Source organism: Melospiza georgiana, chromosome 19, assembly GCF_028018845.1.
Source record: "Melospiza georgiana isolate bMelGeo1 chromosome 19, bMelGeo1.pri, whole genome shotgun sequence".
In the NCBI taxonomy this organism is placed as follows: Eukaryota; Metazoa; Chordata; class Aves; order Passeriformes; family Passerellidae; genus Melospiza; species Melospiza georgiana.
Genome location: NC_080448.1, coordinates 8,657,577 through 8,759,866, shown reverse-complemented (window position 1 = coordinate 8,759,866; position 102,290 = coordinate 8,657,577). Strand labels below are relative to the sequence as shown.

The 102,290-nt window shown below is 50.3% G+C and overlaps 6 protein-coding genes across 6 annotated transcripts; all 6 read left to right on the top strand.

Annotated features, from left to right (window-relative positions):
* Window positions 1-3,158: 3,158 nt before the first annotated feature.
* TLCD2 (TLC domain containing 2) lies at window positions 3,159-6,678 on the top strand (the record flags this gene model as incomplete). The annotated part of the gene is made up of 4 exons (XM_058037715.1): window positions 3,159-3,361; window positions 3,708-3,790; window positions 4,270-4,352; window positions 6,286-6,678. Coding segments are annotated over exons 1-4 (747 nt in total), but the record flags the coding sequence as incomplete, so codon positions are not given.
* A 2,567-nt stretch (window positions 6,679-9,245) lies between these two features.
* On the top strand, window positions 9,246-28,629 carry PRPF8 (pre-mRNA processing factor 8). The gene is made up of 43 exons (XM_058037624.1): window positions 9,246-9,306; window positions 9,436-9,545; window positions 9,623-9,791; window positions 10,513-10,677; window positions 10,771-10,989; window positions 12,266-12,478; window positions 12,598-12,723; window positions 12,800-12,905; window positions 13,392-13,582; window positions 13,753-13,872; window positions 13,949-14,138; window positions 14,310-14,429; window positions 14,732-14,866; window positions 14,963-15,092; window positions 15,404-15,600; window positions 15,707-15,913; window positions 16,002-16,165; window positions 16,479-16,605; window positions 16,728-16,920; window positions 17,260-17,447; window positions 17,659-17,897; window positions 18,400-18,546; window positions 19,482-19,692; window positions 19,779-19,895; window positions 19,979-20,226; window positions 20,411-20,590; window positions 20,826-20,961; window positions 21,516-21,685; window positions 21,971-22,100; window positions 22,296-22,442; window positions 22,626-22,786; window positions 23,245-23,436; window positions 24,023-24,260; window positions 24,486-24,614; window positions 25,164-25,277; window positions 25,386-25,559; window positions 25,795-25,988; window positions 26,291-26,530; window positions 26,617-26,758; window positions 26,937-27,077; window positions 27,323-27,462; window positions 27,600-27,802; window positions 28,320-28,629. Exons 2-43 carry the CDS (start codon window positions 9,446-9,448, stop codon window positions 28,472-28,474), a joined length of 7,008 nt encoding a protein of 2,335 aa, XP_057893607.1. The 5' UTR covers window positions 9,246-9,306; window positions 9,436-9,445; the 3' UTR covers window positions 28,475-28,629.
* A 94-nt stretch (window positions 28,630-28,723) lies between these two features.
* Window positions 28,724-32,961, top strand: RILP (Rab interacting lysosomal protein). Its single transcript, XM_058037664.1, has 8 exons — window positions 28,724-28,963; window positions 29,415-29,538; window positions 29,960-30,081; window positions 30,249-30,440; window positions 30,973-31,136; window positions 31,247-31,369; window positions 31,734-31,817; window positions 32,085-32,961. The coding sequence occupies exons 1-8, from the start codon at window positions 28,724-28,726 to the stop codon at window positions 32,239-32,241; spliced, it is 1,206 nt and encodes a 401-aa protein (XP_057893647.1). The 3' UTR covers window positions 32,242-32,961.
* Window positions 32,962-33,815: 854 nt separating this feature from the next.
* SCARF1 (scavenger receptor class F member 1) lies at window positions 33,816-40,710 on the top strand. Its single transcript, XM_058037582.1, has 11 exons — window positions 33,816-33,910; window positions 35,324-35,385; window positions 35,650-35,751; window positions 35,870-36,395; window positions 36,836-37,054; window positions 37,138-37,266; window positions 37,364-37,467; window positions 37,652-37,763; window positions 37,841-37,965; window positions 38,096-38,233; window positions 38,534-40,710. The coding sequence occupies exons 1-11, from the start codon at window positions 33,816-33,818 to the stop codon at window positions 39,532-39,534; spliced, it is 2,613 nt and encodes an 870-aa protein (XP_057893565.1). The 3' UTR covers window positions 39,535-40,710.
* Window positions 40,711-44,447: 3,737 nt separating this feature from the next.
* SLC43A2 (solute carrier family 43 member 2) lies at window positions 44,448-75,841 on the top strand. The gene is made up of 14 exons (XM_058037507.1): window positions 44,448-44,509; window positions 45,895-46,096; window positions 52,926-53,115; window positions 54,070-54,125; window positions 54,795-54,871; window positions 60,881-60,973; window positions 61,605-61,738; window positions 62,151-62,353; window positions 62,993-63,136; window positions 66,491-66,629; window positions 67,064-67,196; window positions 68,120-68,193; window positions 69,868-69,991; window positions 70,807-75,841. Exons 2-14 carry the CDS (start codon window positions 45,937-45,939, stop codon window positions 70,966-70,968), a joined length of 1,689 nt encoding a protein of 562 aa, XP_057893490.1. The 5' UTR covers window positions 44,448-44,509; window positions 45,895-45,936; the 3' UTR covers window positions 70,969-75,841.
* Window positions 75,842-77,402: 1,561 nt separating this feature from the next.
* Window positions 77,403-102,058, top strand: PITPNA (phosphatidylinositol transfer protein alpha). Its single transcript, XM_058037663.1, has 12 exons — window positions 77,403-77,516; window positions 82,335-82,365; window positions 87,846-87,991; window positions 88,483-88,574; window positions 92,486-92,493; window positions 93,435-93,509; window positions 93,873-93,956; window positions 94,809-94,886; window positions 95,779-95,889; window positions 97,146-97,268; window positions 98,001-98,070; window positions 99,357-102,058. The coding sequence occupies exons 1-11, from the start codon at window positions 77,497-77,499 to the stop codon at window positions 98,046-98,048; spliced, it is 816 nt and encodes a 271-aa protein (XP_057893646.1). The 5' UTR covers window positions 77,403-77,496; the 3' UTR covers window positions 98,049-98,070; window positions 99,357-102,058.
* Window positions 102,059-102,290: the final 232 nt, after the last annotated feature.

Sequence of the window (102,290 nt, the reverse complement as noted above, 5' to 3'; positions counted from 1 at the left end):
GGCTCAAGTGCTGACTTTTGGCATTTCTTGCCGTAAACTCTGTGGCTGAGAGACTGAAATCCCTTTTTCCAGTGTCCACAGCAAGTTCTACCTGGAGAATATCCAGCTTCTCCACACCACTGAGGTGTACCTGGCTGGAAGGGGCGGATGCTGAAGTTTGAATTGATTTCATCTCTCTCCACAGCTGTCTCTGCAATGCATGGGCATGCTTTGCCAGGCAGAACCTGCATTTTGCACAGCAGATCCTTTCAGGAGTGTGGAGTTCCAGACTTCCTGGATACACAAAGCATTCCTACATCATCTGACCTCTTATGGCCTCAGCAGACAGAGTGGTGGCACAGTTTAGAGAGGCGTGGAGACAACAGCTAATTGAAGTTTGGAAGCCAAACTGGGTTTGTTTTGAGCTCTTGGACTCCTCAGATTACTTCAGGTGTGAGCCAGGTCTGGCATTAGGTGAGCAGATGGGTTTTGTGACTCCCTGGATGCAGAGAGGCAGATTAAGGGAGGGAAGCTTTGCAAAAACAGGAGAAAGACTTTGTGCCTGGCTCCAGTGAATCCTCTGTGGAATCTGGGAGCAGAGTGGGCTCCTCCTGAAGTAAGGGATGGTGGAAGTGCAAAAACACACCCAAAACCCTACTCAGGAGTAGTTGGAGAGTATCTGGGGGAGGACAGAGGTCAGCTGGCAGAATTCCTGTGGTGGATTATCACTAAGTTTTCAGTTCAGTGCCAGCTTTTAATTGTGGAAAACAGGTTGTATCTCTCCGATGCGCCGCAGAGAAACTCCAGCCTGGGAAAGGGAAACAAAAACGATTGTCTAGCTATTTAATTAAATTCTGTACCCTCGATTTACACCCCGATTGCTGCTGGGGAGCCCCCATTGTGGGATTATGCGATGGACCTGGGCACGTCCTTGCTGGGATCTGCAAGGATTCCCCCTGCCCTGCTGGCAGCAGGCACCGGCACCGGCCTGAGCCGCATCCCCGCAGCAAAACGAGGTCGTTTGGGGACAGCCGGAAAACTTCTGGAAATCTGGGTGAAAAAGGCAGCGTCTCCAAATAAGGTGGGGATGAGGAATCCCATCGGAGCGGGCTCCCGGCTCTGCAGCGGGCGTGCGGGGACCTCTGGTGGCAGCCGAGCCCGAGAGTTCCCGTCCCTGCTCTTCTTCCCTCCGGGTTCTTTTGGGACAAGCCTGGCCCCCGAGCCTGTGGCGTGTGGTTTGGAATTTTTTGGCCTGATCTGGTGTCAGGGGACTTGTTTGTAACTGGGTTTGGACGTCTGCAGCTCCAAAACCGCCCCCGGTTAATGCCATTGCTGCAGAGGAAGGAAAAAAGGCTGGAATCGGGGTTGTAAGAAACTGAATGGGAAATAAATTAAATAAAATCTGGGCTAAAACGACCCAAAAAGTAGTTTATATGTAACTGTTGGTAGTGCTCTAGCAATTGGGATCAAAGTCCTTGAACCAGAGGCTCAATTAATCTCAGCTTAAATTCCTGCCATGCAGAAGTGGAAGGTAAAAGCTCTCCAGCCTCCAGAAACATTTTAACTATTCCTGTGCACGAACCCTGAATGTTCATCTTCAGGACAAACACAAATGGAGGAGCTCCTGAGGAAACAGGGCTGGGGCTGCAGGCGTTGCACAGCCTGGGATTTTCCCTGCAGGAAGGTGAAGGCAGGAGTTGTCACCAGGGAAAAGGGCAGGCAAGATTTTTTTTTTTTTTTTTTTTTTTTTGAGGCTAAACCACCGCAGATGACTCCTCATTCGGAAACCGGCTCTGTGCAATTTTATCCTCGATTAATTGTTAAGTGATTTTTCTCCTCAGTGCCCCGAGCAGCCCAGCGTGTCTCCAAGGCATGTCTCTCTTTTCCTCAGCACATCTTCTGCTGAACAAAAATGTCTTTGCATTTGGTCTTCTCAGTAACAGATTAGCCTGTGTGATCCTTCCACTGCTAATACACGAGATTATTTAAAATCCCCTGAGCACTCAGGGCTGCCTATTACTTCAGGCACTGTCTCCCTGCCACGTAACTGTTATGAAAGTGCAGTGTCTTGCCTGGCTTTTAAGCAAATTTGTGCAGCATGAATAGATGCTTTTTTACCAGTTGGGACTATCATAGAAACACAGAATTATTTAGGTTGGAAAAGAACCTCACCCATCCCCTAATTTGATTTAATCACTCAGCCTCCCTTCCATCAGTGTGTATTTGATGTTTTTGTGTGTCCATCACCCCAAAGCCAGGACAGCAACTAAGAGCTGTCTCCACACTCTCGTGTTTCAGCGAAGAGGAAGTGGAAGATTTCATCCAAAATTAATACCTCAAAGCAGAGGTGGAGTTTGACATTAATCGGTGTGTACACGGTGACTCAGCCCGGCGGCAGGAGGGGAAGCGAGGGCTGCTTCTGCTGGAGACATCAAAAAGCAACAAGGGAGCGATCAAATTACGGGAAGCTGGAAAAGCAGCGTAGTTGTAGGGTAGAACTAAAATTGTGGCTACAGGATGTGAATTTCCACAACTTCCAGACAGCAGAGCTGGGGTATCCCCGACTTCGGGGAGCTTTCCTCGGGATCGGACATGGGGAGTAAGGGATAACAGTGCTGTGGGCAGAGCGTTTTTAGGCAAAGCAATCAGTTCTTTTTCCGCGCTTGATGTGCGATCAGCCCCGGTGGTCTGGTGTGATCTGGGGGATCCTGAGCCGCGGTGAGCGGCGCTCGGAGCGCTCCTGCCCAAGGAAACAGCGACGGGCATCACCTGCCGGGGACGCTTTGGGGTGAGGGACCCCCGGCCGCAGCACCCCGAGGGAGAAGCGTTCGGCCACCAGGCGGAGGAGGAACCTCCGGGGAACGAGGGAAGCGTCCCAGTTCCCGCACGGGGAGCGGACACGCGTTCCCCGCTCCGTGCCACGCTCAGCCGGCTCCGGGCTGGCGCCGCTTGTGCCGTGCGGTGCCGGGGCAGGCGGGAACACCCCCGGAGGCTCCGTTCCCGTTATCCCGCTCCCGTTATCCCGCTCCCCGACGGGGCGGCCCCCGGCGCTTTCCCTCCGCTCGGGGGTGATGCGGGCAGGGCAGGGCGGTGCCGGCGGGCGGTGCCGGTGCCCAGGGCGGGCCCCGGGGCTGGGCGAGGCGGAGCCCGGCGGGCAGCGGGGCCGGTCCCATGGGAGCCCGGCGGGCCGGTGGATGCCCATGGCTTTCAGCCCGGGGCTGCTGGTGGTGGCCGGTTCCTTCGCCGCTTTCCGCCTGCTGAACCGGGGGCTGGAGCGGCTGGTGCCACCGCCACCCTCGGCCCGGCGCAACCGCTGGAAGTGGCGCAACATCTGGACATCGCTGGCGCACAGCGTGCTCAGCGGCGGCGGGGCGCTGGCCGGGTGAGCGGCACCGCGGGGACACCGGGGGAACCGGGACACCGGGAGGGAACGGGGACGTCGAGGGATCCCCCGAGGGGAAGCTGCGGCCAAGGGGGTGCGAAAGGAAATGGGGATGATGGGGACCCTGGGGAGTGTCAGGACCTGCAGAATGGGGATGCTGAGAGAGGGAGGAAGGTGCGAGGCACCAGGGGATGGGGAGACTCCAGGGAAAACAGGAGGAGAGGGGAGCAGGGCAACAGGAGGGTCTCCAAGGAGGGTCGGCGGCACCAGGTGGGTAGTGAAGACCCCGGCAGGGGAACGGGGACCTGGAGGCACTGCCCGACACTCACAGCCTCTCTCCCCGCAGGTTTTACCTCCACCCCGAGATGTCCAACGACCTGGTGGGCACACACCCGCCCGGGGCGCACAGCCTGGTGGCCGTGTCTGTAGGTGAGGTGTGGCCATGGACTGTCCTCTGTTCCGTCCCCCCGGGGGTCTTCACGTGCTCGTCGGTGCCTGACACCAGCCCCCCGAGCCGTGTCGCGATGTCTCAGGCACCTCAAACAATCGCGCTATTCTTGGCAAAGGACAGTGGCTCCTTTCTGTCCCACGGCAGCCGCAGCCAGGAGCTAACGGGCACCGGGCTGCCCTGCACCGGCCCCGGGGGGAGCCGGGGCTCGGGGCACCCCAAAAGTGCCCGCATGGGGTTGGAGGAGTTGCTTGGTGCCTCCTCCTGGGAGCACATCCTACAGAGTGATTGCCAGAGGGACCCAAAGCACCAATTTCCTCCTTTTGCTGTGTGTGACTCCCCACCCACACAGATGTAACCAGCGGGTCCCGGGGGGGCTGCCCAGCCCACCGGGGCAGGGGGGATTCGCTGGCACAGCCCTTCCTGACCCCCTTGTTGTTCATGCACTCCCCAACTCCAGGCTATTTCATTGAAGACTTTGTGGACATGTTGTGCAATCAGAAACTTCATCAGTCCTGGGAGCTGCTCTTTCATCACTCTGTGGTGAGTGCACCTGCACGGGTACCACCAGGGAGGCTGGGCACGGGGGCTCCTGCTGTTGTTTTGTGTTGTTTGCTGCCTGCTCCAAAGTGTGATTTTATTTCCTGGGGAGAGGGGCCCAGACAGCAGGGCCTGGAGCTCCTCTTGGTCCTGCAGGACTCTTAGAGGGTCTCCCAAAAATCGGGTGGTATCAGTGATGATGAGAGAGATGGGGAGACTGAATGCTGGTCAGAATCCAAATTCATTGCAGACTACATATGCTTATATACCATTCTAGGATGGCTAGTAAGTTTTTATTACAATGATTGGGTTAATCATCACATAAACCAACTTATACATTTTACAAGATCTCTTGCTTGCAGAACTTGATGTAATTTTCTTTCCAGACTGATTTAATTTTCAGCTCTGTTTGTTCTTGCCAAGGCATCCTGATTATCAAACATCTTACGCTAATCACATCCAAAGTCCATCACCTGTCTTGTGTGTCCCAATAGAGTAGGAAACAACATGTGTACAGAGTATGGGCTGATCCACAACAGTGTCACTGACAGCAGTGACCCCGGTGTCCCCTCTGGCACAGTGGGCAGCTCATCTCCTGTGGCTCTTGCCCTCTTGAGCAAGGGCTGCACATCCCCTCCATCCACCTCCCTCCCCGGGGTGCTTTTCTGGTGTGGCTGGAGCAGCTGGGATGCAGGACCCCCACTCCAGTGCCCCCTGCCTGTTCTGCTGTGCCCTCTGTGAGTTTATCTCTGTCCAGGTGCTGGAGTGTTTTCCCCAACCCAAACAATTCTGTGCTGCTGAGGCTGTGGATGCTGCAGGGCAGGGGGGTGGCACAGCCTGGAGCTGGGCAGTGGAGATGCTGCAGGGTGCAGGGGAGGCTCAGGGCTGTGCAGGGCCTGGGGAGGGGGACAGGGACAGGGACAGTGCTGGCACTCACCTGGGATGAGAGGGGCAGTCAGACCTGCTCTGTCAGTGAGCCCTGGGGCTCTGCTGGCTGCTGCTGGTGAGCCAAAAGTTCATCGCCACAATGGAGCTAATTCAAGCCAAGACAGTGACTTAACGAGCGGGGAGCAGATAATCTCATTACAGAGCCCATACAGAGAACAGCATTAATGGCATGAACCAAAGAAAGGACTGAGTGTGCTGGAGCGTGGGCAGGCAGAGCCTGTCCCCCTGCCTGGCAGGGAGGGTGCGGGGCAGGAATCCTGTCCCAAACAGCCCCAGAGTGCTTCAGGGGGCTCTCTGACACACCAAAGCCACCTAATCCCTGTCCTGGGGACAATCCCTGAGCCAGCAGCAACCGTAGCCCTGAGCTACAGTCTCTCTTCCTGTCCATTCACTGGCTGTGGAAAAACCTGCTTGGCTGCGACTGGCTGCATTCTCCAGGCCACAACAGCAGGGTTAGGTCAGGCTGCTTTGTCTCCTCAGCCAGCCTGGGGCTCAGCTGTTTCCTTCTCTTCCCACTGGAACAAAAAAACCCACTCAGGTTTCCTGCAATGATGAGGAGGGAGACTCAGTGACAGCCCAAACCTGCTCTGGTTTGAGTGCAGGACAGCCAGAGCCTGGGCCCTCTGCTCAGCAGGTGAGATCCTGCAGTGCTGGTTTTGTGTTGAACACCCAAACCTGTCCTCTGGCACCTCACAGGAGAATTTTAACTTAAATACAATGTTTTAACTTAAATACATTTCCTGACCTCACAGCTTTGGTGCTTGTGCTCAGGGCAAGTCTCTGCTCTGAAAGAGCCACAGTTTACCCAGGAAAGAGCCACATTTTACCCAGGAAAGAGCCACAGTTTACCCAGGAAAAAGCTGCAGGGATAGCACTGCTGTGATGATCCTTCCCGCCTCTGCTCCACGCTGTGCCCAAGGGGTTCCAGCTTGCAGCAGCTGAGGGCAACCACGCCCTGGGCTCAGCCCCTCTTCTCCCTCCTTGCCAGGTGATCATCTGCTTTGGAATCGCCGTGCTGCTCCACCAGTACGTGGGCTTCGCCCTCGTGGCTTTGCTGGTGGAGATCAACTCCATCTTCCTGCACCTGCGGCAGATCCTGCTCATGGCCGACCTGGTGCGCACGCCCTGCTACCGCCTCAACAGCCTGGTCAACCTGGGCACCTACGTGGTGTTCCGCATGGCCACGCTGGCCTGGATGAGCCGCTGGCTCTTCCTCAACCGCCACAACGTGCCCACGGCCGCCTACGCCGTGGGCACGGCGGGCATGGCAATCATGACGCCCATGAACATCGTCCTCTTCTACCGCCTGCTGCGCAGCGACTTCCTCAAGGCCCGGCGGGACAAAGAGGAAGGGCAGGAGAAGGAGGAAGAGCAGGAGAAGGAGGAAGGGCAGGACAAGGAGGAATAGCCCCTCCCCTGTGAGCCCACGGAGCACTGAAGGTGAATGCGGCTGTTTCAGCACCTTGCAGGCAGGGGCTGCACTAACAGAGCATCCAGGCTTTGCTCGTGGCCCTGCGCAGCAAGGAGGTGCTCATGGACCAGGCTCTGCTCCCCACTTTTGGATGATGTGGTTGGACAGCTGGGAGCTGCTCAGAGAGGCTCCCTGAGGCGCCACTGAGGTGAGAAGGGGGCAGAGTAATGCTGTTTCCTCACTGCTCTTCCAGACATCCCAACACCACAGGGTGATTCCAGCCCCCAGCGTCAGCCACGGATCACTGAGCTCTCTGTGGCTTCTCTGTAGAACAGCACCAGCAAGACAGGCTCCAAGGTTTTGCCTTCAGGGTGATGGCCAGTGAAAACCAAGCCCTGCATTGACGAGCCCTCCCTGAGGAGATTGTCCCACCTGGCTGGGTGGTCACTGTGGGGTGCAGGTCAGGATCAGCCCCAACCTCTGCTGACAATGGAGCTTTTGCCATGTTTTGTCCCCGGATAATTTAAGTGCCCACAAATGAGGGTGGGAGAGCACGAGTGGCTGGCAGGAGGATGTGTGTAGTGGTCACTTCCCACAGATGTGGGGTTTTCAGGCACTTTTTAGGATTCAGGAGTGCCAGGTTGTGCTGCAGAGCCCGGGGTAACGCTCTCACCCGGCAGCAAAGGCTCCTACTAACACGAGCTTTTAATCAATGGCTGCAAAATGAAGTGGCTTGAGGGGAAAGGACTGAGAGGGGACAAAAGGACTCATCCCCCAGCCCACTCTGGGGCTGTCACTTAGCACAGTCCTTACCCCGTGTCTCCCTGCCACGGAGTGAAAATACACTGTACACTGGCACACTCTACCTCTCTTGTTGGGTTTTTTTTCCCCTACCTCTCTCCTTTCTGTGGAAGAAGATGAAGGTTTTTAAATGTTCTTCCACCCCACATTTCCTCACTGATTCACACTGGACTGCTCCCCAGCAGCCCAGCACTGTGTACATAACAGGATCATCCCATGTGGAGTTACGTGAGCCAGTCTGGAGAAATCCACCGGCTCAGTCACGTTTCCTTTGTGTTGCAAATGAGCTTTAACACAAAATCTCTGCCTTGGTTTGAGGAGCAGGCACTGCTCACAGAGGGTGGCACGTGTTCTGAGATGGAGACACATTCCTGCTGGGCAGGGAAAACATGAGTGATCCATGGGCAGTGTGAGGCTGGAGACAATGTGTGCCCAAAGCTGCTTATATTTCTATTTGTGGAGAGCAGGGAAGCTTCCAGGTGCTGGGCACAACTCCTCCAGGTTTGGATGTGTCACCTCAAGCAGTGCTGAGGTGCCTGTGTGCCCCTCACAGCTCCCAGCTGGAGCAGAACTCTCACCCAGGGCTTTCTCTTTGGTTTGACCCACATATTCCAAATTTTCCAGGAGCTGCTGCAGTGATCCTTGCCCTTAGCACAGCTGAAAACGCTGCCTCTGCCCACAGCCGGGGTGTTTCTCAAGGCCTGGATTGTGTTCCCACATTCCTGCTGTCACATGGATGCCCTGTACCCCTGGCACGTGGGGCTGGGCACCAGGGGAGCCTGGTTTGGGCTCCTCTTAATCCGCCGTGGTTTTCCCACAGGGCTAAGGTGGGATAAGCAGCGGCTTTGCAGGTCACCGAGGTCGGACGTGGGGATACCTGTGCTTGTCCATCCCCATGGGAAGCGCCACAGCCTTGGCTGGAAAGGCTTTGGGAAGGACTCACCTCTCTGTTCCCACCATATAGAGGACCATGGATCTGGAAGGGGCATCTCCATCAGGGAACCACCCCTGCTCCAACCCCATCCAATTTCCTTCCAGAACAAACCCCTGTTCCCATGGAAAGCCCTAAGGCAAGAGCCTGCCCTGAGACCTGACAACACATTAAACGCACCCACAGTGAGCTGCCCTGACATTTCACAGCTGCTGGGCAAACACTGGAGGGCCCTGTGCTCCTGGAGAGGGGCAGCAAGGGGGCAGTGAGGTGGGTGGCTTCTTGCTGGGGGATCAGGGGCCACAGTGTGGCCATGGGGGCAGGGCTGGGGGTGAGGCATCACTGGGGCACAGCATCCCCTGCCTGCCTGGGCCACGGGGGCTGGCTGAGCGCACTGAGGGAATGTCCAGGCCCCGTGTTCCACCGGGGACATCACGGGGATTGTCCAGGATACCCAAAATGGGCTCCCCCCGTCCCTACCACCCCTCGGGAAGGGGGGAAGGCACCGTGGCGCCCCCTACAGCAGCGAGCAGTGGGCTACGCCAGGCGCTGTCCAATCAGAAGCGGCGCCGCGCTGTCACCGCCGCCCCTCTCCACCAATGGGAAGCAGCGAAGGGCGGGACCGGGGAAAGCGGGACAGTACACCGGAAGTGTGCGCCAGACACAACTTCCTCCCCTCTTCCGCCTTCAGTTCCGCCCCCACCTCTCCTTGCTCTGATAGGGTAAGCCAACTGTCTGTCAGACTTCCTGAAAGCTGATTGGACATCCCGCGCTGCCAGTCACGCCTACATCCGGGTCTCGCAGGCGCGGTAGCGACGGCGCGGCGCCGCCATTGTGGTGGGGGAGCGCGGGGGTCGCGGCTGCCGGTGAGGGCCGAGGGGGAGCGGCGGGCTCGGGGTGGGCCCGGGGCGGGCGGGAGTGACGGGGGAGCGGCCGGCGGCGGCCGCGCTGTGATTCTGTACCTCACCCTGAGCCCCTCTCCACGCTCTCCGCAGCAGCGTCGCCATGGCCGCCGTGTTCCCGTACCGCGGCGGCTGCGCCCCGGTGCCCAACCCGCTGGCGCCGCTGCCCGACTACATGTCCGAGGAGAAGCTGCAGGAGAAAGGTGGGTACGGCCCCGGCCCCCCAGATCCTCCTCCGGGGGGGGACAAGGCGTGACCCGGCGGCTCTGTGTCCCCGCAGCCCGCAAGTGGCAGCAGCTGCAGGCCAAGCGCTATGCGGAGAAGAGGAAATTCGGCTTCGTGGACGCGCAGAAGGAGGACATGCCCCCCGAGCACGTCCGCAAAATCATCCGCGACCACGGCGACATGACCAATAGGAAGTTCCGGCACGACAAGCGCGTCTACCTGGGGTAAGGGGTCCCCGGTGTGTGACAGCGGGAGCTCGGGGGATCCGCCGCTGATGCTTTGGTGGTTGTTAGGGGGAGAGATTCTTCTCCAAAAGTCTCTTCGTGCCCGTTGTAGCTCGCTTAGGATGCCCTGAGGTGTCAGTGCAGAGGAGGATCAGTGAAAGGAGTTGTTGCTTTGAATTTATGAGAAGAAATATTCGCCTGGATAGTGTATCATTGAAGGAGAAGCCCTTTCTCCAAAGGGCTTGCAGTGTCAGTGTTGCTGTGAGGTGTCAGTGCAAAAGAGCATCAGCAAAGGGAAATGTTCGTTTGAATTTATGAGAAAAAACTTTACCCTGCATAAAACAGTGTCTTAGAAGAAGTTGGGGAGAGTATGAAATGTTTTTTGAAAGATGAAAAAGCATCCTGAGTGCTTCTTTGCTGTTTGGGTGTAGAGAGCTGTCTAGTACACATCATGGCCTGCTGCAATAACTCACCATTACCCATAAAAACTCCAGAAACTCACTTTAAGACTTCCATTTCTGTTAGCAACATTGCTGAAAGCCACATCACTGGAAAACCTTTTGCTAGCCCAAAGGCAGAGTGGGAAATTCACGGATTTGGTTTTTGAACGGGTTAGATGTGCAGCTCTCAGGGAAAACTGGGAGCTTGTGGGGCTCATGGCAGCTGCTTGGCTGTCCCTGAGAGCCACTCCAGCGTGGTTTCCCTTGCTTTGTGGCTGCAGTGCTCTGAAGTACATGCCCCACGCTGTGCTGAAGCTGCTGGAGAACATGCCCATGCCCTGGGAGCAGATCCGAGATGTTCCTGTCCTGTACCACATCACCGGCGCCATCTCCTTCGTCAACGAGATCCCCTGGGTCATTGAGCCTGTCTACATTGCCCAGTGGGGGTAGGTGCCTTCTCCTTTACCCAGCTGGGCCAAACCTTTCTGCACCCACCATGAACCCCCCACTGATTTGAACTTCCCCCTGGTTTCCTGCAGCTCCATGTGGATCATGATGAGGCGGGAGAAGAGGGACAGGCGTCACTTCAAGAGGATGAGATTCCCCCCGTTTGATGATGAAGAACCCCCTCTGGATTATGCTGATAACATCCTGGATGTGGAGCCCCTGGAGGCCATTCAGCTGGAGCTGGATCCAGAGGAGGATGCCCCTGTGCTGGACTGGTTCTATGACCACCAGCCTCTGAAGGACAACAGGAAGTACGTGGCACTGGGAGAGGGGGGAAACAAACAGTGCAGAGCGGTGTGTAACCTTTGTGTGCTGTTGGTGGGGAGAGAAAAACCTTCCCTCAGGGGTGGGAGGGAAAACCTGAGTGTTGGGAAGGTGCAGGTTGCTCAGAGAAGCTGTGGCTGCCCCATCCCTGGAAGTGATCAAAGCCAGGTTGGATGGGGCTCTGGGATAGTGGAAGGTGGAAGGCTTGGAACAAGATGAGCCTTAAGGTTCCTTCCAAGCCAAACCATTCTGGGATTCTATGGTTCAACATCCAGCAAGGCCCCTCTATCCAGGAGGCCTGTGACCCACTCACCTGCTAAAAATTATGTTTCTGGCTGTGGTGTTTGTGATGAGGATGAGGTGAGAGGTGGGCATTTGACTCCATGGTCTCAGAAGGCATAATATAATATAATATAATATAATATAATATAATATAATATAATATAATATAATATAATATAATATAATATAATATAATATAATATAACATAATATAACATAATATAACATAATATAACATAATATAACATAATATAACATAACATAATATAACATTTATATAAATATTTATTGTTTGTTTATAATGTTATAATTTTCTATTAATTTATAATTTCTATATTTATATTTATTATATTATATTATATTATATTATATTATATTATATTATGCTATATTGAAGCTATACTAACGAAAGAGGAAGGGTACATCAGAAGGCTAGACAAGAATGAATATTAAAAACTCATGACTGACTCAGAGAGTCCAACACAGCTGGATGGTGATTGATCATTAAGTTAAAACAATTATGGAACCAATCAAACATGCACCTGTTGGTAAGACAATGTCCAGACCATATTACAAAGCAGCAAACACAGGAGCAGCAGTCAGATAATTATTGTTTTCATTTCTCTCTGAGGTTTCTCAGCTTCCCAGGAGAAAATCCTGGGCAAAGAGGATTTTTCAGAAAATGCCATGGTGACACTGACCATGCTGTAAAGCTGACAGCCTGCATTGTCTAGCTGGAATTTGAAATTTGCTCAAGGTGCAGAGATGTTCTGTGTGAGTTGGGACACAGAGGAGGAGAGGAACTGGAGCAGCATTTTCTGGGCAGGAGGAGTCCAGAGTGATCTTTAACAGTGCTGCAGCCTTTTCTTAAGTCTGGAGACACCCATGTGTCACCTGTCCATGATGAGTGCTGGGTGGCAGGAGGTGTTTGGTGACTCTGGTGCTGTGGCTGTGCTCAGTGTCCCTGCTCTGCTCTCCCAGGTATGTGAACGGCTCCACGTACCAGCGCTGGCAGTTCACTCTGCCCATGATGTCCACCCTGTACCGCCTGGCCAACCAGCTGCTCACTGACCTGGTGGATGACAACTACTTCTACCTGTTTGACCTGAAAGCATTCTTCACCTCCAAGGCACTCAACATGGCCATTCCTGGAGGTCCCAAGTTTGAGCCCCTCGTCAGGGACATCAATCTTCAGTAAGTGTTGGGTTTAGGAGAGATGAGTGGTTATCTGGGAAATGGGGATGTTTTCAGTCACAAATGTTTGTCTCTTTCACCCTGAATGCCTGCATAACAGTTTCTTGTCTCATTTTAAGGGATGAAGACTGGAATGAATTTAATGACATCAATAAGATCATCATCAGGCAGCCCATCAGGACAGAGTACAAAATCGCTTTCCCGTACCTGTACAACAACCTGCCACACCATGTCCACCTCACCTGGTAAGAGCAGCAGCCTCCTGAGCCAGGAGAGGAGGGAAAGGCTGTCAAAGGCTCTAATGCTTATTTTTTGTTGCAGGTATCATACTCCAAACGTTGTTTTCATTAAAACAGAAGATCCTGACCTCCCAGCTTTTTACTTTGATCCTCTGATAAACCCCATTTCACACAGACATTCTGTCAAGGTGAGTCACTGGGTTAACTGTGATAAACCCTAGCTGTGGAAATAGAGGGCTTTAGCATCTTGCTTCTGATAACAGCACACAAACATAAATATTTCAGAAGAAAGCACCAGCCCTTTAACAAAAAAAAAAAAAGCCACAGTTGTCATTTTAGTTTTCTTCTGGAGTTGCACAGAGTTGTCTCCTTTGGTTTCTGCAGGATAAAGCCAAATGTGTAATTAATGATTTTAGAGTCTTCTGACAGATAATTTGTCGTTTTGGTTGCTCTTGGTGTATTCAGGAGCTGGTATCTCCCTGCAGTTACCCCATAACACCTAACTCAGGGTCTGGTAGCCACAGTTTGCCTTGTTGGGTGCTTTTTGCTTCTCTCATGCTCAGTGCAGCCACACTTCTTCCATGAGAGCAAAGAGATGGATTTTTAACTTGCTCAACTCAGAAACTGAGCTGAAACAACCAGCAATCACCTTGTGTGATGCTTCTGTGTTTCAGAGCCAGGAACCACTGCCTGATGACGATGAAGAGTTTGAGTTGCCAGAGTTTGTGGAGCCTTTCCTGAAGGATACCCCTCTCTACACTGATAACACAGCCAATGGCATTGCCTTGCTGTGGGCACCACGACCCTTCAACCTGAGGTCTGGCAGGACCCGCAGAGCTCTTGACATCCCACTGGTCAAGAACTGGTGAGTTCTGTCCTGGGGGAAGGGCTGATGCAGTGATCGTGACATTATTACCTGAAAATTAAATAAAGACATTATGCTGGCTGGTTTCTAGAGATTTTAGGAGAATTTCTGGAGACTTTTGTCTAAGGAATGTGAGTTAGCTGAAGCTTTGGGGTGTGATTTATCCGCAGGTACCGTGAGCACTGCCCAGCAGGACAGCCAGTCAAGGTGAGAGTGTCCTACCAGAAGCTCCTGAAGTACTATGTCCTGAATGCACTCAAACACAGACCTCCCAAGGCCCAGAAGAAGAGGTGAGTGGGCTCTGTTCAGTGGGGACCTGCTGATCTCTGTAGGGATTGAGCTGATGGTGGTCTCTGCTCTCTCCAGGTACCTGTTCCGCTCCTTCAAGGCCACCAAGTTTTTCCAGTCCACCAAGCTGGACTGGGTGGAGGTTGGCCTGCAGGTGTGTCGCCAGGGCTACAACATGCTGAACCTGCTGATCCACAGAAAGAACCTGAATTACCTTCACTTGGATTACAACTTCAACCTGAAGCCTGTGAAGACCCTCACCACAAAGGTACCAGTCCGTGTGCTGTTGTACACAAGAGCAGAGTTTATGTGAAGGTTGTTGTGTAGTGAGGAAAGAGAGGTCACAACTGCCTCAGCTGCTCAGTTGTTGACCAGATTTGAGTTGTTTCACTCTTCTGTGACATTTTTACATAAATTCTGAATATTTTGTCTTTTCCAGGAAAGAAAGAAATCCCGTTTTGGGAACGCTTTCCATCTGTGCCGGGAGGTGCTGCGGCTGACTAAGCTGGTGGTGGACAGCCACGTCCAGTACAGACTGGGGAATGTGGATGCATTTCAGGTAAGCTTTTTGGCTTTTTGGTTTTAAATGTGGTGAGAAGAAGGTGAGAGGAGAATTGGAATATTTTATATGGGATGCACAAAGTGGCTGAATATTGCAGTGTTATGGAGAAGAGAGGAAACATTGAAAATATGCAGTACTGTTTGAAATTCTGCTTTTATATTAGTTTATAAGAATTGATCATTGTCTGAGCCAGCATTAGGAACTTTGTATGGCCTGATACAATCTGTCCAATAAACCTGGCTGCTGGAGGTGGTGTCTGAGGTGTTGGTTGTTGTCCCTGACTGTGTTCCTTATCTCAGCTGGCAGATGGCCTGCAGTACATCTTTGCCCACGTGGGTCAGCTCACAGGGATGTACCGGTACAAATACAAACTGATGAGGCAGATTCGAATGTGCAAGGACCTGAAACATCTCATCTACTACAGGTTTAACACTGTGAGTTCCACCTTTCCACATGATACTGACCCCATTTAAACTGAGGAATTCTGGACTGTCAATAAATGACCTGCTCTTGTGTCTCTGTTCTTCCAGGGGCCTGTGGGCAAAGGTCCTGGCTGTGGTTTCTGGGCTCCAGGCTGGAGAGTGTGGCTTTTCTTCATGAGGGGCATCACCCCACTGCTGGAACGCTGGCTGGGGAATCTGCTGGCCAGGCAGTTTGAAGGTCAGCACCCTGTAAATGCTGCACGTGGGAGGAGTGTGTGGTAAAGATTAATACTGTTTGCTTGCCAGCCAGTTCCCTGTTCATACTGGTGGTTTTTATCCATGCTCCACTGACCAACTTAGAGCTCTTTCAAGATCTGTGCCCCCAGAACAGATTCTAAGTGGAAGTGGGATTTCCTGCTCCATAGCCCCTTAATCATTTACTTCAGACTCCTGGCAGTGTAATTTCTCCAGACATCCTGCACCTCCTCAGGAATGAGGAGAATCACTGCCTGGTGGTGTCAGAATTCTGAAGGATTTTGCTTTTTCCAGGCCGTCACTCCAAGGGTGTGGCAAAGACTGTCACGAAGCAGCGCGTGGAGTCTCACTTTGACCTGGAGCTCAGGGCAGCTGTGATGCACGACATCCTGGACATGATGCCAGAAGGGATCAAGCAGAACAAAGCCAGAACCATCCTGCAGCACCTGAGTGAGGCTTGGCGCTGCTGGAAGGCCAATATTCCCTGGAAGGTAAAGCTCTCACCTGGCCTTTGGGTTCAGTTCTAACATCACCCAAGCGGAACTGCTCTCGGAAGGCTCCCACTCCTGCTTCCCTCAAATTCCTGTCCCTCCCCAGGTGCCAGGGCTGCCAACTCCTATTGAGAACATGATCCTGAGGTATGTGAAGGCCAAAGCTGACTGGTGGACAAACACAGCTCACTACAACCGGGAGCGGATCCGCCGGGGCGCCACCGTTGACAAAACCGTCTGTAAGAAGAACCTGGGCAGGCTGACCAGACTCTACCTGAAAGCTGAGCAGGAACGGCAGCATAATTACCTGAAGGTACTTCTGTCCTCCCTGAAATTGCCCAAATTAATGCTGTTCTCATAGGGAAGCTTTCACTGATGAATTTGGTGGTGTGGTTCTGCAGGATGGGCCTTACATCACTGCAGAAGAGGCCGTTGCTGTGTACACAACCACAGTGCACTGGCTGGAGAGCAGGAGGTTCTCCCCCATTCCTTTCCCACCACTGTCCTACAAGCATGACACCAAGTTGCTGATCTTAGCCCTGGAGAGGCTGAAGGAAGCTTACAGGTAAGCAGTGGGAAATTTTCATGATCTTTAGGGGCACTGGGAAAAATTTCTGTTTTGTTATCCATTATTCCTGTGATGGAGTATGGTATAAAATTTACCCTGGTGGACTGGTAAAGCTGTTGGTTTTGGTACTGCCAATTTATCTGGGAGTTCCTATTGACTCTGTCACTTGGGCAAAACCACTGCTGTGTTTGCAAGTTTGGGGATGTGGATTGTGAGGATTTACAGTTTGAACATTATCATTCATCAGTTTAATGCTGTGGCCCTTAGGCTGTTTGTGTGCAGGTGCTGAGCTGTTCTCCCTTGTTTTCAGTGTGAAATCACGCCTGAATCAGTCACAGAGAGAGGAGCTGGGCTTGATTGAGCAGGCTTATGATAATCCCCACGAAGCTCTGTCCAGAATCAAGCGTCATCTGCTGACTCAGAGAGCCTTCAAGGAGGTGAGTGAAAGCCTGGTGAAAGCCCAGCCATGTTTGCTGCATTCAGAAGCTGAATTGCACAAAAACTTTGTGTTTTCTCTCAACTACCAGCCTCAGTTTTTCCCCCTCTTTTTTTTTTTCAGGTGGGAATTGAGTTCATGGATCTCTACAGCCACTTGGTCCCTGTTTATGATGTTGAGCCCCTGGAGAAGATCACAGATGCTTATCTGGATCAGTACTTGTGGTATGAGGCTGATAAGCGAAGGCTCTTCCCTCCTTGGATCAAACCTGCTGACACTGAACCACCCCCACTGCTGGTGTACAAGTGGTGCCAAGGTCAGTGGGCTCTTGGATTCCATGCAAAAATGATTTTTCCTGTGGTTCCTTTGTGTCCTATGAGTCTCCTTAGAAGCTGAATTTTGGTTTTGTAATTTGCAGTCAATAATTACAATCAGGGATGTATTTTGTAGGTTAATACATGTGTGTATACTGGAGGAGGACAACTTGCACAGCAGCATTTATGGTTGATTACATAGTTTTCCTCCCACTTCTGGATAGACTGGAAGATCCAGAGTCTAAAAAATCAGGCATTGCAGGATTTATGTTGAGTTCCTGTATCCAGTGGCTGCTTCTGTGCTCTGATGTGTCAGATAACCCAAGATTTTGTTCCCTCAGGCATCAATAACCTGCAGGATGTTTGGGAAACGAGTGAAGGGGAGTGCAATGTGATGCTGGAGTCTCGCTTTGAGAAGATGTATGAGAAGATTGACCTGACCTTGCTCAACAGGCTGCTGCGTCTCATCGTTGATCACAACATTGCTGACTACATGACAGCCAAGAACAACGTGGTGATCAACTACAAGGTGATGGTTCTTGTCAGGAAAGGGGGTTTTGTGCTAAAAGGAACCCATGAGGGAGGAGGGTTTGGAAAAGAAGGAGCACAAGACTTGCCAAAGAAAGGTGATGAGGGAGTAAAAAAAAACCTTCAGGGTCGTGCTGAGGAATGGCTGCTCAGGTGAAAGGGTTCTGATGTGTTGGGATGTGTTTTCTCACAACTCCCCTTCATCTCCTCAGGACATGAATCACACAAACTCGTATGGGATTATCCGTGGGCTGCAGTTTGCTTCCTTCATTGTCCAGTACTATGGGCTCGTGATGGACCTGCTGGTGCTGGGCCTGCACAGGGCCAGTGAGATGGCAGGGCCTCCCCAGATGCCAAATGACTTCCTCAGCTTCCAGGACATTGCCACAGAGGTGGCCCATCCCATTCGCCTCTTCTGCAGATACATTGACAGGATTCACATCTTCTTCAGGTGAGATCTCTGGGCCCTGCTTTCCTCAGGTCAGCACAAAGGCAAGGAGGGTTTAATATGTTCCTGCTGCTGGCTTTTGTTCCTTTTGCTTTGAAGATCAGGAATATTTTAATTTACAGATTTCTGTGGAAAACTGGATGTCCACATGCCTCCTCTTGCTTTCTCAGTTTGCTTTTCTGCAGTTTCACTGGACCGATAGAAATACAACAATGTCAAGAAACACAAATGAATAGAAATAGAAATATGCCAGTTGTTAGAGATTTGGTAAATTAGAGACTGGTAAAATAAACCTTTTCTGTCTCTTCATGGGAAGGTAACCCAAACCCTGAGTTGCTCTGTTGCTAATGAAATTTCCCCCTTCCTTGGGAGGACACAAAAATGGGATAGTTACCTTCACACAGTCTGACAAACAGCTTTTCCTCATTTAATCCTTATCTTTCTGACCAGGCTGGTGTTGCTAAGTCAACCATGTAATTCCAGATCCTTTTTTGTGCATTTCCAGGTTTACAGCTGATGAGGCAAGGGACCTGATCCAGAGGTACCTGACAGAGCACCCTGACCCCAACAATGAGAACATTGTGGGCTACAACAACAAGAAGTGCTGGCCCCGGGATGCTCGCATGCGCCTCATGAAGCACGACGTGAACCTGTGAGTGCTGCAGCTGGGGAAAAAGTGCTGGGGAAAAGGGGAAAATTAGTGATAAATAACTGCTGGAGACTGGGGAAGAAGTGCTGGGAAAATCAGTGATAAATAACTGTTGGAGACTGGGGAAGAAGTGCTAGGAAAAAGGGGAAAATCAGTGATAAATAACTGCTGGAGACTGGGGAAGAAGTGCTGGGAAAATCAGTGATAAATAATTGTTGGAGACTGGGGAAGAAGTGCTGGGAAAAAGGGTAAAATCAGTGATAAATAACTGTTGGAGACTGGAGGAAAAGTACTGGGAAAAAGGGGGAAGTCAGTGATAAATAACTGTTGGAGACTGGGGAAGAAGTGGTAGGAAAAAGGGGAAAATCAGAGATAAATAATGCTGGGAAAAAGGGGAAAAAACTGTTGGAGACTAGGGAAGACGTAGGAAAAAGGGGAAAATCGGTGGTAAATAACTGTTATACTGGGGAAGAAGTGCTGGGGAAAAAGGAGAAAATCAGTGATAAATGACTGTTGGAGATGGGGGAAGAAGTGCTGGGAAAAAGGGGAAAATCAGTGATAAATAACTGTTGGAGACTGGGGAAGAAGTGCTAGGAGAATCAGGGATAAATAACTGTTGGAGACTGGGAAAAAGTGCTAGGAAAATCAGTGATAGATGACTGTTGGAGACTGGTGAAGAAGTGCTGGAAAAATCAGTGATAAATAACTGTTGGAGACTGGGGAAGAAGTGCTAGGAAAAAGGGGAAAATCTATGATAAATAATGCTGGGAAAAGGGGGAAAATCAGTGATAAATAACTGTTGGAGACTGATAGATGCACAGGATGAGATGTGAGAAGTGAGGGGTCTGCGCTGAAAGATTCGGGAAGCTCTGAGCCTTTGCCCAGTTGTTATTTGGGTATAAATCATGATGTGTCCCTGTGCCCATGGTGTTGTGCAGTGGCCGTGCTGTGTTCTGGGACATCAAGAACCGTCTGCCCCGCTCGGTGACCACGGTGCAGTGGGAGAACAGCTTTGTGTCCGTGTACAGCAAGGACAACCCCAACCTGCTGTTCAACATGTGCGGCTTCGAGTGCCGCATCCTGCCCAAGTGCCGCACCAGCTACGAGGAGTTCACCCACAAGGACGGCGTCTGGAACCTGCAGAACGAGGTGGGCTGGGACAGCAATCCCTGGGTGGGGCTTCCTTGGGTTGGAGAGGGGTCCCAGGAGGGGATTGATGGCTCTGTGCTCTCCAGGTGACCAAGGAGCGCACGGCTCAGTGCTTCCTGCGTGTGGATGATGAGTCCATGCAGAGGTTTCACAACAGAGTGAGGCAGATCCTCATGGCCTCTGGCTCCACAACCTTCACTAAGGTAAGGGAGGAGGGACATCTATGACAGCTTTCTAGAGATGCTTGGGAATGAGCCAGGAGCTGATCCTTTCCTTTCCTTTCTAGATTGTCAATAAATGGAACACAGCTCTGATTGGCTTGATGACTTATTTCCGGGAAGCTGTTGTAAATACTCAGGAGCTGCTTGATCTGCTGGTGAAGTGTGAGAATAAAATCCAGACTCGGATCAAGATTGGCCTGAACTCCAAAATGCCCAGCCGTTTTCCTCCTGTGGTGTTCTACACCCCTAAGGAGCTGGGAGGGCTGGGCATGCTCTCCATGGGCCACGTTCTCATCCCTCAGTCTGACCTGAGGTGAGTTGTGCTGTTCTAACTCCTGCATGACTTGAGTGTTCTCTCAGATGCTCTTTCCACTAAAAATATTCCAAGAGTGCTGAACCATGCCATGGTGCAGAGCTGTGTTGCCTTTACAGTAGCTCATGGCAGTGATGAGGCAAGTCCCAGTTCCTCCTACCTCATTCTTGTCTCTTTGCTCCAGGTGGTCCAAGCAGACAGATGTTGGCATCACTCACTTCCGCTCGGGAATGAGTCATGAGGAGGATCAGCTCATCCCCAACCTGTACCGCTACATCCAGCCATGGGAGAGTGAATTCATTGACTCTCAGAGGGTGTGGGCAGAGTATGCCCTGAAACGGCAGGAGGCCATAGCCCAGAACAGGTGTGTGTCCACATGAGGGAGGCAGGCAGCAGTGGGAAGTTTTGTGCTGTCTGGGGGTTTTGGAGACCTTGCTGGCCCTGTGGTACCTGCAGTGCTGTTCCCTCACCTCTGGCATTTTAGTGTCCCCTGCCAGAGCCCTGAGCTCTGTGTCATTTCTTTGATCTCATCTGAACTACTCGTTTGTGCATTGCTGTAAATTGAGAGGTAACAAAGTGTGGGGATTTTGTTCCTTCAGGCGTCTGACCCTGGAGGATCTGGAGGACTCATGGGACAGGGGAATTCCTCGGATTAACACCCTTTTCCAGAAGGATAGGCACACTCTGGCTTATGATAAAGGATGGAGAGTCAGGACTGACTTCAAACAGTATCAGGTACTGACAGGCAATTTCTCTTCACCTGTCCAAACAAAGTCCTTGTACCTTGCATTATTGCAGGTGCACTTCTGTCTCTCTGCTGCAGAAAGAATTTACAGCCTTGTGTTGGGACTGGTAGAGGCTATTTGGAGCCAAGTGCTCCAGAATTTGTAGCTTATCCCCTTTGGAATCATTTAGATAGATTGCAGTGTATTGGAGGAAACCACAATAAACACAACAACATATTACAGAATCAGTTCTGGAGAGAGAAGACTAATTCTCCCAAAATAAACGTTCCAAAATATTAAGTTTTCGTAACAGTGGAATAATTTGTTATTTAAAGCCTTTAATGACAGCTCTGTAGAAGGCCAGTCCCTGAAAGATAAAAATATCACCTGGGGTTCCACCCAGAGTGAATTGCAGAGTAGCACTGACAGAACTCGTGTTGCAGATGAGCTGTGTCCTCCAGCACTGAGGGCATGAAGCTTTTTACCTGCTCCCTGACCATCACCATGGTGTTGGCTCCTGCAGGTAGTGCAGCCAGGTGAGTGATCTGCTCTCTGTTTCTGCAGGTGCTGAAGCAGAACCCGTTCTGGTGGACACACCAGCGCCACGATGGCAAACTCTGGAACCTGAACAATTACCGCACGGACATGATCCAGGCTCTGGGCGGGGTGGAAGGCATCCTGGAGCACACACTCTTCAAGGGCACCTACTTCCCCACGTGGGAGGGTCTCTTCTGGTAAGAGGAGCTTTGCTGTGGGCTCTTGGCTCAGGCTGTGCTGGTTCTCTTGAGTTTCTGCTGGTTTTCAGTGGTCACTTCAGAACCTTGTGTAGATCAGTTGTGAGGGACCTGGGAGGGGGCTACAGCTGAACTTCTTGCAAACCCATGGAAATTTCTTGGCATGAAACAAAACTCCCAGCTCATGGCTGATCCCTGTGTCTGTTACAAGTGACACATGGCAGCAGAGATGGGGGACATCTCATTCAGTTGAATCTAATGCAGTTGATGATCTGTCCTTTATAGGGAGAAGGCCAGTGGCTTTGAGGAGTCCATGAAGTGGAAGAAGCTAACAAATGCCCAGAGATCAGGTTTGAACCAAATTCCAAACAGAAGATTCACTCTCTGGTGGTCTCCTACCATCAACAGAGCCAACGTAAGTACCTGGTGTTTGTCCCTCTAGGAGCAGACAACGCTTTTCCACTGAAATTAGAGCAGTTAATTGATCCAATTAATTATCAGAATGTCTCTTAGAGAGGTACTAAACCTCCTTAACAGGTTTAAGTGCTCCATTTTTAAAATTCCCTCAGTTGTGCTGTTGTGTGTTCTCACAGCTGCTTTTCCCTTGCAGGTGTATGTTGGGTTCCAAGTGCAGCTGGATTTGACAGGGATCTTCATGCATGGCAAAATCCCCACGCTGAAGATTTCCCTCATCCAGATTTTCCGAGCTCACTTGTGGCAGAAGATCCATGAGAGCATTGTCATGGATTTGTGTCAGGTGAGCAGTGTTACCTTGGTTTGTTTCTGTGCCCTTTTGGAGCAGGACCAGTCTTCCCCCAGCAATTTGGCAGAGAAAGGGAAGAAATGGAAAATGGGATTTTCCTGACTGCCTTGGTGTTGAGGATAGATTCCTTATCTGGGTTGCTTGAACACATCTCATCTTTAATTGCCTTTTCCCCAGGTGTTTGATCAAGAGCTGGATGCTCTGGAGATTGAGACAGTGCAGAAGGAGACAATCCATCCCAGGAAGTCCTACAAGATGAACTCCTCATGTGCAGATATCCTTCTCTTTGCTTCCTACAAGTGGAACGTGTCACGTCCATCCTTGCTGGCAGATTCCAAGTGAGTTTTTTCCATCTCCTCAGTCTCCCTGCAGTGCAGAGCTGCTGTCATCCAGAGCCTCTGTGTCTCTTGGGCATTTGGGGACACTGGAGATTGTGCCCAGCAGTGCACAGGGCTTGTTTGGGTAGGTGGTTGCAGCACCTCCTGGCACTGCCTTTGCTCCTGTCCTCTCCTCGGGGTGAACTTTCCCCTGAGCTGTTGAAGGTTCCTCTGCAAACCCCACAAAGCTGAGCTGGCCCAGGGCCAGAATCTGGAGTGAATCCTCACCAGACAATCCCTGGACTCACTGCTGCTTTGTTTAAACCTTTCACCAGCCTCTGCATTCACTGCTGTGTGAGAGAACAGCAGGGTCCCTTTCCAGGGTGGATATGAGCTGGCTGCAGTGTCCATGCTAGATGACAATTACTGCAGGAGAATTCTGTGCCAGATGAGGTTGTTGTGGGCTGTTTTCTCCTCAGGGATGTGATGGACAGCACCACCACCCAGAAGTACTGGATTGACATCCAGCTGCGCTGGGGCGACTACGACTCGCACGACATCGAGCGCTACGCCAGGGCCAAGTTCCTGGACTACACCACAGACAACATGAGCATCTACCCCTCTCCCACTGGGGTGCTCATTGCCATTGATCTGGCCTACAACTTGCACAGGTCAGAGCTGCACCTTCTTCTGTGGTTTCATTTCTAGGGTTGGGATTGGTGGTTTGTGGGAATTGTCTCAGTGCATCTCCAGACTGGGTTGTATTCCAGGCAGGAGGAGAAGGCAGAAGCTGGAGATGGCAGTGAGTGGGATAAGGCATCTCAGGTTGCCCAGTTTTGCTCAGTAGTAGTGGTTCAGTTCCCTCAGTTCATTAATAATTTGTTTCTTAGGATATTTCTGTCAGACTGTTGTTGGAGCTGAAGGACAGGCCTTGTTTCAAAGCCCTTACAAGTGGGGACAGCTATTTCTCACTGGAAACAAGGGGCAGAGTCACAAATCTGTTCTCCAGTGTGTTTGTTGGAGATGGTGCAGCTTTTCTGGGACTGCAGCATGTGTTTGCTTTGGCTTCCCACTGAGGGGATGTAGGTAAAAGCCATAGGTGCCCACCTCCCAGGGCATTACAGAAGTCACACTGCAGCACAAAGTTGTATTTTCAGCAGGTAGAAAGGGGTCTAGCTGCTGCATGGAAAGACTTGAGTGGGGCTGTCACCTCTTCAAGTCTAATGGTAACAAACTTCTGTTTGTTTCCTCCTTCAGTGCTTATGGGAACTGGTTCCCTGGGAGCAAACCCCTGATCCAGCAGGCCATGGCCAAAATCATGAAAGCAAACCCTGCCCTGTATGTGCTGAGGGAGCGGATCCGCAAAGGGCTGCAGCTCTACTCCTCAGAGCCCACTGAGCCCTACCTGTCCTCCCAGAACTATGGGGAGCTCTTCTCCAACCAGATCATCTGGTTTGTGGATGACACCAATGTGTACAGAGTCACCATCCACAAGGTGAGGCCTGAGGGATGCTCAGGGAAAGAACTGAATGGGGTGGAGGTTTCCATGCTTGATGGAAATCTGGGAGTCAACACATGGACCCAGATTTTTGCAGAGTGCACAGGGCAGCTCTTACATTTCCCTCACAGCTCAAAGCACACAGAGAGTTGGCTCTTGTGTAAAGGTGTGGGTGGGCTCAATTTATCTCCCTGCACTTCTCACTCTCACTTTTTCCCTCAGACTTTTGAAGGGAATTTGACCACAAAACCCATCAACGGAGCCATTTTCATCTTCAATCCCAGAACTGGGCAGCTCTTCCTGAAGATCATCCACACCTCTGTGTGGGCAGGACAGAAACGTCTGGGACAGGTAGGGCTTGGATGTGAGCTGGGGGTGGGCTCAGACTGCTTGGGGAACTCCCTTGAGCAGAAAACATGACAAAGATCTTCATCTTCCTGCCTCTTAATGGGTTTGGAGCTCCAAAGTCCAAGTGGTCAGGCAGGCAGGAGCATGGGGTATAAAAGTGGAGGAACACAGGCATTGCTGCTGGAAGGATTTTGAGATTCTGAGGTGTAGAGACCCCATATCATCAAGCAGAGCTTGAGGAACAGTGCTCTGCTCCGTGTTACACTTGGCTGTACATCCAGTGCAGTGAGACAGCTCAGGTGGCAAATCCAGGGAGGTGGAGTAGCCAGCTGGTTTTTTCTGAGCCACTCAGGAGTAACTGAGCTCCAGGAATGGGAACTGCCCTCTGTGATCAGTAAGGAGGAAATGCTGGGCCTTGTCACCGATCTGGAACAAGCCATAAATTCCAGTTGTATTTTTAGAATTTGGTTTGCGTCCCTTTGGTTCCCAGAGACATGGAGAGGCTGCTGGAGAGCAGGGGGATATTTCTCTAACCCTGCTGTCTTTCTGCAGCTGGCCAAGTGGAAGACTGCTGAGGAAGTGGCTGCCTTGATCCGATCCCTGCCCGTGGAGGAGCAGCCAAAGCAGATCATAGTGACACGGAAGGGCATGCTGGACCCACTTGAGGTAAGGCTGCAGCTCCCTGAGGATGTGGAAAATCTGTGGGAGATAACAGGACACTTCTGTGTCATGTTCTGCAGTAGCTGTGAGCTAATTCCTCCTGATAAACTCCAGGTGCACTTGCTGGATTTCCCCAATATTGTGATCAAAGGCTCGGAGTTGCAGCTGCCCTTCCAGGCCTGTCTGAAAGTGGAGAAGTTTGGTGATCTCATCCTGAAGGCCACTGAACCCCAGATGGTTCTCTTCAATCTCTATGATGACTGGCTGAAAACCATCTCTTCCTACACAGTAAGCACACATGTGTCTCCTGCATTTTGCTTTGCTGCTGATAAATGAGGCAGGAGCCAAGGGCTCAGATATCCCTGATGATTTGTTTGGGAGCACTTGGCTCTGAATCTGCCTGGATTTTCCTTTACATGGATTTCCCTGGCTATTCCCATATGCTCAAACAGAGGAATGCTGTTCTAGGGCCTTGTACATTTAATTTTCTTCTTCCTAACTCCATCTTCTTTCCATCTCCCAGGCGTTCTCCCGTCTGATCCTGATTCTCCGGGCGCTGCACGTGAACAACGATCGAGCCAAAGTTATCCTGAAGCCAGACAAGACAACCATCACTGAGCCTCACCACATCTGGCCAACCCTGACAGATGAGGAGTGGATCAAGGTGGAGGTGCAGCTGAAGGATCTCATCCTTGCTGACTATGGCAAGAAGAACAAGTAAGCCATAATGCTGTCAGCCTTTCCTTCTGCCATAAAGGCTGTGGGCAGGGGTCTTTGTCAGTGCACTCTCAGCTTTGTTGGGGATCTGGTTAATTTTAAAAACTTTCTGGTAATGCAGATAAAAATGTCTGCACCAAATCACTGATCTAAACATGTGATCATGGCCCCTCTTTTGTTCAAAAAGTTTGGTTTAATTTTTTTATAGTGCCCAGAGTGGGTGTTCTGAGCTTGTGCCTGCAGGTGAGAAGGCTCCAGAATGTGTTTTGAAATGCCTGACTCGGGTGAATTTTCTCTCCCAGCGTGAACGTTGCATCCCTGACCCAGTCAGAGATCCGAGACATCATCCTGGGCATGGAGATCTCTGCCCCATCTCAGCAGAGGCAGCAGATTGCAGAAATCGAGAAGCAAACCAAGGAGCAGTCGCAGCTGACGGCCACGCAGACCCGCACGGTGAACAAACACGGGGATGAAATCATCACCTCCACCACCAGCAACTACGAAACCCAAACCTTCTCCTCCAAGACTGAGTGGAGGGTCAGGTAGGAAGGCAGGCAGGGGTGGTGGGAAGGGTTGGAATGCTCAGGGAGGATCTGTGCCCCCTCTGATCACTGTCTCCTCCTCACAGAGCAATCTCTGCTGCCAACCTCCACCTGCGGACAAACCACATCTATGTCTCATCAGATGACATCAAGGAGACAGGTTACACCTACATTCTTCCCAAAAATGTGTTGAAGAAGTTCATCTGCATCTCAGACCTGAGAGCCCAGGTGAGTGTGCAGGGAGTTTGTTACAGCTGTGCCCCACTCAAGCACACCAGGGGAGAAAGGGCTGGGAACCTGCTGTGCTTTGTCCACGTGGATCCCTCTGATGCTCTCCTCAGGAATTAAGGAGTTCCCACTCACAGATATCTCTTCTGGCTTTCTAAGGCAGGTGTGTGTGTTTCAGATTGCAGGTTACCTGTATGGAGTGAGCCCCCCAGACAACCCCCAGGTGAAGGAGATCCGGTGCATTGTGATGGTGCCCCAGTGGGGGACACACCAGACCGTGCACCTCCCAGGGCAGCTGCCACAGCACGAGTATCTCAAGGTGGGTAGAGAGAGGTTCAGCTTCCAGGGTGGGTGGAAGGTCATTAAAAAGGACCTGAAGTGGTGGAACAGCTTTCCTTGGTCTTTTGTAGTTGTAGGACTGAAGGGGCTCAGTCTGAAGCCAGACTGAAGTCAGATTGAGATCAAGTGAGAGGGAAGCCTGTGATCTCTGTGTCCTTTTTGCCAGGCTTGAAGTGGTCTCATTTTAAATGGTTTTGAATTTTCTCTAAACCACTCTTTTTACAGGAAATGGAACCTCTGGGGTGGATTCACACCCAACCAAACGAGTCCCCTCAGCTGTCACCACAGGATGTCACCACCCACGCCAAGGTCATGGCTGACAACCCCTCCTGGGATGGGGAGAAGACCATCATCATCACCTGCAGGTGAGGGGCAGGGAGGCTTCTGGTGCAGAGCTGGAGAACTCAAAATAAAATCGGCACTAAGGGATTGTTGGCTCATTCCTGCTACCCCTCCTCTGCCGCAGGTGAGTCTGACTTGCCTCCTTTCTTCTCCTTTTCAGTTTCACCCCTGGCTCCTGCACGCTCACAGCCTACAAGCTGACCCCGAGCGGGTACGAGTGGGGCCGGCAGAACACGGACAAGGGCAACAACCCCAAGGGGTACCTGCCCTCCCACTACGAGAGGGTGCAGATGCTGCTGTCTGACCGCTTCCTCGGCTTCTTCATGGTCCCAGCACAGGGCTCCTGGAACTACAACTTCATGGGTGAGCTGGCCTGGGGAGGGGAGGGAAAGGAGGCAGTGTGAGGAGCTTGGGGAGGGAGGAATAGCTCCTTATCCCCTCCAAGGCTTTTTCAGAGTGGCTGGCAAGGATACCAGCACTGTGCCCTGAACTTTACACAGTACCAGTTCAATTGGGTTTTTTTTGGTGGCTCGAGAGGAAAAATAGATCCCATGTCTGTCAGGATTGTAGTGCATGGTCTATCGCTACTGAATAATTAATCCCTGTCAGGCAGGAGAGATAATGGAAAATGCAAAAGAGAAGCTATTCCCAGTAGGGAGGTGCTGGTATCATGAACACCACGGGCAGCTGGAGAAAGGGTCAGGAAATGAGAGTGACAGAACACTCGACTAGCACAAAAGGATTATAAATCTCTTGAGGGGAGGAAGCCAAAGAGGGATAATTTTGTGGGTTTAGAACTTTCTCCTGGCAGGGAAATGGTCATAGAAGGGTGGAGGAGGCAGAAGGGGTGCTCATGTGGGTGACACTCCCTCTTCTCCAGGTGTCCGCCACGACCCCAACATGAAGTACGAGCTGCAGCTCGCCAACCCCAAGGAGTTTTACCACGAGGTCCATCGCCCCTCTCACTTCCTCAACTTCGCGCTGCTGCAGGAGGGGGAGGTTTACTCTGCCGACCGCGAGGATCTCTACGCCTGATCCTGCCCGCGCCCCTTTAGTACTGTTGATATTCAACAGCGTGTTCGTGTTCCCCCCCCCTTTCCCCTCCACTGCGCCCCGCTCGCCCCCCTCACCCCTCGCGTTGTTGTTTTTTTTCCCCACTTTTCCTCTCAATAAATTTTGTACGAACGGGAGCATTGCTGAGGGAGCGCGGAGATCCCGCCTCGGGGGCGGCCCCGGACGGGGCGGGCCGGGCCGGGCCGGGCGGAGCCGCGCGGGCGCGGGGCGATGGCGGAGCCGCTGTGGCGAACGCCGCCGGCCCGGCTGGCCCCGCCGCACGTCTACCGCATGGCGGGGGCGCTGGGCGCCGAGCTGCGCCGCCTCTCCGCCCGCTTCGGGCCCGACGCCGTGGCCGGGCTGGTGCCGCCCGTGGTGCGGCTGCTGGAGCTGCTCGAGGCGCTGGTGGCCCCGCCGGCCGCTGAGGGGGAGGCGCCGGCGGCAGCGCCGGCCGGGCCGCAGGAGGCGGAGGTGAGCTGGGAGCCGGTGGCGCCGAGCCACGCTTGTCCCCGCTGGAGTGGCCCTGGGGACGGCGCCGAGCCGGCTGGTGGCTTTTCCCGGGGAATGGGGCTGGCACGGGTGTCCCGCGTTTTATGGGACGGCTGTTCCCGTTCCCTGTGGGGACGACTCCGACCTCGTTGATCCCGTTCCCCGTGGTGATGGCTCCGACCCCGCTGTTCCCTTTTCCCAGGGGATGGTTGTCCGTGGTGTCCCCATCCCCTGGGACGGCTCTGATCTCGCTATCCCTGTCCTCTGGTATGGGTCTGACCCAGCTGTTCCCCTTTCCGGGATGGTGGCACTGTCCCCACTGTCCCTTATCTCCTGGGCAGCCTCTGACCTGGCTGTCACCGTCCGCTGCTCAGGGCTGTCCTGGCTGTCACTGCCCGCGGGGGTGGCTCTGACCCGGTGTCCCCGTCCCCAGGAGCCGGAGCAGAGGCTGTGGGAGGCCGAGCGCCGGGAGCGAGCCCTGCACGGCCGCCTGGCCTGCCTGGAGGAGCAGAACCGGCAGCTCCTGGGGCAGCTTGCCGAGAGCCAGTCCCAGGAAGGTGGGTGTCCCCGTGGGGTTGGGGTCCCCCATGCCACACGGTGTCCCTGTGGAGCGGCAGGCTGGGTGCAGGGCTGAACTTGTTCTTCTAGAGTCTGGAATGCTGCTCTCCTTTCCCTCACCTTGGATACCTGTCCTAGCAGGGAGCACAGGCATTACCTTGTTCTGCAAATCGGGGATCCCAAACCTCCAAAGCACCTCGAAAGCCCCCAGAAGGGTGATGGAGGCAGGCACAGGATTTGGGCTGCTGTGGCAACACAAGGATGTTCCAGGATCAGTCTAAAACTCTCAGTTCCCTTCTTTCCACTGTGAGATTACCAGGAACGAGTCAGACTTAGCAGAAGCATTGAGGAACTTGATAGCATTGTGGGCTTGAGGGAGTCCCTGGGGGACTCTGACTCCTGTCCTGTGTGTGCTCCCAGACAGCACGGCACGGAAGGAGCGGGAGGTGATGCTGCGGCTCAAGGAGGTGGTGGACAGGCAGAGGGATGAGCTCCGTGCCCAGGCCCACGAGATCGTCTGCAAGAGCCGGGACACGGAGGCGGTGAGGGCGGGGAGCTCAGGGGTGCGGTGTGCCAGGGCCCGGGCAGCTGCTTTCATGTCACATCCCCCTCCCCGGGGCTGTCACAGCTGCTGAGCCTGCTGGGCAGGTGGCACTGCTGTCCCTGGGTGGGGACACTGCCTCACCTCTGGCTGCCCTGGGCCCTCCAGCTGCAGGAACAGCTCCAGCGCTTCATGGCCATGAACGAGGAGCTGCGGCACAAGGTGGCCGTGGTGCAGGCCCAGCTCAAGAGTGCTCTGGAGCAGAAGTCAGACCTGGAGGCTGCCATGCTGCAGAGCCAGAGGGAAATGAGCAGGAGGAGCAGGACAGCCCTGGAGAGCCGGCAGCCAGAGCCTGGCATGGTGAGTCTGAGCTGTGACCCCACACCAGAGCCTGGTGTGGTGAATCCAAACTGTGACCCGAAACCAGAGCCTGGTGTGGTGAGTCTGAGCTGTGACCCCACACCAGAGCCTGGTGTGCTGAGTCTGAGCTGTGACCCCACACCAGAGCCTGGTGTGGTGAGTCTGAGCTGTGGCCTCGCTGCTGCTGGCCGTCACCAACACTGACCCCACGTTCCCAGCCTTGTGTGGAGCTTTTGGCACACCCAGACGTGGCTATTCAAGGAAACCCCACAGATTAAAAGTGAATAGTGTGGTGGTGTCTGCAATGCCACCAACACCTTCTCTGTAGAAGTGTTATGGGTGGAGCAAGATGAGGTGACAGGAGTTAACAGTAGATGGGACAGAGGATGAGGGAGGTTTGCCATGTGTGGTTGCTGGCTGAGATGAGAACATTTTTGAGGCTTTTCCATTTTTGCCTGCATGTGCACCCCGCCTTTGGGTGGGGGTTTTGAGGTCTCTGCTTGCCTGCTGACTCTCTTTCCATGCCCTCCAGGAGGGAGCCCTGTCACCCTCAGAGGAGCCACAGCACCAGGATGGGGACAGGAGTCCTGCTCACTGCTGCTTCTCCAAGGAAGAGCTGCAGCAGATCCTGCAAGAGAGGAATGAGCTCAAGACCAATCTGTTCTTGGTGCAGGAGGAGCTGGCCTATTACCAGAGGTGAGTCCTGTCCCTGCAGCCACCCCTGGCCCAGCAGAGGCTGCTCCCACCACAGCCAGAGCAGAATCTTCCCCAGGTTCTTGCTTAACCAGCTGGCTGCTTTTTACCAGGGAGCTGCTGAACGAGGAGAGAATTCCCAGCTTCTTCCTGGATGCAATGAAGTCAAATATCAAAAAACAGAGGAAAAAAATCAGAGCCAAAATGCTGGGAACGACGGAAGAGTCGGGGAGCAGGTGAGTCTGGCTGGGTGCTGGGATCCTCCCGTGCAGGGTGGGGGCTGGCTGCCCTGCTCCAGCATTTCCATGTGCTTGATGCCCTGGATTGGAGCCTCCCCAAGCCCAGATCTGCCTCCTCCCTCCAGAGATCAAAGGTTTGATGTCTGCAGTTGATGTGTTGCTCTGGCATAGCTGTGCCACTGGGGCTCGTGTGTCCCTGTCACCAGTCAGGCATGGCCTGGCCAAATGCCACTTGTCCCTTGCGTGCATGTGACAAAAGGGAGGTGAGGTGGTGGCACTGGGAGCACTGGACAAACACCAGAGTGGCTCCAGCACTCGCTGCTGTGGCTCAGTGCAGGTTTGCCCCCATTTCTTTGTGCAGTGATGAAGACGAGGGCTCCTGGCTCCCAGGTCATGGCACAGACTGTGTGGATGCTCAGCCTCCAGAATCCAAAATTAGGAGCTTGTAAGTTTGCTCCTGTGCTGGTAGGAATGGGAAGCTCTGCCAATGGAGAGAGGTTTGGGGTTTGGCTGGGACCTGGCAGCTGTGGAGCTTGGATGTGATGGGAACAGAGTCAGCAGGGCTGGCAGGGATGCTGTCAGAGCAGGGAGTGCTGTTTTAGGGGGATCTGCCTTGTCCTGGGTGCCACATCACCACAGAGGGAGGTTGGGATTCTGCATCCTCCCTGGGGAAGTTCTTCTCCCCCATAGCCCTTCTCTGCTCTCTCTGCAGTTTTGGGCTGTGGTACCAGGGCAGCAGCAAAGATCCCCCCTCATCCAGCTGCCCTGGAACCTGGGAAATCATTGACTCACTGGACACACAGCTGGAGCCAGAGGGAGAGAGCAAGGCAGGGTCCAGCTGCCCTGACAGAGCCACAGCAGCACTCTGACCCCACGGCAACGGGAGCAGGATCTGTCCTCGCAGCAGAACTTCCTGGATCCTCTTCTTCCAGTGGATTCCAGAGCAGCACAGCAGCCCTGGCACTTCCCTGTGCCACGGTGGTGGCAAAGCCACAGCGTGGGCAGGTTCCTGCAGACCCACTGGGACACTTGGATGTGGGCTGCCAGCCTGGCTGGGACAGCTCAGCACCTCTGGGCACCTCTGCCCACCAGCCACCCTTTCACTGTGCCCACAGCTTCGCTAAGAGGGGCCCTCACAGCTGGGCCCCCTCCCCACTGCTCCCTGCTTGCAGCTCAGCATGGTGGGGGGCTGCACCCTCTTCCTTCTCCACCCCCCAAAAGGGATCTTCCATCCCCTGGTGGCTCTCTGCAAACCCCTCTGCTCACAGCCCACAGCTGCCCCGTCCTGCTCTGTGGGTGTTTTACCTCACCCCTTTCTTTAGTAGCTCCCCAATCCCTGCAATGTGAAGGTGCAGTTGGGGTGCCCTGGGGTCCCCACAGGGCTGGGGGGGGGCTGAGCACACTGCACTGGGTGTCCAGGTGCTCCTGTGGCTGGAGCCAACAGGATCAGCACCTCCAGGGCCACTCCTGCACTTCTCAGGCTTGGGGTGAATCAGTTTTGTACTGACACCTCTTCCTGGCACCTCTGGGACCTGGCAGACTGGAACAATCCTTGTGTTCATGGGGGCATCAGTCCCCTCAGATCAGGTACTTTCTACCTTTAATTTGGAAATAAATCAGTCTTGTTTTTCCTCTGAGGTTCTGCCTGCAGCCTCTGCTCTCTGCTTGGGGAGGGCTGGGTGATGCTCCCAGATTTCCCTTACCCTTCTCCTGATGGCTGTGCCCCCTGAGCCCCTTCTGGTGGGGAGGGGGCTCCAGGGGTGTGATCCCACAGTGCTGGGCATGGAGGAGTTAATTCCTGCATGGCCAAGGGGTGCTTCCAGCCCGGAGCCCCCCCGGCTGAGCTGGCCTTGGGTAGGAAAATGGTGTTTCCTGTGCATCTGCTGACACTGACACAAAGCTCCTGGGGACGTGGCAAGGTGGGGCAGTGGCCAGCAGCCCTTCAAAGGCCAGCACAGGACAGGCTGTGTTGCTGTGGGGGACAAGGGGACCCCTCCTCTAAGCCCCTGCCAGGGTTTGGCAGTGCCATGGGGTGGCTCGTGGGGCGTGAGGCAGGGGGTGGCACTGGATGTTTGTTTGGGTTGGGGGGACATTGGCTAAAGCAGTTTTGGGGACGATAGAGGATGTCACAAGGGGAGTGGGGTGGCACAGGTGAGATGTTCAGGCAGGTGCCAGCCTTGTGTGGCTGTGTGGAGCCCCTGGATTCCCCTTCCCATGGCAGGGTGGCAGCCAGGGCCAGAAGTAGCCCGGGCAGCATTCCCTGCTCCCCCTCCCCGCCGCACCCCTGCGCCTGGATCGGGCGCCGCCTCCCGCGCTTCCTCAGGAAGAAACCCAAGGCTGGAGGGAGGAAGAGGCCGCCCCGCGGGTGGGACGGGACGGACGGGACAGAGGGACACCAGCGTGGGGCTGAGGAGCCACCAGGACGGGGCTGTGCCCTGCTGGGATGGAGAGCGCCCGGCCCATCCTGTGCCTGCAGCTGTGGCTGTGGGTGCAGAGCTCTGCCCAGGAGCTCGACCCTGAGGGCAGGAACGTCTGCAGGTGAGTGCCACGGGGGTCCCCACCTGTGCCACTGTGGGATCTCAGCACCTCAGGACTGATGTGCAGAGTGGCCGACACCACCCTTGGGGGGCTCGGGAGTCCTGGAATGTTCCAGAAGTGTCTGGTGGCAGGACTTTGATCCTGCACAGGAGACGACACCTGTATGAGGATGGGGGGATTTCACTGGGGTGAATGGTGAAGGGATAAGTTAATTAGAGTGAAACACAGGGTTTAGGATTTCTGTACAGGGGGGTCTAAAGAAGTAAGATGGAGGAATTGGGGCGTGTCCTGTCCTCCTTCTTCTTCTTGGCCTCCATCTTCTGTGGTGATGGTGGCACTTTGGAATTGGTTATTACTAAAGGTGCACTGGTCAATAAGGGTAAAAGGTATTGGGGAAAAATGATAAATATTGTATACAATAGGTAAATATTGTATACGTAACTTCGAGTATAAAGATAAGTGACCGCCCCGGGGGCTCTCAGTGTGCTCATGGCTGGCTGCTGTGCAGACCTCTGTCGGGCCGAGAGAAAATCTTTTAGATAAACAATTAATAAACACCGAGACCGAGAAAAGATCAGAAGTCTCTTCTCGTCCTTTGAAGCGCCGGCTGTCCAAGGTCACCCTGGGCCTTTCCAGGCCACCTAAACAGCCGAGAAACCGACAAGTGGCGTCCCTGAGCTATCTCCGGTCATAAATCAGCCGGGAGAAACAGGAAACTAACATGCCACGGGGGTCCCCACCTGTGCCACGGGGGTCCCCACCTGTGCCATCTCCTGGGGACTCTCAGCAGCCCCAGAGGGTCGCTGTTCATCCCTCCTCCCATGGGCAGGGATGTGCAGCCTGGCACGGGGTGGGTGCAGGCTGGGGAGGTGCTGGGGAGTGTGGCTGGGGCATGTCTGGGCATTTGGGGCATCAGATCCCTTCTCCAGGGTTTATTTCTTATTCACCCTCGGAGTGCAGGGCAACGGGGCAATATGGGACCCATGGCAAAACTCATCGTGGGGAAATGCCGCTGTAGCAAACCTCAAAGAGCTTTGGGACTGATGTCCCCCGAATTTACTGCCACTCCCATTGTCTCCCATCATTAGTGATGCATCTCATGACCTTCACTTCGGTGCCTCATTTGTGCACTACTGGTGAAGCTTTGAGCCTCTCCCAGGGCAAGGGACACCCGGCCCGGCTCCGTGGGGACATTCCCAGCGCTCCGGGCAGCCCAGCCCATCCCATCCCAGCCGCCCACTCGGGCTGCAGCCTCCTAAATTTCCTTCTATTTTTCTGGCTTCCTTCCGGAGCATTGCCCTGGGGGCCACGCCGCCTTCTCAGCACTGGGGCAAGGATCGCTGTGCCTCGGCCGGGGCCATGGAGCCGCCCTGGCCCCCGGGCCTGGCTGACACCCCCCGGTCTCTCCCGCAGGTTCGCGGCCGGCCCGCAGTGCTGTCCCGGCTGGAGGCAGGAGGGGAGGGCGTGCACGGTCGGTGAGTGATGGAGGGGGTGAATCCCAAAGCGTGGCCCCCACGCTCGTCCAGGCGGATCCTCTGAGTGTTGGGGAAACCCTCAGCTCTCCTTGAGAGAGGTCCTGCTCCGAGCGGAGCCCCAGGTGCTGATGGTGCTGCATCACCAGCAGGGTGATGGGATGGAGCGGGAAGCGGGATGGTGCTGTCCCTGCAGGAGCTGGGTGGGTGGCAGGTGGGGTGTGAGCCCCGGTCAGAGAGAGCTGAGTGCCTTTCCTGCCACAACAGCCGTGTGCGAGGGGGAGGACGCCTGCAGAGAGGGCGAGGTGTGCGTGAAACCCGGGCTGTGCCGCTGCCCACCCGGCTTCTTCGGAGCAGACTGCAGCTCCCGTGAGTGCCCTCCCCGCGCCCAGCCCCTGCCATCCATCCCCCTGTAAATCCAGCTGGATGCTCGGGGGGCTGCCGGGCTTCTTTCTCCCCATGCTGCCCGTGTCCTTTCCCCTGGCAGGCTGCCCCGAGCAGTACTGGGGCCACGACTGCAAGCGGAGCTGCCCGTGCCACCCCAACGGGCGCTGTGACCCCGCCAGCGGCCGCTGCACCTGCGACGCCAACCACTGGGGAAGGCTGTGCCAGTTCCCGTGCCAGTGCGGCCCCCACGGCCGCTGCGACCCCCTGAGCGGCGCCTGCCACTGCGAGCCGGGCTGGTGGGCACCCAACTGCAAGAAGCAATGCGCCTGCAACCCCTCCACGTCGCAGTGCGACCCCCTGAGCGGGCTGTGCCGCTGCCAGCCGGGCTGGTGGGGCCGGAGGTGCAGCTTCAAGTGCTCCTGCAACGTCTCGCCCTGCGCGCAGGAGACGGGCAAGTGCGAGTGCCTGCCTGGCTACTGGGGACCGGCGTGCCAGCGGCGCTGTGACTGCGGGCACGGCTCCTGCAGCTCCGCCAGCGGCCACTGCACCTGCGAGCCCGGCTACCAGGGCAGGAGCTGCCGGGAGCCCTGCCCGGCGGGGAAATACGGCCCTCAGTGCGTGCACAGGTGAGATGGGGGAGCTGCGGGATCCAGCGGGCGGCAGAAAGATCTTGGGAGAAGGCGTTGCTCCTGTGTCTGTTCCTTTGGGTGGGCAGGGAGACCTGTCCTGGGTTTGAGCATCCCAGGGTGGATGCAGCATCAGCGTTGCCCCGAAAGAAACACCTTGCTAATGTCAGCAGAAAGTGCCACCCTAAAATCTGGTTGTCCTTAGTCTCACTCCCCGTGGTGATAAAGCAGCACCTCCCAACTCAGAATATTCTGTGATTCTGCTGCCCTCCTCTCCTCTTGCTACCACAGAGCATTAGGCACTGCTGTGTATTTCCCCTTGGTCCAAAATAATTCTCAGTGATTTTGTGGGGTGAAAGCTGCTTTTTATGGGGTGAAAGCTGCTATTTAGGGGGTTCAAGGGCGGGGGTTGTGACCTCAGTGCCTCTCTGCCCACACAGCTGTGGGAGCTGCAAGCGCAGCCAGCCCTGCTCACCCGTGGATGGTTTCTGCCTGGCCTGCCAGCCCGGCTGGAACGGGACCCTCTGCAAGGATCCCTGTGCTCCTGGATTCTATGGGGATGGCTGCCTGCAGCCGTGTCCCCGCTGCCTGCACGGGGAGCCCTGTGACCCCCAGACCGGGTCCTGCCTGCGCTGTGACCCCGGCTGGACAGGACCCAGGTATGCCCAGGGTGAGGCCCCTGGTCCCTGGGGGTGTCCCTGCTCTGGGATGCAGTCACTGATGCTTTGCTCTGTTTTGGCAGCTGCAACAGCTCCTGCCCTGTGGGCACCTTTGGTGATGGCTGCCAGTTCCTCTGCCCTGAGTGTGTTTCAGGGAGCTGTGACCCTGTGACAGGAGTTTGCATCTGCCAGGCAGGCTACTGGGGAGACAGGTAACACCAGGAAAATGCTGAGATAACTCTGGGAGTGGGGCTGGGCTGGAGCCTTGCTCTCTCTGGGGGCATTTCCCTCCTTTCCTCTCTCTTCCAGCTGCAACAACACTTGTCCTGAGGGCTATTTTGGAGTGAATTGTTCCTCACCCTGCCAGTGCTCCCGGGGGACCTGTGACCCTGTGCAGGGTGACTGTGTGCTGAGTAAGATTAACCTCACATTTCTGGGCAAGGGATGGTCACATCCTCACTGGGGAAGGTGCTGGGATGCATGTTGGTGCCTCCTGGCCCCACTGGGAGTTGTCAGCTCCTGCTCTCTCCATGCAGGGCTGTTCTGTAGGTGTCACAGCCACAGGACATGCCATACTCAGCCCATCTCCTCACACAGGTTTGAAGGACCATGGAGCCCTTGCAGCTGCCATCCTTGTCCCTCTCCTGCTGCTGCTGCTCTGTGTTGCCTGCTGCTGCTGTGGTGCCGGCTCAGCAGATGCCAGAGACAGGTATTTTTTCACATTTTTCAGCCTTTGACACAAACCCCCATGTCCTGTGTCCCTTGATGTCCCTCTCTGCTCTGCAGGGCAGCTGTGCCAGATGATGGTGTGCTGGCCAGGATGAAGCACCACGTGCAGGGGGTGTTGGCCAACCTCAGTGCTCTCATGCCCTGCTTTAACCTGGGCACCTCAAAACTTCCCAAAGTCACAGGTGAGCAAGGCAGAGCTGCCCACAGCACTTCCAGAAGTGCTGCACTCTCTGTCTGGGGGGAAGCCTGAAACCCCTCTCCTCTGAGCACCCTGGGGTGCTCGAGTTCAGCTGGGTGTCTATTCTTCCCCAGTTTCCCACCACGACATGGAAATCCCCTACAACCCCAGCTTCATCGAGCCCCCATCATCTGCGTGGGTTTCAGACAGCTCCTTCTCCTCCTTCGACACCGACAACGAGGGACCCGAGTACTCCGTCCCTCCCAGAGAAGGTGACGCCCATGGCTGCTCCTCCTCCTCCTCTCTGCTCACCTCTGGGGTCAATCCTGGCCGTCCCAGGGAGCTGTGCTTGGCTCAGACATTGTTTATTTCCTTGTCCTTGTTTTCCTGTCTGCAGGGCTGTGTTTGGCTGCCTGCGATGGGACGTGCCCAGTGGGGCAACCCCATTTCACAACCTCCTCCTTGGGAAACGTTCCCAGGGACAATCGTATTGCATCAGCTCCTGTCCCAGTGTCCCCGATTATGTCCCCGGGCAGGGTGGCAGCTGTAACACGTGTCACTTTGTCCCACAGGCATCCCGCTGCTGGGCGGGGCTGAGCTGCAGGACGGAGCATCCCCCGCTGCCGAGGCGCTCCCGGACCCGTCCGCCTTCGACTCCGAGGATGTCTCGCAGCCCTTCGCCATCCCCCGCACGTCCAGCATCGCCAAGGCCAAGCGTCCCTCTGTGTCCTTCGCCGAGGGGACAAAATTCGGGGCTGCCGAGACGCCCAGCCCCAGCAGGAAGCCCAAGGCTCCGTGGGGCCCATCCAGGCTGACCCCACCGCCGGGGGATGCGGCGGCCGAGCCGCCCAGCGAGAGCCCGGCCAGCGATTGCTACGAGAACGCCGAGCCCCTCAGCAAGGGGGACGAAAGCCACCGGCCATCGCCCCGGGCCACGCCGGGGGGACGCCGCAGGGTGGTGTCCAGCACCAGGCATGTGGCGCAGAGAGTGGAGGCGCTGGAAGCGGCTGCGAGATGCGGCAGCTGGGAGGCCAAGGGGAAGGAACACAATGTCACCACCATCTACATGATGGTGGGAACGGCAGGGCACGACCCCAAAGCGGAGGGGACTGGCGAGGGACCGGTCCAGGCTGTGCTGAAGCGTCTGGGCAGCTTGCAGAAGGGCAAGTGGGCTGCGAAGGAGGAGCCCAAGCTGAGGAGGAGCATGGAGGCCATCCAGAAACCCCCTCGCCGGGCTCTGGCGCAGCGCAGGGACTCGGAGAACAGCTGCAAGCAGAGGGAGAGTGTGCCGGGGGCTCCCGCCGAGCCAGCCCCGGGCAAGCAGCAGCAGCATCCCGCTGCCAAGAGACTGTCCCTCCTCCTCGCATCCCTCTCGTCAAAAAGCACCGGTGCCCAGGACGGGGCCAGCGAAACGGCAGAGAAGGGGGAAAGCCCGGAGTTAGCTGGCAGCCTGGAAAGGAAGGGACAGGCTGCCGCGGAGGAAGAGCCGAAATACGAGAACGTGGCCAGCAGCGGTGCTGATTCGCCCTCCGGCCCCGGCAAGGAGCTGCCGGGCAGCGCTCCGGGCTCCTGAGCCGGCACCGCCCGGGCTGGGGCCGCGGGAGCACCGGGAGCTCCTCCAGCCCCGGCCTGGGCAGCCGAGCATGCTCCGAGCTGGGAACTGGAGAAGCATCGAGCCCTCCTGGTGACCCTCTCTGCTCTGGAGCAGTGAACTGGAGGAGCATCGAGCCTTCCCGGTGACTCCCTCAGCTCCAGAGCTTGGAACTGGAGGAGCATCGAGCCCTACTGGTGAACCCCTCAGCTCTGGAGCAGTGAACTGGAGGAGCATCGAGCCCTCCCGGTGACCCTCTCTGCTCTGAAGCAGTGAACTGGAGGAGCATCGAGCCCTCCTGGTGACCCCCTCTGCTCTGGAGCTGTGAACTGGAGGAGCATCGAGCCCTCCTGGTGACCCCCTCTGCTCTGGGGCCACAGTGGGGCAGCCGGTGGGGTTGTGGTGCTCAAGGACTGTTTTCTGCTCCTCGCTGCCCTACCAGCCCCGGGGGACAGCGATGTTCTGGGTGCTGTGCTGGCACCCTCAAGCCCGTGTCACCGCTGGGCTGCTGAGTGCTCAGCTGGGAAATGCGTGCACAAAATCCACTCTCACCCCATCGGTTTTCACCTTTCCCTGCCCCAAATCCCCTGAGCCTCTTGCTGGAAAGGTGCTTCTCACTGAAGGGGAGCGTTTTATGGAGCTGGGCTGAGGAGAGATGATGGGCTGTCACAAGCAGCTTCAGAGAAAATTAATTTTAGCTGCTTATCTCAAAGGGTATCTGGGTCTGCAGGGGTTTATCTGTGTGGCTCTGCCTTCTGTGGCAGGGCCTGGCTGCCTTTGCTTCCACGTGGAAAAGCTCGTGGCAGGACACAGGGGGTAGTGACAGCCTTTTAAACTCCACACAGTTCCAATCTGCAGTTGTGCAAACGTGGCAGCTGGGCAGTGACCATCAACCTGTGCACCTGGTGCCGTGCTGATAAGGATGGAAGTTGCCTGGAAAATGGGATTTCCACGGGTGCCCTAAGCTCCTGCCACCTCCCACACCTCATTCCTGCTGTGAAGGCAGCTGAGATGCTAAAGAGGATTTGCAGAGTGATCTGGTTTTAGATGTATCTAAGTAGTAGAAGGTTTTTGTGTATTTTTTTCTCTGTTATTTCACTTGGTGTGAAAGCCTTGGAATGAAAATTAAATGCCCTTCAGGAGATGGGTTTCCCAGCCGCCCTTTGAATCAAAGATATAACCAGGAATATTCCCCAGAGTGTGGAAACTGTCAGCAGCCTCAGGCTTTCCGTTTGGGAATTTTTTTTTAGATTTTCTATCTCTGTTGAAATCTGAATTCTCACTCACTGAGCTGAGCTCTGTGCAGAGCCCAAGACTGGAGTGCTGGAGGAATGTGAGTGGGCTGTGAGTGTCCAGAGCCTCTCTGCTGCAGCCTGCACCTCACACACCATGTGCAGAGCTCCACATGAATCCTTCTGATCTGGCACTGCTCAGCTGGGCTTCAGGGTTTGGGGTGTTTCAGAAAACACAGTGGGTTTTGCTTTTTCCCTTTTGCTTCCCATGGGTGCTTCTCCACAGCACAAGGCACCAAATCCCCACAATCTGACGTGGCTGAAGCTTCCAGTTTTGCAACCAGCACAAAGCACCCTTTCCCGCAGTGGAATCATCTGCTGCTGGGATTATAACACCAAATATTCTGGCATCCAAATAAAACTGCTCATCCTGGCAGGACTGGAGCAGCAGCCTGTTCTGCACGGGCTTGCTTTTGTTTTGACACCATTTTATGACAGCAGCAGGGACAGTCCCACATTTGATTTATAAGCAGCCATTTTTTTTTCCCTAATGGGATGGATATTTTGAGCCTGTGAGCTGAGCAGTGCTGTGCCAGAAGTGAACACCACGTGAGCCAGTTCACTCTGGGTGCAGCATGTAAATAGCTGACAACAACCTGACAGCCTCAAACCAGTGCCTGGCTTGAGAAAACGCTGCTGCTGGGAGAACCTTCCCTGTCCCTGGAGCCAGGATGTTTCCCCTGCTTGAAGATGAAGCATCTTGGCCGTGTCTGGGCAGTGAAAGGGAAATTAGCTGCAGATTTCCAGCGTGTGGCTGCCCATGCACGCTCCTGCAGCGTGGCTGCGCTGGTGCTGCTTGCTGGGGATGCTTCTGTTGGGTTAGCTCTGGGTGTGGGAGGTCTGCAAGGCAGAGCTGGCTGGGGAATCTCTTCCCGTGCTGGATTTCTGACTTTGCAGAGCTGCTGCAGCATTTGGAAGGCAGGCAGTGGGAAGGGATCCATGTGCAGGTGCTGTCTGTAAGCAGAGAGGTGTCTGTGTGCTCTGCTGGGGCAGGAGCAGAGGCTGGAGCTGTTCCTGGGGTCTGTCCCATGGTGCTCTGTCCTTGTCATCCTGTCAGCCTTGTAATCTCCTTTTCCAAACTGCCCAAGCCTTTGAGGAGCACCACATCATTTAGCCCAGTGGCTGTGCCAGAGCAGGAGCTGCCACCTCCCTCCCAGCTAAACTCATTCCTGGCCAGTTTCTAAAAACACATCTCTGTGTCAGTGCTGTTCTTCGGCTTCACTTTATTTTTTTTCTCCCCATGCTGTTTACTCAATCCCTGGGGTATTTATAGCTGGCCACGGATCACCTGATAGCTTTTCTCCTTCTAGGATAGGAAAACTGAGCCCTCCCTGCTCTTGCTGAGGCAGAGGGTTCCCGTGACCCCAAACAGCCTCGGAACCCTCCTCACGCTCCTCCCCGTCACAGTTTGCGTTTCTTGGACACAGCAGCCAGGTCTGGGTGCTGAGGTCTCCTGGGTCTCGTGCTGCCTCAGCCTTCTTCTACCTCTGTTAAACACCTGGCACCGATCCAGGCTGCCTTGTTTTCTTTGGGCTTTTTGTTTGTTTGTTTGCATTGGCTTAAATCCACTCTCCAGCTGTTGAAACGTTTGATCCCTCTCCCACAGCCAAGGCCGGGGAGTTTCCTCTTCCCACCCGCCACAGGGATGGAGTGGTGGGGACACGTCCGTCTGTCTGGGGCCCTCTGCTTCCTCTGGGGTATTTACCTTTCACAAACGCTGTTTTCATCTGCTTTGGATGAGAAAATATTCCCTGTAAAGATTCTAGGGATTTATGGCCACATCCTCTGAGCCAGGACCTCCCTATTGAGGGAAGGATTTATGGAAGGTCTAGAAATACCTCAGAGGAATGCTCTGCAAAATAATTTAACAGAAAAAAAAGAAGGCAGAATTGTGGTGAAGTCAGATGTGAAGCTGGCTTGTAATGATATTACTTTATTTCATGAAACTGGGCTGTATCCCCAGCAGTGTGATCAACAGGTTTAGTGAGGGGATTTCCCCCCTTTACTTTGCTCACCTTAAAGTATTGTGTCCGGTGTGAGGATTCCAACATAAAAAGGACAGGATGTGTTGGAGCAAGGCTAGAGGAAGCCACAGTGATGATCAGAGGCTGGAGCAGCTCTGCTATGGACAGACTGAGGGAGCTGGGGGTGTTCAGCCTGGAGAAGAGTACAGGGAAACCTTATAGCACTTCCAGTCCCTAAAGGGGATCCAAGAGAGCTGGAGAGGGACTTTGGACAAGGGATGGAGTGACAGGGCAAGGAGGAATGGCTGTCAGGGGGCAGGCTTAGATGGGATATTGAGAAGACATTCTTGGCTGTGAGGCTCTGGCACAGGTTGCCCACAGAAGCTGTGGCTGCCCCCACCCCTGGAACTGCCCAAGGCCAGGTTGGATGGGGCTTGGACCAGCCTGATTCGGTGGCAGGTGTCCCTGCCCATGCCAGGGAGTGGAATGAGACGATATTTTAGGTTCCTTCCAACCCAAACCTTTCTGTGACTCTTTGAATGAGCTGTGTCGTTGGCTGGGGTGTCTCAAGGGCTCATTGCCCCTGTCCCGCTGTGTCATGAGAGTTGTCAGCCCAGAGCTGCGTTGGCTGCTGTTCCCAAAATACCCTTTTAATGGGGTGGAGCAGCTTCTCAGGTCTCTCTCTTTGAGCAGCCCAGGCAGACTTCGCAGGACCGATCCGGTGCCCGTGCCCGCAGCAATGCCGCGGGTGCCGTTCCCCACACGGCTCCCCATGCCCGGCGGGGCTCTTCTCCCTCACAGCAGCCGCTCCGCGGTGCGGCTCCCGCGGCTGCCGCCCGGGGCCGGCGGACACCGGCGGAGAGCGGCAGCAAAGCCCGCGGGGCGGTCTCGCTGTCCCCGCGCCGGGCCGGGCGGGGGAGCCGCTTCACCTCCCGCCGCCGAGCCCGGGGTTGTCGCTTTTCGCTTTGCCCTGGAAGGCGGCGAGCCCGACCACAGTTCGGGTGTGTGTGTGTCTGTGTGTGCGTGTCTGTGTGTGCTGTGAGGGTCTGTGTGTGTGGGGGTCTGTGTGTGTGTGTGTGTGTGTGTGTGTGTGTGTGTTTTATGTGTGTGTGTTTGTCTCTGTGTGTGCGAGGGTCTGTGTGAGAGTGTGTGTGTGGGTCTGTCTGTGAAGGTACTGGGGGTACCTGCACACCGAGAGGGGTCCCGGGGGATATCGAGACGTACTACAGGAGCACCGGGGGAATCCCGGCGAGTACCGGAGAAGAAAAATATCGGGGAATACACCTGGGGGTGAGAGATAGTTGGGGGATACCGGGGGGAAGAAATGAGGAGGTTACAGAGAGAAGATATCGAGGGGTACCGTGGGATCCCGGGGTAAAATACCGGGGGGTCCCAGGAGGAGATATCGGGGATCCCATGGGGGGATCCCGTGGGGGGAATCTCGGGACTATCCCGGGGGTCCCGGGCTAAGATCCCGGGTGGATCCCGTGGGGATGTGGGGGGGGTCCCGTGAGGGGGTCTCGGAGGGGGCCCTGAGGAGGCGGGGGGGGTGCGCGAACCGGCACGTGCCCCAGCGGCAGCGGCGCGCGCGGCCATTGGCTGAGGCGGCGGCCAATCAGCGGGCGCGCCTGTTTTGCCTCGGAGGCCGGATAAAAAGCCCGGGTGGGACCGCGGCGGAGCGGAGCGGGCGCGGCACCGGCGGTGAGCGGGGCGCGGACCGGGGGCGGCGGGGGCACCGCACCGGGGGCTGCCGGGGGTTTGCATGGGAGAGAGGGGGCACTGCGGAGGGTGGGGGGCATCGGGGCATTCACGCGTGGGAGTGGCAGGCGGCGGAGGGAGAGCGGATGGAGAGGGGAGCGTGGGTGGGGGGCTGGATGGCGAGGAGGGAGGGGATGCTGCGGGGCTCTTGGCGGGGATGCTGCGGGGCAATTTGGGGGTGTGGGATGCTGAAGGGCTCTTTGGGGGTGCTGCGGGGCTCCCTGGGGGTGCGGGATGCTGCGGGGGTGATGTGGGGGTGGGCTGTGCTGGGGGGCGCTGGGGTACCGCTGGCAGCGGGGACAGCGGGCTGCGGCTCTTGTCGCAGAGAGGATGGCGGGGCTGGGGAGGGGGCTGTGCAGGGATGAGGAAGAGGAGGAGGTGATGGAGGAAATGCGTTGTGGGCTGTGCTGGGGCAGCGGGCCTGCGCCGTGGGTGAGGGGGGCTCTGAACCGGCTTCTATGGCTGGGAGGGAGCTCTGACCCCCAGGCATCGCTGCTGGGCCAGACCTGCCAAAGCCCCCGGTGCTGGGGTGTACCCAATAAGGGCAGCTGCCCTGGCTGGCTGTGTGGCCAGCTGCTTTCCCCACAGTGCAGCCTGGGGTGTGCCTGGGCTGGGAAAAGCCTCAGCTTGGCTCAGAAGGGCCACCTGCCTTGTGACACTCGGGGCTCCCCAGGGTCAGGTTGTCCCCTTGGCCAGGTGTGTTCCCCAATTTGATCGCTCCCGTGGGCTCCAGGGACTGGCACAAGTGGAGCTGGACACAGTTAATGCAGCTCCAGCATCTGGGGCAGCCTGGAGATGCCACTGAGCTGCGGTGTCTCACAGCTGGCTGGTCTGGCAGGCAGCAAAAAGTGCTCCTTGGTGATATATTGGGGGTATAAATTGCATTTATAGACCCCTCACACACCTTCCAGAGCTTTTGCACGGGGCAGAACAGACGTGGTGGGTCTCTGAAGTCACTTCTGGGATGTGGGGCTGTGTCCCCATCCCAGCCTGATGGCAGTGGGGACATCAGGCTCCTGTCCTGGCGTTTATTCCCCGTGGGCTGTTTGCTGCATTTTCATTCCTGGTGCTCGGGCAGTGGAACAGAGTCCTTGAGCAGAGCCCTGTGTCGCTGAGCGAGCACCCAGGGGCTCTCCAAGGGCACCTGTGCCTCCCCCAGCCCTGCAGGTCCCTTAGCAGGCTGGCGCCAGCACAAACCAGTTCTGCACCGGAGTCCCTGCCATCCAGCAGGCAGCTCTGCCTGGGTGCTCAGTGAGGACATCCCTTAAACCACGGGGTTTTTCACGTTCTCCGAGCAGCGTGGGCTCACTGGGCGTTGCTCCCTGCAGGTTCTGAGGCTCTGAAGGAGGAGGCCACCCCCCCAGGCAGCCATGGCCCCCACGCTGGCCACGGCGCACCGGCGGCGCTGGTGGATGGCGTTCACGGCCATCATCGAGAACCTGCTCTTCTCCGCCGTCCTGCTGGGCTGGGGGTCCCTGCTCATCATGCTGAAGGCTGAAGGGTTTTATTCCTACCTGTGCTACGGGCTAGGTAAGCGTTTTTTTGGGCTCGTGTTGGGGTAAGGTGCTGCTGGTGTGGTTCCCTGGTGCAGGGGGGGTGTGGAGGTGGTTGGAGAATGGCTGAGCTCCATGTTGATCCCAGGGGAGAAGGAAAGGGATTTGTGCTCCTTCCCAAAACCTTGTGATGGTGCAGTGTGCCTGGAGGTGCTGTTGTTTTGTATGGTGGTTGGGAAAAGGAGCTTTAAAGATGGGGTAGAGCTTTTCTGGGTGGCCTTTTCTACTTGGCCATGAGCTCTTCCTCTGCAAGGGCTCTGGAGGATGGTGATTTTTGGGGAGGCTGTCCTGGGTTTTTAAGAGGAACTTTGTCCTTAGTGGTGAGAAAACAAGGAGCATGGGTGGCAATAATATCAGGGCAGTCCAGTGCTGCTGTTGAGGAGAATTTGCAGAATTAAATACTGCTGATCATTCCTCTCCTCCTTCAAGCACCCAGGATGTGCTCAAACCAGGCTGAGTTTCTGTGAGGGCTTGAGATTTACCCTCTGCCCCAGCCAGAAGTGACTGTCCCTGCTGCAGACACAGCCTGGAAGGGGAGGGATAAGTCTGTGGTGTGGGAATGGTAAAAGGGAAAACAGCCTGGAGGTGGACATCTGTCCCCAGCCTGGGCACGGAGGGAATTGTGCACCCCACAGAGTGTTTGGGTGGTCAGTGGGGTTCAAAGGAACCCGAGGGAAAGGTGTGGTGTGGATTTGTGGTGGCTGAGGGTTTGCATGTGCTCAGAGGAGGGGAGGGCAGAGTGAAGAGAGGCAGTTTGGGCTCTCTGATGGGGACTGAGACTGGATCAGCCCACCTGGGGCTGGTGGAGGAAGCAGTTGGTGAAAAGAGTTGGAAATCAGTGCATGGATCCTCAGCTGAGTGATGGCTGAGAACAGTGGGGGAAAACCGAGGTGTGGGGAAGCAAAGTCCAGACAAAGGTACCTGCGAATGATGTGATGATTTTGCTCATTCATCAGCTGATGGTTTTGCTCATTCATCAGCTGCTTATCTCCCCTGCTTTGTGTACCAGGGCCTGGGTTGGTGCACCTGGCAAAAATGCACATGTTTGAGCCTTTTATCAGCTGCAGTTTGGCAGCTCCATCTCCATCCTGTGCTCTGCTCTCAGGGCGGTGCTCCCTGTCACTCGGTGTCCCCAGGAGCACTCCTGTGTGTGAGGGACACTCCCAGTGCCAGGACACCCTGCAGGACTTCTGTCCAAGGCTGCTGCGTTCCCTCCACACCAGGGAGACTTTGTCACAGCCGAGAGATCACGTTAAACCCATCAGGTGGGGACTCTCTGCCACGCAGATAAAGCACACAGGAGCTGATAAGCAAATGCTGACTGTCTCTGCGAGCAGGCATTTGCTTGTCTGCTTCCTGAGATGTGCTCTGCTGACAAGAACTTCACTGGGGGCCCACCTCCTGCTCTTTGCCTTGGCTGCTTTCAGTTTGTCCCGGATCACTGAGGTTCACCTCGGTTTGTCGCTCCTGTTCCCCAACCTGTGGCTTTTTTGGCTCTCCCCTTGGGAGTGCCCATGCCCACAGACCACAGGGAAGATGCAAATGTTTGGACTGCTGTGAAATTGCTGCCCTGGGGGCAACTGCTCCCTCCCCGTGGCCAACCTGTGCCCCGAGGCAAGAAAGCTTAATCCCTGAGAAGAAATTTGTGCAGTCAAATGTTCTCGTTGTCCTCAAATATCTGGCCATCACTTCTGAACTCGGGTGATGGCTTGTGATGAGCTGTGGGGGCATTAATCTGTGCTGACTCACTTTCATTTCTCTGGGTTTGTCCTCTCTGTAAGAGTTTTGTGGGGAAGACTCCTGGCTCCAAGTGTGTGGAGGCTCTCAGTGACCAGCCCCAAACTGAGTTTTGCCTTTGCTGGCATTAGGGTGACCCAGTGGTTGCCTTTTTCAGTGTAACCTATTGAATCCTGCAGCCAACTTGGCTGGAAGGCTGCTGCAAACAAATCATGACGAGTAGCCTTTGGGCACTTGTTGTTCCTAATGCTGCTGTGGGCATGTAAGTATTGCAAAGGAAAAAAAAAATTAGAATTTTCCTAATGAGCCAAAGGTTCTTGGCAGGGCTTTCAGTTTGTCAGCATAAGCTCTTGTACTTTGTGATGCTTTCCAATGAAAGGCAAAACTAGACCTTGTGCCTTCTGCAGGCTCTTCTCTGAAGGTATCAGCAGCTGCCCAGAAAGTGCTGCAGTTCATTAAGGACTCCTTGTCTCCCTGTTGAATCCCTTGCTTGCCCTTGGGTCCTCCTGTTGGATTTTACTCACCCATTGTACAAACGTGGGGTCCAATGGACTCTTAACTCAGTAACATGAGGGTGGAGATGGACACCTGGGGGGGAAAAATCCAAAAAAATATAAAATATTTTTAGAGCAGTTGTGCAACAGGGCTGGAGTGGGGGGTTGTACCCGCTGGGCCACCTCCTGAGGTATGCTTGAAATTCGCTGACAAGGAGCCTGGTAGTAGCACTTTGTTCCCATTTTAATTTTACTACACTACTACTTGGCCTTTAACCAACTGAAGCAGCATCTTTTTACTCCTGCAAGTGCTGACTCCACAGTCTTTATCACCGTTCTGGGCCTTATCAGCTCTGGGGGAATTTGATCAGTCCAGGGCCTTGCCTTGCTATGATGTTTCTGGGATTGGGAAGATGAACGCTTGGGTCTGAAACATGCTTGAAGAAAGAGAAATGTCCTGAACTTGATAATCTTGCTCACAAAGAGCAGAGATAAGGGGCACAGAGGGCTTTCCTCTATGACAGGGCTGCAGAGTACCAAAGGGATGATAAGCTAATTCACTTACAGCGAGTTAACGAGCCCTGACGTGGTCAGAGGGGGAAGGTGCTGCCTCACAGCTCTTTTCCCTTATTTATCTGAGCTCTGGGCGGGGAACTTGCAGTCTGAAGGTCCCTCACAATCTGGGCAGATATGACAGCTAGGATTTGTGGACGGGCTGCACGTGTGGGGCTGTAAACAGGAAAAGAGTAAAGGTGGTAAATATTCAGTTTGTACAGGAAACACAGTGTGCTGAGCAGCAGCTGTCATGGGAAGGTGCTGGCTGAGAGCAGCTGCAAAATGAAACCACAGCTGGGCAGAGAAGGGGAGTTTGACTGGGACTGTGCCTTGGTCATATGAAGCTTTCAGGCACCCAGAGAGGGGGTCCTGGAAGTGCAAGTGGAAGGGCAGGGAAACCCGAATAAATTGCTTTTGCAGTGGTACAAAGCAAGAACATCTCCTCCCAGTTCCCAGAAGTATGACACCATCCTAAAAAGAGAAAACATGTTCTTATGTGGGCAGACTGCAGAATCAGTTGTTTGCACATGTCTTTCAGTGTGCTATTTTTTTAAACCAATACTCCCTGTTCTTTGCCCTTGATTTCTGTCTTTTTTTTTTTCCCTCAATTTTTTTTTCTTCTTCTATAAAAAAAAGAGGAGAAAGATGAGGGTGTGCAGGCTGTGACAGAGCTATTGTCAGGGTGGCTGGGGGTGTCTTGCCTTTTTGACTCAGTCTGCATCTGAAATAAGATGAAAGGAAAGCTGCTCTCTGCTATCTGAGATGGCAGTCACTGCTGGAAAAGCCAGACTCGTTCCTCTGGTGCTGTGCCTGGGATTTGAAGAGGTCAGTGAAGAGCAGTTAATGATTGACCTGCTGCTTGGAGAAAGGATGGCTTTGAATGTTCCAGCCTGAACAAATCCCAGCAATGATCTTGACACAAATGATTACCCAGGCAGCCTTCTCCTTACCTAAGCTGTCGTTCTTTAAATAGTAACTTGAACTACTAATTGGGCAGCAGAAATCCTGCTGCTTGTGTGGGGAGTGCTGTAAAAATAGGCAGCAATGTTCTTGTAATTGCTGGTAAAGACTTGTAGCTTCTGCTGCCTTGTCAGTGAGGCAGCAGTGAGTGAGCACAGCCCTTGTGCTGCTGCCCTGCCCGGGTGTGACACCTCGAGTGCTGCATGCAGGAGGATTTGGGGAGGGCAGCACCTTGGGCACAGAGCCAGTCCTTGCCCAGAGCAGTTTTCCAGATGGAGCCAGGCACGTAGGAGATTTTCCCGGGAGTGTGGCACGCACCGGTCTGGAACGGGATCTGAGCTGGGACTGAGGGGAAGCTGCTGCTTGCTGCAGCCAGGTGCATGAGGCAGGTGAGTAGTTAGGCAGGTTCTCTGCCCATTGAGCCCCTCCTAGCTGCATGTCCTGTGCTGCCACTCTGTGTCCTGTGCCAAGGAGCTGCTGGCACCCAAATCCCTGCTCGTGGGTGAGCCGGCTCTTGGCTGGACCTTGTGCCTGCAGCACACACCTGCAGCCCTTCCAAAATGTTCTATTTATGGAGGTGGCTCAAAGGATCAGGGGATGTCAGGGTGCCAAGGGCTGCTGAAATCATTTCCATTACGCCTCAGTGGATCTTCTCTTGTTGCTCAGGGGCTGCTTCTATTTTCACAAACAATTTGTATTTCCACATAGCGCTGTTGCCTGGCCCCTCCTTGGAGCTGGCACCCAGCAGCTGTAAACAAGGTGGTTGGTACAGGCAGGGAGTGAAGTTTGGTGTTCCATTCCCAGCTTTCCAGTGTTTAGAAAGGGACAAATTTCTTTGCTGTTTCTGAGCTGTGTCCTCACCTCATGCACACTCGTCATGGTGTGTGCTGTGTGAGCTCCTTGGGGACATGCAGCTGTGAACACATCCAAACATGAACAGGAATTTGTATTCTCCAGCTTTAAAGGCTGAGATTCCTGCTTGGAGATCTGTGTGGGGAGGGTTACTGAGGCTTTAACACGTGCAGAAGTTATAAGGTCACTGCACTGTTCGTGTCCCTCCACCCTCCTTCCACTCCTCAGCTGAGCTATCTCTGGAGAGTGCTGACACAGGGAAACTGCTACTACTTTGTCAATTCCCCCCCTCCTCCTCCTTGTTTTCCCGAGTTTCACCTCTCACCCACATCTGTTTCCTATGAATTTATCTTTGTGGAGAGACCAGAAGCCTTGATGCTGTGGGTGAAAACTGCAGAGAGGCTCCCAAAGTCTGTCCAGGACTGATTCCTAAGGATGTGGCTTGGGTGCCTCAGTGCACTGCCCTTCGTGCAGAGGAGATGCTGCTGGTGGCACGTGTGACATTTTGGGGATATTTGTTGCTTACTCTGGCTATCCATGACCAACAGCACAAGAGAAGGGGCAGATTAGGTTATCAGTGAGGAGCACATGGCAGTGGAAAGGAACACAGGCAGCTTGAAGCAATCTTAACAAAGATGCTGATGGGAGCAATGTCAATGGGGAGAAATGCCCCAGCCTTCCCTGCAGTGCTGGCAGGGGACAGAGGCAGCTCCAAGGCCTCAGATATCAGTGCCTGAATTCCTGCTGATACCTGAAGGCAGGAAGGTGGGGTGGGGTTTGTTTGCAGTGGACACAAAGCTGGGAGGGCGGTTCAGGGCAGCTGGGAGAGCCAGGCTGGAACCAGTAACTGTAGAGGAGCTGGGGTTGAGTAGAAGGGAGGGAGGTGCAAGGTGGGGCTGTGCCACCTCCAGAGCTAACACAGAGCAGCCATGGGGATCTCCAGCCTCAGCAAGCAGTGGATGAGAAGCCACTGGCACATGAGGGATTCCTGCTAATTAACTAAACCAACCTGGCCTCGCTGGGAATCTCCAGCCTCACTTCATGCTGGTGGTTATGTCTGTGACTTCTCTCTGTTCCTCCTTTAGTACTGAACTTTGTCAGATCAATTATTAAATAAGAAGGAGAGTGTTTGCTATCACTGGCTTGCAGCAGCAGCAGCAAGAGAGCAAGTGCTTTGTCATAGCAGCACAGGTTCCAGATAAGTGTTGGGAGGAGGAGAGCTGGAGTGCACTGGAGCTGTGAGTTAATGGCAGTCTGAAGGCACACACAGCTCACTCGAGGAGTTGTAAGCAGCCTTGGGATAGGCATGTAACAGGAGAAGAGCTGACATGAGGCAGTAAAAGGGAACTTCTTTCCTCTCTTTTTTGTTTTTTTGGGTTTTTTTGAACTGTCTTGTTTCTGTCTTGGTTACACAACGTGGGCTCTGTTCAGCGTGGGAGTTTGCATGCAGAGTTCCTCATGTAAGGGCAAGAACAGAAGAACAGAAAGCTGGGGATATAATTGATCTGTGTGACCTAAACTCATTTTGAAAGAATAGAAAATGCTAATTACAGGGTAGGACTTAAAGATGCATCCATGCTCTAAAAAAACAGAGAAGGCAGGTGAGCTGCCAGCCCCCCTGGGAACAGGGTAGTTAAATCCAGGAAGGATTTTTCAGAGCCAGGGCAGTCAAAGCAGGGTGGCTGCTGCAAAGCCATTCTTCATCCTGATGCCTGCAGTGAGGGTAGGAAGCTTTTCATTTGAGCAGGCTGCTGCTCAGTGCCAGGCCTTGTCAGCCTGGTGTCTGGAACCAAAATAACTGATTTGGCTGTAGCTGTCGTTAGTTTTGTTAGGGAGAAGATCTCTGAGAACATGACAGCTGTAGATTAGCAGGACCTTATTTTTGTATCCCTTTGGGTTTAGCAGGGTTTAGTGTCGTGTAATTGCCAGGCCATTGCTGCGTAGTTGTTTTAATAAATTAATGAATCTCCATCCCTGGGTTTTTACCCTGCTGCTACGTGGGATACCTGTCTCATGGCTGCTTTTTCCTGCTCAAAACAGAGTTCATCAGGTTTCCCTCACCCTTCTGCTGCTCTGCTTCTCCATTTCTCACTGATTAGAATAAAAACTGCCCTGTGGAGGGCATATACCCAGCAGGGCTTTTCCCTTCCCTCCTTTGCAGCATTTTAAATCCCATCCTAACACCCTGTCCTCTCTCACCCCGTGCAGAGACCACCACCAACACCTCTGAGCTCGACAACAGCACAGCATCAGAGCACAAATGGCCTTCCTGCAACGCCCAGGATGAGATGCTGAACTTGGCCTTCACCATTGGCTCCTTCCTGCTCAGTGCCATCACTCTGCCCCTGGGAATTGTCATGGACAAGTACGGCCCCCGCAAGCTGCGGCTGCTGGGCAGGTGGGTGTGCAGGGCTCCAGGGGCTGGGGGCTCACTCCCACCCTGGCTGGGTGCTATGGGCTCCCTGCAGCCTTGGGAAGTGGCTGAGGGATGGGATGTGCAGGCAGCAGAGCAGCTCTGGGGCGATTTCAGCCAGCACAGTGCATTGCTCCATAAGGGAAGGGCCTGGGACTCGGTGTCCACAGTTGAGCTCGGCAGTGCTGCTCTGTGATCCCTGGCCAGATGGAGCCTGGAGGAAGAGCAGAGTCATTTGTGAGTCAGGGAGGGTAGCTTTCTCCTTGGGCTGGGAGCTGTGTCCTGAGAGGCACAAAACCAAGATGTTACATCATTGTTTGCAGGCTGGGGAGTTAACTCAGGGATAAACATGTCCTGTTGCCTTTCCCAGGGCCCTTCTCTTCCATGTGGTGTGTGTTGCTTTCTGCCTCAAACAGTGACATTGTCAACTGCTTCTGTCATGGCATGTAGGGATTAGTGACTTTTGGGATCACTGGACCCCAGCACTGTTTTATCTGTCACAATTTTAATGCAGTGAACTTGGTTAGAAACCAAACTGGCCTGTGGGCAGAGTGGGAAAAACAGGGCAGGTCTCTGAGTCAGACCCTACCAGAGGGGAGTTGAGTGCTGGGGCTCAGGACAAAAGCTGCTGCTGTTGCCTTTGGTCACCCTGAGGTGAGGGCTGGAAAAACTGTGCTGGAAAACCAGTGGGAATTTGGGTCCAGACAGAGCTGTGTCAGTGCTGGGTGGAAATGTTCCTGCCCCAGCCCTTGTGCAAGGCTTGCCTGTAATACTTGTTTGCCAGTAAGATTTGGGTATTTCCCTGGATTTTTTTTTTTTTGCCAGCTTCCTTCCCTCTTACAGAAAGTGCCCTGCGAGGTGCTGAGGAGGTGGAAGCAGCTGTAATTGACTGTGGGCAGGGCTGTTTGTGAGAAACTGATGGCTCTGGTTCCCTTGCAGTGCCTGCTTTGCCGTGTCCTGTGTGCTGATTGCGTACGGTGCCAGTAACCCAGACTGTAAGTTGGCATCTTTCTGCTGAGCTGGGAGCGTTGCAGGGCTCTGGTTTGGGGTTTTTGGGGAAGCAAAGTTCAACTGTCACCCCCCCAGTGCTGTACTGGGGTCACAAGCCAAGCAAGCAGCCAGGCTGAGGGTGCCTAGTGGCTCTGGGAAGGGCTGGTGTTTCACAACACCGAGTGGAGAGTGCAGCAAGGGCCAAACGTCTGAGATACCCAGGTCTCTTAGTTTTGTCTTTGGGCAGGGCCAGGTCCTGTAAAGGAGCAATTCCAAACGAGTTCCTGGCTTTTTCAGGGTTGGGAAATAGGTAATAGCACCTAAAGCTAATTGGCTTTTTTAGCAGAGGTAGATGGAGCTGGCTGCTCAAGAGCAGATAGCGAGTGACCCTTTGGATTGTTTGTTCAAGTACATCTTCCTTTTGAGACCCAGCAGACAAGCTGCATCAGCGAGTCTGTGCCTTAGAGAGAAGGAACCCCTCCATCCCCTCTGAGCTGCCTTGGAGGAGAGCCCTGTCCCTGCCCGTCTGTGTGGCTGGGGAGATGCCTGGTGACATGTCCTGAGGGTGTTGATCCACGGAGGTTCCCACATGTCAGGACCAAAGCCTTTAGGGCTCTGCCTCCTTTCCCTCTGCACCCCTGTGGGAGCTGAGGGCAGGTTTTTTATTGTTGCAGCTCTGTCTGTGCTGATATTCATTGCCCTGGCTCTGAATGGCTTTGGTGGGATGTGCATGACCTTCACATCGCTCACGGTAAGTGAAGAGTTACTACCTGACTGCTCTGTCCCTCACTGTGCCTGTGAGCTGGGCTGGCAGGCAGCAGCAGAGAGGATCTTCTGCCTGTGGCTTGAATAGCACGTGTTTGTGTTTGGTACAAAGGGTCACTCACCCTTGGGAGTGAGTCCTTGGTTGTTATTCTAAAGCTTGTTTTCCCCGTTCTTTTTTTTTTTTTTTTTCCACCTGCCCTTTGTATCTCAGGTGAAGGTGGGGAGAAAAAAGGAAGTGTTTTTGTCTAGGGCTCATAATGTGCCTGTACATGCAGTGCTCAGCTGCTTGGCACAGGCTGGAGGTGTGTTTGCACTGGATTTAGCACTGACATAGTGCAGCAAGAATCAGCAGGGCACAAACCCTTGCAGTTGGGTATGACCAGCTTTCTGCAAGCACAGTGTGCATCTCGCCCCCATGGCTCTTCTTGATCACAAAAGGTTTTGCTTTTCAGAAGGGTGAGAGTCCCTCACAGGCTTCTTTAGAAATGCTGTGCTGTTGGGTGTGCACAGCCCACTTGGATATGTTCAGGATTGTATGGAAAGCTTTGGTCAACAACTGTCAGCTGGATCTCTGTGTTTTGGGGTTCTTTCTGCCTGGAGGCAGAAGCAGTATCATTCTCCAAATAACTGCTTTATTTTCTGCCTCATTACCCTGATTGTTGTTAGTGTGGCTCAAGCAGGGCTGGGTGGAAAGTCGCCCAGAAAACAAGCCTGGGAAGCACTGCTTTTTTTTTTAAATTTTTTTTTTTCCCCTGAGCTGTAGTTAAAAACTTTCAGATTTGGGCTGCACTACCTTGAACTTGCTGTTAAAGTAAAACTTCCTGTTAAAGTTGCCTCTAATTTAACAGGGCTTAGACACTGGCTGAGGTCCTGAGACATAAGCTTGGCAGAGGCTGGCTTTAGAGAGCACTCTGTGTACCATGGTTTTGCTGCTGCTGTTGCTTTCATATACCCAAAGCTTTCAGAACTCTGTGCAGATGTTGCTCTCTCCTTCATATGTGGTGTTCTTCACTGGAAGCCTTGTCTGTGACCCCAAGGAACTGTGGGGCAAATGTCATCCTGCTTCAAATAAAAGCAAGGAATAGAGGAGCACCTCAGTAGTGCTGTGGGAGAGGAGAGGATTCCCATCCTGCTGCTGCCAGCATTGATTATTGTCTCCCTGGGTGATTATTAAGGGGTCACAGATTATTTTAGAACCACTGGTGATGATAGGAGCGAGGGCAGGATAGGGCAGGAATAGATTGGGTGTGCTGTGGCTTTTAGCAGCAGAAGCAAGCAAAGTCACTTATTAGTGCCCTCATTAGTGAGCCAGTTCTGCAGTGCCAAGGAAGAGCAGCAGCAGGAAAAAGGTCAGCTCTTCCAAGAGGAGATCCAAGCCTTGGGGAGCTCTGAAGGAGGCAGGGATGGTGTGAGGCCACTCAGATGCCTCAGGTGGAGCCCATCCCTCAGTGTGTTCTGCAAAGAGCTGGGCTGGCTTCAGGCCTGGCTTCTCCAACCCACAGGCAGGTGTAGCTGCTTGTGCAGCTGCTCTGATGCATTTTGGTACCTGAGGTGTCTAAATGTCATTAAAAATAGCCTCAAGTGGGAGGGAAATGCTCCTTTACCTGCACCACAGCAGAGCTGTGCTGCTGCCTGTTAGAGCCAGCTGTATGTTGGTTGTTGGCAGCTCACAGCTTTACCATTGTGCCTGCAAGCTGCACTTGGTGTGTCAAGAACCATCTTGTGCTGTCACAGGGTGATGCCCTGTGGATTCCTTCCAGCTGTGGCTCCTGGGGACAGGCAGGGAGGGACACAGGGACAAGCTCATGGGCTGTGTCCTGAACACGCTGCATGGGCTGAACTGAAAGGGGACACCCAAAAGACCTTTGTAAGGAGGTTAATTACCCAGGAGATGATGAGCCCTGCTCCTGCCAGTGCCAGGGGAGCTGGGTCTGGCTGCCACAGGTCACAGCAAGGTGACTTCCTGCTCCTGCCAGCTGCAGGTGACCTGAGCTGCTCCAGGAAATGGCTCAGACCTACTGGTGCCATGGTCCTCAGCCACCCCAGGCAGGTTTTGGTTGCTGCTTTGTGGCAGGGTGTCCCTGAAGCCCAGCTTGTGGGGTGTCAGCTGTTGACACCTCCTGGGACACGGTGTGATCTGGTGGCAGGGACCCTCAGACAGGGATAAACAGGATTAGAGCCTGGGACAGTGCTCCACAAAGCTTTTGCCTCTTGCTTGAGTTAAAAGCCTTTTCCAGCAACAAGTCCCCAGGGTATCATGACAGCACATGGCAAGCTGTGGGGCCAAAACAAGCTGCTGCTCCTGGGTGCCTGGGCTGTGGCTTGGGGGCGAGGGGGCAGCCAGCAGAGGCTTCCCAGTTCTGGGAACAAGGTCAGCCTGTGCCTGTTGTTAAAATGCAGAGAGGGGAGATTTCTGCCTCGTGACTTGGTCTTGGCCAATGTAAGTGAAGATTGGAAATGGAAACAGATCTGTGCTGGTGGCTCTGACAGCAACACAGGAATCTGGCGCTGGTTCTGCTCCGAAGCTATTTCATGCAATGAAATAAACATGTGTGATAAATTACCACAAAGAGCCTTTTATAGATTGTTCTCTGTCCTGTTTTCCTTTCAAAGAACTACAGCTGCTTTGCTCTGATTTTCTGCTGCAAACAGCCCCCTTTAATCAGGGGGGGGGGATGTTTCTGTGTAGGGAATCTTTTTTGCTTGGAAATAGTAGGAAAACTTTGGGCTCTGTGAGCTTTTGTTTGTTGGAGAATGGGAACAGGAGTTTCCATATGCTTTGGGCAAAGGGGGCAGTTTGAGGCTTTCCTGCAGAACATATTCTTAGTGTATGTATAACTTTCAAACACACCCCCAATAGGGAAAACAAAGTTTAATTGAACAAAAATACCATTTTTCAGTAGTCTAGTTCTCAATGCCTTGATTTTTTTTTTTTTTTTTTTTTTTTGGCTGTTCTTTCAAACAGTCCTTGCAAGAGGAGGGAAACAGGATTTGGTAGCAATGCTGTGCTGTTTTCTGTATATGGAATGTCTCCAGAGAAAAGCTGGAAAACAATATAAATTATTATAAACTCACTGTAGGGCAGATGAGGAAAAAAAAATCTGCAAGAGGAAATGATTTATCAGTTTAGGATTACAGACCTGCAATAAAGGATTCCAGTAAAAAACAGTTACGTGTGGCAACATTCACAGAGTGTTTTGTGACAAGGCATAAAGTTAATATTGCATTGAGTGTCAGTGACCTTTAAACAAGAGGCTTAAGAGTTTCTGTCGTCATAGGTCTTGCAGAATTGGAGCTGTCATACCAGAATGGGCAGAAGTTGCTGGAGGAGTCACTTCTGCCCTGCGGGGATGAGATCAGAATGAGGATTAGATCCTTTTTGGTGGCAGAAAAACAGAGCTCACTTGCTCCATGGCTTGTGTTTTTTATTGCCTTTTTTTTTTTTCCTCTCCTTTCTGTGGTTCATTTTTTCCAATGCTTGCTAGTATAAAGACAGCATGAAAAATGACTTGGTAAATATTGCATGTTGTTTTTGTGGCTGGTCTTCAGATGAGACCTGCACAGGCACTGCCAGTGCTGGCTCTGTCTGAGAGGTTTTTTGGTCTTGAACTCTTCAAGACTTTTCCCCCTTTCCCCCCTCTGCCCCTCCAGGCAGTCCCACATTTCTGTCCCTTCCAAGTGCTCAGTGTTTGCACTTTCTGCTTTGATTGGGCTGGATAAGACATTAAATCTCTTCTGTCCAATTTTTTTTAATCTAGCTCCTTGCTGGGTGCCAAATTGGATTTGAGGAAATCTTTAGCCTTTCTAGGACTTCTGTCCCAATCAAGGCAGAAGCAGCCTTGGGTTCTCCTGTTTGTGGCTTCCTGTTCTGTGTCTCCAGCAGCCCTCAGAGCAGGAGGATCCACCTGGAAGTTCCTTTCCTGCTGTGTGAAAAAAGCTTTTTGTGGACTCTGGACCTCTGGGGAAAACCAGCCCTTGCCAAGAAGCAGCTGTGTTTGTGCAGCTCTTGCCCTGCCCTGAGCTCCCCAGCAGGAGCAGCAGTTTTGTTGTCATTTCTGGACATTATTTAAAGTTTGGGGCGTTTGGGATGAAACAAATGCCCGTCCTGGTGACAGCGACCATCCTTTTTTACAACCCTCAGCCATTCCCCTCGGCAGATGCTGCTTTCTGGGAGTGTGTAAATCGAGGGCAGTGCTTCCAAGAGGAGATTTTTTCAGTGCCTGGTAACAGACCTTTGCATCCTTGAGCAGTTTCCTGTCTGCAGCTCCCGGGAGCAGCCTGCTGGCAGCTCTCCCGCATGCGGGGTGATGGGTGTGGGGATGCTCTGCAGAGCAGCACAGCCCTTCTGCCTCCTCCTCCTCCTCCTCCAGGGTTCACGGGCAGCATCAGGCTCAGCACATCACTGCTGCTGCCCAGCCTGGGGTTATGTGAGGACCTGCAGGCTGCAGTGCATAGGAGGCTCTGCAGTGGATGATGAACAGCCAGATGGGTCCCGGAGTGCTCCTGCTCGGGAATATTTCTGCCTTGTAAACACGCCGTGACACGAGCCAGATTTGCTGGCCTTGTATGCTGCTCCTGGGAAAGATGGGTTTGTTTTTCAGCCCTGCAAGGGGGGGGGTGGGATGGCAGCACTTGCTTGCTCAGGTTGAAATTCTCTGAATCTTTTTGCTCAGCAGCCTCTTTGCACAGAAAAAGGGCTGCTCGTGCCTTCAGTCCTAGAAGGCATCTCTGCAGTGTCCTGCTTTGAGGTCCTCTGAGGCTGACGGAGTGATGCTCAAGTGAATTTGGGGAGTAAGTGACCCAAAAAAAAGGAGGTGGGAGGGAAACCTGCCAGCCTGCAGCAGAATCTCTGCCTATTGACCAGCTTCAGGAGGTGTCAGCCCAGCTCTCCATAGCCTGACAACTTCAATGCTTCTCCCTGTAATTTCCAGTGTCCAGGACAGCATTAGTGAGTGATGGAAACTTGTTCACTTCTGGTTGTTTAGGAAAACAGGGGGTTCTTCCTTTCCCAGCAGAGTAGGAAGCTTTCCTGCTGGAGAGACCTTCCTTTGGTTTCTGCCTTTGTATCTTGGGTGGAAGCAGGGGCTGCTGAGCCATCCGGGGAGTGATTTTGCTGTTCAGGTGGCAGAAGTGGTTGCTGTGAGCTGCTGCTGCCTGTCCTTACTGAGAGCTTTGCTTTCCCAACAGCTCCTTGCAGAACCAGCCTGGTCTGCTCTCAGCACACCAGTGAAGGGGGTGGCTGGCAGGAGCAGCAATGTTGTGTTGCCTGCTGCAGAGCTCAGTAGCTGTGCTGAGTGATAAATCCTTGGGTATCTGGTGTTTGTGACTCCTTCCCTGCACCTAGCTCTGGGACAGTGTGCTGAGGCATCTGAGCCATCCCAGTGATGCAGAAATGATCAGCAGAGAGTCTGCTGCCACAGAAGGAGCCTTGGAGATGGCTAGAAATGGAAATGCAAACAGCAGCACTGTTTGTGCTTGTCTCTGTTCCTTCTTGTTATAACAGGAACTTTCTGGTCTGCTGCAAAGGATTTGGGTGCTGACCCAAGGTGCATAAACAAAGCTGGCAGCTCAAGGTGTTGCAGGGTGTGTTAAAGACTGCAGCCTGTGTCTAACAACCCTTGGCTAAAAAGAGGGTGACAAACAGAGGGTTTGTGGTAGAGGAAAAGTGGTGGCTAAAGGTTTTTGGGGTAAGGAACTTCTAGGGAAAGCACAAGAGCTGGAGCAAATGCTCCTGTGCTAAAGGTGAATGATGCAAAATATGCTGTCAGTCTGGAAAGAAGCAGCATCAGTAAGCACATAAATCTTGGGTTGTAGACATTGCCTGTCTCCAGAGACACCAGTGAAACCTGCAGAGTAATATCTTATAGAGCTAAGTCATGCCTAAGTACAACTGGCTGCTTCACATTGTGGTATCCAGGAGAATTAATCCTAAATGCCAATATCTCCTTGAGAAAGCCTCATTCCTGCTCCAGCTGATGTTCCTCTCTCTCCACAGCTGCCCAACATGTTTGGGGACCTTCGTTCCACGTTCATTGCTCTGATGATTGGCTCCTATGCTTCCTCTGCCGTGACATTCCCAGGAATCAAGGTGAGGCTGTGGGATCAAGGCTTGGGACTGGTGGTGTTGTGCTGGTATCTTGTCCTGTTTAGCAATAAAGTGGAAAGAAAGAGAGACCATTTGTTAAAGGTCTTTTTTAGGGGTGTGCATTTGCAAGATTCAGTTCCTGTCTGTATCAGAGACTTCCCAAGTGACTGCCTCAAGAATGCAGCAGATAGAAAACTTGAGAAGTGCTAAGTAGAAGTGAAAAACTAAAGTTTTTTTTAGGAAAGATTGCTTTGTTAATATCTAAGTTGTGTGTGTATATATATATATTTTAATACACAAATGTGTATTTTGTCTGCGTGATGGTCACCAGTGGTTGGCTTTGAAGATAATTTATGGCTGGCAGATGGCACTGAAGGGATGTGAGATGGTCACCTGGGCTGCCTGGATAGATCACCTGGGTCTGAACCAGGGATGTTTCACTGCAGTCTCAGGTGTGCAGGGAAATTCCTGCTGGTTTTCCAAGAAAGTCACAAAATTATTTTGTTACCACTTGAGTAACCCATTTTAAGTGTATCATGATGTTCTTTCCCTGCTTCTGTCAGACCTCATTCCAAGAATATTGCAGCATCTCTCTGCTCCTGTAGCCAAACCCACATTCCCTTGTGATTCCCAGGTTATCTATGACTTTGGGGTCTCCTTCATCCTTATCCTGCTTGTCTGGGCGAGCTGTGCAGGACTCGTTTTCCTCAACTGCTTCTTCAACTGGCCCCTGGAGCCTTTCCCAGGACCAGAAGACATGGACTACTCGTGAGTCTGCAGGGCTAATCCCATTCCTAATCCTCTAGGAAAAGCTGGCACAAAGAATTTAGAGGAGTAGTAGACAGGGAACCCCTTGCATGTTGTTTGTTGCTGCCACCTCTTAGGCTGAGGGTTTCTGCCTGCCACTAGCATGTGATTACCTGTGCAAAGCAGAACTTTCCAAACTGTGGGAATTACAAAGGGAGAATGATCTGTTCCTGGTCATAAGTATTTTTATATTGATTTATGCCAAGTTGGCCCAGGGAAAGTATCTCAGTGTGCTCTGGATCAAAACCATTTGTGGGTCTGTAATGGAAACCAGTGCCTTAAATCCACAAATAGCCCTTCTGACTCCTGCAACACTGCTGCCTCTGACTCCTCACCCTGTGTTGCAGCTCTCACGCTCTTTGCAACCCAACAGGGTGAAAATAAAGTTCAGCTGGCTGGGCTTTGACCACAAAATCACTGGGAAGCAGTTCTACAAGCAAGTGACGACCGTGGGGCGCCGTCTCAGCGTGGGGAGCTCCATGAAGGGCCCCAAGGAGCCAGCAGCTCTGCAGGAGAACAACAAGCTCTGTCTGTCTACAGTGGACCTGGAAGTGAAGTGCCAGCCTGACAGTGCAGGTGTGGTTCTGGGTGCCCCAGGGTGCTGGCACAGGCCTGCTGGCCTCCCTGCTCTGCTCCAGATCTGTTTGCAAGGGAGCAGAATGTGAGCCAGGTGCTGCCAGGGCCTGGTGCCAGCCACCAGTTATGTCAGGAATCCTGTCCCTGTGTCCTTCCCTGAACACAAATGGTGCAGCCAGTGGTGGGGACAGCACATGGGAGCTGCTGTGGCTGCAGGGGGACAGGACAGCTGCACACTGCTGGCTCTTAGGTGGATTGTTGCCACCATGACCAAGCCTTCTTTACTTTGGAGCATCATAGAATGGTCTGACCTGGAAGGGACCTTAAAGATCATTTAATTCCACCACTTCCACCAGAACACATTGCTCAAAGCCCCATCCAGCCTGGCCTTGATAGTGAAAGCAAATGGTTTGAGGCTTCTTTTTGTCCTAATCCACAGAATCAGGGCATTCTTCCTGCTGCCTTGCCCCACTTTGGTAGCCAAACTCCAGCACCTGCAGCTGCTGATGGTGGGAGTTTGTGAGGCACCAGGTGAACTCCTTGGGGCTGCCACTGGCACTCCTGGCCAGGAGAGGCCCTGCTGTGAATGTTTGCCAGGGTGTGCTGCCTTCTTCAGAGGCTCTGTTCTTCCTTCTGCAGCTACTCCCTCCTTCATGAAGAGTGTCTTCAGCCCCATCCTGCTGCTCAGCCTCATCACCATGTGTGTCACCCAGCTGAGGCTCATCTTCTACATGGGAGCCATGAACACCATCCTGGAGTTTCTGTCTGGAGATGAAAGTCAAGGTAAGGGAACCCCTGAAGACTTTCACTGCATCCTTGGGGCTGGGAGTGACCCAGCCTTGGTGAGTGGAGGCCGAGCAGCTGATTACTCAGCAGATGCTCCATGCAGGGCAATCCTTGGTGTCCAAGTGCACTGGCAGCTGCTGGGAGGGCCCAGGGAAGGGCTGGAAGCAGCCCAGCACAGAGGGGCAGTGAGGTGGGTGCTTGAATGTCAGGCTAATTTTAACTCTGTGTCTGTCAGATACTGCCCCACGTTATTTCCCCACATAGGCCTCTTGCAAGTAACCCCTGGGGGTGGACTGCTAATTTTTATTTTAACTAGAAAACCTATTTCAGCAGGTATTTGCTTGAGTTATCCCAAGCAAGCAGAGAATGCAGAGCAGCTGACTCTCATGAGTAATGCTTGGACTCAGTGCCTCAGCCCAGCACCCAGGGGGGAGAAGTGAAGTCAGAGCTGGTTTTTTGTGCAGCTTGCTGGGTGCTGGGGAGGCTCAGGGCTGGACTCCCTGCATTTATAGTTCTGATGAAGTTTCATGGAGCAAACAGGAAAGAGTACATTAGTTTACTGTCAAAAATACCCAGGATTGCAAAACAGGACTTAGCCTTTTTTTTTTAAATTTTGTTTTTGTCCTTTGTAGTAAGATCCAGTTTGAACTTGTTAAATCTGGATTGCATGAAGCTGATAAATCAAGAGGCACTCCTCTGAAAACAGGAGTGAGCTCTGGGGGAGGGAAGGAAACTCAGGAAACTCCAAGTGCCCTGGCATTCCCTGAATTGCTTTGTTTCTTGAGCCTCTGACAGCCTGCAGCATTCAGCTCTTTATCTCCTGCCTCAGGAGCCAGCTTAGACATTAAACAGCAGAACAGGACAAACTTCACACTGCCTACCTTTCCCAACACTGCTTCCTTTTCTGCTTACCTTGTAACTCTGACACTGCTTTTAAAAAAATATTATTTCTTTTTACCCTGGCTTGCTGTACTAATTTAATTTTAATTTCTTTCCTTCTCCTCCCCTCCTTGGAATTTCAGAATTAACATTAACTGTATAAGCTGCCAATTCTGCTTTGATCCAGCTCCCTGCTAAAACAGGGATCGTGCCCCTTGAGTATGCTGCAATTTTTCTGTGCCACCTTTAAGATTTCTTCCTTATTTTTTCCCCTTCCTCCCCCTGATTGTAGCCTGGGCTCATTGCAGTGCAGTCTCTGTCTTGGTGTTTCCATGGCATCAGCAAAACAGTGGCATTGTCTGGTCTCAGCAGTGTCAGGCTCTGCTGCAAGAGCAGCTCCAAGGCACGTGCAGCTCTCCAGAAATGCAATCTGTGTGTGCACCAGGAGGGGATGGGGTGCTGCTCCCTCACATTCCTCCTGATTCCTGCCTTTATTCTCCTGGGTGGGGTTTGCTCAGAGAGCTCCCTCCACCTGCAGCTGCCCTTGGGAGCACTGAGGGAGGGGAGAGCTGGGCCAAACCCTGCAAGGGTTGTGGTCAAAAGTTAAATATTCCTGGGATTACAGCAGGAGAGAAGGATGTGGGGAGAATCATGCAGATCAGGAGTGAAGTCTTTAATTGCAGTGAGGCACAGTGTCCTTGAAAGTTCTTTCTGTGCAGGTTATGGTGAGTTAGACCTGTCAGGAAACCAAAAGGTGGAGAGAGCAGTCAGCCTGTGGCTGCTTATCTGCTGAAACCCCCCAAAAGATGAGGAAGAAGCTTTAAGGGTACATTCTGTAAATAATTGTGTTGTAGGAAGGCAGGGGAGAGGAGACCTGCTATACCTAGAACCTGAAATTTGTCTGCATCTTTGATAAATTGTCACCTTGCTCTCAAATGTGGTGATACTGAGAGACCTTGGGCTGGAAAGCTCAACAGTGTGAGGTGTTTGCTCAGAGTAGTTTTGAGTGAAAAGCATCTAAAACAGGGAATGTAAAGGTTTGTGCCCACGTGTGCTTCCTTTGCTAGGTATTACTGCTTTTTCTCCTTGGGAAAAAATGTTTTTTAACATGACAGATAAGCTGAGGGGGCCTTGTTTTGTAGCAGCTGCTGTTTCCTCCCCTTCCCTTGCTGACCCCATAAATTTCACTCCTTAATTCAAGCTGCCCTCTGCCCTTGCTGTTTAGAGCCTAAGATTAAATGTTCAGGGCAGCATAAAGAGGCAAAACATGACAGCGTGGCTTGCTTCTTACCCTCTATTAAAAAATAACCAGCCAGCAGTAAATCAGCTCCTGCAGAGCTCTCAGAGAGTGATGCCACCTGTTTCTCTTGGCTGCAGCAGTTGCTGTAATGAGAGGGGATGTGGGGTCACTCCAGGGCCTGTCTTTGTGGGAGGAACGGGGCCATGAATGTGAGGTTGGAGGTTGGAGGTTCCTCTCAGCTCCTTTGCCAGCAGCTGGAGCCAGGAAAAGATCACCAGGTGCCATCCTTGGGCACAGCAGAGCAGCCCTGCTGGGGTTTGCTGCAACTGTTTAGGAGAGAGAGGCTGGTTGGAAACTTTCTCTCCATTACCAAGTGGATTTTGGTGGAAATCCTGGCTGTGCTGCTTTGGCTGGGCTTAAAAACGGGAGGGACTAATGAGAATTTCAGCTGCTTTGCTTGCAGGGCTGTAACTTGTGCTCTGTATGCTGAGATGGGCAGTTTCAGAGCCACATCCTTGTTTTGGAGCTGTGGCACACCGTGACTCACCAGCCCTTCTGTGTGCTGCCTCAGTCACCACGTGGGCTGCCCAGAGGAAGTGGAAAAAAGCCTTGCAGGGTGGGGGAACTGCTCAGTAACAGGAGGGGACAATTTCTTCTGAGTCTGCTGGCATCAGCTTTCCCTCAGCAAGCCACGGGGACACTTCTCTCATCGTTAGCACAGAATTTTCATCACTTTGAGCTTTGTAACAATTGCCCACAAATGATGTTATTTTTAGATGTTAATCTCCTGCCCCCTTTCTTCCAAACTTGTCCATTCAGCACAAACTGGGTTATTCCTCACCTTCCCAGCCTGATTGTCCTCACTGGAGCATCCCAGCTGGAGAAGCTGCAGCTCCCAGCAAGGCAGGAGAGGGGATGACTAAAGCAGGCCTGGCTGTGCAGCACACAAAGCTTATAAAAACTCTTCCTGCTGGTCCTGCCCGGAATAAACCTCACTGACACTCAGTGGGTGCTGTGTCCCCATTTTTGGAGCCCTGCCTGCTGCTGCCCAGAGAATTCCAGTGCAGGATCAGAATGGCTGAAGGAAATGTGCCCAGCATGTCTATTCTGATGTCTGGAAGGCTGATGAGTGACTGATAAGAGAAGTGATAATGGGAAGGGTTTTTTTAAATATTTTTTCCTATCGCTTGGACTGAAAACTATTTTTAATAATTATTTTTTTTCCCCTGCAGTGGCTTTCTACACTTCCATTTTTGGGGTCCTGCAGCTGCTGTGCCTGCTGACAGCGCCTGTGATCGGATACATCATGGACTGGAGAATGAAAGAGTGTGATGATGGCTCAGAGGAGAATGAGGAGAGCAACGCTGAGCAGTGCGTAGTGTGCCCCACACGGGACATGCAGGCACCTGGCAGGCCCCCTCTGCTCTGCCTTGTGTGTTGTGGGATCAAAGACTGAAAAGAATATTGGCTCTTCAGTATAGAAAAGAAAGCCTGAAGGAAGACTTGATAATTGCAGAGGAAAGGAGCAGACTATCTTCCATGTCCACTCAGATCAGTCGAGAAGAGCAAATTTAAGTTGTAGCAGGAGAGGCTCAGACTTCCCTCCTAGCCTAAGAGTAAGAGTAACAGCACTGAAATAATTACCCAGACGTTCCTCAGCTTCCACTGGTGGAGATCCCAGCACCTCCATAGGCAGATCTGTGACCAAACTGGTGTAGATAGTTGATGTGATGTGTAGAGAATCTTGCTGTGAGTCCCAGCAGCTGCTGGGGGTGTTTGTAACCCAGGTTTTGCTGTCCTTCCAGAGGTGACAAGAAGAAGAAAAAGCGTGACCGTCAGATCCAGAAAATCACCAACGCCACCAATGCCTTTGTGTTCACCAACTTCCTGCTGGTTGGATTTGGAATCACCTGTCTTATTCCTAATCTACCCTTGCAGGTGAGTGGGTGAAATGGGTGGGGTGCTGGCAGAATGACAGCACAGTGCCAGGAGAACCTGCTGCTGGTGGCAGGAGGGCTGGGATTGGCACTGCAGGGAAACTTCCATCCTGCTTTGCAAGCCCCACTTGTAGAGCAGAAACAACACTCTGCACTTTGGATCTCTTGGGAAAACCTGAACAAGCAGCTGTAGTTAAAATGCCACTTGATTCAGAATTTATTTGCACTTTAAACTTTTTTTTTTTTTTAATTTTTTGAAGTTTCTGCAGCTGGCCTGTGTGGCAACTAATTCTTGCCCACCAAGATCCTCTCAGCAGTGCCTGTACATTTAAACTGGGCTTGATTTAAGCTGCAGAAGGTTGGAAAAACTTGCAGCAAGGAGCACAACATGGTGATGTGTACAGCAGCTTATTCCTGCGTCAAATGCTGTGCCCAATGGTACCTGTGGGATTATAAACCTCTTAAAATATTTATTCTGTGGCACCACCTATTTTTGGCAGAGGAGTTTAGTGATTTTATGCTATACTTAAACACACCTTGATGATGTAGGCAAACATCAGTTTGCCTATGAGCAAGTGAAAGCAGTTTGCTCATTCTTACGTGTTGTCTGCAATAACTTGTGGAAAATTAACTAAATTGGTGGCCATGGAAAAGCATTGTGATCCTGGCCAGGGGTTGCTGGGGACATGTCCTTGCAGCAATGCCACCTACAAATGAGAGATCCTCTGTGTGTGTGCAGAGTAAGGAAAAGCAGTGCCTGGAGACAAGTACAAATTTCTTCCCTCGTGCTGATATTTCAGGTTTTGGGTCTGGGTTTCCCAATCCTACCTGAAAAGAGCAGCTTTTAGGAATGGCTGGTGTTGGGTTCTGGCACACCTGAGTGGGTGTCTAGGATGTGACATTTTTCTGCTTCTTTTTTTTCAGATTCTGTCCTTCATTTTGCACACAATTGTGAGAGGATTCATCCACTCAGCTGTGGGAGGCCTCTATGCAGCTGTGTAAGTCTCTGGTTCCCCATAAGATGTGGCTGGCCAGATAAACTGGTTTGGGATGATGGGCTGTCCAGGGGAGAGGGAGATCAGGAACAAGGTCTTCATGGTCAGAGGGGAAAAATGGTGCAACTTGTTTCCTCAGTCACCTCTAGACATGACAATAGCTGGGCTGAAATCCCAGGGCTTTCCTTGTTTAGCAACAGCGCCAGGAACAGTTATGTGTGAGACTAAACTATTGACACACAGGTTATATAGTAAAAACTCAAGGCTTTTTTTGTCTTGCAATGAGCAGATGTGTGCATGTGCCCAGGTAAAACATTAACAGGACTGAAAACATCACTGCTGCTCTCCTCTGAAGCTGACATTGATAAAACATTGCTCAAGATAGCATTAGTGATGCCTCCTCCCTTTCCCAGGACAGATCACCCATCCTGTTTCCAACTTTGCAAGTTATCAATAGCTGAATCTAAATGCTCTCTTCCTCATTAAGCAATGTTTTTGGCCTTGAAAACAGATCTGTCCCTCAGTGCTGAGGTAGGACAGAGGAACAAAGAGGAGCTGTTTTCTTTCAGGGAATCAGAGATTTGTTGGGGTGGGAAGGGACCTCTCCAGACCAAGGTCAGGTAGTGCAGGTGGTCCAGGAGTGCAACTGATTTTGTCTGGATATCTCCATGGATGGAGACTCCACTGCTCCACAGACTCTTTCTGTCAAAATCTAAGCCCCACATCTGGGAGAATCCAGACTAGAGAACACATTTCTGCTTCAGAAATGTATAAACTTTTGGTTCCCTGGCAGCCAGAAGCAAAATATTTTTGTCTTGGGCAAGGTAAATAAATGTATGTTGCAGTAAGTATCACCTTACTGGTAAACTAATCCTATTTGACCACTGCAACTCTGGAATTTCCTGGAGTTGAGGTATTTTTGCTTTGAATATGACTTCTTTGAATATTTAAAGGTTTTGATTTGCTTCTTTCTTCCCAAGTTTAGTTTAACCTGACTGTTTTTAATTACTGCTCAGTCATGGAAAGAGAAAAATGTTAGAAGATTCCTGAAATTTATTTTCCCATTAATATTATCTGATACCAGCACTTGCCAGTCAATAGTGTTGTTTAGTTTGACATAGGATCAGACTTGTCCTCTAAAAAGGAAAACACTAACCTGTTGTGCAGGTTTCACTCGCCTCCAAAGGGAGCAAATTGTTATGACCAGATGAAAATGATTGCTCAGGCACTGGTGTTGTCATCTGGATAAAGCAGCCCTGCTTTTAACTTGTAAATATCCCCACTCTGCTCCCTGTGCAATAGAAACAGGAGCTGTATAAGCACTTCCACTTGCCCACAGTAGAGCTGCAAAACAAAACAAGTGCTGGATCTGATATTGCTAAAGTCTGAGACTCGGGATGAGAATGATCTGAAGAAGAAGGCTCCAGCCTTGGCAGCAGTTCCATTCTGCTCTCAGGAGCAGTGTGACACCACAGGGTCTGTGTAAATACCCTGTAAAAAGGGGCAGTTACCCTGCAGGGGCAGTTAACTGCAGGAGGGAGTTCTGCACGTTATGCCTGTCTTGGCACTGTGCTCTCACGTTGGTCTCTGTTGTTACTGGGCTGGGAATGTAATCTGACCTGGGTGATATGAAGTCAAGGTGACACATAATAATGCTGTTGCTTTCTTTGTTGACAGATACCCCTCGACTCAGTTTGGCAGCTTGACAGGGCTGCAGTCGTTAATCAGTGCCCTCTTTGCCCTCCTGCAGCAGCCTCTCTTCATGGCACTGACAGGACCTTTGAAAGGAGACCCCCTCTGGGCAAGTTCTTCTCAGTTTTGATATGAAAGCTTGGGGGTTAAGATGATTTTTGGCTCATTTAAGGGCTCCTGTGCATGGACCAAGGTTAAAAACAGCTCTAATTTTACATGTCCCTCAGTCTGCTGGTACCTTGGTGCTGTCCAGACCTTTCCCTGTCCCTGTGTGAGTAATGAGTCCCTGGGCAGGGAAGCCAGTAACCCTTATGGTGAATGGAAAGGGAGGAAGGGAGTGCTTTCCACTAACACTTTATGTGGTGAGTCAGAATCTGTCAGGTTAAAAATGGGTGAGTGTGAGCAGACCTCAAAATTGAGAAATAACACTGTGATGCTTGAGAACTACAAGCTCCAATTACCAATAAATTTTGGATTGCTGATGCTAATGACCAAAAAGCCAAATGGCTGTTAAGGGCAGGGCTGATGTGGTGTCTTGCTGAGAGTCTGGGCAGCTCAATAAAATCGTGACATGGGTGATGCTGGGGAGAATTCTGGTCTCTAGGCTACATGTGCCCATGCCTGTTGCTCTTCAATCAGCAAACTTGGTGTGAAACACCTGCAGCTCCACCAGCCCTTGCCTGTTCTATGGAACAAGACTCCCACAACCATAATCCAGAGTGACAAACTCTTGCAGCATTTAGCTTGCACACACAAGGTTCTCTAAGGATGAAAACAGTGGAGGATGTTGCCAGCACAGGGAGCAGGGCGTCTCCTGTTTGCCCACAGCTGGCGATGTGGGCTGGGCTCTGACACTGCTGCACGCGTGGCTGGGTTGTTGTCTTCTCCTAACCAGCCTAATTTTGGTTTGCTTTCCTCCTGCAGGTGAATGTTGGCTTGCTTGGCCTGAGCCTCCTGGGATTCTGCCTCCCAATCTACCTGGTCTGCTACAGGCGCAGGCTAGAGAGAGAAAAGAAGCAGAAGATGGAAGATGCCAAACTTTTCTTCAAAATCAACGGCACTCCCACTGAGGAAGCCTTTGTTTAAACTGGTGCTTCATGTGCAAACTCCCCTGTACAAGTTCCTACCACATCTGTGGGTTCTACCTGTGGTGTAAGCCAGGACTTTTCTCCCCTGGCTCTGCCAGTCTTTGCTCATCACTGGAGTGAGGGCTGGACATCAGACTGAGATTTCCTCAGATATATGGCAGGAGGAGACTTCCCACTCCTTATTCCAAAACATGGGACACTTTTCCTTTTTATAAAGGCCACACAGCTATTGTGTCTTAAATTATCCCCTGATCACACTCTCCAGCAGCAGAGAGTTTGCATGGGAAACTGGGGAGAGAAGGAATAGAGGGATGGGGGAAGAAGGAAGACAGACCATAATTTGAGTTTGCAAATGTAACACACTGCAGTCTGTTTTCTCCCCTTCTTCCCCCAAACTTGGCTGACACAGTCTCGGATGCAAGCTGCACTGTCCTCCCTCCCCAAGGCTTCATAATGGTCTTTCTGCTTGATGTGTAGCTGGAACCAGTGGTTTTACTGTCTCTCCAGACATATCCCTGTTCCTGAGGCAGGGAAGGGGTTTTTATTCCTATGTGTATGAGCACAGCTTCAGTGTTTTGCTAAATGTTGGCTGCTAGCACTGACAGCTCCCAAACCTTTTATTACTGCAAATGACACAGACTGTGAGCAATGGATCTGCCTTCCACACTGAAATGAAGAGCCTATAGTGGACTGCTGGTCCTAGAGCAAGCCTTGGGAGGCCTGGAATTCCTCTTCTTCCCGGTTCACAAACTCACCTGTACGTGTTTTAAACTGTCTGCAGTCCTGGAGCCTCTGAGATAAGAATTGGATCTTGTTTACCGATGAAGTGCTTTGAGACTTTGTTGCCTTTTGCCTCTCCTTCCCCCCTGAGATGCCCCTGGGAGGGGAGCAGCAATGTGTGTTCAGTAAAAAGTGGAGAAGCTTCTTGAAGCTGAGTTCTGGGGCTTCAGATACCTTGGTGTTCACGTGAGCTGACCTGCTGGTGAAAAGAACCAGGAGTGCAGAACACTCCTTTGTGTCTGGTAACTGCATCCTGTGGACATATGGCAGGGTGATGTGGTGATGTCGTTTTTCCTTTAGCCATAGCTGATTTACCTTGCTATGATAATGGTCACCAAGCTGCTGAACACCAGGTTACTGTGACTGACCAAAATGCTGCCACTTGGGCTGTTCTAGGAGCCTTCTGCAATGTTGATGCTCTGTCTGGACAGAGCAGCTGGTGATTGATTGTAAGGTGAAGCTGCTGCCAGAGCAATACGTGTGGGTAAAGGTGCCCCAGGCCTGTTCACACCAGGGAGGGAATACAAAGGGAATTTTTAACCTGCTTATTTTTATAGAGGTTTTCCTTGTCTAAAGCAGACTTTTCTGCCCTTAACCTTCTTGTTGAGGTCGGCAGCTCAGGCTCTGGAGCCCTGTGTTAAGCACTGCACTGAGTGGGAGCAGGACTGTGCAGGGGTGAGGAGGAGCACCGACTGCACCGGGCTGAGCTGGTGGCTGCGGGAAGGTTGGGGCAGAAATAAAACAATTCTGGAGAAATAGTGGTGGTGTTTTACTGCAAAGCCTGGCAAGGGCTCAGACATTCAACTTTTCTATGTCTGGTTGGCAAAGTCCAAGAAACAACACCGTGCTGCGGCCTTCCTGTGACAGATTACCTGGAAGCTGAGCTGGGTGTGAGCTCCTTCGCTGGGGTTTGGAGGAGGCAGAACCCCGGGCCGGGCAGGTTCCAGCTTTGCTGCAGCCCCTGAAGGAGGCAGAACCCCGGGCCGGGCAGGATTTGAGCTTGGCTGCAGCCCCGCGGGTCCCTCCCTGGCGGTGCCGGGGCCAGCGCTCCGTGCGCCGGCAGCGCCATCTCCAGTCGCTGCTGCTCCGCACTCCCTGGTACCTGGTAGTCTTCACTCCTTTCAGGATTCACCACTCGAGGATTTTACACATCTGTGATTTTTTTTTTTAATAATGTGTTGCCTTTATTAAATGTGTTTGTTTCAAGGCAGATTTACTGCCTGCTGTCAGCACTGTGTTCTTCTGGAACTTTTTGTGTTTTGGTGATTGATGATTTAGTGAGCTTTCCATCTTTTTTTGAGCAATAATTAAGAAGGCAGAGTTTTGATTAATTTTGCTGGTCACCTGTCTTGTCTCAAGTACATGTTCAGAGATACACCAGCAGTGGTACAGCCAGAGGGCTTTCTGCAGATTTCTGCATTTTATATTACAATACTTTTAAATATTTTGAGAAGAGTCCTGTTCCTGCTCAGAGATGCTTGTGACGTGACAATGACAGATAAAGTATCAGGTGTGTGAGCCTCCATCCATAGTCTCAGTGTCCTAAAGCAGAGTTGGTGTTTTGTGTGCTAGCCAGCATTATTTCCACCTCAGTTTCAGAATTGAATGTGATTTCTTCCACTCTTATGTCACTTAAATGCCTGTTACAAATGTCTCAGCAAAATAGTGGAAAAGAGAGTGGCATATTTGAATGAAGTCTTAGTGGAGATGCTGCTGCCTTTTAATTTAGCTGCACATTCTTCAAAGAACACAATTTTATTTCTGCCATCTACCTCCCTACTGCAATTCCCAGATCCTGCCCTTTATTAGGGATATCTTCAAATCCAGTTTAACCTGATGATCTGGTGAATATGTGTGCTTAATGTCAGAAGCTGCTGGTCAGCTGTGAGGAGAGCTCATGTCCTGGTGGGTACAGAGGGAGGCTTTTAGCTGTTCAGGGTTGAACAGACAAATGGGATCATGTTCTGGATCATGCAAAGTCAAACTGGAATTCTTTGCTGCAGAATGTAGTGGAGAACAGAAGTAACATTTTTTTTTTAAAGAAGAGGCTGGTTAAACAATGGTCTGATGTATCCACTAACTCAGGGAGATTTTAAGTTGCTGTAAATAAGAAAGTTATGCCAAGGAAAGATACTTGTCTGCATGTTCTGTCCTGTAAGAATTGGCCAAAGCTGGAGAAAACACACTGGGCTAAAGTGAAACACTGCTCTGATCGAATGGGGTGAAATTTATTTTGACAGTTGTGAACCAAACTAACTTCAGTCTCATATTTATCTATCAAAAACCTGCACCTGCATGCAAGATGTGCAAACACTCTACTGATTGTGGCATAACTGCTTCAGAGCTGCTCCTCCTGCAGCAGTGGGGTCAGTATTGCAGGAGGGCAATATTCTGCCTTCAGATTGTTCTAAACATTGTCTTGCACAGCAGAAACACAGCTGGGGTGGTTGAGCAGGGGCAGTTTGCCTCATCCTTTGATGCTTAGGGAAATAAAGTTGTATATAATAACATTATATACATTTGGAGTGGAAAACAGCATTGCTGCTTCCCCAGCAGGGTGTTTCAGGACCAGACAATGCCTGGTGCATGAGCCACCTTGTGGGGAAAATAAATGTGCTACCAAAGAGTGGAGTCCCAGCAGTTGGCATCAATAATGCATTTATCTGTGGAACTCAAATATAGGTCAATGTGTTGTACTGCTCTCATAATTCCTAAATGATGAATTTGTAGGACTTGGGGGTTTTTGTGTCCTTTGTAGCTCCTTACCCTGATCCATATGGGAAGTGCAAGGAGGGTGGCCATGGGAAAGGGCTCCATGGAAGTAACCCCAGCTGAATGTAAGGAAGCAGAAACCTGATCTGTGAGTACCTCAGAGTCAAAGGTGTTGCTGTGTAAAGCGATTGCACCTGCTGGAGACACTGCTCCCAGGCTCTACAGCCTCTCACATGCACTTAATCTGCATTTGTATTAAAATAAAATTGAATTCGCAGAGTGGGGAAGGGAGGGTGACAGCTTTTTGCTTTCACTAATCTGTCAGAACCTAAGCCCTGTTGACACAGCCTTTATAGCACTAATGCAATGACACAATGTCAGAAGTAGCAGAGAAAATCTGTGCTGTTCTGCTTAATAGGACACACTATGACAGTCACTGAGCAAAGCTATATCTGGATCCTTGAGATGAAACTGGACACAGATGTCTGGGAAAAAAAAGGGGGCAAATCTTGCTGAGACACCAATTTAAGTGCAATGCTGCTACAGCAACTGAAATGTTCAACTCCCACAGCAAAGCCTGGCCTCTTCATGCTCTGTGTGCAAAGGAAAATTGCAGGATAATGAGATTTTAACTAAGTCCGTAAATCACTAAAATGTTTTCGAGTAGGAGATTTCCCTCTTGACAGGCTGATGAATTTGGAAAATATGCTACAAAATTCAGAGCAGATACTGTAGGGTAAAAGGAATGAAATCTCTAAACAACATATTTTTGCTACTCTTTTTTTTCCCCTTTGATTTTTTTTCTGCACCTGCAGAGCTTTTTGATATTCCTTACACCTCAGTTTAAAAGTGCAAAGTGCTCATAATGGAAAATAGTATTATAGTACAACAGATTCCTGTTGGGAATGGACTGGTTTGGGGTTTTTTATTAAAAAAAAAAGGGCCACTTCTGATTCACAATGTTATCTTCTCTGAAATAGCTGAAACAATGATGTGTTATGTAGCTGCAATCTTACACGTTAATTATAAAGCCCACAGGTCCTTGTTTTCCTCCATGTGCTGCCAGCCCGTCTCTGTGCAATCTGTTTTTACCAGGTGTCCTGTGCTCCACGTTGTCCTCCTACTGCTGATTGTCACTTCCTTGTGCCTGACCCTCTGTCACCTGCTTTTTATTCTGGAGACAATCCCCTCTTTCAGAAAACCCACTCTTTAACCTGCCAGCATTAGCTCTCCCACCTTTTCCTGTCCACTGAATTTTTTTGTATTTGCTGAAGTGGAATTGTGAACTCCTCGGGGCAGGCCTGTGTCATCTTCTCTGTGTTTGTAAGGTGATGTGCACTCTTGCAGTACTATCTCAAAATAAAGTAATAATAAGTTAATCATTAGTTTTCTTTCTGAGGGTGAACATAATAAAAGCATTGGTTGCTTCCTAAGGAGATTATGGAACCATGAATGCTTTATAGAGTGGCATCTGCCAAAGGGCAGGATCCAGGTTGAATATTTCCTTGACTCTTCTCTAGGTTAGGAGCTAAGAGCCACTGCCAATTAATTTTTTCTTCTCCAAATGAGTTTAATCTTGGAGAAAAAAACCCCAAACCCTGTAGGTGGCAGGTTGAGAATGAGATTGAGCTCTGCTATAGTGTGAACTGCTGTCAAACAGTGACAAATAAACAGGGTGGCCTTAGAAGGGATCACAGGTGTCAACAGCAAAGCTGCACGTCTCAGTTATCCATGCCTTAGCTTGGTGATGCTAAATCTGTGGTGGTTTACTTTTCCAATCCAATAATGACAATCATTGAAAATGCCATAAATCATGACCTGGTGACAAGGTGAAGCCCATAACCTGAAGCCACTCACCCTGTCTGACTGTAGCACTGACTTAACCCCTGGCTATTTGCGTTAATGCCCTGGCCACTCGTCATTCCCTTTCCCCACCCTCCCAAAAGAGGGGGGCCACGAAGTTGACAAAAATACTGGAGGCACGTCCCCTGTTGAGACAGGCTGGCAAATTTGGGTTAGTTCAGCCTGGAGAAGAGAAGGTTGTGTGGACACCACACAGCACCTACCAGTACCTGAAGGAGCTACAGAGAAGCCAGAGAAGGACCCTTCGTCAGGCACTGTAGTGATAGGACAAGGAGAAATGGGTTCAGACTGGAAGAAAGGAAATTTAGGTTAGATATTGGGAAGAAATTCTTCCCTGTGAGGGTGGGGAGGCTCTTGCACAGGGTGCCCAGAGGAGCCGTGGCTGCCCCATCCCTGCAAATGCCCAAGGCCAGGTTGGAGAGGGATTGGAGCAACCTAGGCTGGTGGAAGGTGTCCTTGCCCATGGCAAGGGGGGGACAAGACTTTGGGGTCTTTGGGGTCTCTCCCAAGCGAAACCATTGTGTGATTTAAGGAGAATCTGCCGGTGGCAGGACAGAGATTCCTGGGAGCACTGCAGGGAGACTTCTCGGGAACCCCAGTCCCGAGCTGAAACAAGTAACAGCCATACAGTTTACACCTCTTGAGAGAACCTACAGAGGCAGCTACAGTTTAAAACGAGTTGATGAGTTGATCCAGAACAACCTGAGGGCTTGCCAGGAGTTCCCTGCCAGCGGCACTGCTGGGAAGACTGCGGCACTGCTCTGGCAAGCCTAGCCTTGAAACTGAAACAGCACCGCGCGGTTTACACGTCATGAGAGAACCTAAAAAAACCCAAACACCAAAAACCCAAGCGTTTTAATTTAAAACGTCAGCGGCGCTCTGGGCAGAAGCCCGTGAGGGAGGCGCGCGCCGCCTGAGGGGGCCGGGGGGCGGGACCAGCCGGCCCCGCCCCGCCCCGCCCCGCCCCGCGCGCGGCGCGGAGGTGACGCAGCCGTTGCCGCAGAGACGAACCGCCCCGGCCCCCCCCGCCGGCCCGGCCCCCCCGTCCCGGTGCGGCGCGGCGCGGCTCGGCTCGGCTCGGCTCGGTCCATCCCACGCAGCGGCTCCCGGACGCGCCTCCTGTCACCTTCAGCGGCGCTGGCCCGGGCGGGAGGCGCGCGGCGGCGCCGCCATGGTGCTCATCAAGGAATAGTGAGTGCGGGGAGCTCCCCCATGCCGGCCCCCCCCCGAGCCCCTCCGGTCACCTCCGAGCGCGCCCGGGGCCTGGCGCGGTGACGGCCGCGGGTGGGCGGCCCGGCTTCGCCCCGCACTGCGGCCGCGGAGAGGGAGGGAGGGAGCGGGGAGCGCCGTGAGGGCCGCGGCGGCGGTGGGGGCGGCATGAAGGTCACGGCGGGGCGGGGGCCGCGGCTGCCGGCGGGCTCCGGGGCCGCTCGGCCCCTCTGCGGCTCCGCGGCTGCCGCCGGTGCCCCCGCGGGCTCCGCACCGGCTGTGCCCGGTGGGTGTTGCCGGTGCCCGGGTGCCGAGGGCCGAGCCGGAGCCCGCTCGGTCCCGGCGGTTTCTGTGGGAGCTCTGAGGGAGGCAGGGGCGTCTTGCTCGCTGTAACAGAGCCGAGTGTCAAGGCTGGCTGTGATCCCCTCCCGCCTTCGGCTGTGCATTTTCCAATAAGGGACTCCTGAGAATGTCAGGAATGAGGTAGCTCCAAAATATTTTTGGTGTGTGGAAGGCTCACCTTGGAGTTGTTGAGTGACGCTGAGGCTGCTGCGGGTGTCCTGCCCTGCGATGGGGATGAAGGGTGGGAAGCTGGCTGGACGGGAGGGTGTGTGGCTCTTAGTCACCGCTTGTCACAGTGCTCGGTTCAGCTGCTTTGTGCTTGCTGATGTGGAATCTCCTCTTGGACCGGTGCACTTTGCCTGGGTGTCTTCAGAGCTGTGTGCACTCTGCACATAGTTCTTTCCTGAATTCTTAAGGTTAACTCAAGTGCATTCCCAAGTTAAGTGCATTCCATCGTTTTAAACTTCTTTTGGCTGATGGAAGAAGCTTTCTATTTATTTTTTATCTCTCCCCTTCCAAAAGATACCTGTGATCCCAGTGATAAAGTGGGTTTTCAGGTCTTCTCTTAGACACATTTACCTACATGACTGTGTCCTCCTTACAGGAATTATTTTGCAAGATTATGGACCATGGTGTGGATTTAAATATTAAAACTACGTTGAGGGTTGTACTGATCCTTGTAGTTGCCTTTAAACTTGATTAACTTTTTTTTCCCCCCAATCCTTAAACCCCTGCTATTTTTATCCAAACAATAGGAGTGTAGAGTTCAGGAGCAGCAGAGCTGCTAACACAGAAACACCATTACCTTCTGTAGTGTTAAACTGGATAGCAGGCAGAAACCTGGCCTAAGTGCTTAGTTTCAGGTGCATGAAAAGATAATTAACTCCTTCTACAACATCTGTTTTGTTGATGTTTTCCTGTGGATTTACTGCTTTCCCTCTTAGAGCACCTTGGCTGGGTTATTTTTCATTTTTCTTCTCACAATCCCTTGCCCTGTACCACAGTAAAGCTCATTATCAGTCAGCTGTGCTGTGAAGGTGAGAACATATGTATTTTGAATCAGATTTCTGACAGCATGAGCAATTCATTTTCGTGACTATCACTTCCAAAAGTCATTTTACTCAGTATTATTTACCTCACCATATCAGCATGCCTACTGGTCTTTCACGCTGCTTGCTTCAGAAACAAGGTGGGAAGTGTAAACGTTAAGAGTAAAGGTTAAAAAAAAAACAGAATTACTACATTGGTTTCCATTTGTATTTTCAAAAGGGTCACTAAACCTTTTTAGAGTTGCCATTATACTGTTTATTTTCTTCCCTTTGTTTTGCCCTTAGTAAGACAAATGTGTCTCTGAGGACAGTCAAGGTTGCTGCTGGACTTTCCAAATGAAAATTTATTTTTGACTTTCTGAGATTCCCAGCCTCCTCTGACAGTTGCACATTCTGAGTTGTGTCGCTGTGTTGGCTCAGATTTAAATTTTCTTGGTGTTGTACGTGCTCAATTTACATCCTATTTGAGATGGTTTTGGATGGAATCTCCTGTTCCAGGAAGCAGTTGTTTAAGGCATGTTGAAACCTCTTGTTTTGGTGTGAGCTGGCTGTTTGAAGTGCTTTGCTGTTTCTTATGTTAGTTCTGGTTGCATGCAGGTAATTACTGCCTTCCTACCATAGGTGGTAAAAAGCTAAATGATCTGTAACTCCATCTCATCTGAGCAGATTATTCTTCCATCTCTGTGACCCCCTGTCACACTCTCCCTAGTAAATCAGATGGATTTTATTATGCCTGTAAGTATTTTAGGAGCTGATACAGAAATAGAGCAATAGAACAAAAACCTGATGTCACATTTTATTATCAGACAAGTCTGTATCATCATTTCTCTACAGCTTCTTGTCCTGATGGTTATGCAGTGATGACTTTAACCCTTTCATTTGCTGTCCTGTCAGACTTTCAGACTTACCTTGCATTTCTGTCCATCCGTGCTGCAGATCAGCTGCCTGGATTTTGTTCATTTGTTTGCATTTTTTTGGTGTCAGGGTTTGTAAATGCTGGCTGGAGTCTTGCTTGCTGTCCTTATTTTGATTTAAACTGCCTTGGAAGACCTTGAGGAGAATCAGAGTGTGGAGACTCACTTCCCTTTCCTGTGAAGTGATGATGATGCCACTGACCTTCCCTGCAGCTGTACTTCCCTCTGCTGTCATTTGAGGCAGATTTTAATCTAACAGGGATCTCAAATGTTCCTCACCCTTTTCAGGCTGACCACACCATGTAATTTCTCATAAATTGAGCAAGTTCTGTCCTAAAGTTAGGAATCTTTGTTTCCATTGCTGCTCCTGCAGAGGATTTCCTCAAGATCCTCTTGAGGAGTTTTCCCTCCTCCTCCTTTATCACTCAACTACCTGTGAGTGGTTTTCACCCCCACTCTCTTGTTTGGGCTGAACAAACTGCAAACCATTCATCTTGTGTGTGTTTCTGTTTCTCCATTGAGCTCCAAGATAACAATTCAGATTTAGTGTCTTCCAGTTTCCTAAATGGAATTTAATTTGCTTACAGCGATGTTTTACAGCAGATTTTCTGAAGAAAAATGTTTTAACTCCATTCCAAAGAAATTGTTTTTTCCCTGTTTCTTGGTCTTTCACTTTAATTTATCATCCAGCCCCTCTTTTATTGTACTTCTATCCAGTTAACTAACCCAACACCATGCTTGATTGCAAAATTTACCTGTGAAAATCCCTTTCCTTTTCTAAATCCTCCCTTATACCACACTGGTGTTGGTCCTCTCCCCTCTTGCCTTTCAGCAAGGAAACATATATATTATTTTCAGGAAACAGTATGTAACAGTGGCTAAAACAAATACACTCAATGTATCCTACCAGCAAGTGGCCCATGGATTTCTATTTTAAAATCCCATTTTAAAATTGTTTTTATTTCCTGTGTTTGGCAAGGAATGCCATGTCTTCAGTAGACCTGACGTAAAGAAGCACACATGACTTGGTCTAAAATTTGTTGCCTAATGATTTTTCTGTTGTAAAACAGTCACTGTTCCTTCTCCATTCACTTTTATTTTTGCATCATTTATGATCTTTAAAACTCTTCCATACCTGAGCCTTTTAGCTGTTTTTTTTCTCTTAATTCCTTTCTCCTCACACAGAAACTTTTCCCCATCTCCAATAATATTTTCTAACTTCCTTCACTTGTTCTGTATCCTGTTTGAATGAAGTGACCAGGACTATGTGTGATATTCAGGATGTTGATATGTGGGAGATTCTACTGACATAATTGTAATTTTTTTGTGTGTCTGTGTGCTGTTCCAGTTTCTCTATTGGATTTACTTGTGAACTGCCACTGAGCTGTTGTTTCCTGCTGCTTTTCCATAAAGGCACAAGATATTGGCAGTAACTAACTTGGGGCTCATTAACCCCATGTGTTTGGTGAAAATGAGTCCCTTTAGTGCATTATTCTTTTTTTTTTTATTGACACTGAACTTCATTTGCAGTTCTCAGTAGTTCTTTCTGCTGTACTTTGCAGTCAGCATAAAGTGTTGCTGTCACAAGTAATCTTGCATAATCTGTAATCTTTTGCCCCTATTGCAGTTTGTTCTTTTGGTTAAGTGTAAAAAAAGAATTCTATTTTCACCACAATTGCTTTTTCATAATCAGTTTGTTAATACAGAGGGCTTTTCTTCCTGGTTGTGTCCCAGTTCCTTTGAGACTAATTCCCAAAGAATTGGGAATTCTTCTGCCATGGTAGCCATATCCATTTCCTATCTGTCTCTGCTTTGGTTCCTTGTTTGACATCATCCTTGCTGAAAGCAGAAGTCAACCACAGATCCAGTTTTGGAGAAGACCTTAACAAGCATGTATTTCTGTCAGCTTTAAATTGATCCTTTTCTAAAAAATCTCTGTGACTTCAGGCAGTTTTTACTGTGCTGTCCAGTCAGTTGATTCTCAGAAGCATTCAGGAAACCACAATAATAAAAAAAAAAAGATTAATTTAAAGCAGTGGCTGCACCCTGCTTTGCAGTGAGCTCTGAGAAAGCCTTTCCTCTGCTGTTTGCTGCTGCTTTGGGACATGTGAGCAAATCGTGCCTTGTGGCCATTGCAGATCTCTGCAGAATTGCTGAGCCCACAGAAACCTCCCCAGCAGCTTGATGAGGAATGAGATGGGATTGCTGAAAGGGTGGAGTGAGAGGGATCACCCTGTGCTGATGCTGTGTGCATTTGTAGGCCACTGAGGGATCACCAGTTGAATTACAGAGTTTTAAGAGAGGGTTGCAATTATGCTCTATCATGTATTACTTCTCTTTGAGGTTGTTATATAAATATTCTTTGGCCCAAGGAGTTTGGGTGGGTGCTGGAATTCTGGGGGGAGAGGAGAGCTGTGCAGGCATTGCTGGGAGCAGTGTGGGGATTTGGGGGCTGCAGGGATATTTGCTGATTTCTGTCTCTGTTTCCTTTCCAGCCGCGTTATCCTGCCTGTGTCTGTGGAGGAGGTGAGTTCTTTGCTTCTTGCTTCAGGACTGTAAATAAACCTGTGATCAAAGCATGAACAAAAACTGGAAAATGCAAGCTGTCTTCAGGAGCCCCTGTGAGCTGTTACTCATTCACCATCATTTTTGACCAAATAATTGTATTAAGTCTGAGGGTGCCAATCATCTCTCGTACAAAATACTTTTAGATATGCTGATTATAAATCTTGAGCTGTCAGGCTGTTTTCAAGTGCAGTTTCCTTTTCATTAGCACTATTGTTCTTTTCTATTTTTTTAACACAAAGGGGAAGCTTTAGCACAGATTTAAGTCACCTTTTAAACTGTGTTTTGCTGGAGCTCTTTTGTTTTAAACTCTTAGGCAAAGATCAAGAATTACTTAGGAGGTTCTTATAGCAAAAGGACTTTTTAAGACCTGTGCTATTTAGCTCTTACATACAGCAAACTTTCTTTTTGTTTAGATAAAGCTGAATTGAGGGAAGAGATGTAGTTTCTATTGGACAGGGTGATTTTCATCACCAAACCACCCATGGAACAGCTGTGCAGACTCAGTGGCTGTTTCCCTCCTGTTTCCTCTGATTTTCAGCTTGCCTTTCCTTCCTTCCTCTTGCATTGAACATCACTCTTGAAGAGAATCTAACCATATAAGTGTTTTGAATTTTTTAATCTTTATACTAACAAGGTAGAAATTGAAATGCCTGAGTCTATAGCACTTCCATAGCAGATTCCTTCTCCTGGATGTGTTTTATTTTTTCCTTGTGATCGTTGGCTGTGAGCCTTGGGTTTGTGAACTCTGATCAAGGCCTTGTTCTGACTCTTAGGGAGAGCTGTGATAACAGCACTCTTGTTCATTTCTCTTTCCTCTCAATATAGCAGCTACTGTGGCGTAGACAGTGGTGGGCTGGCTCATGGAGGCACTTTTTTAAGCACATCCCTTTTATAACTCTCACTCTTCTGACAGAACACAGTTTAGAACTTCATGTAGTGCATTCCTGCAGCCATCAGACTGGCTGGTAAAGCAGAAGCAGTGTCTGAGCTGAGTTTCTTGTTCCTGTGACAGGTATCAGATACTGACAGAAAGCCCAGAACTCTGATCAGGGAGTGGGGTTAGATCTGTGTTCTGTGTTAGTGCAAGAACAAGGCTGTTAATGCCAGAAATTCTGTCTGTTGCTTGCTCCCTACCTGTAGCTTTTATGCTTTCTGCATGGATCTGTTTCCAGCAGTTTTAACAGGAGTCAGAGTGAAGTATGAGAGTAGGGAAGTTTGGATCTTTTATTGTGCACCAGCACCACTCACAAGAGCAAGAGCTTGACAAAGGAAGGAGTAACATGATCAGCTTTATCAAGTAAGCAAAGGATGCAAACTGGTGGGTAAATGGCAGGTTGCTTGAGCTAAATGGGCAGAAAGGACCTTCCTGAATAGCAGGAACCCTGCCTTGTAGTGAGTGATGTGGCTCCTTGGTGTCAAGGTGTGTAAATAGAAAGTCAAAGCACCAGCATGCAGATTGTTCCTTTGAGGGGGTTAGACTGGATGGAACCCAACTCAGGGTTTTCCTAAGTTCTCTGATGCTGGGATTAGCCTTCATCCAGTTAAAGCGAGTCCCTGGCTGTGCTCTTGTCCCTCCCTGCCTGTCCAGAGCCTTGTGTGTAAACTGCCTGTGTGGAAAACTGAGGGTTTGGGCTGTAGATAAACCTGTCAGTCTCTGGCAAACTCCTTTGTGGGTGTCCTGGGATTATCTGTTTCAGGACATGCATTGCTTCACTCTGGGTCCTTGTGGAGGAACCCCCAACCTGACCAAATCAAATTTCTCCCCAGACTTGCACATTGTCCCTGTGTCCCATGAGTGATGTCCCTTTCCAAGGTGTGGTGTTTTTCCTGTGACAGGGCAGATTTCAGGAGCCAGTTCCCTGAACAGTTCTAAAGTTCATTTAGTTTTGCCTGTGTAGCTGGGTGTGCTTAAGAAAAAAGGTTATTTCCAGTGTTGACTCAGAGGATGAGTGCTGCTGTGTTTATTGCCTCATCCCCCTTCCTGTGTGCAAAGATGCTGACACATCTGTGCATCACTTGGTCACTGCACTGCTGTCTGTTCTGCAAACCAGCTGTTAAACCTTCATTGCTTTCAAGGATTTCCTTGTGTGCAGAACTCTTAAATAGGGCTCTGGAGACTTGTTATTGCTCCTGACTGTGTAGCTGCTCATGAAGCATCTCTGGCTAGCAGGAGGACTTCTGATTTCATTTTCATATGGTTGATTTTTGCTCAAAATGCTTAAGAGTTCACATCTTCTGTGTGCAAATTGTTGCATCTGATACCAGTGTGTAAGATAGGGAATGAAATTAATTGTAACTTTGAGACCTCAAGAAAGGGTTCAGGGAGTCTTTTGTGAGGTTCTGTGATATACCAGGGATTCTGTGTTCAGTCTCCACCCTTAGCAAATGGATCTTAACCAATAGAATGGAATTCAAGAGAAAACTGGTGATCAGGAAGGCACTGGGGAGCTGTGACTTAATCAACACAGAGCTCAGTGCTGCTTAGCCAAGCTGGGAACCAAACAGTGCAAGAGAAGCCCTGGTGATGACTAAAACTGGCATGTAGGAGTTAGACTGTAGCAGTCTGTCCTCTACATGGAAACCCTGCCAAAACACAGTCCTGCTCAAGTGCAGGCTGCAGGCTGCACTGCTGTGCTGGGTTACCCCCTGTCCCACTGTGGGGAGCAAAGGGAATTTCCTTGTTGAGTGTTGGGTGCCAGGCTCTGCCCCCATCCCCTGACCAGCAGCAGGTGCCAGCCTGGGGAGCTTGGACTCGTGTGGGTGGCTCTGCCAGCTGCCACTGAAATGCTGGTATGGATTAGAGCTGTGTGTACACATTCTGTGCTGCCTCTTTGTTCCTTTTCACATGGCAAGGAGCTTGCCAAACACACAGGAATCTTATTAATTGCATTCAAAGCAGCTTTCAGGAAAACAACTGCTCTTGAAGGTGGTTGTGTTGAGATCAGGCCTGCTGGAGGAAGTTTGGTGCAATGAAGATATTCTCTCAGCTGTGTAAGAGGTGTTTGGCACAGAGCAAGAGGGATGATCCTGCAGAAGAGAAGTTTTTTGGTGCTCTCAGGTCTGTCTGAAGTTCAGATTCCTAGAGCCAAAATCTTTCTCTGTTTACCTTTGCAGGGAGAATGATGTGGGATTTGCTCATTGGGACAGTTTTATTTGGGCCATTTCCTCTCTTATCAATGTGATTAAAGGCTCAGAAATAACAGGGAAGTTTAAATGGTGAAGATGTTAAACCAAAGGGTTTATCTTCTTAGTGTCTGAGCTTTGACCCAAGTATTTGAAAGGGAGAAGGAATGAATAAGAGGCTGTTACTAAGAGGAATTAGTTTGTGCTCCTGGAGCTCTGGCCTGGGACTTGCTGCAAAGCCATTCAGTCCTCCCTGTAATCCTGTACTTACCAAACTCATAATAAACTCTGTTCTGTGAGTGTTTGTGTGCCTCTTACTCTGCTAAAGCAACTTTGCTTCTAAGGTTTCACAACTCTCCTGTTTTGCTCTTCTGGAGGGAGGTGAGTTCTGCTTTGTGTGGGTCATGTGTAGGGAGTCATAAGGAAGGCAATGTGGTGTATGAAATGTCAGAAGTCACAGACTTGTGTTGCAGCCCAAAGCCCAGACTGAAACCCAACCTGCTGTGACAGGCAGGAACTGTCCAGCCAAGTGAGGGCTGCTCATGTAACCTGGGCCAGGACCTTCTGGAGAGATCCAGCAGAGCTGCTGCTCTTATCTTGGAAATGGTCTGATTTTTGTTCTGCCCCCAGGGCACCCAGCCTTGCTTCCATCTATTCTTCCAGCAGGCCTTTGTTGGCACCAGATGGCACAAAGAGAGCTTTGGGTACTGTTGTTATTTTGGATGCTGTGACAACAAAATTTAACGACTGTGGAAATCTTCATTGCAGGAGATGTTCCAGCCCAGTGAGGTATTTCTGGGTTCTCAGCTCTGAGCAGTATTCCACTTTTCCAGGCTGCCTTTCAGAAGTGCTATTCCTGTTTCTGATGCACGGCCTTATGCTGTGGAAAAGGAAGATGGCCTGAACAGTGTTGCATTGCTTTGTAGTTATGTTATGGAATTTTTAGGAGGTTTTGGTAGTTGATTTTTTTTTTTATCATTGCACTTCTGGTGCCAAACACTTTGTGGTTTACCCTTTCAGATTGCGTCCCTGTACTGTTGCCTTTGGCAACAGTTGCTGTTTTGCTCACTTCAGAGTTCTGAAGATTTAACTCTGCTAAGTTAGAACTCTTCCTTTTAAGTCAGTGGTTTAGCTTCTCCATCCTCAAACTTTGCTCATCTAACTTTGCCTCAGAGAGACCTGTGTGAATTTTCTTCATTTGATCATGTTTCTTTTGAGCTCTGCATCTCCTTTTTCAGCTACAAGAGACAAGAGTGTATTAATCTTTACATCTTCTGCAGAGGAGAATGTTCTCTTCTGTTTATTTTTGGTTTTCCTCTGTTCTGCCCAGGGAAACATTTGTGAATGCCTGTTATGAAAGAAATTGTGTAGTATCAAGTACTTTAGGTGATTTCTGGGAAATAATGCTGCCAAGTGAGTGTCTGTAAGAGACTGAGAAATGATTTTAGGGTAAGAATTTTACTGTATGCTGAAATTCTGTGCTCTCCCTGGTAGTGGTTTAAGCTTGTGGCTAAGAGGAAGTGAGATACAGAGGAAAAACAACACAACCAAACCAAAGATAATAGGAAAAATAATAGTGGAAGCAGTGACTGTAGGATAGATCAACTGGTCATTTGGGACACCGACTCAATTATTTCATTAGATAAAGTTTTCAGAATGAAAATTCCCTTTTTACTTCACACTTCATACTCAGTTGTTTGAACTGCAATGGGGGATGCTCATCTTTGACCCTCAGGGCTCCTAAGCTGTACACATTTAACGAGTTTGTTTCTTGGAGCACTTAAATCAGGTGGTGCAAATACCCTTTATCTTCTGTCTCCCTTATGAAGTTTTTCACTCCTTTACCCTGCATTTTATAAAAAAGCTTGATGTGAATTTCTTTGGGACTCTTCTGGATGCAGCACTGTCTGCTTATTGATTCAGGACTGGCAGTGCCCAATTTTGTGGGGACAGCTGTGTGTCACTCAAAAGGAGTGAAACCCTTTTTGATTTTGCTGCAGTATCCCTGAGGTCATCTGTGTTTTCTTACTTTCTGATGCTCCTTTACTCTTTCCTGCTTTCTCCTGATTCTGTGTTGGTTTGGAGCTTGACATTGAAGGGTTAAAGGTGTTTTATTGGCAGTGCTTTCCTCCTAACTACCACTCAAGCTTTCTATCTCAAATGAAATTAAATGAGCTGCTTATCTGCCCATACCAGTGGATGTCCTTTTCTCTGCCCTCTCCCTGGGTAATAAATTTGTCCTTGGCTTCTTCTGGCAAAGTTATTACTTCAGCTGAATTATAGCCATGGTAATAATGTGTCTTTAACTTGTGCAGTATCAAGTGGGGCAGCTGTATTCTGTGGCAGAAGCCAGTAAAAATGAAACTGGTGGAGGTGAAGGAGTGGAAGTCCTGGTGAACGAGCCCTACGAGAGGGATGGAGAGCGTGGGCAGTACACACACAAGATCTACCACCTACAGAGGTATGGGAACCTGTTCACTCCCAGAGCTGGGCAAGGGGAGCCAGAGGGGTTGCAGCAGCTGTAAATCACAGATTGTGTAAAGGCTGAAAGGTGCAGAAGGCAGGAGAATGACAGCACCTGGTAGTGAGCATCACTGGGACACCCACCCTCCCCTGTCCCAAGAAAATCTGGCTTGGAGCTTTTCAAAGCAAGTCTGATCCTGCCACCCAATATTTTCATACTTGAATTTGGCTGAAGGACAAAACATCTCCTAGATTTCAACCTGCTTTCAGCCTCTTTTGTTTTATCTTTCATTATGTAAAGAAGATTTATATTAAAATGTCTGATTTAGAATTTCTGGCAAACATTGTAATGGGGTTGGGGAGAGCCCTACCAATTCCAGAGCTGTGCAAATCTCCAGTGTTTGCATTCCAGGTGATGTCCTGCCTGTCTCAGTTCTCATTCCATGTAGTCCTTATCAATGCCTTTCTTCCTATTTCCAAATTCTACAGCAAAGTGCCAACATTTGTGAGAATGCTGGCCCCTGAAGGAGCTCTGAATATCCATGAAAAAGCATGGAATGCCTATCCCTACTGCAGAACTGGTGAGTGCCTGAGGAAGGACTCTGGATTCTCCCTTTTTGTTTTCTGGGGGCAGGGGGAAAAAAGGTAGGGGAGGGTATAAGTAAAAATGCAACCTGTAGAGAAGCTGTTCCAGGTCTAAAATCTTGGATTCCCGTATTCTGAGCTCTTTGTGTGGTCAGGAAAAGCAAAATAAAGTGAGGAGGTAAAAGAACTGTCTGTGTCTGATGTGCTGCTAAAGAGTGACCTTCCTCTGTGGTAGAGAAAGAACAGACTAAGAAATCTTCCTAAAGGAACAGCTCTGTAACACAGATGAAATAAATACATGAGGGGTGATTTTATGTGCTCAAGTGCAGCACAGCCAGGTGGGAAAAAGTGGAAGATGCAAGAGGGGAACAGGGCAGATCTCAGGTGCCTCCTGCTTAGAGCAGGTGAAGGGAACAGCAGTTAAGTGATGGGTTCTGCTCACTTGCAGGGTCTGAGGTCAGTGAGGGCTGAACTCAATGCTGCAGTTGAAGTGAATCCATCTGTAAAGGCAGGGCTGAGGCTCTGGGAGCTGTGTAAAGGGTTGGAATAATGTCAAACCTATTTTCTACAGGAGTGGTTAGTATTTACTTACTGAAGTTACCAGCCATGGTGTTTAACCAGTACAGCTTCTCTCGTCTTTACTGCTGTAAACTGAAAATTTGACTTTGCCTCCAAACTTGTGTGGTGTTTTTTGGCAGCATTTTGTGCTGTTTGTGTCTCTGAAGGATACATTTGCTGCTAGTTGGTAGTGGTACAGTTGCTATGGGAACAAAACACTTAAAAATTCCAACTGTTCTTGAAACTCAATATATAAAACCCCCCTTTTTTGACAGTTTACTTAAGTGAATTTTAAATGAAGTGTTTTAAAAGAAGGAAAAAGCTCTGCAGTGGGAGAGGATAGTGTTACTTCAGTCTGTGAAATTACATGCAGCAGTCTAGTGGAATGGATATTTCAAACACAAAATTCAGATACTGCCATCAACTTTAGAATAAATTTTTAATGTCTCACAGAAGATGTGGAAACAAAGTTGTTCACAACCTTTCTAAACTTTATGCAGTTTTCTTGCTTCATGTTACTTAAATTAGTTAGTAAATGTCTAGTTTATTTCCATGTTAAGCCCACTGAGCTGATTTAAATGCCTGGCTGTATCCTCCACCTCCTCTTTTCCTTTTCCACCAATTTCTGAAACAAAGCTATGGAGTTCCTTCTTTTATTATTCTCAAGCTGCTTATCCTTCAGTTCCACACTCATAAAATTCCACTGAAGAATGGGATACTAAATTCAAGTACAAGACTTTTCAACACAATCAAAGAAATTTCAGATTTTAATATGCTAGTAATGATAACAAAGCCAAAAAACCCCCTCAACTGTAATAAACAGCATCATAATATGAGATAAAAGGTGCTTTGTTGTGGGGGTTGGAGCAGAAGGCAGCTTTGATGCGGAGGCTGATAAATCTGTTTAGAGAATCTGCCAGCCTGACATGAAACAAGAGGAGCTTGGAAAAGTTACTGAAACCTTCCTTTGGCTGGGATTGGGCAGGAGGGGAGAACCCTTGGGTGTGGGAACCCATGGAGGAGAGGAATCATGAATTTGAGAGCCCGTGGATGTGAGAGAGGACCCAGGGATGTGAGGATCCATGGATCTGAGAACCCGTGGATGTGGGGATGAATGGATGTGAGAGATCCATGGATGTGAGGACCCATGGATGGAGAGTGATCCCATGGATGTGAGGACCCATGGATATAGGAACCCTTGGATGTGGGAGGGATCCCATGGATGTGAGAGAGATCCCATGGATGTGGGAGTGATCCCATGGATGTGGGAGTGATCCCATGGATGTGAGAGTGATCCCATGGATGTGGGAGTGATCCCATGGATGTGAGAGAGATTCCTTGGATGTGGGAGCCCATGGATGCATTGTGGGGCTGCCTTTTTTACCCTTTTCCTTTGGATGCTCTCAAATGTTTTGGTTGGATGTAGGGAGACTTTGATGCCCTGCTGTGAATCCTTGGGCAGCAGAAAATGCTGTGCTGGCTCAGAGCAGCCAGGCTTTCAGCCCTCTCACTAGAATCTGAAATTTAAAAGCCAGGGACCCAGTGGGAGCCAAACCTGAGTGTAGGAGCTGCTTGTGCTTCTGCCCGTGCCCTCCTGTCCAAGGTGGTGTTGCTGTGCTGTCCCTGGAGCACAGCTTGCTTCTGCACAGAGCCTTCTAAACTGGAATAAAGCAGTGCTTTTACTTAATTGTGCCTCATGGTATTTTTTTCTTAATTATTATGACTGCATCCTTCTTCCATTTCCCTATATCTCCTCTGAGAAGCTCAATTAATATACTTATTATGGGCCATTATCAAAGTAGTACTAGAGATTGAGGGAATTTCAATGCCTGGCTTATAACTTTCTGCAATTCTGCACACTTCCTTGTGCTGTAATATGTTGTTTTAAGTGCTTTGAATGGAAGTTTTGCTTAGTTCCTTTGAGAGTATAAACTATAAGTGAGGTTGTTGCTATTGTATGGTTTCACAACTTCTGCAGTAGAAATGAAGTGGGGATTGTCTAAGAGTTGTACCTGTGGGCTGGTGCCAAGGGGAGCAGTGTTCTTCTCTGCAGTCTGACTTAAATATTAATGTTGCTTAAATGTTTTTAGAAAAGCAATTTGATGTGTGTTCCACTGTGAGTGTAACCATGGCCTGTGGCCAGATGTCAAGAAACTGAGAGGTTACAACTGCAGTGAAACATGCAGGAGTTGCTGCTATAATGCCTCAAGAAGCAGGTCCTAATTTGTAGCAAGCTGAGCATTGAAGTTTCAGTGGACATTTCTGAAGAGATTAATTTGTTTCTTTGCAAATGAGGAGTCTTCCCCACAGGGAAGGAGTTAAGGAGGTGAAGGAACCTGTTTTGAGGCAGCTGCATAGTCCCAGCACACAGTCATGGCAAAGTGGGAAGGCCCTGGTTTATAATTATTGCTGCCTTATTCAGATTTTGTTGGACTATCAGGAAAGAAACCCCAATTCCTTCTTACAGAAATAATGAAATGTTCTTTGAGATGAAGTTCAGCCTTTGAAAAATTAGCCTCAGCTCTGCTGTCTTGTTCTCTCCCTCCAGCCCAACATGCCAGTCTGAATAATTGGCTTTCTGTAAAATTGCTGTAAAAAGCAATTTTCACATGCTAGGGGTTCAGAACAGCCCAAGCCCAGCAGTGGGTAATTAAGGCAGCTGGATGTGCCTGATAGGTGATTTGGGATGGTAACTGTCTGCAGGATGCTGGATTGAAAACTCAAAAATTGTTATAATAGCTTTAAAACCAAATTGCTTCTTAATCAAGCCCTGATGTTAGACTTCAGAACAGACCACGAACTTCACCTCCAGCTTCAGACTTCCTTCTGCTCGAGTAGAATTGCTCAGGTAGAGCAGCTGCTGACTGTTACAGGATCTTTAATTGCTTTTCTGTGTTGAATAATTGAGCCTGGGTGTCCAGGGAGCTCAGTTACCACGAGCAGCAGAGATGCAGAGGGTCTGGTTACTCCAGGCAGGGCTGCTCTGGCCTGAAATCCAGCGTGGGTTTCCTTTGGAACTGTGGAGAGGCTCCTTATCTGCAAGCTGAGAGAGCATTGGTAAAATGCTGTCAGCTGAACATACTCATTCCATCTTCTCCTCCAGCTGGCTGCAGGCCAGGGAGCACAAGTGGCAGTGCATAATTAATTGCTGCTCCTCTGGGTTTCTCTGAGAATTTCCAGAGGAGAAGGGCGTGAAGTTAGCTGGGTTTTATCAATTTCCATGTCTTTTCCCTCAGAGGTACCTGGGAAGCTGGAGCTGAGAGTGGGAGGAGGGCAGTGGTTGCTGTACAGTCTTTCCTCACTAAAGTACTGTGTCTCTTTCTTTCCATGTGTTGATTCCTTGGACCAGTTATTACAGTAAGTATTGCTTTTACTGCTAATCTGTGGAATAATGTCTGAAATGAAGTGGTTTGGGTAGAAGAAGCTCTTTAACCTATGATAAAACCTTTAGCTTTTATCACTGTAAGATCACATAGATGAACTCCCCTTACCAAGGGTGGTGTGTCCATGTGAGCATGGACAGAGATCTGTCTGTGCTCAGCAAAACTCAGCTTTACAAATGGGAACAAGCCCTTGCTTGGGTAAACTGAGTAAAAACCAGTTTATTGCCATGTTGTCCCCTTGATTAATCTCTTCTGAATTTGATATTTCCTTTCTACATGCTGAATGTTTCACTGGCTTGTGCCTTTGTTTCTGCTCCCCTGAGGGAGGATAGGGTTACCTTTGGGAGTCCTTTGCTACTCACAGTGATAGTGAGAAATGGAAAGTTTTTTGCTTACTTGGCAGAACTGTGCTTCTTGTCCTTTCCCTTTGTGTCAAGAGCTCTCAGCACATCACTTTAATGTTGTTATTAATTTGAAGAGTTGCATCAAAATATGTACTCAGTGCTAGATCAATAATCTCTGTGAAAAGACAGTTTCTGCCCAGCTAACTTATGTTACCCCTTCTAAGCTCTAAATAGAGTGGCAGATATTGTCCTTTCAAGAAAAAGCTGTTTATAAACTCCAAATGTTTCACTAAAACAATAGAATTTATGGTGGTTTTCTTTGTGAACAGCTTGTGGTTTATTTAATCCTGAGTAATTAATGATCAGTCAATTTTGCTGAAAGCAATGATCTGGTTACAAATAATTCTGAAATTCTCTAAGTTGGACCCCAGTCAAATGGAAAGTTCATTCTTTGATTTAGTTTTTGAGTTGACTCTCCTATTGCTTATCTGTGTAATAAGAAGACAAATTATATATTTGTCTTATATAATTATATATCCTAGAATAATAAGAAGCTTTATTTTGATGACAGAATGAGTATATGAAGGATGACTTCCTGATCAAAATTGAAACCTGGCATAAATCAGATCTTGGAACACAAGAGAATGTGAGTACTTGTGTCATGTGTTTTACTCATCTCTTTAATGTCACTGCTTTCTGTGCTGGGTTAGAGCAGTGCTGTGTGGAGCTGTCTCTCCACTGTGTTCCTGCATTTCAAATGTTTGTCTCACTACCAAGGCAGACTCCCTTCTCTTGCCTTCTCACATAAACTGAATAAAATTGACCCCCAAGCACTTGTTCTGTGTGAGCACCTTTGCTTCTTTAGAAACTCTCCCAGTGTGTGTTTGCCTCTCTGTGGGTGGGAAGGGGAGCACTGAGTATCTGCATTTCCATCTGGCTTTATATTTTCTCAGGCTGGGAGTGTTCTGTCACTGAAGCAGCTCCTTGGGTGTTGTTTTTTTCCCTGCAGGTGCACAAACTGGAGCCAGAGGTATGGAAGAGTGTAGAAGCCATTTATATAGACATTGCTGACAGGAGCCAAGTACTGCCCAAGGTACAGCCCCTGGGGGGGATCAGGGACAAACTGTGCTTCCAGGGGTGGTCACAGGCAGCAGGACAAGTGGGAGGATGGACAGAGGAGGAAAGGCCTTCCTTAAAACTACTCATGCAAGCCAGAGGAAAAGCTTTTAAAAACTGTCACACTGCCTGTAAAATGTGTTGCCTGTGCATGTAACAGTATTTCTGCAGCAGTGCAGCTGAGTGAAGTGCTTGAATAGCAGGAAATGGCACTCCCCATTCCACACAGGATCTCTCCTAAACTTGCCTCCTTTTGAGACTGACCCATGGCTTCACAAGTGTGTCTGGAAATGATGTAGGCAATACTTGGTTCTAAGAACCACTCCAGTTACTGTGAGAAAGAAAAGGGTGTTTCTTTACTGGAAAGAAAAATCAGCTGCATAAAAATAGAATGTTGGTTGAGTTTCCTGACTTAGAGACAGTATTTGATACCATTTTCATGGCAGTATGTGAGTCTGTCTGTACTTTTCTTCTAGTGAGCAGCATGTGAGCATCACACTGATACAGTGCTGTGAACAGTCCTAGATAGCACAGCTGCTTTGTGTTTAGCTCCCAGAGAACAAGTGGTTACAGGAAATATATCCTACAGGACTTCTGATAGCCTTACAAAGGTCATATCAGTTTGTTATCACTTCTTCATAGGTCTAGGACACAACACAGTGTGAATACATTTCCTTGGAGAGTGTCTGACCTAAAGCTGAGGTCTGAAAACAGTAGCTCTTGATAAGGCAGAGGTTTGTCTCGGGCCAGGAAAATACATCCTTTGTGTGAAGGAACAGCTGGAAAACAGTAGGATAACTTGTGTTTAATCTTTGTGTCTGTCCAACAGGATTACAAGGCAGAAGAAGATCCAGCAAGGTTTAAATCTGTCAAGACTGGACGTGGACCTCTGGGTCCCAACTGGAAGGTTTGTATTGATGAGTTCAGGAATTGTATCAGGACAGATACTGGGGTTTGGAGCCAAAGATACATCTGGAAAACACTGGAATCCCTTCTGCAGAAGGAAATACAAAACTCAGACCTGAATCTGTTCTGATTTTAAAAGAAATGAAAGAGCTTGGTACAAAGAGAATGAGTTCCAGGAAATCTCTGGAGCTGTCTGCTGCTCAGCCCAAGGGTTCACCCAAGAGAATTCAAGTATGAGATAGCTGAGTAATGACCAGCAGTGTAACCTTTCACTGAAATCCTTGGAATCTGAAGACATTACAAGTGCAGATACAATGCCAGTCTTTAAAAGGGACCCTGGGTGGGATTTGGGGAGCTCCTGGTGTCCAGCTCTGATTCCTAGCAGGCAAACTTGGCAGGAGCTGAGGTTGATGTGATTCATTTGGGAAGAGTGGTTATGGCTCCTGTAATGGGAAATAGGAAACCTTATGGAGTTTTCTTTAAGACTTTGTAATCATGACTCAGATGATATAATCTAATTCCAAAATGTTTTAGGTAGGGACTTTATGGAGAGACTTTTAAGGAAGCAAAGTAGCCGTGGTATAACAGTGAAGATGCTGAAAGACATAATTTTAATGGAAGAAAGAGTGGACAACAGAGGAGAGGAAGGAATAGTCTGTTCTCAGAATGGAGGGAAAGCCACCTGTGAAGGAAACCAGGGTCTAGTTTCATCATGCCTTGAAAAAGGGTGAGCAAAGGTGTGACAAAACTTGTCAATAAAATATAAGAAAGGTGTAACAATGCAAGAGGATTGTGGGGAACTGTGGGAAGACTTTGCAGTTAGGACTGAAGGAGCTGCTTTCCTGGAGACACTTGGCTGGAGGATTAATGTGGATGTCTTTGTGTCTTTGCAGAAGGACCTGGGGAAGCAGTCAGATTGTCCATACATGTGTGCTTACAAGCTGGTAACAGTCAAGTTCAAGTGGTGGGGTCTGCAAAATAAAGTGGAGAACTTTATACAGAAGGTGAGTTCTGGGATGGGGGGAGATGTGGGAATGGGGCACATCTCATCACCCACCTGCTGTACAGGCAATGCCTGAAATTCTGCACTCAGTTAAAGCTGGGTTCAATTTGCTGCTGAGGATCTTTCTGACAACTCCTGGAGCTCTGGTCACATTTTCCTCTCCCAGTCTGCTGCTTGAAAAACCTGTGTTAAAAATAAGCAGATGGTGAGAAACTTTATTAAATTAAAACATAAGTGGTATCTTGAAAAGAGCTTTTTTGTGGCAGAGTCTATAACCCATGAGCTGGGGCAGGATGCTACACCTGGGAATGGTTGTGTGTGGTTTTCTAGGCAGTGCTGTGTTCATAAAACTCCTGTGCCTTCAGATCAGAGACTTCTCAGTGGTTAATATTGATAAACCACAGAGCTGCTTCTGCAAAAGCAATTCAAGGCAGCTCCAAGGGGGAATGACCATGGTGCTGCAGGATTTAAATACCTCTAACAAAAGACCTGAATAATGCAGTGTCTCCAATCCCTTTCTATTTATGAGTATCTACAGGCTTGCATCAAAGTATTCAGGCTGCTTTTGATGAGATATGAAACCATAATTGGTAAAACTGAAGTGTCCTTCCTTAATGAGGTCTTCCCAAGAGGCATTATATATCCCTGTCTAATATAATGATTTTGCCTACCTTATCTCTTATAAAATGGAAATAAATTGCTCCAAACCTGGAGTAGTTTGTGCACATTAGTCACCTGTGCTGAAAGGTTTTCAGCTGTGGAAAACAAGTTTAGGCATTTTTTTAGGTCACTTCAAAAGAAAAAAATAATAAGATAAGTGCATGTCAGCCCTTTACATTTCCTAACTTGTAGTTTTTAGCAAGTAAAGGATTTTAAAAATACCTGTTTCTCCTTTTTTCTGTACTTCCAGACCAACTTTTGTGCTCTAAGTAAACCCAGCTTGGAGCACTTTATTGAGTCAGAACAATACTGTCAAATCAAAGGAAATTCACTAATTCTTTCAGTGCAGTGTGCAGACTGCTGTCTAGGTTTGGAAAGGAAAAAAAAGGCATTTCTCTGGGGATTCAAGGCTCTAGATTAGATATTCTGATAAAAGAATAAAAATTAGCTATCTCCAGTTTCCAATTGTGGCAGCTCGATGGAAAGGTGGGCGAGGGAGCTGATTCTACACATCTCTGAAAATTGTTCCAGTGCTGTGAGCTCCATGGTAATTGCCCTGTGACTAAGCTGGTTTGTGTTTTATTCCTCCTTTTGCAGCAAGAAAAGAGGCTCTTCACAAACTTCCACCGGCAGCTCTTTTGCTGGCTCGATAAGTGGGTTGATCTGACTATGGAGGACATCCGTAGGATGGAGGAGGAGACCAAGAGACAGCTGGATGAGGTCAGTGGCAAAGCAGGGCAGGTGTGGGATGTGTGAGAAGCTGCTTCTCTCCAGCACAGAGAGAGGAAAGGCTGCTGCATTGTCAGGGCATGGTGTGAATTGTGCTCCTGCTATTTAGGTCATGCTGTGTGTGCTGTGAGTGATTTGCCATGAGTCCATCGTGCTGGCATCTCCTCCTAATCATTATGGAATTCTCCTTCTGTTTGTTGTTGAGGCAGTAAATGTATTGAACCACAGGTAATGAGGGGCTGAGTGGCAATGATTCATTTACTGCCTCAATATCTTCTGTTTGCTTTTACTCAAAGCTGAATGGTCGATTTTTGTCCTCATTAGTTGCCAGAAACCCGTTGAGTAAAAGGTTTTTATAGCTCTAAGTACCATAAGCAGGTAGTGGGGGTATGTAACAGCATTCTCACTCTGAGAAACACAAGTTTGGTAATAATGAGAACCTTGTTCTGTGGTTTGTGTCCTGCCCTGCACCCTTCTCTCCCTTCATGCCTCAGGATATTTCATTGCAGTTTCATGTACACTCTTGCCCTTTGGATAATGGTTCCAAATCTGCTGCCAACCCACAGCTTAACCAGAAGTGATGCCTGCATGTGCATTTCACAATCACTGATTTGAGGTGCTGAGATGTAATCAATGTCTTACACACAGGAGATGTTCCATACTGATAAATTTTGAGATAACACACGTGAGAATCATTACTTGAGCACTTCTTTCCTCTTTCAGATGAGAGAAAAAGATCCAGTGAAAGGAATGTCGGCTGCAGATGACTAATGTGACTCCTTCCTTGTGCACTGTAGGTATCAAGAGATTTCTGACAAATCTCTATTGCTCTGTTTGGTTTAAAACCCCCAACATTTGTGTGAGGAATGATCCTGTTCATATCTTCTGACAAGCAAATCTGTGCTATTGATTTTTTTTATCGTGAAGCCATTTCACTGACAGGTTGATGAGAGAGGTTTACTGCCTCATTTCAGAACTATTCTAAAGAAAAGTCTGAGTGAAAAGTGTAAGAAAAATGTGTTGGAATATTCTGTAGTTTACTGCTATTATTTCTGTAATGCATGTGCTACTTTCCATGACTTGCATAGAAACTTTTGTCAGTCTCAAAAAAAGTAAGTTAGACATGCAAATACTTAGAATACAGTTGGAAATTGAATATTCCAAGCATTTTGTGAGGAATTTATTTTTTCCATTGCTTGTTAGTAGTATTTACTAATGGGCCAAGGCTTGCAGTAACACTTGGGCATTGCAGGAGAAGCAGCAATGACTATTTTAAAAGTTTTGACTTGTTTTCTTTCTATTCTGTAAAATATGTCATCAGTTTGGGGGCTGGTTTTGCCAAATTTTTCTTAGACATTGCAAAAATTGTATAGTATAGTATATACAATATATACAATAGTGTTGTATAGTATATACAATATATACAATTGTGTTGTATAGTATATACAATATATACAATAGTGTTGTATAGTATATACAATATATACAATTGTGTTGTATAGTATATACAATATATACAATAGTGTTGTATAGTATATACAATATATACAATTGTGTTGTTTAGTATATACAATATATACAATTGTGTTGTTTAGTATATACAATATATACAATTGTGTTGTATAGTATATACAATATATACAATTGTGTTGTATAGTATTAGAGAGGTAAGAAAGCAAGGAGAAAGAAGGGATTGTCCATTTCTGTTGGGAAGAACAGGTTGTTAGGGCAATAAATGCCATCCTAGTTATCCTTGGAAGGAATGGGGTGGGGCAGAACCACATCCTCCTGGAGTACTCACTATTTGTTCTGTTTGCCCTCTGTTATCTGCTGGTTGCTTGGTGGTAAGTAGGGAACACAAGGTGAGGGAGTGTCTTTGATAGAAATATTTTAATTTTTGAATGCAGCTTCAGCCACTTGATTTTCCTCTCTGCATTTCCTGTGGATCAGAGCTGCAGTGTAACCCTGCATTGCCTGCCTGACTCACATTTGCTCTCTCAAGGTTGTGTGCCCCCTCCCTTGGCACACTGCTCTCCCAGAGCCATCCTGAAACATTTCCCTGTTGTCTCTTTGTTTCAGTTTGCAAGACAGTCATCAGGAAGGCCCAGGGAATGCACACCCTTGACTGATGGACCATCTCTGGATCAAGCCTTTCTCTGTCCAGCTGGCAGGCGATTTTAAACCTCCCATAGCTAATTCTAGATGCCCCTTAATATTGTGAGCAAATAGACAGTCTGGTACTAAGCACTCCAATGTTAGCACGTGCATCCCAAGGAGCTTCCTCCTCCTGGGGCCGTGTGACTTAGAGATCTGTATTTACAACTCCTCCCTCCTCTTTTTTTCATTGTGTTCAGACCAATTTCCATGTGGCCCTGTTTGATTTCCAAGTGACATTTTTAGCTCAAATAGTCTTGTGATGTGGTGACTTAGAATTTTTTTTGTTTTGGTTTTGTTTTTGATTTTTTTTTCCAAGTGGGATAAACTGCCACCTTTGTTTCTGCCCAGCCCTTCACTGTTCTTTGAATGTCTGTTTGGAGATGGAAATAGTCCATATTTAAAAGTGCAAAACTCTTCCATGAAATGTTCTGCTCTCACCCTTGCTCCCAGAGGGAGATATTTAATGGCAGGTAACCTGAGTACAGCATGAGGAGCAGCCAGAGAGTTCTTGGTTTGTGGTGAGTTGGGATTTGTGGCTTCTGCAGGGCATTCCTTTGTTCTGTCTTAACAAACATGAATTAAAGACTGCCCAGAAGCTGCAGTCAGGCCCTGTGCTGGGGCATTCAGCACTTACCTGTTGAGTTTCCATTTTAGGGGCCTCTCTGGCCCTTGTAGCTCTGTTGTCCTCCAGCTGTACATGTCAGTCTTAAAGAATCCTTCTTGACACATGTTGCAACTTCCTGCTTCTTTATTAATTAAGACTTCCCATAACTTACAAAGCTGGAATGGTTTTGACTAATAATTACAATGTGATTCTCCCTGGACAAATTGGGATGTTGCAAAGGCTGGTGTGCAAGAGAGGTGTTGGCATCTGGTTACCTCCAGGTGCCTGGGGCCGTGGTTCTGCTCAGCAATAATATTCTTCCCATTGCAAGGCTGACTGAAATATCTCCTTTTGTGCTGTAGGAAAAACTACTTATAAAATCCTGCAGTTTGCTAGGATATCTGTTGGTTATTATAAATCATAGAGGATACTGTTAATGTGAAGAGCTCTCATTATTTAATGAACTCAGATATTTACTGTAACTATCCTTATGTTGATATCAGCTTTAGACAATCAACTCAGCAGAACAGAATCAAGGAAATGCTGCTTTCTTCAATACATATGAGGAAAAAAAAATCCTACTTCTTTGCTTATCCCAAGGCCCAATGTTTGATTTTTCCCCTCCCCTAGTAGTAATAACTTTATTTTCCACTTCTGTGTTTGGCAGCACTAAGATGAAACCCTGAATGCCAAACAGTCGTGGGTGTATCACCACTTTTGAGGAGTCTTTCTAGCATTCTGTAATACTCTGACTCCTCCAGCCCTTCCCACTCCTGCAAGCAGGAGATCCTGAAATGCTCCCATGCCCTGTTTTCAGTGTGAGGGAAGATGGGAATGCTCTGGAGGGAGAGGATGGCATTGGTTTCTGGGGAGGGGGCAGTTTATCCCTTTATTTTTAGTTTGTTATTTTGCCTTACTCATGTCTAAGTGCAATAAGCTCTGAATTGTACCAGTAACTCTGGCAGGCTCTTCTCAGTGACCTCAGACGGTTCTGCGGGGTTGGGGTGGGGTTTGAGGGGTTTTAGCAATCTCACCAGGCAGAAGTAAAACAAGTTTATTGTAAAATAGATAAAGAAAACTAAATTTTAATCTTTGAGGCTATTTGGGACCAGGATGTTTCATGACATGTTGTATAGCTGTTCCAGAAGTATTCTAGGAGTGTAGGCCCCAGTTAGAGTTCTTTCAGTTTGAAGTATTTTTAACAGAGAATTTATGCACTGACTTCTGTTCATGTTTGTTGGTTATGTTTTGAGGGATTCTTACGCTTGAGGGCAACCTGAGAATACACATAGCACACTTGTTCTTTCAGTTTGTGTTATCCAAGAGGCTTTTTCCATCTGATGACACTAATCGCCGTGGAAGCAGATTGTAACATTCCACCATTGCAATCCTTTTTTGATCCTCTGATTTCAGAGTAAGAGCTTTTACACAAAGCTTTCCTGATTAGTGGAAAAACTTGGAGGGAGGGAGGGGGGGGGGAAAACTACAGGACCTTCAGCCTGAATCCTCCCCCTCTGCTCCCTACCCTTTGTTTTCTGTCCTTCCAATTTGATCCTAAGTGAAAGCATCCCTCAGCCTTTGGATAGACAAATCCTGTAAAGACCCTTCAGTCTTGACGCTTGGTTCCTGCTAGTGAGCATAGCAAAGATCACGCAGCGTTCCCGTGCCGTATCCTCCATCAGCTTCGACGAGAACCCTCCCGGCGGGGTCGGCTCCATCCCGAGGAGGGGCTGCAAGCGCTGGGATCGCCATTCCCACCCGGGTTTTGGGGTTCCAGGGGCAGCCCCCGAGCCCCGGCCTGCCCCAGGGCCGCTCGCCCCTCACACCCCGCAGCCCTTCTGGGTTCATCCCGCCCTTCCCGACGGGTTCTCCCGTGCTCTTTCCTTTGGCGACACACACTTTGTAGAATGGGTTAGATTATCTCGTCGTTTCTTTCAATGTGAGTTTGTGCCTTTTTTGTCTCCTAAATCTTCCAATACAGGCATATTGGAAATGAAATCTAATAAAATACTAGACAGAGCCTCTCGCCTCTGCCTCCTTTTTTGGGGTCTTTTTAGGGGTTTTTTTGGTTTTTTTGGAGGGGGGGTTTGGGGGGTTGATGGGGTTTGGGGGGTTTTTTGGGGGGTTTTGGGGGGTTTTTTTTGGAGGGTTTTTTTGGGTTTTTTTTGGAGAGTTTTTGGGGGGTTTTTTTGTTTTGTATTTGGAGGTTTTTTGGCCGATTTTGGGTTTTTTTTTGGGGGGGGTGGGGTTTG

Coding starts and splice junctions, on each gene's coding strand:
- SLC43A2 (XM_058037507.1), top strand. CDS start 45,937: ATGGCCCCCACGCTGGCCACGGCGCACCGGCGGCGCTGGTGGATGGCG. Junction 46,097..52,925: donor CTACCTGTGCTACGGGCTAG/GTAAGCGTTTTT, acceptor CACCCCGTGCAG/AGACCACCACCAACACCTCT. Junction 68,194..69,867: donor GGAGGCCTCTATGCAGCTGT/GTAAGTCTCTGG, acceptor CTTTGTTGACAG/ATACCCCTCGACTCAGTTTG.
- PITPNA (XM_058037663.1), top strand. CDS start 77,497: ATGGTGCTCATCAAGGAATA. Junction 94,887..95,778: donor CTCTGGGTCCCAACTGGAAG/GTTTGTATTGAT, acceptor GTGTCTTTGCAG/AAGGACCTGGGGAAGCAGTC. Junction 95,890..97,145: donor TGGAGAACTTTATACAGAAG/GTGAGTTCTGGG, acceptor CTCCTTTTGCAG/CAAGAAAAGAGGCTCTTCAC.
- RILP (XM_058037664.1), top strand. CDS start 28,724: ATGGCGGAGCCGCTGTGGCGAACGCCGCCGGCCCGGCTGGCCCCGCCG. Junction 30,441..30,972: donor GGCAGCCAGAGCCTGGCATG/GTGAGTCTGAGC, acceptor CATGCCCTCCAG/GAGGGAGCCCTGTCACCCTC. Junction 31,137..31,246: donor GAGCTGGCCTATTACCAGAG/GTGAGTCCTGTC, acceptor GCTTTTTACCAG/GGAGCTGCTGAACGAGGAGA.
- SCARF1 (XM_058037582.1), top strand. CDS start 33,816: ATGGAGAGCGCCCGGCCCATCCTGTGCCTGCAGCTGTGGCTGTGGGTG. Junction 35,752..35,869: donor CGGAGCAGACTGCAGCTCCC/GTGAGTGCCCTC, acceptor TTCCCCTGGCAG/GCTGCCCCGAGCAGTACTGG. Junction 37,267..37,363: donor GCAGGCTACTGGGGAGACAG/GTAACACCAGGA, acceptor TCTCTCTTCCAG/CTGCAACAACACTTGTCCTG.
- PRPF8 (XM_058037624.1), top strand. CDS start 9,446: ATGGCCGCCGTGTTCCCGTACCGCGGCGGCTGCGCCCCGGTGCCCAAC. Junction 13,873..13,948: donor CCCAAGGCCCAGAAGAAGAG/GTGAGTGGGCTC, acceptor TGCTCTCTCCAG/GTACCTGTTCCGCTCCTTCA. Junction 20,227..20,410: donor ATCCCTCAGTCTGACCTGAG/GTGAGTTGTGCT, acceptor TCTTTGCTCCAG/GTGGTCCAAGCAGACAGATG.